Source organism: Castor canadensis, chromosome 8 (assembly GCF_047511655.1).
Source record: "Castor canadensis chromosome 8, mCasCan1.hap1v2, whole genome shotgun sequence".
Classification (NCBI taxonomy): domain Eukaryota; kingdom Metazoa; phylum Chordata; class Mammalia; order Rodentia; family Castoridae; genus Castor; species Castor canadensis.
Genome location: NC_133393.1, coordinates 53,824,471 through 53,968,649, shown reverse-complemented (window position 1 = coordinate 53,968,649; position 144,179 = coordinate 53,824,471). Strand labels below are relative to the sequence as shown.

The window sequence follows — 144,179 nt, the reverse complement described above, 5'->3', positions numbered from 1 at the left end:
CACTGGTGCCAGGCTTACTGTTATATTTTAAACACATGAAAGCCACATGGCATTACTAATGAAACAGGTTCATAGCTAACAGTGCTCCCTGAGCTTCTGTCTGATCCAGAGTCAAGGAACATTGGACGGAAGCTGACTCTCCCTTATGCCTTTTGTCTGGTTTTCTACACAGATGGTGGGAATCTGGAAATGGAATTTCAGATTTCAATAACTGATTGAGAAAATGAACTAAATACACACTTTTCAAGAGAGGAAATACAAATGACCAATAAAGAAATGAAAAATGTTCAATATCTCCAGACATCAGGGAATGCAAATCAAAACTTCACTGAGATTCCACCTCACCTGAGTCAGAATGGTTATCATAAGAAAACAAGGGGAAAAAAACCAACAAATACCAGGGAGAATGCAGGGCTAGGAGTGGGAAAAGGAACCCTCATACACTGTTGATGGGATTGTAAATTAAGGCAGCCACTATGGAAGTCAGTATAGATGCTCCTCAAAAATCTAAAATTAGTCCTACCTTGTGATCACGCTATAACACTGAATCTATTCCTAAAGAAATCAAAGTCAGCATACAATAGAGATGCCCACATTCCCATGTTTACTGCAGCACTATTAATAAAAACCAAGTTATGGAATCATCTTTTGTGCCCATTGGTGGATGAACAGATAAAGAAAACATGTTATATAGACACAATGGAATATTATTCAGTCATAAAGAAGAATGAAAATATGTTGTTTTCAGGAAAATGGACAGAATTGGAGATAATCAAGTTAAGCAAAATAAGCCTGTCTCAGAAAAACAAGTATACCATGTTTTCACTCATATATAGGATATAGGGGGGTAACGACATTAATGCAGAAGTGCAACTATTATGGAGAAGAGGATTGGAGAGAGAAACAGTCGAGATGAACATGATCAAAGTATATTACATACATGTATGAAAACATCTCAGTTAAACTACTTTATAATTAATATACACAAAAATGCACAAAAAAGCTCAGTGTTAGAATATGCCTAATGGAGGATATTTTAACTTTTATTAAAAATGATCAAATCTTTCTTCTTGGAACAAACCTTAATGATTATTAACACCCCTATCACTTTAAACTTAGGTATGTATCAAAACTCGTACTGAACAATGAATTTTGGGTTGCAAAAGAGGATTTACTTTTCACACCTGTCTATAAGTCTTTGTCTATGAATTAAACACACACAAACAAGTATTATGAGTTTTTGTTAATGTCTCTCACTTTTCATGATCATAAACATAGATAGCAATCTTCAGTTACCCCTACCACAGGAAAACAGCTGTAACAAGCAAAAAATAAATGGCTCCGTAATACACAGAACTGAAACCAATACAGTTGAAAGTAGCTTGTACCTTTCAAGTTTAGTCTATTACTGAAGAGCTTTTTGGACAAGCAGAAGAAAATAGATAAATTAATGACAGGTCAGAGTCTGTTTCAAAATGACCCTTTAGGGCATTCAAATAGATGATCAGTTTCAAAAAAATGAATTGAACTAGAGATCATCATGTGAAGAGAAATAAGCTAGACTGAGAAAACAAGTACTGTATGTTCTCTCTCATATACAGAATCTAGCCCTTAAAAATGAATGACAGGAATGTAAAACAGGTTATGTTAGGGGAAGGAATTCCAGTGTGAGATGGGAGAGAGGGCAAAGAGTGGGGTGAATATGGTCATAGTACTTTATTCCCATGTATGAAAATAGAGCTATGAAGCATGCTGAAAATGTTTTAAGAAGCAGGGATGGGAGTTGAGGGGAAGGATTGAGGGAATTAATTTGATTAGAGTACATTGTGGGCATGTATGGAAATATTGCAATGAAACCCATTTGTGCAACTAATATATGCTAACAAAAATGAAAAAAGAAAGCTTGTGAACACTTGCAGCATCATTCAAGAGCTGGTATATTTTGATTGGTGATTGGCTTCAGATACTGAGCAATTCTTGTCTTAAAATCATAGCAGCCTGCTTCATTGGATTGAGCTCAGCCGGCAGGTAGTGGTCAGATGTGTTTTTCCTGTTCACCATCCTGTGTTACTCGTGTAGTAAGCCTATGGTTTGGAAACTTTTTCTTTTGACACTTCTTATTACTAGGAAAATCATGCATGAGAGGCCTCCATTCATGGCCTTTCCAGGTCCTTTCACCAGCATTTGTCATAGATGACTATTTTGAATCTCAGTTTTCATTGTCATATTTATCAATTTGAGAGTTTTAACAGTTAAAATCACAAAGTCATTATTCTGGCTGAAAGAAGCTGGGATCTAAACGTTACATGCAACTATGATTTCTATAATTGTCTCCCTAAGACCTAAGTGTTCAAGATTTGGTGCTATTGGGAGGAAACAGAACTTTAGGAGGTAAGGCCTTGTGGGAGGAAGGTAGACCACTGAGGGTATGACCTATCTCTCTCTCTCTTTCTCGGCCAGCAGGAGATGAACAGACTTCTTTGTCTATGTTGACAAAGAAGGAGGGATCCATTATGTACTGGACCACCACAGTCCCAAAGCAACATAGCAACCAACCATGCACTGAAAACTCTGAAACAATGAGCTGAAATAATTAAATTGGTTCTTCCAAGTATGTTTTCACAGTAACAGACAGCTTATTAACACATGAACTGCATAATTTCAGACTTTCTTGAAAATAATAAAGCAATAGTGATAGAGAAAATGCCACTGTTTATCAGGTGTAGAGTGTGACTGTGATTGAGAGCAAAAATGAGCTTTCTAGGCTAATGGAACTCTTCTGTATCCATTGTCCATCATGATGGTCACACAAATCCGTTATCTGTGATTGAATTCACAGAAACTGAGTACTTTACCTCACCTCCCCAAAGTCAAATTTACTGTGTGAAATCAAACAAACAAAAACCATATGATTCCCACTCAACTCACAAATAATAATCAAAATCTCTGGGGAGGTGATGCCAAGCCAATGGCCTAACCTAACAAGATCTTAGTTATCCCTGTGGACACTTAGTTATTCCTGTGAATCTGTAGATTCACTGGCTCTAATAATTATTGATGTAGTTGTGAATTTGCACCATAATCTGGAGTTTAATTAAGAATATCTGTCAAAATATACTGTGCCTACACTTTTTTTTTTCATTTTTCTTTTATTATTCATATGTGCATACAAGGCTTGGTTCATTTCTCTCCCCTGCCCCCACCCCCTCCCTTACCACCCACTTCGCCCCCTCCCTCTCCACCCCCCCAATACCCAGCAGAAACTATTTTGCCCTTATCTCTAATTTTGTTGTAGAGAGAGTATAAGCAATAATAGGAAGGAACAAGGGTTTTTGCTGGTTGAGATAAGGACAGCTATACAGGGCATTGACTCACATTGATTTCCTGTGCGTGGGTGTTACCTTCTAGGTTAATTCTTTTTGATCTAACCTTTTCTCGAGTACCTGTTCCCCTTTTCCTATTGGCCTCAGTTTCTTTAAGGTATCTGCTTTAGTTTCTCTGCATTAAGGGCAACAAATGCTAGCTAGTTTTTTAGGTGTCTTACCTATCCTCACCCCTCCCTTGTGTGCTCTCGCTTTTATCATGTGCTCATAGTCCAATCCCCTTGTTGTGTTTGCCCTTGATCTAATGTCCAGATATGAGGGAGAACATACGATTTTTGGTCTTTTGGGCCAGGCTAACCTCACTCAGAATGATGTTCTCCAATTCCATCCATTTACCAGCGAATGATAACATTTCATTCTTCTTCATGGCTGCATAAAATTCCATTGTGTATAGATACCACATTTTCTTAATCCATTCATCAGTGGTGGGGCATCTTGGCTGTTTCCATAACTTGGCTATTGTGAATAGTGCCGCAATAAACATGGATGTGCAGGTGCCTCTGGAGTAACAGTCTTTTGGGTATATCCCCAAGAGTCTGTGCCTACACTTTTACTGGGCTTTTAAGTATTTATTGTATGTAGACACTTACAAGAGTTTACAAAACTATGCACAAACATGGGCATAGCATCAATGCAATAGTGAAAATTAGTGAAATATAATTCTATTTATAGATTTTTGTTCTCCTATGTCTGGAAGGAACCCTCTACACTGTTAGTGGATGTGATACAGCCCCGAGGAGCAGCTTTATCAGCACCCATCTTGCACCCACAGACTTGTTCATTTGTCCCACACTTGTATTTGTTTTTTAAAAGAGAGTGACTTGCCTCTATTTAATGAATAGCATCTGGATGTGCCCTGGAAGGTGAGTCCAGACACATGCATTTGAATCACCATCTTAGCACTGAGCTCCCACTGAGTTAGACTGACAGATACTTGACTGAGCTAATAAGCTGGGTGCATAAAATTTTGTTTGTCTTTGTATGTGTGTGCTCATGTGAATCAGTTTCTATGAAAAGTCTAAAGAGGGATACAAATTGACTCAAATTTGATTGCTTTTATTGTTACTATGCTTCTTGACCATCTGCTCTCTTCCAGGGGCCTTACATATATTATCTCTAATTCTCTAGATAGATTTTTGAGTGAATTTTGTTGTCCCTTTATCACAGACAAAAAAGCCACAGGCCAGAAGGCCAAGTGGCCTTCCCAAAACTCCCTGCCCTCTCTCATCTAAGCAAAAGGAAGCTATCCCTAGATCCATGCCTACCTTTCCAAGCAACATATCTCTAATTTGACAAACTAATATGTGAAAACTAATGAAATTCAAGCACATATATTTCAGTCATTTCATATTAATTAAATGAGTGGTTATTATTTCTATATCCTTCAACACAAATCATCTGTTCATATACCATTTAAATATGTGAGACAGACAGTGTCCATTCTATTGTCTGGATGTGTCCCCCATCAGGTCTGGGGAAACTCCCTGGTTGTCCATAGGCCTTGTCCTTCTGATTGGGGCACCATTATTCTAATGGGTCAGTTCTCTAACCATCACCAGATGTTAAACATTTCAAATATTGCTCCAATTAGGGGCCGTCTTATAACTACTTCCTGATAATAGAGCATCTCCCACTCCCTTCATCTCCATCTGTTCCCCATCACCACAACTAATTGTCCTTTGCCTCAAAGCTTGTCTTTCACTATTCATTCTCTCTACATTGACCTTCTGTTTACCTATCTAAAGGCCACTCAAGTTTCTGGGCACAAGTATCCTATCCTCTGCCCAGACACTCCATTCTCTCTTTCATGGGTAGTGTTGTAGCACCTTCTGATCCCTTCTAGACTTCTCTTTCATTCTCTGTGCTCTTTGAAGACAGGCTTATATCTTTGTATTATTCACAAAGTTCAATGCCTGTCACCACTAAACATTTGCTCCATGTTTCTAGACCCTGATGGAGACAAGATGAATGGGACCTTACCAATGTCACTGTTTTGCCTTCAGCATACTAAAAATATGGAAACAGCTCTGAATTACTAGACATAGGATCCCAGACTGCAGGATACAATCTCTTTTTATTTTTTAATTTTATTTATTTACTTATTTGTTTGTTTGGTCGGTGGTTTTGAACTCAGGACCCCATGCATGCTAGGGAAGTGCTCTGTCACTGAGCTACATCCCAGCCATGGGACTCTTTCTCTTACCTGACAGTTGGAGGAGGGATCCAGTTAAAGGTTCTCATGGCTCCACTACCTCCCTGGCTCCCATCTACCCAACCTTTGCTGTGACATAACTTTGGTTACATCCATGAATATATTTCAGACAAACCAGGGGATATAGCCTGTCCTGTCCTATTCAGGTTTTAACACCTCTTCCCCTAATTTATCCAGGAAATGGACACTACTCAACATTCAACTACTTATGCAAGTGTGGAATCAGAAATTTCATGAATGGACTGGAGACATGACTCAAATGGCACAGTGCCTGTCTAGTAAGCATGAGACCATGAATTCAAACCCCAGTACTATACCCTGTCTCCTGAAAAAAGAAATTTTCATGAACGCTGTGGTGAGATTGTTTTTCCTCTCCACACAACGTCTCTGTGAGGTACAAAAAGCCATGAAAGAAAGTGCCTGAGGTGCAAAAACGTCCATGAAAGAAAGTTCCCAGAGCTGGGTGCCAGAGGCTCAAGTCTATAATCCTAGCTACTTGGTAGGTTGAGATCAGTAGTATTCTGGTTTGAGGCCAGCCTGGGCAAATAGTTGTGAGACCTCATCTTAACAAGGGCAAAATAGGCTGGAGGTTTGGCTCGAATGATAGAGTGCTTGCTTTGCAAGCATGAAGCCCTGAGCTCAAATCCCTAACCACAAGAAAGAGACAAAGAAAGAAAGAGAGAAGTGCCTGGAAAAACCAGAATTGTTTAATCTGGCTTCATGATGCTGAAAGAAGACTCACTTTATCTCTGTCCACCTCTTCCCCTGCTCCTCCCCAGCATCAGTCATATATTATCACTTGCCCTCAGAGTACTTGCTGAGTATTTTTGTAATATCCTCCCATTGCCTCCAACTCAACACATCACAAAGCAAAACTCATCGCCTTCCTACTCAGAATGTTCTCTTCTTTCCACCTACCAACCATAGCCATGGTTGTCTCCTATGTTCCTAGCATTGATCTTTGACTCACCTGCCACCCCAGCTTCTTTCCCCTGTGTGTGATTTGTCACTAAGTCATAGTATTGATGAAAGGTTTCCTTCTCAGTTATTCTCAGATTATCTCTCTCCTTTCTTACTTCCTCCACCACCATCAAGTCCAGTCTCCTCTGGAGCTCATGTGCATTCTTATTGGCAAAAGCTACTGGCAAGACATAGCTCCAGTGCCATCTCCAGGTTTTCACAGTTCTATGATCCTCTGAATTCATCTGCTTTATTAAATTCTGAGTGCTTCCTGGCCTGCTGCCTGTGGGCCTCAGAGATCATGCATCATGTCCCATCCCTATTTGCAGTGCTAAAAACATGGCACAGTATTTGGCACGTGGTGGTTACTCAATCAGCACTTGTGGAATGGGTGTTTGCCTGTGGGAAGTGGGAACAGGAATTAGTGGATAGAGCAATTGTCCTAGTAGAATGTTCACTGATGCTGTTTCATATCTGGATCCCAATTGAACCCAAAATCTCTCAATCTGTGGAGGGTCTGATGCAAGCTATGGAAAGCAATCCCTCCTCATAAAGATGAATAAGTGTGCAAAATGATCACTATAATTTCAAGGTCACAGGCCTTAGAATACCTGTCCATAACGTGCAGGTTAGGAAGCCCTCCCTGCTTTTTCCTTGCCTCTGATTAAACATGTTACTGTCAAATTAGTGTTTCTGAAATGCACATCAGAAGTGTACTATTAAGCAGAACAATTCCAAATTATTTGACTTGATGTTCATGGGTCTTTACTAATTGGCATTTTTGTGCATACCTAAATACATTTCCTACTATCTCCAATATGTAATCTGGTTATTGATACCTCTGCTGTCACAGCACCACCCTTTTAAGCAGATAGACACTGTCTGTACCTTGATCATCTTACCATACACAACTTCCCAAGACCATGTGGCCACAAGTGCTCAGTTAGTTGTCTGGGAGCTAACCAGGGTCCTGTGGGGATGTCCACATAACAACTCTCCTTTGCAGACCAACCTTCTTTCTCTTTTCAACTCATATGCTGTTCCCTGTAATCAAAAAATGGCTCTCGGCAGAGGCTAGTTATGATCCCCGACCATGTCTGGGCACATTTGGTTGTCACAGTTGTGGAAGAGGCTGTCGTTGGCATCTAGTGGTAGAAACCAGGATGTTGTTAAACATTGTGAATTACACAGGACAAACCTGTAATAATGAACCCCTCAGCCTCAAATGTCCATAGACCTTGCAGTTGGAAAGTTCTGGTCTTTAGGGTTCTCTCTACCAACAGTCAACCCCAAAACTCTTCGTTAAGTCTCACTTCCTCCCTGAGCTCCATCATACTCCCTCTAGTCCACTCTAATCTTCATTTTGTTTCAAACTTGTCCTGTTTAGCATCTTTCCCCCACAAACTAGCACTTGGCACTTAAACAGATATCACCAAAGCTTACATTTGTTTAATCCCATATCCTCAATTAGGTTCCAAGATAATTATGGATAGGCAGATTTATATCTCTGTAGGCTTGAGCACACGGTCCATTTGTGATAAGTACTTATGAACCAACATAGTTCCTTGAAGCACAGAATGAAAAACAAAACTGCTTAAATTTACTGCTTCCTCTTAAGAATGTCAGGACATGGGAGCAGAGAAATCTTGCTTAAATGTATAAGGAAAGTTGTAGAATTTTCACAGAATTTAAATTCTTATTAATAGGGACATTCCTAGTACTGCAACTCAAATATCAACTTGGATCACCCTGTCCTTTAAAATTAGAGTAGAATTTCCTTCAGTCCTTATCCTACACACAAAAGGCAAATATTGTTTTCTACCAGATACTAGTTGGAAAGTTATGTGTTCAGATGTCACATCTGTCTCCAGATATCTGCTCATAAGTACCCCTCTCCTCTGTTTTTCTCTTCTCCTGGCACTCAGCAGCCCTGCCTGGTGCTTAATTTCTTGCCCCAATCATCCTAGAGTCCCCACAGTAGAAGTCTTGGCAGAAAGTTAGAAATACAGAGTTGAATATTAAATGGTACACATCCCTAATTCTCTTCAGCTCTATTTTCAGAAGTTGTTCAGCAATCCCAGTCCAGGAAATTCTCACTTGAAACTTCTCCCCTTGCTAGGTAATGCGACACTTTCTCTGCCTTCCTTTCCTTTCCTCAATTCCTTCCTGTATCCATCTCCCAATTCCCTGAACTTCTTCTGCAGAGTAATCCTTCAAAAGGCAGGCAGTTCCCCCCTCCCACAAAAGAGATCCTGGTACCTTTTGTTTATACTTCTCCACAAGAACAGAGCTCTGCACTCTGATGAACAAAGAGCTAGTGGTGAGTGGTGGTGCTGGCAGTTGAGATGTGGAGCAGAAGCTCATGGAAGAAGAAAGGCCCTGAGTCAATTGCATGGACATAGGCACCTGGGGATGATGGAAGGTGGCCATTATGAATCTGTTTCCAAGTGGTTCTAATTTCTTGGCTCTGTATCATTCGAGTGGTTTTCTTTCTCACAAAACTTTGGAGGACTGAGGGCACCATAAAAGTCACACTTATACAGGGCTGGCCATCAAAGCTAATGTGAGACACCTGTGAAGCTCATTTGGTAGTGAACTCCTGCACATGTCCTGAGGACACCAATAAATGCCTCATTCAAGCACTGAAGAAATGACAAATTTACCACTTGCTTTTATTTATGCTTGCCTTGCTAATACATATAAAGTGCCACAGAGTTATTGATCTTTACTTTGTAGGTAATACAAGTCATTACTTAAAAATTAGGAAAAAGGTTTTTCAAAAGGGGAATGAAATTTGTGATCTCCCAGTGAGAAATGATCCTGGTGACTATGTCAGTGCATTTTCTGCTTTTCAGAGAAGGATCTTTAGAAAATAAGGAGTTTTTTCTCTCCACAGATAAGCCTGGAGTTAGCTTTATCCCAGAGCAAGACCCTTTTAAACTTATAGGGCCAGTCTATGAATGTCAGGCACCTTCTCCTGTCTCCCAGGAAGATTCCCTGTCCTTCAAATTATTGTGAACATCCCTGAGGCAACCAGAGCCTCTCTGAGTCCTCTTGCCCCTCAAAATTAACAAAGACCTGGGAGTGCAGCTTGGTGGTAAAGCACTTCTTAGCATGCATAAGGCCCTGGGTTTCATCCCCAGCACTGCAAAGAAATTTAATGGAATTATTCAATAAGTACTTGCTGAGTGCTAATGATTACTGCCAGACACTGTTCGAGGCTGTAGGGCCCAGGAGAATAAAGTAAAAAGCAATGTCTGTGCTTCTCTCTCATGGAAGAAAGAAAAAAAAATATAAGTGAATTTCTTCATTTTCCTGAGCCTCAATTTCCTGTCTGAGCAAATAAAAAGAGGAGGCTGAACTCAAGATAAAACATCTTTGGAGCCTGAAGAAATATTCCAAAAATGCCTGTTTGTCTAAATTGGAATCTTTTTTTCAAGGTCACTTTTTTATTTTTTAAAATTATAATGAGATCTGCATTTTACTTCTTGACATGCCCAAGTACTCTCAAATACAAAATCATTTAAGATGATCCATTGTGGAGTAAAAAGGGTGTTCTGGGAAAACATCTCTCAATTATTCAGTGACTATACACCCATCCCAGAAAGGACACTCCAACTGAAGATTGAGAATCTCTTTCAAGGCTCAGATAGACAGGAATAATGTTGACTGACTCTTTTTTGGTGGGCAGATATCCAGACAGTGTCTGAGTTGGGCAAGAGAAGAAAACACCAAGTAGGAGCAGATTCTCAGAAAAGGGAAGCTGAAGAACTTCCCAACTATGCCTCAAAGTGTCCCTGCATTCTGATCTTCAATCCTTGGAAGATTAAATTATTTCCTGTCTGCTTTTGCATCTCCAAGACATTTTTCATGATGGTATGTGATCCTAACAATTACTCTGTGAGTACAAAGATTGCTTTCTGTTTTAGAGGTATAAAGACAGGATCAAAGAGGGACGGTAAGGGGATGGAGATATAGCTCAGTAGTACAGCACTTAACTAGCATCTGTGAGACACTAGATTTGATCCCAGTACTAAAACAATAGCAGAGAAAATTAAATCCAGACGGTGGCTTGTCACATAGATAAGGAACTCAAACAATATCCCCTAATACCAAATTGGAGCTTCTTTCCCAATATGTGACTCCTTCTCAGGGACTTAAAATTCCCTTAGAGGCATGCTGCAAGAATGGTAGTTGGCTTTGTGCTTTGTTTGTTATCAGAAAATTAAGCATCACAATAACCAATTTCAAATTATACTACAGAGCCATAGCAATAAAAACAGCATGGTACTGGCACAAAAACAGGTTTGAAGACCAGCAGAACAGAATAGAAGACCCGGATATGAATCCACAGAGCTATGCCCACTTAATTTTTGACAAAGATGCCAAAAACATACAATGGAGAAAAGACAGCCTTTTCAACAAATGCTGCTGGGCAAACTGGATATCTGCCCACAGAAAACTGAAATTAGGTCCATGTCCTTCATACTGTACAAGTATCAACTCAAAGTGGATTAAGGACCTTAATATAAGACCTAAAACTTTGAAACTAGTGCAGGAAAGAGCAGGAAATATTTTGGAAGCAATAGGCATAGGCAATGACTTCCTCAGTAGAACTCAAATGGCTCAGCAACAAAGAGAAAGGATTGACAAATGGACTACATGAAATTAAAAAGCTTCTGCACAACAAAAGAAATGTTTTCTAAATTGAAGAGGCTGCCCACAGAATGGGAGAAATATTTGCCAGCTATACATCAGACAAGGGACTGATAACCAAGACACACAGGGAGTTCAAAAAAACTAAACTCCCCAAAAAAACAATGACCCAATGAAGAAATGGGCAAATGAAGTTAACAGAGCCTTTTCAAAGCAAGAACTCTAAATGGCTGAAAAAACATATGAAAATATGTTTACCATCCCTGGTCCAAAAGGAAATACAAATCAAAGCCACATTAAGATTCCATCTCACTCCTGTTAGAATAGCTACCATAAAGAACACAAACAACAACAGATGTTAGCAACGATGTAGGGATAAAACAACACTCTACACTGCTGGTGGTAATGTAAATTAGTATAACCACTATGGAAAACAGTATGGAGGCTCCTCAAAAAACTAAAAATAGAGCTGCCATATGATCCATCAATCCCATTCCTAGGGCTATACCTGATGGAATGTGAGTCAGTTACAACAAAGGCACCTGCACACCCATGTTTATTACAGCATTATTCACAATAACTAAGTTATGAAAATAGCCAAGATGCCCCAGTACTGATGAATGGATTAAGAAACTGTGGTATTTACATACAATGGAATTTTACTCAGCCACAAAGAAGAATGAAATTTTGTTATTTTCAGGTAAATGGATGGGACTAGAGAAAATCATCTTACATTAAGTTAGCCAGGCTCAGAAGGCCAAAAGCCACATGTTTTCTCTCATATGTAGGATATAGACCTAAAACAAATACAGCAATATTATGAAAAACTGGTCACACTAAGGGGAGGTTACGTATGAAAGGGGTAAGGTAAAAGAAGGAAACTAAGACGATGAATATGGTTGATATACACTTTATACAAGAATGAATACAGAATTCTTAAACCAGCTGAAATCACCATAAAAAAGAGACTTAGGTAAAATGAAGAAAAATAGAGGAGATAAATCAATTGGAGCTATAATACATATGTACATGGAAACCTCACAAGAAAGCTCCCTGTGTAGCTGCCTTTATCACAAACAAGAAACAATGTCATTTGTTTCTTTTTTCTTTTTTTTTCACAAAATCAGAGAATAGGAGGGCAGAACAGATCCTGTGGGGGAACAGGGATGGGAAGGAACAGTGGGAGGAGGGAAGTGGCAGGAAAAGGGGGTAAGAGGATAAATATGGTGCAAAAACTTTGTACACATGTATGTAAATGCAAAAATGATACCTGTTGAAACTATTCCAGGAATGGGGGGAGAGAGAAGGATAAAGGAGAATAATGGAGGGGGTGAATTGAAGTATGATAAATTTGATATATTGTAAGAACTTTTGTAAATGCCACAATGTACCCCCACCCAACACAACAATAAAAAATAAAATAAATTAAGCAAGGTAGGTTAAGGAAAGTCAAAGGTCAACTGAAGGCCAGCAAGCCCACTGACTTTGAATCTTTCTTTGACTGATTTTATTTCCACCAGATGGGCAGCAGAATCCATTGATTATCCCACAGGACTTCTTGTTAAGTATCCCCAGTGCAACAAGGACTGCCATTCCTGCATCTCCTAGTCCCCCACAGGCACCTGAGGCACAGTCTGTTTCAGTTGCCCTGGCCCATGTGCACAGCTCCTTTTCAAAGAAGCCAGGATATGTGAATTCTGTTGGGAGTCCCCCCACAAAGAAGAAAAGGAAAGATCTGAGTTCTAAAATTTAAAAAAAAAAAAAAACAAGCGCTCCTCATGAAGCAAGTGCTTTTCTCTGTGGACGACATCACGCCATGGCTGCTAGGGGATGGAGGTAGTTTGGAGGGCATAAGTCATTCTCTTCTTTCTGCCAACCACTAGTTTTCTTGTCCCTCATGCCAGGCAGAAGGAGCCTTCATTTCTTAATCTATAAAATGGGAATAATAATCTAGCTCAATGATGCTCTCCTTTGCATGTTGAGAACAGAGACTTAACTAACATTAGCTCTATTCTCCTCTACTTGTTCCCCAATTTGAAACTTGAATCAATGGTTAGTTCTCAGAACACTTCACATTTGGGATGTGTATGGTGGGGGAGGGTCCATAGTTTAGAGGTGGCTATAGAAAGGTCAGAAGTGCCTCACAATGTCACCAGGTGGGCAGCAGAGGTGTGTGAGCAGCTCAGCTGCAGATCTGTTGGTTAGTCCCTGGGAGCACAGGCAGGCAAGAACAGGGTATGCCCCTGACTTGCTAATCAGAGCAGTACTGGGACCACTCAGGAGAGCCTTCTGTGAGTAAAGAAAAGGAAGAACTAGGAGAAAAAAGGCAGCATTCCTGTGTGCAAGGGGAAATCACATAAATGGCCACTCTATAAATAGCTACATGGTACACAGAATTTCAAATAATGTTGATATCAGTAAAAAAAAGAGACAGGAAAGGGGATAACATTTATCAGGAAACTAAGACACAATAATGAAAGTACAAGTTACTCGCTGAGAGTGTCTGTTTCTGATTGAACTTTGTTAGTGGGGGGAAAGCGCAGGTATAAGCAAAACCAGCAAGGCCTCAGTGGCTTTGCCTGAATAGCAATTGAATATTATAAGGTACATCTACATGAATGCATACTGCCTGGGGTTCCTATGTCCTTGAGACTGATTTAATGGTTCTGTTCCTTTATTCTCTACCCCACTGGAAGCCTGGTACCTCTTAGATGTCTGTAGGTCCTTTAGAGACAGGCTGCCCTGACTATCAAGGCTGCCACACCTTGGCTCCCTGTGTTCTCAATTCACAATCTATCCTTATTTCTCTCCTCTGCACAGACCCAGGTATCAAAGTCATCCATCATGTATGAATCCCATACCCCAAAACCATTGTCCAAGAGTTGAGGTGTGCAGCAACACATTGAAATTCACCATGGACAATAAGAGGCTGCCTCTCACTCTCCCTTCTTCTCTCCCACTACCTATCTCCATGGCTCAGGGCCCCTCCTGTGCATATCCCATCTCTCTCCCTACCTCTGTGCCAGCCCCATCACTCACCTCCCACTTGGCTCCTCATTCTTCTCCCTCCTCAACCTCCCAGAACCCACTCAACTCAGGTCCTCTCTCTGCTTATTGAAGACACAATAATGTCTTCACTAAAATAAATAGCCTTATAGTTTAACAACATAGAAGGATTTGTAAATCCTTCTAAAATTTACATTTTCCCTTTTCCCTCTCTCCCATCAGTTTCTCTTCTTGTAGGGGAAAGAGCAGAGATTTTCTCATTTTGTCCCCTCACTAGAAATCATAATATAGAAAACAGGCTTATTTTGAATTCAGCAAGATTTTTTCTTTTTCTTCAATAAGTGAACATGAAGACTATTTAATAACAAGCAACTATGCTCTTTCCCTAAAGTAACATTTGCTTGGCCATATTCACCATAATATAAGACAGGGGCTTCTGCTCATTCTGTCTCCTCAGCACCAGCCCTTTCCTTCCCTGTCTTTCTTTCATCCCTCCTTAGCAGTCTTCCTCTTCCCTTCTCTTCATCCATCAATCCCAAACCCATCCTGCCAGCCTCCAGCCTAGGCCACATGGCCTCTCATGCTGGTGCTGTTGTGCATTTTCTGTGTACTCTTTGTTCAATAATTTTGTGTGTCTTAGTCTTCTGGATTTTGAACGCATCACTTTGATCAGGGCCTGCATGCTGTGGTTCCCACAGCACTGTAGACAGGTGAGCATTCAGCACCATTTGATCACATTTTATCCTAGGACCAGGAGCATAGACTATAACAGTGAGAAAGTATGGAAATGGTTTCTAGAGAAATGTGAATATACTTAAGACAAATGAGCTGTTAAAAATGGTTAAAGTTAACTTTATGTTATGCATATTTTACTATGATTTTTTTGAATAGATGAAGAGTGGAACTCATCTAGTGATGATATAGTAAACCAACCTTATTTGTGGATTTATAACATGCAGTTTTGACCAATAATAAGTTTAAAAATCAAAAGGAATTTAAAAAAACAAATATTTTGAATCCCCACATGCTTATCACATAATTAAATGGAAACAGAGAAGCTCTCAGTCAGTTTCATATTATTGTCAGCTTTGTTTAAATCACTGTGTGATCTGCTGAGTGTTTCACTGCCTTTCATTTTATTAAAATATAGTGTGCCTCCCAAAAAGCAAATGTGCCCAAGAAACAAGGTAAAAGTGAATTGCTTAATTGAATTGGTAAAGTGAAAATTTTAGATTTGTCAAAAGACAGCTTGTCTTTAATGGAAATAAGGTAGGAATAAATGAAGCCAGCATCCACAGTATAGCACTGAATTCTGTGCATCCTGAGCATGTGTGGTTTCCCTCAGTGGTGGTCTCCTGGGAATCATGTATACACAGGTCCCAAGGCTCTATTCCACTTGAAGTTTTCATAATTTCTTGGCCCAAAAAATGCCAAATACTTGCTAGGCACAGTGGGCAGAACAAATTATAAATTAATAAAAACATTTCAAAGAAATGAATTATATCATAATTGTTTCATTGTACTGGGGTTTACTGTAAGACAGGTAAATTTTTTTTATATAATTCACCCACTTCCCATAACATTTGTAAGAAATAGCTTTGTTTTGCAAATATAAACTGAAGTAATACAGATGTTACATTAATATTATCAGGGACACATCAGATAGGCAACAAGAATCAAAAGTAAGAATAAAACATACATGTATAGCACAAATAGTATAATCATCTAGTATGTTTCTCAACTGAAGATTTCCCTTTTATGTAGCTCTGAGGTGATAACATACACACAGAAAAAAATAATTTATTCTTGGGCTAGGGTTGTAGCTCTTTGGTAGAGCGTGTACCCTAGCACATGCAAGACCCTGGGTTCTATCCCAAGCACCAGAAATTTTGTGGTGAATATAGTACAATTAAAACAATGTAAAATTCTTTTGACATTTACTGTAAATTTATCTTTCTAAGTCAGGCATGACAGTGACTGGACACAGTGGTGCAGTCCACAGTCCCAGTACTCAGGAGCCTGAGACAAGAAAATTGCTTGAGCCCAGAAGTTCCTGGCCAACCTGGACAACACAGTGAGGCCTAACCTTAAAACAAACAAACAGCACAAACAAACATACAGACAAACTATGCAGTCACTTAAGCACACATTTTTTAAATGCCAAATGTTTTATTTCATATCATACACCACGCTCTACTTGAACTAAGTTATCTAAAAGATAGGACAAAGAACACAAAAATGAATCCTGCTTCTATCTAGTACACAAATCATTTAGCCTCTCTGAGCCTGGGTCTTCAACTCTAATATGACCTCTTATTTCCCACCTTACAATAAAACCTTGTGAATAACCTTAGCCAGCACCTGTCACATAGTTAGATATTCAAGCCAACAAAGCCCATTTTCATTTCAGCACTCCCACACTCCTAAGTGTCAATGTCTTGGTTAGTTTTCCCACACAAATCATTCCAAGTAAATTTGCAATAGCCCCATAAAGTTTACATATTGCCTTACTCTGGATATACTTTGTTCTGATCAAGTAGACTATCTGACATTATCTGAAAAATGAGTTAAAATCATTTCCTTCCATGTTCCTCATGTAAAAGTCCTGTGTGACAGAATCCCAAATACTAGTGCTTTAGTCAAGACACTCCTTTATTTAGCTAACAGTGCTAGATCACCGTCAATGTAATTTTGGATGCAGAGGTCACCTCTGTTGAATGTGTCTGTAGCTCTTTCTAATAGGGTTCAGATGCAGGATATTGGAAGGTCAAGGATTCAAGGAACAGTGGTAGAGACAAACTTGGCCAGAAGCTGAGGAATGAGGTGAACAGGAAGATCTGTGAAGGACTGAATGTAACTCACAGTGAGAACTAAAGTCCTCTTTTTAGTCTTTTCTACATCCTACAGTCTTAAGAAGAGTAGTAATCATGAGGGGATGATTTAAGCTGGGTTGAAGGAACAAAGGGAAAGGTGGTGAACAAAGCAACACAAAGGAAACAACAGGCCAGGAAAGGGGGAGGGTCACAGCCTGTTAAGCCTGGCTGAGACATGGGATAGAAACCACCTAGTACAGACCCAGGGGAGAAGGTATTGGGTTTAATTCATCTGTATGTCCGCAAAACATCTTGAAGTGCTCTAAAAGGAAAGAAAAAACATTTTAAGAGCCGGGGACAAGGCTCCAGTAGTAAAGTGTCTGCCTTGCAAAGGTGAGACCCAGAGTTCAAACCCCAGTATTATGCCCCTCCCAAAAAAAAATGTGGTTCTTTGGGCCAGGTATGCTGTCTCACACCTGTCATCCCAGCTACGTGGGAGCCAGAGACTGAGAGGATCATGGTGGGAGTCTGGCCAAGGGCAAAATTACAAGACCCTACCTGAAAAATAACTAAAACAAAAAAGGCTGGGTCATGGCCCAAGCGGTAGAGTGCTTAGTAAACATGAGGACCCGAGTTCAAACCCTATTGCAACCAAAAAGTAAAAAGATTTTTAAGCCTTAAAGTCACTATAAACACAAATACCGGCAGCGGTGCACTCTTGCACAATGACATAAGGTCCAAGTGTCAGTTTCCTTATATGTGGAATGGCGATGAAAATAGCACCTTCCTTCTGAGTGCTGTTGGGAAGGCTATAGGAAATTGTGCTTCACGGAGCTAAGCACAGTGTGAACACATGGAAAATTCTCAATTTATATCAGCTTTTATTATGCTCCAGATGATGATCAAGATGGGAGACAATGGTCAGAACAAGAAGATGAAGAATAAGCTGATCACATTTTGCATGTAACAACTACAATGCAAATCTAAGCTCTGTGGCACCAAACCCCAAATTCTTAACTCTTGGACATTGGAGACTGAGAAACCCATGCAATTTAGGGTTAGGATCAATATCATAGTTAACAGATTAAATAAGTACCTGTCTGGTATGTTTTGAAAGGTAGCAAATGATAGTTTATGTAAAACAAACAACACCTGTGACAGTGCTAAAATTTCATGAAATTCTCATACTACTCATTTCTTTAGATCAATATGCTAAGATTTCATGGAAATGTTATCTGAGAAGGAAACATTATCTATTAAATATGTATTGCATGCCAGCTAACTCTGCTCCTAAGGTACATCTCCATTCTCCTGCTTCTTCCCTTGTGGATGATGCCCCAAACTCTATTTTCTTTCCGGAGCTCAAGACTCACTATTCATGGAGTTTCACAATGTCTTTACCCAGCTATTACTCTGCTCTTGGCTAAACCAAGCTTGTTTCTTTTTATCCTAACCAGGTCCCTTTTTCCCTGCTTTACTTGAGCCTATGTCAGTGTCCTTTCCTCAATTGCCCAGGCTGAAAAAACTCAGTCATCCTGGATTCATTTTCCCATCAACTACTCTTCACATCCAGCCAATTATTAAGTCCTGTAGTCTCCACCTTTGGAATGTCCCTAGAAGCAGCCATCCTCTGCCCTCCACAACCACTGTTTTAAACTTGTCCAAGTGTCATCCCAACACCATCATTACTCCCTTCCTCCCATCACCACAATTAGAGCTCAGCTTGTGACTCTCGCATCCCACATGAACTTGTCCTAGAAACCAACTGAGGGCATCGGGAGATACAGAAAAAGACAACAGACAGAAGACCAAACATACACAAAGCAGAAGCCAGGTAGGCTGTGTAATTCTCGGGAACAGGAGGAACCTGTGACCACTTCTCTCTGAACATAAACATCTTAGGAAAAACAGCTGTACTGCATCTTGCCCACTTCTGCAGCTGAGGCTGAGCCAACTCAAGCCTGCAGTTTATTGGGCATATCTGTGCTTGCTCCCTTCTGCAGTTGGGGCTGTGCTAAATTCAAGCCCACACTTTATTTGATACAGCTGTGCTATGTACTCCACTCCCCATATCTTCCCCTTTTAAAATTTCTTAAATGTTCCTGATGAAGCCTGTCTCCTAATCCAAGGAGTTGTCTTCGCACCATGCAGCATGCTACTAAAAAAACAAGAAAACAGGTGAACAATACCTGAAAGAGTGCTTTTAGTGAGTTAAATGGATTGAAACCTTTGCATTCATCCTGGATAGTTTTTGTAATAGGAGCTGGAGAAACAACCTTATCATAAGCCTTTCTCGTGGCCAATACTTGTTGCCTTAATAGTCATAAGTCCACAGTACTGTTTGCTTCATTCTCATGTGACCATAAGATGAGCTTTACCTGTAAAGTTATAGTCACTATATTGAGGTAACAAATGCCCTGATGCACCTCCCATGTGCACTGTATCTACCTATCAGTAAATATAGATACAGGGTGGCTCTACCAACTGAAAGGATGCACCATTGGTGGGTTGGGCATGAAAGTCCAGTATGCATTGCCCTGAACAATACCCAACTGTATTGTAATTATGACCAATGCCACCAGCAATGTGGCTGTGGGATTCCCAGCCATCTCCAAGCTACCAGTTACTATTATTGCCATGTCCATTAGTTTTTTAATTTGACCCTAGGTGGGTGACTCACTGTTCCTCATCTGTATCACCAGCAGCCGTTTCCTTGGCTGTCCTCTGGTTGGTGGAGGAGTCAACCTCAGTGGTTCCTGTCCCGGGGCAAGTCTTCCAGTCTCAGCCTCCTCTTCTTCAGGATCAGGGGGTCCATGAAGCTTGACAAACTGCAATGATACCCACACTGGGTGTTGTGAACCTCCAGGAAAATCACAAGCATTCCCTTGACCCCACATCAGGACAGGACTAGGACCATGCCATTTGCCAATCAATACATTTTTCCAAAGAACCTGAGGCCTGACAGTTGGCTCCTGCAGCTGCAATGCTTTTCAGTGGATGTTAAACTCTGTTCTGGGCAGTTCAAAAAATTAAGTGTATATAAAGCTTTACGCAATTGGCTAGCTGGGGGAAGCACCTCATCTCCCCCTTTTAATTTTTTTATTTGCATTTTGAGAGTGGCATGTTCATGTTCCACTATGGCCTGCCCTTGAGGATTATAAGGAATACCAGTGGTGTGATGTATCTGATAGGCCTCACAGAAATGCTGAAAAGCAGTTGAAGTACATGTAGGGCCATTGTTGATTTTGAGCTGTTGGGGTTTACCCATGGCAGTGAAGCCAAACAATGAGCGATGACGTGCTTAGTGGCCTCACTACTGTGTGTGGAGGCATAGAACCCCATGCATTTGGGGTTCCCTCCACAGGCCAAGAGATTTCCCACTCTTGCTAAGAGTCCTCAGCTGGCTGCCTTGCAGGCAGCTCATAGTCAAGGAGAGGATACAGCTGGTTTTAAATTTTACCCTCTGCTTGAAAGACCAGACCCTAATGACCCTGGCATGCAACAGAGATTTCATGAGAAGATTCCATTTAAAACTTTAAAGGAGGTCAAACAAGCCTGTACAGTGTATGGCCCTACAGTGCCATTTACACTGAGGCTATTACAGAGTGTGGTGGGAGATACTGCTATGACTCCAGACAACTGGAGAGGGCTGGCTAAAGTGTGCCTCACTCCAGGTGATTACTTGCTGTGGAAAACAGGTTTTATAGGGTTATGTCAGGACCAGGCAAACCTTAATTTGGCCCATGGACTGCATATGCTCATGGGAAGAGGACCTTTTGAAGGCATAGATAACCAATTACAGTATCCCCCTCAAGCTTATCAGCAGATCACCATCGCAGGTACAAGGGCATGGCAAGAACTACCCATAAAAGGGAAAAAGACTTTGGAATTAACTAGCATTTTCCAAGGTCCCGAAGAGCCATATCAAGAGCTTGTGGCACGCTTGTTGCAAGACGTAGGCTGGATAGTGGCAGATGCTGAAACCAGAAACATATGGGTAAAACAATTGGCTTTCAAGAATGCACAGCAACTAAGAGATAGCATAGATAAATGGACTTCATAAAACTAAAAAGCTTCTGCTCATCAAAAGGAATGGTCTCTAAACTGAATAGAACACCCACAGAGTGGGAGAAAATATTTGACAGCTACACAGCAGACAAAAGACTGATAACCAGAATATATAGGGAACTTAAAAAACTAAATTCTCCCAAAACTAATGAAATGGGCAAGTGAACTAAACAGAACTTTCTCAAAAGAAGAAATTCAAATGGCCAATAAACACATGAAAAAATGCTCACCATCCCTAGCAATAAAGGAAATGCAAATTAAAACCACACTAAGATTCCACCTCACCCCTGTTAGAATAGCCATCATTAGCAACACCACCAACAACAGGTGTTGGCGAGGATGTGGGGGGAAAAGGAACACTCTTACACTGTTGGTGGGCATGTAAACAAGTACAACCACTCTGGAAAAAAATCTGGAGGCTACTTAAAAAGCTAAATACTGATCTACCATTTGATCCAGCAATACCACTCTTGGGGATATACCCAAAAGACTGTGACACAGCTTACTCCAGAGGCACCTGCACACCCATGTTTATTGTGGCACTATTCACAATAGCCAAGTTATGGAAACAGCCAAATGCCCCACTACTGATGAATGGATCAAGAAAATGTGGTATCTATACACAATGGAATTTTATGCAGCCATGAAGAAGAACGAAATGTTATCATTCGCTGGTAAATGGATGGAATTGGAGAACATCATTCTGAGTGAGGTTAGCCTGGCCCAAAAGACCAAAAATCATATGTTCTCCCTCATATGCGGACAGTAGATCAAGGGCAAACACAACAAGGGGATTGGACTTTGAGCACATGATAAAAGCAAGAGCACACAAGGGAGGGGTGAGGATAGGTAAGACACCTGAAAAATTAGCTAGCATTTGTTGTCCTCAACGCAGAGAAACTAAAGCAGATACATTAAAAGCAACTGAGGCCAATAGGAAAAGGGGACCAGGAATTAGAGAAAAGGTTAGATCAAAAAGAATTCACCTAGAAGGTAACACACATGCACAGGAAATTAATGTGAGTCAACTCCCTGTGTAGCTATCCTTATCTCAACTAGCAAAAACCCTTGTTCCTTCCTATTATTGCTTATACTCTCTCTTCAACAAAATTAGAGATAAGGGCAAAATAGTTTCTGCCAGGTATTGAGGGGGTTGGGGGGGAGAGGGAGGGAGAGGAGTGGGTGGTAAGGAAGGGGGTGGGGCAGGGGGGAGAAATGACCCAAGCATTGTATGCACATATTAATAATAAAAAAAATAAAAATTTTTAAAAAAAGAATGCTAACAAGGCCTGTAAAAGAGCCCTTCAGCCATATAGAAAAAGAGCTACTCTGCAGGAAATGATTAGAATTTGTGTAGATCTCAGGGTGAGTCACATTCAGGGTATAGCTTCAGTTCCTGCCTTAAAGGAAGTGTTCTTCCCTGGGGGAAGAAAAAAAGAAGCATGTTTTTCCTGTGGAAAGAGTGACATTTTACTAAGGAGTGTCAGAATAAGCCCCAACTACAGCTAGGTGTCTAGGGGTCTGTCACCAGGCTACCAACTGCTGCCAATGGGCCCAGGGCTCAACCCCCTGGGATATGTCCTTGATGTCAAAGGGAAAAACATTGGGCAAATGAATGTCACTCCAAAACAGATATAACTGGGCAGCCTCTTATAGGACAGGGAAACTTCCAACTGGTCCAGCCCTGGCACCATCAAATAGTGGAGGCAATTACTATGCAGGCTCACACCAATACCCACCATTGAAAACCTTGTTTGTGCCACCCCAGGAAGCACAGGATTGGACCTCAGTCCCACCTCCTGATACATGTTAACACTTGATTTGGGAGTGAAAATTATCTCTACAGGGGTCTATGGACCTCTATCCCAGAACACAGTGGGTTTAATATTAGGGAAAAGCAGCACAACCATGAGGGGATTACAGGTTTATCCAGGTGTGATTAATGAAGACTATACTGGGGAAATTAAAATAATGACCCAGGCACCAGGTGCCTTTGTAGCAGTATCCCTGGAGATAAAAATTGCTCAGCTGGTTATTCTCCCAAACGTGAAGAATGGCAAAATGTTAACTCACACCCCATGAAGAGACGGAGGATTCAGTTCCTGTAATCATGCCTACTGGGTACAATAAATAACAAAAGATAGGCCAGAAATGACTTTGTTCTTAAATGAAAAAGTTTTGGGGACTTTTCTTTTCATTTATTCACATGTGCATACATTGTTTGGGTCATTTCTCCCCCCATTCCCCAGCCCCTCCATTTCCCCCCACCCCCTGCCCTTCACTTCCAGGCAGCTCTATTCTGCCCTTATTTTGTTGAAGAGAAAGCATAAGCAATAATAAGGAAGACAAAGCATTTTTGCTAGTTGAGATAAGGATAGCTATACAGAGATTCCTAGTATTGCTTCCATACAAATTTGTTACATCCCAAGTTGATTCATCTCTAACTGTCCCTTTCACTAGTTCCTGATCCCCTTCTCATAATGACCTCTGTCACTTTAAGGTTTCTGTATTAGTTCCTCTGTAGTGGGAACATCAAATACTTTCATGTTTTGGGTTTTTTAGCTATTCCTCTACCTCCTGTGTGTGCTCTCCCCTTATCATGTGGGATAACCATAATACTGTATTTGCCCTAAATCTAAAGTCTGCATATGATTTTTGGTTTTCTGAGCCTGGCTAACCTCTCTCAGAATGGTGTTCTCCAGTTCCATACATTTACTTGAGAATGACATGATTTCATTCTTTTTCATGGCTGATTAAAATCTTGGCTGTTTCCATAACTTGGCTATTGTGAATAGTGCTGCGATAAACATGGGTGTACAGGTGCCTCTGGAGTAACCTGTGTCACATTCCTTTGGGTATATCCCCAGGAGTGGGATTGCTGGATCATACGGCAGATCTATGTTTAGATTATTAAGAAGCCTCCAAATTTTTTTCCAGAGTGGTTGCACTAGCTTGTATTCCCATGAGCAGTGTACAAGTGTTCCTTTTTCCCCACATTCTTGCCAACACCTGTTGGTGGTGGTGTTTTATGCTGGCTATTCTAACAGGGGTGAGGTGGAATCTTAGTGTGGTTTTGATTTTCATTTCCTTTATGGCTAGAGATGGTGAGCATTTTTTCATGTGCTTTTTTGGCTATTTGAATTTCTTCTTTTGAGAAAGTTCTGTTTAGTTCTGCCCATTTCTTTATTGGTTCATTGATTTTGGAAGAGTTTAGTTGGTATATTCTAGTTATCAGACCTTTGTCTGATGTATAGCTGGCAAATATTTTCTCCCACTCTGTGGGTGGTCTCTTCAGTTTGGAGAACATTTCTTTTGTTATGCAGAAGCATTTTAGTTTTATGAAGTCCCATTTGTCCATACTTTCTCTTAGTTGCTGAGCTGCTGGTGTTCTATTGAGGAAGTTCTTGCCTATACCTATTACTTCCAGAGTGTTTCCTGCTCTTTTCCTGTACCAACTTCAGAGTTTCAGGTCTGATATTAAGGTCCTTGATCCATTTTAAGTTGATACTAGCACAGGGTGATAAAAATGGATCTAGTTTCAGTTTTTTGCTGACAGATAACCACTTTTCCAAACATTTGTTGAAGAGGCTGTCTTTTCTCCATCATATATTTTTAGTGCCTTTGTCAAAAATAAGTTGGGCATAGTTGTGTGGATTCATATCTGGGTCCTCTATTCTGTTCCACTGGTCTTCATGTCTGTTTTCGTGCCAGTACCATGCTGTTTTTTTTGCTATTGCTTTGCAATATAGTTTGAAGTTGGGTATTGTGATACCTTCAGCAGTGCTCTTTTTGCTGACTATTGCCTTGGCTATTTGCAGTCTCTTGTGTTTCCAAATGAATTTTAGGGTAGATTTTTCAATCTCTGTGAAAAATGTCATTGGGATTTTGATGGGAATTGCATTAAACATGTATAGCCATTTTTACTATGTTGATTCTACCAATCCATGAGCATGGGAGATCTCTCCACCTTCTATAGTCTTTCTCAATCTCTTTCTTCAGAGGTTTGTAGTTCTACTTGTAGATGTCATTCAGATCCTTTGTTAAGTTTACTCCTAGGTGTTTAATTTTTTTGATGCTATTGTAAATGGAATTGTTTCCATATATTCTTTCTCAGTTCATTCATTATTGGTGTATAGAAAGGCTAATGATTTTTGTAAGTTAATTATGTATCCTGGCACCTTGCTGAAGCTGTTTATGGTGTCTAAGAGCTTTTGAGTAGAGTTTTTTGGGTCTTTAAGGTATAAGATTATATCATCTGCAAATAGGGATATTTTAACAGTTTCATTACCTATTTGTATTACTTTTATTTCTTCTTCTTGCCTAATTGCTCTGGCTAGGAATTCCAATACTATGTTGAATAAGAGTGGGAATAGTGAGAACCCTTGTCTCATTCCTGATTTTAGAGGAAATGGTTTCAGTTTTTCACCACTAATTATGATTTTGGCTGTAGGTTTGTCATATATAACTTTTATAATTTTGAGGTACTTTTCTTCTATTCCTAGCTTTCTAAGAGCTTTTATCATGAAGTGGTGTTGGATCTTGTTGAAGGCTTTTTCTGCATCTATTGAGATGATTAAGTGGTTTTCTCTTTGCTTCTATTAATGTGCTGTATTACATTTATAGATTTGCTTATGTTGAACCACCCTGCTTCCCTGAGATGAAACCGACTTGGTCGTGGTGAATGATTTTTCTGATGTGTTGTTGGATTGGATTTGCCATTATTTTATTCAGGATTTTTGCATCGATGTTTTTTAAGGAGATTGGCCTGTAGTTCTCCTTCTTGGAGGTGTCTTTGGTTTTGGGATGGGTGTAATACTGGCTTCATAAAATGGGTTAGGCAGTTTTTCTTCCCTTTCAATTTCATGGAAAAGTTTAAGGAGGGTTGGTGTTAGTTCTTCTTTGAATGTCTGATAGAATTCAGCAGAGAATCCATCAGGTTCTGCACTTTTCTTTTTCTGGGAGACTCTTCATTGCTGCTTCAATTTCATTTTGTGTTATAGGTCCATTCAAGTGATTAATGTCCTCTTGGTTCAATTTTGGATGGTCATGTGTATCTAGAAATCTGTCCATTTCTTCCAGATTTTCAAATTTATTATACTATAATTTCAAAGTAGTCTCTGATGATTTCCTGGATTTCCATGGTGTTTGTTGTTATCTCCCCTTTTGCAGTTCTGTTTTTACTGATTTGGGTTTTTTCTCTTCTCCTTTTAGTCAGGTTTGCCAGGTTCTTTTTCAAAGAACCAGTTTTTTATTTCATTGATTCTCTGTATGGTTTTTTGTTTGTTTGTTTCTATTTCATTGATTGTGACCCTTTTTTTTATTATTTCCTCTCCTTCTGCTTGTTTTGGGATTTGCTTGTTCTTGTTTTTCTGGGAGTTTGAGATGTTGCATTAGGTCAATGATTTGAGATCTTTCGGTACTTTTATTATATGCACCCATGGCTATAAACTTCCCTCTTCGGACTGCCTTTGCTGTGTCCCATAAGTTCTGGTAGGTCATGTTTTCATTTTCATTAACTTCCAGGAACCTTTTAATTTCCTCTTTTATTTCATCAATGACCCATTGATCATTGAGCAATGTGTCGTTCAGCTTCCAACTGTTTGCAAGTTTTTTACTTTTGTTTTTGTTGTTGAGTTCTAGTTTTAATGCTTTGTGGTCAGATAGAATGCATGGGATTATTTCTATTTTCTTATATTTGCTAAGGCTTGCTTTGTGATCAATTTTGCAGAAGGTTCCATGGGCTGCTGAGAAGAATGTATATTGTGTAATAGTTGAATGAAATATTCTGTAGACACGGGCTAGTTCCATTTGATCTATGGTGTGGTTTAGATCTGAATTTCTTCATTGATTTTTTTGTTTGTATTACCTATATATTGGTGGGACTTTTGGATAGTGGTACTGATGTCTCTGTAATTGCTGCTAGACATTGGCCAAAAAGTTGACCTTGCCAACCCTCTGCTGCTGATCTGCTTAGCAGATCCATTGGAGGAATGAAGAGGGACACTCAGGGCTTTTTGCTTCTCATGTTTTAGACAGTCTTCTGGTCAATTGGTGTGGAGGAGATGTATTAGAGTGTATGGTCACTATACTCTGCAGTCCTAATAGTGTGGTCTTTCACCAAATGTTTCAACAAGGCTATAATCCCCTTCAGGGATTGGGAAAATATAAAGAAGGCAGGTTACATCCTGTACAGCCTTTAGAGAATCTAGGTGGGATAGGGATAGGATATCAGGCCACACAGTCTTTTCAGTAGGCGCCCTGGTCCAACAAATTAAACACTCCCCTTTCAAACTTGGCTCTCAACAGATCCAGTCTGGGTGGACCAGTGGCCCTTGACAGGGGAAAAATTGGCTACAGCCACAGCCCTGGTAGAGGAGCAAGAAAGGCAGGGCATATTAAGCCTACTTATAGCCCTTGGAATACTCCAATTTTTGTGATTAGAGAAAAGTCAGTAAGATGGATGCTCTTACAGGATTTAAGAGCTGTCAACAGAGTATTGCAGCCAATGGGAGCACTCTAGCCTGGTCTTCCCTCACCCATTCCATTAGATTATTGTCTTTGCATTCTTGATCTTAAAGATGCTTTTTTTTGCCAGTCTTCTCCATCCAAAAGACAGAGAAAATTTTGATTTCACTTTATCATCAGCAAATCATCAGGGCCCTGGGTGCCAATTTCATTGGACAGTGCTGCTCCAAGGCATGGCTAACAGTCCCACTGTGTGTCAGGAATTTGTTGCTGCAGCAATAGAACCTACACGCTGTAAGTATACAGAAGCTTATGTCCTTCATTACATAGACAATATTCTGATAAGTCATCCTAGTGAGTCTACACTTCTACTAATCTTGGCAGATCCTAGTAGTGAAGAGTTGTTTAATCTTTTCTTTCAGTTGCACATTCTTGTGCAGACTCACCTTCATCCTTGTTTTGTGAGCCATTTGTGCTCGCATTCTGATCTCCCTGGCCCACTCACTGATGGTAATGCCCAGGCAGATAATCTACTCTCTGGGCTTGCTTTGGGCTTGGCCACACGATTTGCTCCACTTGCAGAAGCTGCCTGACTAAGTCATGCATTGTACCATCAAAATGCTTCAGCCTTGCGTAGGCAATTTCACCTTACCAGGGAGCAGACTTGACAAATCATTAAATCATGTCAACAGTGTGTCACATTTGCCACAAGCGCCTGAGGGGGTTAACCCACAGGGCCTTCAGCCTGGAATCTTGTGGCAGATGGATGTCATTCACATTTCCTCCTTTGTCTGGCAGAGGTATGTTCACATGTCAGTGGACACTTATTAAGCATCCTCCTGACCTTCCTCATCTGACACTGAATCAGAATCCAAGTCCTCTTCAGACTGAATTTTAATTTTATGTAAAACTTATCCAAAGTGGGGCTGATGGCTCAGTGGCTCCACCACCCACAGCATTTTGTTCCTTCAAGGGATACTGCCTGATGGATTGTAAGGGGTGAGTCCCACATCCTGGCTTGAATACCAAGGAGGAAAATCTTTCTTTATGTAAGGGAGTAGGTCCCAAACAATCTTCAACCAGACCACATACCAAAAGTAAAACTGGGCATGCATTCCAGCCCCTCAGCCATATAGCGCTCCCTCAGCCTGTCTCCTACCTTGTTCCATGTTTCTAAATTTTAGTTCCCTTCTCAGGGAACTACAAGCAAGTATCCTGTACAAAACATAAAAGCTGCATAATCTGAAGCAACCTGACTCTGCTTCCTCTAATCTTTAGCATAGCTTTTAAAGCCTGTATATAGAGCTCTCGGTCCTTAGATTCATCCTGTCCCATGTTTTTATACCTGACTGTATTCAATTCACTCTCCTCTGCACCTTACTTGTTTCTTATTATATCTTACATGCACACTTTTTGGAGAGTGTCTCCTCATTGCAGGCTTCAATTTCCCCCATAGTTGGGTACCTATCAAGGCATCACCTCTCTCTCAGATCCCTGTTCAGGCGCCATCTCTTGCGTCCCACATGGGCTTGTCCTACAAAACCTAACTGAGGGCAATGGGAGATGCAGAAAAAGACAACAGACAGAAGACCAAACATGTGCAAAGCTGGAGCCATGTAAGCTGGGCACTCAGATGGAGATGTAACAGCAGCCCCCACCTCCAGCGAGTTTATTATATGCAGTGTCAAAATGAGGTAGAGCAGCTATTCTTGGGGAAAGGGGCATCACATTGTAATTCTCAGGAACAGGAGGAACATGTGCCCACTTCTCTCTGAACATAAACATCTTAGGAAAAACAACTGTACTGCATCTTGCCCACTTCTACAAATGAGGCTGTGCCAACTCAAGCCTGCAGTTTATTGGGCATAATTGTGCTTGCTCCCTTCTGTGGTTAAGACTGTGCCAAACTCAAGCCCGCAGTTTATTTGATACAGCTGTACTTATGTACTCTGCTCTCCACATGTGACTTGTGCTGGCAGCCTCCTGTAGAGTCTCCTAGTCTCTCTCCACCTCCATCCTTTCCCTCTCCACACCACTACAACTCTGATTGGCCTGAAACCCATACACAGAATGGCTCTTACCTATCCCCACACCACCTTCCCTAACTCCATGGTCCAGGTGCTCCCTCTCAGACAAGCCTTAAATCATCCTGGCCCTAGAACAGCCCACACACTTCTCTTCTTTGAAATGTTTTCTCTCCCTTCTCTCTGTATTTGCATACCTCAAATTTTTTATTCTTCAGGACCTGTCAAAGGCACACTTTCACCAGGACCTCTGAGGATTACTTTAGATAAGTCTGTACCAGGAACAAACAGCAGGCTTGGGGACAGGACATCTAAACTTGAATTCAGATGCTCCAATTAGCAACTAGATCATTATGCAGAAGTCAGACCTAAAATGAGGTTAATGTAATGATAGATGATGATCTGGAATAATGGAAATTGTGTTGACTTGGAAGCCAGAAAGACATGTACTTGATTATCTCTTTCCATTCTTTGCACCTCAAAGCATTTAAAGAAATCTTCCATGTTTTCTACCTGTTTTAAGATTATCTTCTCCTTTGGCTAAGTTACAAGCTCCCTAATTAGAAGATGCTTTTAACATGTCTTTCTTGCAGACCCTAGCATAGTACCCAGCACACACAATCAGCTCAGGAATTACTGGCTTTAGTTAAATTTGAGGAAGAAAGAGGCACCAGAGGCAAGCATGCTATGAGGGAGGGTGCCTTTTGAGAATCTGCAGTGGAACAGCTAGGGGGCAGTAAGAGAACATATGCCTGAGCAGCAGTATACATCAAAAGTTTTCAGTCTTCCAACTTCACAACAGTTCTGCCTGGAGCTACAGGATGGGGGCTGTGGGCTGGTATGCTGGGATGTCCTGAAGGAAGAGAATCTGTAGGCATAAATTTGAATCCAGGTTCTGCCCCTCACTAGCTCCCTGAGGCCAGTTCACTCATTCATGAGACCAAATAAGAATATTACCAACTCCCTAGGGTTCTTGAGAAAATTAAACCTCTGTGAAGTGCCAGGCATGATTTTCATCTTTGAGTGTTATGACTAGACTCCTGAGGACAGGAGTAGCCCTTCTAATTCCATAGAAAATTCTCCATGTGACATCACGTCATCGGTAATAGGAAACCCCCTCACAGTCCCTATCCTCCTAAGGGCTGTTAATAACAACTACTGGAAGCATATGTCATTATCATCTGCATTTAGGTCTCTGTGGGCCTGCAATCCTGATCTTTCTAATCTCTGCCTCCCAAGACACCTTTTAAATTGACATAGATTTGTACTTAACTTGATACTTTTGAACATAAACACTAGAAAATTTGTTTCACATCATCTCACTTCTATAATCATATGTAATTTTTTCATGCCCTCAGATTACATTTCATATTTTTTTTTCAAAAGAGATTTGGTAGTGCTGGCCTTGTGCATACAATGTAAGTACTCTATCATGAGGCTACATTCTCTGTCCTGTATTTTATATTTCTAAGTATTAATTCATACATTTATTTATTTTGGGGTCTATACCTTTTGTTACACTTATCCCTAAGTATTTTTCTAAGCTTTTAAAATTTTAGGCCTACACAAAAGAAGGAAGACTAATACGAGGAGTATCTATTTACCTTTCATCCTAGATTGATCAACTGTGAACATTTGCCATATTGTGTTTTGTATGTTCTCTCTCTCTCTCTCTCTCTCTCTCTCTTTTTCACAAACCACTTGAAAGTAAGTAGTGCAAGTCATGTCACATCCCCCTTGAAAGTCTGTATGTGAGACTTCTCACATTTTAGCCTCATGGAACTTGAAGCTTAAGTTGATGCCTAACACACAAACTCAAGCCAGGTTATGTGCTGTCTCATTCTTTGGGATCCTTTGGCAGCATTGTAAAATGTTAACATCAGACTGGCTTTGGAAAAGTCTGAAAAACAGAGGGAAGCAAGGCAATTCTTGCCAATATGAAAAAATAAGCAGCTTATTTGTATTTCATAGAAGCCTTTTCCTTTGAACTCAAACACAAAGCAAAGAGAGATGTGAATGTATTTTCCCCATAAGTGTTTTGTATGTATTTGCTCTGCCTTCCACAGTGTGACTTCAAGGGTGATGGTAAAGCCCCCAATTTCCTGTAAATGCCCCTATGAGCTCCACTTACCTCATTGGGTGAAACTACAGCTGACTTTGGGTGATACCAAAAGACAAAAAGAACAAGAAGGACCAAATGGCTGAATCTGATGGGCACAAACATGCCACAAAGGTCATTGATGAAGAGAAAGAAATTATTGACTTTAATGAAATGAATGAACTTATCAATGACATAGAGAACTAACTTGCAAACCTCTAGTGAGCAATCTAGACCATCCCTGTTTGAACATCCTTAAGAAGACTGTCATGGAATGTGGAGTAAATAATATCCTGCTTTCAAAGTCTTGAATGCTCAATTGGAATTAAAAAGCATTGAGAAAGTCAATAGCTTTGAGGATGCTTGCTGGATGACAAGTCTTCAGTTTCAGTTATTTCAATGCAAAGAGTGGCATCTGGGGAGAGAATATACTTTCTGTTAAGAATAGAAACTTTTTTCCCCAGAAACTGGTAAAATTGTAAAATGTTTGTAATTCCCAGAGCTGAAAGAGCTCATTACCAAAGGAAGTGAAGTATATGTGGTCTGAATGTGTATTATGACTAACAATAACGAGAAGAATAAAAAAGAATGACCAAGCAGATGCACATTGACAAATGTGAAGAATCTACCTTGACTTCTTACTAGTTGTTTTCATGTCTCAATATTTTCCTCAAAGGAAAAGGAGTACATGACTACTTGGGAAGCAAAAACAGGAAGATTGCAGTTGGAGGTCAGTCCCACAAAAATGTTAATAAGATCCTATCTCAAAGAACAAGAATTATTGAAGACCCAAATTAATGGAAAGACATCCCATGATAATGGATTGGAATATATAATAGCTATTTTTAAGATGGCTATACACACCGAAATGATCTACAGAACCAATACACTTCCTATCAAAATCATACTTAGAGGAAAGGAATGGTGGTGCACACCTGTACTCCCAACTATTCAGCAGGCAGAGTTTGAAAGAATTGCAGTTTGAGGTCAGCTCAGACAAAAAAAAGTTGGTGAGACCCCATCTCAATCTCTGAGCAAGGTACCATTGTTCACATCTATAATTCTAGCTACTTGGGGGGTGGGTGGAGGTAACAGGTTTGCTGTCTTTCTGAGGCCAGCACTGGGAGAAAAAAAATGTGAGACCCTATCTGAAAAACAACTAAAGCACAAAGGCCTTCAGCATGACACAAGTGGTGGAGCTCTTGCCTAGCAAGTGCAAGGCCCTGAGTTCAAACTCCATTACCACCAAAAAAAAAGAGAGAGAGGAAGAAGGAAGGAAGGAAAGAGAGGAGAGGAGAAGAGAGGAGAGGAGAGGAGAGGAGGAGGAGGAGAGAGAGAGAGAGAAAGAGAGAGAGAGAGGGAGAAAGGAAGGGAAGAAAGAAAGAGAGAGAGAAAAAAAGAAAAACTGCAAATGATCTCTAAATACAATGGACTTTGTTAAGGTACAGACTGCTATGAAGAGTATTTTATATTTTATAGTGGTCAGAAAGAAAGCTATTCAGTGTTCAAGTAGGCAAGCACAGTTTATGAACTTTTAACCTAGTGAATCTGTTGAGAGTGGAAATGTAAAAAATCTTATCTGTCTCAGTAGTAAGATGGACATTGAGGTGAATATACAGGAGGTGAATATGTGTTTGTGAGATTTTCTTTGTGTATATTTTGATTGGAAAAATGCCATAGTTCTATCATTTCTTACCTTTTATTCTTTAATGTATTTGTCTCAAACCATATATTTGACTTTCCATGTACTTGTGTGGTCTAGTAGTCACCTTCCCTCCACTCTTCATACCAAAAATCACATACAGATACCTAACAACAGTAACTCTAAACGGAAATGATCTTATCTTGCACATTTTTTATAAATTATGCAGTATAATTTATTTTGGATGAATGATTTCACAAACATGTTTTAGTAGAATGCACATGGGAAGCTGCACATGTTATTGATACTTATAGCTTACTTCCTATTATAGCTGTCATAATTGAGATGACTGGGTTTTTCAACAATAATAACATTTTTCTGAGGATTGGAAGAGCAATTGGGGCCTCACTCCTTTTCTTTCCAGTTCCAGAACAAATTTATTTTCCTGATTCAAGCATAAGTCCTCTATCATATTCACTTTGGCGGTGACTATTCTGTAAGATTTTTTTTAGTTCTCTTGATCTCAGCCTCCCAAGTAGCTAGGATTATAGGTGTGAGCCACCAGAGCCCATTTCTTTCTAAATAATTTTGATGGTCTCTAAATACATGTGACTTGTATTGGACATACTTGGCCTTTAACTCTCGATATCTTACATTGTTTTCTCACCATGTCCTGTCTCCTGGAGGGCAGGAGACACAGACCTTCCTCAATACCTAACATGGCACTGTATGCAGCAAGCACATATTCCATATGATCCTAGTTTTGATGACAATACAACCATTCTACACCACTGTTACCCAAGATGTTTCTTGGCAGAAATACATGGAAGAGTTCACATTGCACAGTTTAATACTGATTGCTTAGTTTAATTATCAGTAAGTAATACATTTGTAGGATTATACTTATTAAAATATTGACATTTTCCAGAAAATATATTTCTAGCCCAACTTATAGGGATGGATTTGAAGGGAATTATGTTTATAATGAGGATTATATTTTAAAAATCGCTTGACTACTATTCTAATATTTCTAAGCTATTTCCATACTTATTACAAACACACTTTCTTAGTATTTTTAAATCACCTTAGTGGGCATAATGATGATGGTACACATTTGCCCATATGTCTATAACCAGGTTCCCTGGTTTATTCCATATTTCTTTTCAGAATTTTCAATTTTTATAGACACATTCAAGTGTAACATAGTACCCCAAAATGTATTGTATTCCTTGCTTGTTAATGCACAATCTCTACAGAAGGTATAAATTAAAAAATGATTTAAAAAAAGAGAAAAAAGCTCTCAGCCACCTTAATGCTCCTCCTGCCTGTTTCAGAATTCTGTAAACCAGTTGATAATAAGCACCTTTTCCAAGAAGCACAGATTTTTTTTTTACCATCATTATAAAACTGAAGAGCAGATAAGATCTTTCAGATCTAAATCCAAAGCAGGCATGATGGCAAGCCCCTTGAACTGCTCCAGCCCAACCAGACATCCTTAATTCCATCAACCGGACCCAGAAATTCGTCCCCCAACTATCCTGGGAGTCAATGATGCAGTCTACCTGGGACATGTAGCCTGAGGCACATGCCTGTTTTTGTTGACCCCGTGGTGCCCATACCTCATTCTTGGAATTTTCTGGAAGCAGTTTTTTTCTGAATGCTTCTACTAGAATAACACAAAGAAGAACCTGATTCTAGTAAGGGGCAGGAGGCAGCTGGGCCCAAGAAAAGCAGGGGTATAGTTGAAGAGTTGCCAGCCTTTTTGTCATAAAACTGACTCATCAACTCCAAGTTTAGGGTAAAGCTGTGAATTCACACAATAATTCAGCAACACATTTTTCTCCAATGAGGCTGTGAGCTGCTTTCTTCCCCTCTGCCTGTGACTTAGCCGTGCCTGTGACTTGCCAACATCCATCCCACCCTGAATTTTTGCTGGCCATTGAATGCACCTGTCAAGGTTTATAAAGTTCTTTTTTTTTTTTTTTTCAGTCAGAGTCTTGCCAGGTAGCAGAGGCTGGTTTCAAATTCACCATCCTTCTGCCTCTACCTCCCAACTGTTTGTATTACAAGCATATGCCACCCATCCAGCATGGGGTTTATAAAGTTCTGATGCTTAGATTCCAACCTAAATCCCTGGAGGTAGAGCTCTTTTTTAGAAGGTCAAGGTATGATTCTAATGGACAGCCAGAATTAAGAACCACTGAGCTAAACCACTCATGATCATCCCAACTCTCTTGCCAGTGACAGGTTTTGGAACATGCATGTGATTCTATTGTAGACATTGAGACCTGAGGAAGCTTTGTGAAGGTTCTAGAGAAGGATATGTCACTCCTAAGGAAGTTCAGTATCTCCTCTGTCTTGTTTGGACATGCTACCTGGCAGTATTGCTACCTAGAAGATACTAGAACCTCAAGAATCAGACATGGACTACAACTTAGCATACAGTGTCTGGAGTTTGCTAAAACTCTGGGCTTCTTGTGGAGGTGAGAATGTAATGCCTTTTTACTCAAGCCTATTTGATGTTTGGTTGTGAGTTATTTCTAGAGAAAAACAGTCTTAGCAATTCCTGGGATGTTCCTTCTATCCCAAAGGAAAGAGCCTAGGAGCCAGGTTCCTGGTTCAAGCATCTAATTCCAATTAAGCACTTACCTCAATTCATCTGTCCCTCTACTTGCAATGTAGGAGAATGACAGCTCAACCATAATCCAGATGCTAGAGGTTTGTGAAACCATTCTGATGGGGAATCTGGATGCTGGGGAGGAAGAAATTCCTGGAAGTAAGCCTGACATGCAGTTGGCTCCTACCTTAAGCGATCAAATGGCTGCTTGCTTGTCAGGATCTGAATTAGAAACTATGAATAACATGTGCTTATTAAGTCTTCACAGCAACCCTATAAGATAGGTAAGATGATCATTCTGCTTTCAGAAAAGACAGGAGAGCCCCAGAGTGGGTATAGTGGTAAAGCAGAGGTTGACACAACTACATGTGGGCATTTGCTGGGTACCATAAGGGTACCAAGCAAGTATGGTTGCTTGGGAAGTGGGTGTGAAGCCATATAGTGTGTGAGGTAAAAGACATTGTCTATATTTGGTGTCAGGCAAAGATCTCATCTCTGCTTTGAAAATTTCTCTAAATAACCTCAGTTCCTTAACCTTTGAGCCTTGGCCTTTTCATATGTCAACCTCAGGTTACAAGATCCAATCCACATTTATCATGCAAATGCAGTTGGTGCTTAGCAAATAGCACAGGTGACCTGTTCATCTTTCCATAGCCACATTCTCAACACCCATGTGCCAACCTAGCAACAAAGCAAAGCAGAGAGAGGCAGGCTCCACCATGTACACACTGGATGGAACTAACAAAGGAGGGGAGGAGTAACCTGGACCCAAGCACATGGAATCTGGGCAGATAAAATTTTGGATTGATTTTCACTTCACTGCTCTGCTAAGGAAGAGGGGGCTCCATAACTGCTTCACTCCTGGAGATTGTCTGCTCCATGGCACAAGACTTGACACGAGGGGCACGTGATTGGCTTATGGCTTTAGTATCTGTGACTCAGATGTCTGTGAAATTATTGGCTCTATGGAGGGATAGCAGCTATTTCTAGAAATCACTCATACCCTTTGTCTTTGTCTTGCATCTGAACATCTTGACAGGGCATTTCAAAAAAAAATAGACTCAGGGAAATAGGGCTGAGTCATATCACTAGCCTGATTCAGCCCTGGCCTGTTAAGGCCAGGGGCCCGCTGCTTGCCTCGTGTCCTCTGGAGGTAGCTGATGGCCACTGCCACTTGCTACTTGCCACCAGCTGCCCTCATGCCATGATGTCTTAGGGGCTAAAAACAGACTTGTTCTCTAAGGAATATGACATGGAAATTTCTCAGGCACTAATTTCTGTCCCTTAGCTCTATGACAACTTGATAGAACTTAACAGGGCCACTGAATGGTGTTGATTCCCAGGGACTGGAAGACAGGGAATTATGCTGTCCTGAACCACAACCACAGGCCTTAGTGAGGAGGACACACTGTTTTGAACCCCCCAACTATGAAACTCTTTGGAAACCTACAAAGACTTGAGCATATGGCATCTGAGTTGTTCCTCTGAGAACATTCGTACATTTTTTTCAGCTGTGCCTTGGATTGTATTGAACATAAAAGTAATAATGTATAATTTCCCATTTTGTGCCAAGTGTCATACAAAGTTCTTAACTGCTACTTTTTGCCAGTTTTTCTACCAAACTAAGAGACAGGTGTTATGACTCCATTTTAGAGATTAGGAAACTAAGCAGAAGTACAAATAGAAAGGTACATGATGAGGCAGAGCAAGCTGCAAGTCCAGGGCTCCTGAAATCATATACGGTCATCTTCCTTTATCATCGATTTTGCTTCCTAAAGTTTCAGGCACAGGAGTCAGCCCTGGTCCATAAATATTAAATGGACAATCCCAGAAGTAAACAATTCATAAATTCTAAGTAACTTTTACTGCAATATATTATTATAATTGTCCAATTTTATTACTGTTTTCATTAATATTTTACTGTGCCTAATTTATAAATGAAATTATTATAGGTATGTGCCTCTATTTTGGAAAAATAGTACATATAGAGTTCCATACTGTACATGGTTTCAGGCAATCCCTGGGGATCTTAGGATATATCTCCCATGGATAAGGGAGAAACAACTGTGAATCTGCCCACTTCATCTTTGGCTTCTCACTTCCATTGACTGCATAACTGCTTCAACTTTTTCACTTGGGCAATACTGTAACATCCCAATCTCAGCTCTGAATCCTTACTGCAAGTATCTGTATATGCTCCTCTGATCACCAGGGCCTGTCCTGGTAGAATAACAACATCCTGGTCAGAAGATAGTAGCCACTCTGCCTCTGCTTTCCTGGGCTCCTGAGCACCTTCCAGAGTCAAAAGGACCTTTCTCTTCTCATACTTCAGGCACTTTCCTTGGCCCTGCAGCCTGAGTCTCATGACACTGAGTGCACTGGCCATGCACAGCCCATCCCTGCAAATGCAGCCTCCATAGGGAAGTAACTTGGGGAAAGATGAGAGGGAGGGGGAGGAAGGGAGGTAAGAGGGGGAACAAGTGAGGTGTGGTTCATCTTGCAAAGCCCCACAAATGAGGCATAACTTCTCTTGTAGGCTGATAAACTCTGGATGGCTTTAGATGTGAGACAACCATGTGCTGTAGTACTTAGAGCTTGAGCTGTGCCAACACACAGAGCCTTGTTCAAGGTTAAGAGATGCTTGACCTTGGTGCATTACTAACCTTGGAATCACTTGTAAAATAAGACTAATATCTCCCTGCAGTGTCATTATCAAAATCAAATTCTCAGATAAAACTTGGTATATATATGCAGACTCTCAGGGCCTCATGCTTTCTAGACAGGGCACACCCAAAGTCCAGCATATTTTGCGTTATTGTTGTTCAATAAATGGTAGTTGTTATTATATTAGCCTGTCTTATTATTTGCTCTGATAAAAACATATTTTGGCAGAAGATGAATGCTTGCATGTGGGCTGTGATACCATGTCTCATGATGAGGTTTCACAATCATAACAGTAATCTGCCCTCAGGAGCCATACTGAGGATGACTGGGGTTTTCCAACTTTTTCCTGAGATCTCTTCACTCCCAACCCTCAAGTCCTTGTGACCAAAAATAAGTATTTTTCTGAAACAGCAGTCTGTGGACTTGGGGTGAATAGAAAGCCTTCCGGTTCCCTGGGATTGAAACTTTGTTGCCCAGACCTCTGCAGCTTTGATCTATGTCACAAAGCACCTTCATGTGCAGGACAGTAACTTCACAGGTGAAGGGCACTGTCCCCAGCTGCACAGCCGTGTTGTCTTCAAATGCCAACTGCAAGCTCCAGTTTCTCTAGACTACCTGTGCTTCTGACCAAATTGCTTCAATTTAAGGATACTCCCACCTGAAATATCAGGTTTGTTTAGAGTGGTTCACAGAGCCAGGGAAGCACTGCGCTTATCGTGATATTTTTATTGTCAAGGACAGAAGGGACTATTCAGATAAAGGAACAGTGGGCAAAGTCTGGGAAGGTTCCAACATCAATGAATACCTCTGTGTATTCAAGATGCACCACGCTGCATCAATGTTTTCACCAACTAGGCAGTTCTACCAAGCTTTGGGTGTCCAGAGATTTTATTGGTTCATTACTATTTGTGACTAATTGAATCAGTGACCACATATTTGAATTTCAGCCTTCAGTCCCTTTCACAGCAATCAGGCTCAAAGCCCCAAATGTCTGAGCATGGTCATTCCCTTCTGAAGCCAGCTAGAATTTGTTCCTAGCCTAAGCCAGCTAGAATTTGTTCCTAGCCTAAGCTATCCATTGGACTCCCTCTCAGGAACTGGAACCAAAGAGTAGTAAGGTTCTTCATTATACAGAAGGAATATGAGTACTGTGAGCAAAAAAAAAAAAAAAAATGTTCTATTACACACAGGTGCAAATGCTTCCTGTTATTGAGAAGATAAAACCATAGCACCTGAGCATTTTGTGCAAATCCCATCATTACCTGGCCTCATCCCACCTTCCCAGATCTCTCTCCTGAGATAACAAGATTCTCCCCATTCTCTGGCTACCAGACCCTTCCAGGGTTTCTGAGGGCACACATCACACCCTGTTGCTTGATGTGAGTCTTCATCAAGGCCAGCACTTTAGGTCCTCCATAGGGAAACTCTCCCCAACTCATCAGAGCTGGGCTGCTGTTCAGTCCTTGGTGTAACAAATACTCTCAGAGATATCTCTATAATCATAACCATATTGACTTTTCTATTCAATACAGCATATAGTATTTTTTTCCATTTGCTTTTTCAGCCATTTATATATTTATATTTAATTTTTCTGGCCAGAAGTAAAATAAAATTCTGGCTTAAAGTATATGTACATCTAGTTTACTTTAAAAATCCAGAGATGCTGGGACCCAAGGTATGTCAGCCACTCAGCAATGCCATTGAGAACCAGGTTCTTTCTGTGCTCTTATATATCATCCACAGAGAGTTAGGCTACCTATAAGCATTCATCCTTTAATGTGGAAGATGACGGCTACAGTGTTGGGCTTCCTCCTTTTTACCTCTTTCCTTCATCAGAGAGGAAGTTATTTCTGAGTTGTCTCCAACAAACTTCTTTTTGTATCTCATTGGCCAACACAGGATCATGAGTTCTCTTCTAGACCAACCACAGGGAAGGAAATAAACTCCTGCTGCTGTTTCAGCCAGTTGTGAGTCCTTCCCTAGAGCTACCTATACTGTTCGCTGAACATAACCAGATTCCCTTGGGAAGTGAAATGGTGGGAATGTCCCAGACTTGACAGTGAGTGGATTGTAGTGTGTCCTTAAACAAGAGAAATTCAAGGGTATAAGCAACAATGGAGGAACAGAAAGAGATAGAGAAGGAAAGCAGGCAAGGGAAAGAGGGAGGAGGAAAGAAAATAAGAAAGAAAGATACAAACCAAGCAAAAACACATGGTTATAGTTTGTTATTATTTTTTTAATTTGACATAATTTATAACTAAACCTTGTATAAAATTCATGTTCACATACCGTTGTGACTTATTCCTGCTTAGTAGTTTTAAAGTTTTTGAGGCAAACAAACCTTACCATATACTTTTTTGGCTAATCCCTTGTTGATTCATGGCAGAAACGGTCCTTGCCTTTCTGGAATGAGGAGAAACACTTACTTTGGAAATTAATTAGGTCCAGAACAGAAATAAATAATGTGCCCTGGAAACTTAATTTTTTCAAAGTAATTTCCCAATCCTCAGTGTGTGAAGTCCTTCTTGAAGTGTTCCATATACTCCTAGACAGGGTTGGGAGCATCTCAGCAACCATATGCTGGAAAGCCCGCTCAATGAGCCTTCCTTCCCTGATGGCTATTTTGGAAGGAGGGCAGAACAGGGGTTACACAGCAGAAGTTCTGCCACAGAAAACAGGAGACAAAGCTGCAGGATTGCACCCCTCCTGTGATATCTAAATGCAGATGTGGTCCAGGCAGGCTGTGGGTCGGGGTGTGGATCCAAGCCAGTTTCAATGGTTTTGACAATGAAACTCACCTGGGTGTGTGTGGTTGGCTTTGTCCTTCAGGTTTAGAAGCTCCCCAAAGTCAAATGGAAACTCTTCATCTGGTGTCTTGTGAAAGGCTGACCCTTTTGTACTGTGTGCTTTAGATCATGGGAACTGAAACCAGTGGACTTCTCACAGTCCAGAAGGACCCACCTTCCCAAGAAGCAGTCCTAGAGCTACAAAGGAAGAAGAAACGTGGAAAGGTGGGTGATGCCTGTATTTTCTGTCCCTTTTAGTACAATAGGAAGAGCTGTCATGGATGTTTCCTGATAGAATTTCTTTGACACTTCAGTAACCAGACCTATGTCAGATGGCCATCCCTGCATATAAGAGAGGCCAAACATGTACAATACTTATTTCTAGAGTGGAGGTAGGAACAGAAGGAGAGTGAGAGTTGGGTTGGGCAACAGTGTCGACCACACAGATTCTCACTGATGCCCTAGGCCCTTTCTGCTTTTGGTCTATAATTTGTAGTTCCTTGGTGCCCCTTGAGCATGCTTCAAGTCATGCTAAAAGTTACCACATGTCAAATAGAAATCACTTTTTAATAACATCAGACTTTGCATTGTTTTTGTTTTGTTTTATTTTTACTTTTCCATAGCCCCCAATCCTCATGTAATGAGAATATCAATTTTACATTTTGAAAGAACAATGGATGTGAAAAAATCAAGTGATAATGGATAATGTGGAAATTCAACTCTTGTTGGTTGAACAGAAAATATCCCATAGTTTATTTGTTAAGAAACCAATGTAAGAGGGTGAGAATGTGAGAAATACACAATTCAGAATCATGCACTGACACAAGACCCTGGAGAGATCACTTGGTCTGACACCTTTTATCTTTTCAAAAGCCAGAAAGTTGATCAGGGCCACTTAGTCAACAAACCCCAGTGAAAACCTAGGTACTCACCCCCATTCTGGGACTAGTATTCCATATTCTACCACATCTTTCCCTTATATGGCATAAAAGGTTGTTTTAAATATGTTTAGAAACCTGCAGTCTGCAGCATGATAAATATCCTAGCTAAATATCTATCTTCAATTAAGGTAGAGCTCATGGACGATCTCTGGAGATCTCTGGAAAGACTTTTGGACCTGCCCCTCTACCCCAGTGTTGCTGGGTATCAGGACCTACTTTGTTCTTGGTGGGCTGTATGTGACAGACCAGGAATCCTACAGATAATAATAAAGACTGTCATTCATTGTTCACATACTGTGTTCACATACTGGCCACTGATCTCTATTGCTTTTAATCTTCACAAAATCTCTGCAAAGGAGAGATTACTAGTCTCATTTTATGACCAGGGTATCATTAGGGATTGTGTTGTGCTCCCTAAAATGGCATGTTGAAATCCTAACTCCCAGTACCTCAGAATGTGACCTTATTTGGAAACAGGGTCATTGAAGATGTAATTTAATGAAGTTAAGATGAGGTCATGCTGGATGAGGGTGATGACTGATGCCCTTATAAGAAGACACAGACACTCAGAAAGAAGAAGGACATGTGATGATAGAGGCAGAACCTGGACTGATGCAGCTTCCATGCAAGAAGCACTATGGACTGCTAGCAATCACCAAATCTAAGAGAGAAGGTAAACTTGCCAATTCCTTGCTCTCAGACTTTTGGCCTCCAGAACTGTAAGAAAATTAATTTGTATTTGGTTTTAAGGCCCTCCAGTTTGTGGCAGTTTGTTAGGACAGGCCTAGAAGACCAATCCAGATCCTGAAGCTCATAAAGCAGGAAGCATGTGCATATTGAGGTCTTCCTGGTTCTAAAGACATTGAGGCATGTTTTTTCTCTGCACTGCCTGTTTAAGCCTAGATGGTCTGTGGAGGAGCCTGACACAAGCCCCAACCCCTGCTGCTCTACTGAACAGCAGACTGAAGTGTTGGGGGAGGAGGAAGCTGAAAGCAATGCTCTTCCTGTTTTGGACCTGGCAACTGTGCAGTCAGTGGCCAAAGCAGTCTTTGTCACCATTCCATTGTTCAGTCAAGTATTTATCCTAGGAAGGTTGCCTTCTTTGGATTTAGAGCATCCTCCAAAGGCCCATGCATTAAAGGCTTGGTATCCAGCCCATGCTGCCATTGGGAGCTGGTGAAACCTTTAGGTGGGGAGCCTAGTGGAAAGTCTTCAAGTCTTTGATGTTATGTCCTCAAAAGAGATTGTGGAAATCCAAGTCCATCTTCTCTCTCTCCCTCCCTTTCTCTTTCTCTCTCTCTCAGCCTCAGTTCCCAGTTTTTCTGACACCAAAGAGCAGAAAAGAAACTTACCTTGCATAAACTAGCCACTATGAGGCACCCACCCACACATGCCAAGTATGAAGGGGAGGTGGTTAACCATCTCACAGAAACTTCTTTCAGGGGAGAGCAGGGAGTGGAGATGTCAAATCCTTTACTCACTGCACTTGACAAGAAAATTAGACTTTATAATGCTAATTAATAAATATAGGTTACTAGCCTGTGTCCTTCTCACCCCAGTACCCTCTTTCCATGCTCTGAGAAACTTGGGTCCTCAGGACAATTTATGTATGATGATAAGGAGAAAAATAGGTTCTAGAAAGAGCTATCACAATCAAATAGGGGCTTTGCATGTCTGACCTCAAACCCATGTGAACAACAAATGGAACTGTTTTGATGCTCTATGACTTTGAGTGCCATTTCTCCTGCTTGCAGAAGCTTGTTTTCAGACTGTTCAGGTTCTCGACCCTGTACTTCAGGACTACACTCACATCTAAGGACCAAGCTCACTTTCCACAGCCCCCATCACCTGCAGGCTTCTCTTGATATATGGGATCATTCTACCACTGGTGCCGTGCGGGTACCCAGAAACACCTGGGTACCCACAAACACCTGGGAAGCCTTAGCCCATCTTACCATTTCCATTTTGCCTTACCATTTCTATTTCTGTTTCTTGGTAATACTCTTTGCCAATGTCGTCATCCCCCCATGATGGAGTCACCTGAGCTTTGGAACAGAGGAGAAATAATCTCCTAGAAGGCTGACAACCTACTTGACTTTTATTTTCTTTCATATTACTTGTGAACTCAAAGGTTCAACCAAAAACTGGAGTCTCAGTACTAAACAAAAATAAAATGCCTTTTCCCGCATAATACTGATGAACACCCCTGTTGCTGCTCTGAGACCTGCCACAGGACAGGTCTCAGATGTTTTCATTCATTCTCCTTGTCCTCTCCTTTCTAAAGAGGAAGATAGATAGTATACTGTCATTTGGGTGGGTAATTTGGTAGTAGCATTAAAAAATCTTAAAATGTTTGAATATCTATCATTTCTACTGGGAATAATTTTTAATTCTAGGTAAAAATTACATATGAACCTAAACTACATACAGTATTTATTAAGTATTGCTTAAATAGTGAATAGTTAGAAGCCATCTAAACTTTAAAATAGGGGACTATCTAAATATATGAAGGCACTTCCACTCAATGGAGGAATATGCAGATATGAAAATTTGTTGCAAATGATAGTCCATGAAAATATTATGACATATTGATAAGTACATAATACAAAATAATGTTTTTATTGTGTTGTATTGTAAAAATGTATATTAAAGATAGAAAAAAAGAAAAACCCAAACTCAACTGTTAATAGTAATATTTATAGCTTATAGGCAATTTAAATATTTTGGGTTTTTTTTCTAAAATGTATACAATCAATTTTCTGTGTCATTATTATTTTTAACTAGAATTTTTTATAAAGGTTATATATGACAAACCTACAGCCAAAATCATAATTAATGGTGAAAAACTGAAACCATTTCCTAACTAAAAGGAGGAGAGAAAAAACCCAAATCAGTAAAATCAGAAATGCAAAAGGGGAGATAACAACAAACACCATGGAAATCCAGGAAATCATCAGAGACTACTTTGAGAAATTATAGTCTAATAAATTTGAAAATCTGGAAGAAATGGACAGATTTCTAGATACATATGACCATTCAAAATTGAACCAAGAGGACATTAATCACCTGAATAGATCTATAACACAAAATGAAATTGAAGCAGCAATGAAGAGTCTCCCAGAAAAAGAAAAGTGCAGGACCTGATGGATTCTCTGCTGAATTCTATCAGACATTCAAAGAAGAACTAACACCAACCCTCCTTAAACTGTTCCATGAAATTGAAAGGGAAGAAAAACTACCTAACCCATTTTATGAAGCCAGTATTACACTCATCTCAAAACCAGACAAAGATACCTCCAAAAAGGAGAACTACAGGCCAATCTCCTTAATGAACATAGTTGCAAAAATCCTGAATAAAATAATGGCAAATCCAATCCAACAACACATCAGAAAAATCATTCACCACAACCAAGTCAGTTTCATCTCAGGGAAGTAGGGTGGTTCAACATAAGCAAATCTATAAATGTAATACAGCACATTAATAGAAGCAAAGAAAAAAACCACTTGATCATCTCAATAGATGCAGAAAAAGTCTTCAACAAGATCCAACACCACTTCATGATCAAAGCTCTAAAAAAACTAGGAATAGAAGGAAAGTACCTCAACATTCATCACTGATAACTTTTATAAGGTCAAACAATGTACTTCATGAAGATGAAAAACAGTTTGTGCTCCACAAAGCTGTGCAGACTGGTAAGTAGGTGATTTTTTTGTTTCCAAACTGGAAGATTAAGATAACATCTTTTACTGAATTTGAAATTAATTAACAAAAACAAAAACAGACCCTGAAAACAAAAATCCCCCCATCTTCCATATGCTGTCTAAGTGGACTCTAAATTTGCTTTCCAGTTGAGTGTTCGGTCCTTTCCCGTCAGCCCTATTAAAGCAATTCCCAGATTCAAGGTCACACAACTAGGCACATCTTAGTGATGACTGGAAGCATTGAAATCCAACAGTACAGAAACTGCACAATTCTAAAACAAGATCTGGGAATTGAGTTCATACATCCTGGAGTGTCTCCCCAGGACCTACATATCAAATGTTTGATCCCCAGCCTGACACTAGTGGGAGATGGTAGAAACTTTAAAAGGTGGAACCTAGTGGGGGGTCTTAGGTCATTGAAAGAATGCCCATGAAAGGGAATGTGGACCCCAATCCCTTCCTGTCTTTCTCCCCTTACTCCTTGCCTGCCATATGTTCAGCAGCTGCATCAACATGCTAGTGCTCTCTACATGAAGTACTGCTCTCCACTGGCCCAAGTGCAATGTAGGTCATTTAGTAATGGCCTGAATGAAACCACCAAAACTATTAGTCAAAACAAAACTTTTCTCCTTTTAAGTTGATTCCCTCAAGTGTTTTGTTACAGTAACAGAAAGCTGACTAACAACACAGAAGTTGCATGTGTGTGTGTGTGTACCATAATCTTTTTATTGGTGTATATTAATTGTACAAACAGATATCAATATGATTTTTTGTGCAATCATTTAATGTACTTTGATCATATTCATCCCCCGTCATGTTGCTGGAAGGATGTCAGACCAGCAAAAACAAGACTCAAACCCAGGTGGTTGGAGGAAAGGAAGATTTATTACTCTAGCAGGCCAGCACCCTGGATCTTTGTTTCTTTCCCTTGCCTTGATCCTCTCTAGTAATTGGTATGCATTTTCTCTCACTATCCCTGAATGGTTTGCATAGAAGCAACATTCTTCCCCTAAAAACATGTAAATTCCTCCTTTTTCCTCAGTAATGAGGTCTAAGCCTCTGTGGTTCTGTAAGACTACAGCCACCAGTGAGTCCAACTGATTCTGTAGGGTGACAATGGTCTGTTGTACTAATCCTAAGTCCTTACAGATTTGTTCAGCCAGCTGGCTATGTTGGACTTGTTGGAGGCCAATAGCAGTAGCTCCCATGGCCGTTGTTCCTGCCAGGGTGACTCCTAGAAGTAACAGGAAAAGGATGGAGTTCCATCGGAAATGGGTCTGGCCATCAGCTTGTTGGTTTAGGTATCGAGTAACTTCAGTCCCAGGAAGTATGTCCAGGTCTGGGACTAAGAACATCAGGGCACAATCTCCCCCCACCTTCTCCAGGTAACAGGTGTGAATAGTGCCCTGACAGGCAATGTAAGTCCCATTAGGTTCTTTTGCTCCTTTTACCACATTGGTACAATTTTTTTTGTCACCAAAGCATTTAGTTTCTCCAATTATATGGATAGCTGGGCCTGTGAGACAGGTATTGTCGTTTTGAGTTGAGTTGTGCAGGCCCAGCTCATGTATCTTGGATATGTTAGTCAGGCCCACTCTGGCATATGACACTTAGCCAGCCCTCAGGTAAATCCAACAGTCTCTGCCTAGTTCAGGGTCTGCTTGTTGGGCTAGCTGGTGACTGGTGCATGCCAAAGCTATCATTTCAATGAGAGGAGTGCTGGGGTGTAACAGGGGCCGATCAGTCCCATCTGAGGAGGGAGGGAGAATTTGCCCCTGTGCCCAGGGGTCCAAAGAGTTAACTGTACTAACCAGGAGAGAGATGATTGCTGCTTTAATCTCAAGCCTAAGGATCCTAAGGATCTTTAAGACCGCAGGGTCTCCCCAATGATTTTCAAGGAATCCTCCCAGCTTGAAGATCCTAGTTCCCCATTGTTGTGGCTCATGTATTGTTAATCCCTTTCCTGTTCCCTGTGCCTTAGACTGCTCATTCATGTCGAAGAGGTTTGAAGATAGCCTCTGAATACTGACACCCTGGCCTTTGAGGGAACCCCTTTTGAGGCCCCCAGAGAGGCAAAATTGACACATGACCAGTGTCATAGAAAGGACCATGAAGGTCCCCCACAGTCATCCAAGTTCCGTGGTACTCGGCCATACACATTGGATAGGTGATCTCTGGATGGGCCAGAGCAAGCCAGGGTAGAGGGCCCCAGTTGGGCCCATCTGCTGGCCTCCAGGCCTGGGCAATACCTAAAGGAGACAAGACAAGGGCCTGACAAAGCACAGATGGTGCAGTTAGTTAATATAGTTCCCTCTTGTCCTTCCAAGAGTTTGACCTCCCATATCAGTTTATGAGAGACCCCAGATTGATCTGGAGAGTTTGTTTTTGAGTCATTTATTATTATTAAGCTGTTAGTAGAATCAGTAGGTCTGTCTGGGACCTCATCAGCACTCCTTCAAATCAAGGTCAATTTCAACGGCTGGTCCAGGTTGGCTCGGGATTTCCACTCCTGGCCTGGATCCTCAGCTGGCTTGGCATGCATGTGGTAAATCCACAGTTTCAGTCCTGCAACCTTAAGGGCTGAAGGAGTGGTTAGAATAACTGAGATCCAACTGAGTAAAACTTATTGGTACCTCCTGGTGGTGGTCTGCACTTTCACAGGCTGGGTAGAGGCATATCCCATCCACATGGAAAAGGCCACAGAAGTGTCAAGAGTGCTATCCAAGGAAATTATTCCTCGGTTCGGGGTACCTAGCAGCATTGAGTCAGACAATGGGTCTGCCTTCATCAGCCAGGTGGTCTAGACTCCATCTAATTGGGATTTTGACCCAAACCCAGTCCCCTGGCTCCATGGATGCAAAGGCCAAAGGGTCACAGGGGCCGGCTCTGGGTGTCCTAGGTGCCAGTCAATCTCCCTGGAAGCATGCACCAAGTTTTTTAGGAACTTGTGGAGGCTGATCTGTCCATAATCCCGAAGGTCTCCAACCTGTCCAGGTATTAGTGGTGGCAGCTGTCCATACAGAACTTCAAAGGGAAAGAGACCACATTTTTTAGGTGTATACCTAATTTTGAACAGTGCCAAGGGTAACACATCTGGTCAGGGTAGACCTGTCTCTTGACATTGTTTTGCTAGTGCTGTCTTGATAGTCCTGTTCATCCTTTCCACTCATCTTGATGATTGGGGGTGATACCAGGTCAGCCCAACTGCACGAGATATGCCTTTGACCACCTGGCTGATGAAGGCAGACCCATTGTCTGACTCAATGCTGCTAGGTACCCCAAACCGAGGAATAATTTCCTTGGATAGCACTCTTGACACTTCTGTGGCCTTTTCCATGTGGATGGGATATGCCTCTACCCAGCCTGTGAAAGTACAGACCACCACCAGGAGGTACCAATAAGTTTTACTCAGTTGGATCTCAGTGAAGTCCATCTTTAAGTGTTGGAATGGGTAAACCCCCTTCTTCTGAGAGAGCAGCGGGGGCTTGGGTCCCTGTCCTGGGTTATGTTGGGTGCAGCACAGGCAAGCCTTGCTGGCCAACTGGGATAAAGCTGCCAACCAGAGAATGACCAGGTATTTGTGTAATAGTCTTTGGAGGGAAGTTTTACCCAAATGGGTAATGTTGTGTGCCAGCCTTACCAGATCCAGGGCTGTCTTTTCTGGTAATAGGATCCTTCCCTCCAGGGTTATGAACCAGCCTTCTGAGTTCTCTGTAGCCCCTGCTTCGTGGGCCTGTTCTCTCTCTTGTGGGCTGTACTCTGGTTGGTCTGGGAGGACAAGGAGGGCAAAGCATACTTTGGCTGGAGTAACATCTTCCTTTCGTACTTCTTTTGAGAGAGCCACTTCTTTTGCTATCCTGTCTGCCAATCTGTTACCTTGGCTGATCTTGTCTGGTAAGTTGGTATGGACTGGACAGTGGATAACGGCAATGACTTCCTCTAACAATTGTAAGATTTGTTGACTATTTTTGATCTCTTTACCTCCGGATGTCAATAGGCCTCTCTCTTTGTGAATGGCCCCATGGATATGCAAGGTTGCAAAGGCGTAATGCAATTCAGTGTAATTGTTGGCTCTTTCCATCTGCTAGGGTGAGGGCCCTGTTGAGGGCATATAACCCTGCCTGTTGGGCTGACCAATGGTCTAGCAGCCGTCCATGTTCTACTACTTGTGTGACGGTGGTCACTGCATACCCAGTCCAGTATCCTCCCTTTTGTAGGCTCTGGCTTCCATCAGTGAAGAGTTCCAGGTCGATGTTGGGCATGGCGGTGTCTGAGGTCAGACCGGGAAGAAAAGACTTCATCTAGAATCTCCTCACAGGAGTGGAAAGGTTCTCCCTCCTCTTCTGGCAAATATGTGGTGGGATTGAGAATCCTCACTGCTTCGACTCACACCTGGGGGTTCTCACCTAATTAAGCCTAATATCTGGCCACTTGTTTCCCGGTCATCCATTGACTGGCAGTGTCGTTGAGCAGAGAAGTTACTTGGTGGGGGACCTGGAGCATGATGCATTGTCCCAGAGTCAGTTTATCTGCTTCTTGTATTAGGAAAACCCCACCACTGCCAATGCCCAGAGGCATAGGAGCCAACCTGAGTCCACGGGGTCTAATTTCTTGGACAGGTAGGCTACTGGCCGGTTCCATGGCCCCACTGCCTGTATCAGGATGCCTAATCCTATACCTCCCTTCTCATGGATGTAGAGGTGGAAAGGGCAAGTGACGTCTGGGATAGCCAGGGCCAGTGCCTCACCCAGGGGTCCTTTAAGTTTTTGGAATGCGTCCTCTTGGTCAGTGTCCCAGTGCAATGGTCCTATGGGGTTCCCCTTTAGTGCCACATAGAGTGGCCCAGCAGTGATGCAGAATTAAGGGATCCATAGGCAGTAGAAGCCCGAGGTGCCCAGAAACTCCTGGTGCTGTCTCTGGGACTCTGGGAGTGGGTACCAAAGGATCACTTCTTTTCTCCCAGTTCCCAGCCTTCTTTTCCCTTGGCTCAGGTGATATCTGAAGAATATGACCTCCTCTTGACAGATTTGTTCTTTCTTTTGTGAGACTTTGTATCCTGCTTCCTGTAGGAATTGGAGTAGTTCTTCTGTTCCATTTTTGCAGGCCTCCAGGGTGGGAGCTGCTAGGAGTATGTCATCTACATACTGGAGGATAGCGCAGTCTTTTGATTGGCAGTTGTCAAGGTCTCTGGCTAAGGCCTCCCCAAAGATAGTGAGGGAATTTTTGAAGCCCTGTGGAAGCCTATTCCAGGTTAATTGTCCTTTTGCTGCAGTGTCAGGGTCCTCCCATTTGAATGTGAACAGGGGCTGGCTAGCTTCCACCAGTCACAGGCAGAAGAAGGCATCCTTAAGATCCAGACATGTGAACACCCTAGTGGTGGAAAGAATCAAACTCAGCAGAGTGTATGGGTTGGGGACGACAGGATGAATAGTCTCTGTAGCCTCATTCACCTGGCACAGGCCTTGAACTGGTCAATAATCATTGGACCCTGGTTTTTTGACAGGGAGTAAATGGGTGTTCCAGGCTAATTGTACTTCCCTCAGGATTCCCTGATCCTGCAGGCATTGAATGTGTGGCATGATTCCCTTCCGGGCCTCTAGAGGTATTGGATATTGTCTTTGATGCACTGGGTTAGCTCCTGGTTTGATGGTGACCAATATTGGGGGATATCCTATTGCCAGCCAGATTCACCCATCCTGGTCCAAAATGCCCAGGAACTGCTTTATGAGGTGATCTAGGAACAGTTGAGGACTGACAGGTTTATTGTCCCTGGGGATATATATGTGCCACTCTTCTTCAAGACTGACCTCCAAGGTTAGCACCAGCAAAGTGCTCACATCAGGCAATCCCAGATCCCATAGATACTGTGGTGCCTAGTTTAGAAAGTAAGTCTCTTCCAAGAAATGGGCCTGGAGCTTCTGGAAAATACAGAAACTGGTGCCTGACCCAGTGTCCTCCAACCATGCATTCTCAGGGTTCGCAGAACTGGTACTTCTTGGTGTTTCCAGTGGCCCCTGTAATTGTGATTGAGTCCTTGGTGAGCCAACCAGTTAGCGTGGTCATGGTAGAAATGGCTGCCCCAGTGTCCAGAATGAAGTCTATTTGGGGGCCCTAAATGTCAATTTTGACCATGGGCTCCTGAGAGCCAATCAAAAGGGAGCCCTGTTCACCCTCAGTTAGACTCATCTCCCCAGACTGTGTTTGTCTCTAGGTCTCAGGATTCCTTGGATTTGGTGGCAGTCACTATCACTCTTTCTTTTTCCTTTTCTTTTTTCTGTTAGGACACTCTTTTTTTCAATGTCCCCCCTCCTTACAGTAGGCACACTGTTTTTTTCCCACAGGGTTTCTCTGTTCTCTCCTGTGGGGTCTTCCTCCTTGAAGGCCCTAGCCAGGATCTTTGCCTTTTTGTCCAGATATTGTTCTTTCTCTCTTTTGGCCATCTCCTCTCAGATCACTACTACCTTGGTCACTATACTAATGAGTTGGTCAATATTGGCATCTGCAAAGCCCTCCATCTTTTGTAGTTTTTGGTGAATATCAGAGGCAGACTGTTGGACAAAGGCAGTGTTGATCATAGACCAGTTTTGGGGGGCTTCAGGGTCAAATGGAGTATGACCCTGATATTATGATAAGCATTGCATAACTGGTCATAGAATTGGCTAGGCAGCTCCTCAGTCTTCTGTGTGACTTCACTGACCCTGGTGAGGTCAGTTGCTCCTCAAGCCCCCAGCAGGCTCCCTACAGGATGGCTTGTCTTATACGCTGGATGGATTGGAGCCTGACAGGAGTGTTTGGATCCCAGTCCAGTCTGGTGTCTGGGATCCTCTCATCTGCTATCGCTCCAGATTTGCAGGCTGCCGTGGAGCTTGGGTAACTAGCCATGCTCCAGCTGCTTGGTATACTCACCGACACTCACCAGAAGTGAAGAGAGTAGACATGAGCTGATGGCAGTCATCCCAATTGGGATGGGCATGATGCGTGGCTGTGCATGATGTCGGTCAAGAGCTCTATTGCAGCCTGTGGTTCCTCTGAGTATGATGGAGCGTGCTGTCACCAGTTCGGGAGGTCAGTGGTAGTGAAGGCCGGTACACATATTGCATGGGTCTGGCCACATATGACCCGTCTGCCTGGCGTAATGGCAGCCCCTGAGCCTGGTGCAGGGGGCATAGTGCTGCTGCCAGGGTTCCTGCTTCCTTGCTTGTTAGCCTCCCAGAGTTTGCTGACCTTCCCCAATAGCTAGTACCTTTCTCATGGGCCATCGAAGGCAAAGGGGGGTATAATGAGGGAGCCGTTGGCTCTGATACCTCCTCTTTTCTGTTGGGGTCCTCTGAGTCGGACTCGGCTCTTGGGGAGGCCAGAGCAGAAAGGCACACCAGAAGAACATATGGTGGCAGGTCTGGCGGCTCAGGTTCCAAGGTGTGGTGGACCTCAAATTTCTTTTCTTTTACTTTTCTGTTAGCCAGAACAGTTGTGTGTTTCCAGGGTGCATGAAAATGTAGCCAGTGAGGTGGGCAGGTGGCCAGGATGTATCAGGAATCAATGTAAGGAAAGTGGTCTGAATGACCTGGATCCCTAATGACTATGTGTCTCACACGGGCGATAGTGGCTAGGTCCAGCGTGCCCTCTGTGGGCCATCCTATATTGAAGACGGGCCATTCTACCTCACAAAAGTTTCGAAGCTTTGCTGGCCTCATCTGGACTCCATAGTCACCCGAGAAGCCATCCCTAAAGTTAGCAAGCATGGTCTGGAGCGCCATTGGGCACTTTGGCCCAGAAGAACCCATTTTATATGTGCCCGGTGATTAACGATGTTGCAGGACAGACAAAGGGAAGGGGTGCCTCTCAGTGAGAGACCACATAGGTGCTTGTCTGGCCGCAACTCCAAGCGATGGGGTCGGGTGTGGCTTGGCCATAGTGGGTTCAGCCCAACAGGGTGACTTATGATCAGATGCTAGTCTGATCCCACCATAGACCGTATGCCAATCACTGTGAAGTCACAGATCAAGCCCATTTGGACTCTGTGGCCTTTAGGGAACCTTAGAGGTGCCTAACTGAAACGCAAGTGAGTCAAACCGCTCACTCACACACCACTCACTCAGAGTTGAAAACAATAAGTTCCTATTTATTTTCCCCCAAAATCCTGGCCTGGCCAGGGGAGGGAGCACATCTGTGAAACCAGGACCCAGCCAGGGGAGGGTTTCTTTATCAATCGCTCCTTCCTTTTCCCCTCCCCCTTACACTGATTGCTTGGTTCCCCCAAACAGACCTCATTTTCATTTATGATTCTATTTCTCCATGTGTATATATCTCTATATATGTATATACGCATATATACATATATGTATGAATGTAATATGCATGAGAGAAACATGCAACACTTGTCTTTCTAAGTATGACTTTTTTGATTCACGTGATTATCTCCAGTTTCACCTATTTCCTAAAAATAAGTTTTATTCTTCTTAATGGCTGAATAATATTCCACTTACACCATAATCTTGGAAATTTCTAAGCAATGCGAGAGGAAGTTCTTACTATATATCATCATATTAATATGCTAATATTAATATTAATTTTTGAAGAATATGCTTGACAAAAATGAAAAATATGTTTCATTGAAAAATTTCAAATGAAATTTGAAACTGAAAAGAGAATACATTTAATTCACCTTGAGGAATTAATTTTATTTTTTATCTTATTTGTGATATGTTGACTTTAAATTTTTAATTAAATGAAAAGTGACTTAATTAAGTGAAAAGGCTGCCTTTCATTAGATGTGGTTAAAGCATCTTTACTGAGGAACTATCAAGAGAAGTAGCCACCATTGTAGGATGGTTTGTCTGGTGCTTAGAGACTGGCTCTGGGTTTAGTCCTTGACCACTCTGAGGCCTGGGTTTTCTTCTTTCTGACAGGAGAAAAGACAGTACTTCATGTTTTTTTATATTGTTGAAAGTTGACTGATGCAGAGGACTGTTATCATTTGCTATCAAGAGCTGATGGCACAGGAATTTCAGTGAAGAACTGTTGACAATTCTATGGCTTAATTCTCACCTCCTGAGTCAATTCTTGACAAGGGCACAGCCCAGCTTATCAGTAGGCCAGGCAGATGCAAAGCTACTTCTGGGTTTTAAGATATTAACTGTGGGTTATTTCTTAAAACTCCCATGGTACTTTCCATGAAGTTAAGAAATTTATCCCTCCAGCCATTTCTATTTTAACTGAATAAAATCTTTGTCTTCTGGCCTTGGAAACAGCCACATCTGGCCAGTCTCCCACATCCAGATGTTTACAGCAACCCTTGCCAGAACTCTGTCCATACCCCCAAGGAATTTCGCTGTGACTACTTGCATTTCCCCCACTGGCTCAAGAGCATTTCCACTGCATTTACATGTTGCTGGAAGTGTGAAACTTCAACACACGTTTTATTTTCTGTTTCCCTCATGCACAGGCTCATTGAAACTCAGAGGACAATTTTCTAAAATGGGTTGACTGATAGGGTCTTCCTAGGGTTAGGATGTGAATGGCAATTGGCAAATTGGGACAAATACCAAAGTCTTCTCTGTATTTTTAATAGTTTTATTATATTTTTAATTAACATACATTAATAATATAGGGGAGTCTCATTGTGATAATTCCATGAATGCACATAGTGTACCTAGAACAAACAAGTTTATCCCCTCCATTATATTTCCATACCCTCTCCATCCTCCCCACCTTTTCAAACAGTGAGTGGTGAGTTTCATTATGCTGTCTCCACATGTATACATGTAGCATACTTCAATGTTCTTCACTCCTCAAAAGCTTTCCTTTCCCCCTCCCCTCCCCACTGAAACCTCAGACTGCCAACCTTTCACATTCATTTCCTAACATAATCATCTTCATCATCACCACCACCACCATCATCATAATTTTAGGTCTAGGATTCATAAACGAGAAAGAACATGTGATATTTAGCTTTTTGGGCTTGTTTTATCTCATTCTTACTCAAAGTGATGACCCATGTTCTATCCATTTTCCTGAAAATGACATTATTTCATTCATTATGGCTGAGTAATATACATATATATGTATATATTTTCTTTATCATCAATTGTTGAGCACCTTAGCTCACAAGTATTTTTAAATCTGTGGCTACCTTTCACATTTTTTCTCCTGCAGATCATATAAAATTAGATATAGAATGATCCTTCATTTTATGATGGGAAAACAGAGACTGAAAGAAATGAAATGATCCATGTTGTCAGGTGCAATAATGAGTCAGTGCTGTTACTGAAACTGGTAATGCTGCAGGGAGGAGGTCTCCGAAGGGTAGGGGCCTCTACTTAGCCTTTAGGTACTGAGTTTGTGATGTCTCAAAAAACACATACTAGTAGATCCAAGAAAGTTTATTAGAAAAGAAAATGAAAGGAAGGATAGTAAACAATCCATACGTGGGTGTGGGCACATTTGATAGCAGGTATAATGAGTACTCTATCATAGGGGTATGTATGGTGAAAAGTAGGTGAGGGTTTTGGCTTAAATTCACCTAAGTGCTTCCCTTTGTTCTGGCACCTCACCTAGTATATTCAAACATTCTTGCTGTTACGTTTTACCAGTTGCACCCAGAGATATCAAGACTGGTTTGTTTATTAAATTGAGGACATTATGACATAGATATATGAACATCCCTTTAGACAAAGGATGGATTCTGCCAGATACTCCCTTCAAGGCAGGTATTCTACCTTAAGATAATTTGTTTTCTCTGTAGGCACTTTTGTGCTCATAGAAGTCATTTTACCAAAGTTTTTCTCAGCATAAATGTTTTTTAAAAAAAAAACAAAGGTATCCTTGGTTTCCAGAGCATATTAAAGATTTGGGCAATTGGGCAAGGTTAGAGGGAGAGCATGGCCTCTTTACTTTTTTATGTAATTGCAGCTTGTTAATGAAGTATGAAGCCTAAAGCAAAGAAAATAGTGCCTGTGTGCTTTTAATCAAGCAATCCATTAATATAATTCTTATCTCTGAATTCCTGGCTCCTGTTTTCCATGCCTGGTTTCCCTGACCAATCCTGCCTCAGTATCAGAGCTAGACTGTTGAGAACTTCTCACCACCACCATACTCTTGAGATCCCACTTCCTCTCCTTGGAATCATTTACCCTCCATATCATCTAGGCTTTTAAGGCCTTTATCCAGAATAGGAAGTGAAGTGTTAGTGAAACATGGGTGCTGTAGCTCAGGGCTTTGGCAAGTCAAGGAATCTTGGAGGTGGCTTCCCTATGAACCTTCAGTTTACCACCATCACCCTTGCAGAGTCCAGCTCAGGCATTCACACTCACTGCTCCAAACAACATCATAATTGACTAGCAGCTTATAACTATTTGTCATCTTAAAACCATTTGCTAACCTTCCCTGTTCAACTCCACAGTCCCATTTTTCTTACTTTCCTATGGTACTTGACTAGGAGTTTAAAAATAATAATAGAGGTTGGGTAAGAAGGCTCATGCCTGTAATTCTAGATATTTGGGAGGTAGAAATTCTGAGGACAGCCATTTGAGGCCAGCCTGGGCAAAAAAACAATCAACAAAAAATAAACAGTTGGCGAGATACTAACTCAACCAGTGGCTAGGCATGGTTGTGTTTACCTGTCATCCCAGCTACAAGGGGAAGCAAAAATAGGAGGATTGAAGCCCAGGCCAACCTGGGCATATACTGAGACCCTATCTCAAAAATAACCAACACAAAAAGGGCTGGTGGAGTGCTTCAAGTGGTAGAGCATGTATGTACTAGCAAGCATAAGGCCCAAAGTTCAATCCCAACACCACCAAAATAATAATAATAATAGAGACAGATCATGTATTCTTATACTTAGAACAAATCATGATAGCTGTGTTTTCCAGAGCAGGAAATTGGGAAGAGCTGATTTAACCTAAGTGAGGGTAGAGGATTGTGGTAGGAACAAGCACCCCGTGAGCAATCATGGGCTTCCTGTGTGACATAGCTAATGATATTATTGCTTTGTGGAGCCCTTCCTCTATAAAAATATTTATAATTATCTCACCTTTGCTTTACTATAATGACAAATATAATCCAAGTTGGATTCATTATTATATATTCACAATTACTGTGTCCCTTTTCTTCTGATTTTTAAAAGAAGTAATAATTGAGCATTTTTGAGCAATCCTCACCACTGCAACATGGGCCCTAGGCACCATGCCTCCTTTGCTAGATGGAGAAGCCAGTACCAGATGGGCTATGGAAAATTCTGGCTTTTCATGGTACCCTGAGTTCCCAGAATCCTGTTTCCTTCTTTCTAAAAGGAGGAGAGTCAGTCACCAGTCATCTGTGTGGGTGCTATGAGGATAGACATGGTAATTCATGTAAGACAAGAGTCCCCCCACACACACCAGTCTTTCTGTCTTGTAGAATGACAGACAAACCACTGGTTAGTGGCAGAACCATCAGCAGGATCCTGTGTCACACCTCCCCAGGTCACTTTTCTCCCACTGTACCATCCCTCTCTGCTCTTGTCTCCACATTCAGAACAGCACTACAACTCCCCATGGCCTAATACAGAATATTTTATTGCTCCTCAAAATATCTCAATCCATTAGCATTCCTTCCTTATTTCCCCCCTTCCCAGCCCCTGGAAACCACTAATTTACTTTCTGTGTCTGAGGATTTGGCTATTGAAATATGTCATGTGCACTGTATTCTTTCACTTATCATAATGCTTTCAGAGTTCACCACTTTGTAGCACACATAGGGACTTCATTTCTTTTTATATGGTGTAATAATATTCTATTATATGTACATACCACATTTTCTTTATCCATTTTTCAGTTGAAGGCATTTTAGTCATTTCTACCCTATTAGTACAAATGTCACTACTATGAACACTCATATACAAGTTTTAGGTAGATGTATGTTTTCACTTCTCTTGGGCATATAAATTTTCACTTATCTTGTCTAAGAATTTCTAGGTCATAGGAGAACTCTTTAATATTGTGACTGCTAAGCTATTTTCCAAAGAGGATGAACCATTTTTCTTCTCTACAGTGAACTAAATGGGATCAAATATTTCTACATGCTTCCTGATTCTTGTTATTACTTGTCTTCTGGCTTATAGCCATCCTAATGGGTGTGCTTATTAGCCAGTTATATATCTGCCTTGGACAAATATGTGTTCAGATTCCCTACCTGCTTTTTTAAAAACTGGGTTATTTTTCCCTTTAGTATTTAGTTATAGAAGTTTTGTATTTTTTTATTTTTATTTTATTCATATGTGCATACAATGTTTGGGTCATTTCTCCCCCCTTCCTCCCACACCCTCCCTTATCATCCCCCCACCCCCTCCCTTACCCCTCCTTACCCCTTGCTACCCAGCAGAAACTATTCTGCCCTTATCTCTAATTTTGTTGAAGACAGAGTATAAGCAATAATAGGAAGGACCAAGGGTTTTTGCTAGTTCAGATAAGGATAGCTATACAGGGAGTTGACTCACGTTGATTTCCTGTACATGTGTGTTACCTTCTAAGTTAATTCTTTTCTAACTAACCTTTTCTATAGTTCCTGGTCCTCTTCTCCTGTTGGCCTCAGTTGCTTTAAAGTATCTGCTTTAGTTTCTCTGTATTGAGGTCAAGAAATGCTATCTAGTTTTTTGGGTGGCTTACCTATTCTCACCCCTCCCTTGTGTGCTCTCGCTTTATCATGTGATCAAAATCCAATCCCTTTGTTGTGTTTGTCCTTGATCTAATGTCCGCATATGAGGGAGAACATATGATTTTAGAAGTTTCGTATTTATTCTAGATAAACATCACTTCTGAGTTCTGTGACTTGCACACATATGTCCCATTCTGTGTGTTGATCATACTCAAGCTCCATTGTTTCATTTGTCACTTGTGCTTTGGTGCTGTAACCAGGAGGGTTTTAGCCCACTTATAGACATGAAGATTTATTTCTTCTGTTTCTTCTAAGAATGCAGCTTCAGGTCTTACGTTAAGATTTACAACCCGTAGGAAGTCAATTCTTGTGTAAAGAGGGAGCCCAAGATCATTCCTCTGCATGTTGATATTCAGTAGTCCCAGCAACATTTGTTGAAAAGATTATTCTTTCCCTTAAATTGTCTTGGAACCTGTGTCAAAATCAATTGACCACAAATATGAACATTTATTTTGGGCTCTCAATTCTACTTCATTGAGCTGCATGCCTAGGTATACGGCAGTACAACACTCTTTTTCTATATCTTTGTAATAAGCTTTGAAATCAGGCAATATGAGCCTTCCAACTTTATCACATTCTGTCTATTTTAGGTCCCTTACATTTCCATGTAATTTTTAGGATCATGTGATCATTTCTGCAAAAACACAGCTGGGATTTTTTTTTTTTTTTTGGTGGAACTAGTGTTTGAACTCATGCCCTTGCACTTGCTAGGCAGGCACTCTGCTACTTGAACCACACCTTCAGCCCTTTTGGCTTTAGTTATTTTTCCTATAAGGTCTTGTGTTTTTTTCTAGGGCTAGACTCAGACTATGATCCTCCTAGCTATGCCTCCCTCATGGCTAAGGTGGCGGCACCACCATGCCTAGCTTGTTGGTTGAGATGGGGTTCTCGCTAACAGCTTTGCTTGGCTAGCCTCTAACCATGATCCTCCCAATCTCTGTTACTGAGCAACTGGGATTACAAACTTGAAGTGAGATTTTGAATCTTTAGATCAATTTTACATATAGAGGCACCTTAATAACAACTTTTCAGTGTTCCAACCCATATTCATAGAATGTCTTTCCATTAAATTTGTATCCAGCAGCTCATTTATAAATTCTAATAGTTTAGAATTATAATGATTCCTAAATATAAGATCATGTCATCTACAAAAAAGACATAGTCTTACTTCTCCCTTTCTCATTTGGTGGGTTTTGCTTCCCTTTTTGTTCAATTGTCCTGGCTAGATCTTCTAGGTCATTAGAAGTGAATAGAAGTGGTGAGAGCTCATCTTGTTCTTGAACTTCAGGAGAAAATGCTCAGTGCACCATGTGAAGGAGTGTTAGATGTGGATTGCATGGAGATACGAGATACTCATTATTAGGGTATTTGAGTCAGTTTTCTTCCATTCTGGGTTTGTTGTGCATTTTTATTAGGGAAGAGTGTTAGATTTTGTAAAATACTTTTCTCTTTTTCTTAATATGACCCTGTTGTTTTGTTGTTTATCCTATTAATTGATCTTGCAGTGTCAAAACTACTTCGTATTCTTTGCAAAATCCCACTTGGATTAATACTTTTTTTTACATCACTGGACTCAGCGTTTTGCTGAGGATTTTGTCTCTGTTGTCATAATGAATATTGGTTTGAGTTTTTCTTTTTTGTGTGATGATTTTTCTTAGTTTTAATATCAGAGTAGCACTAAATCATGGAATAAGCTTAGAAATATTTCCTTCTGCTCTCTTTTTTAAAAGAGATGGTGCTCTAAGTCATCTGAACCTGAACTTTTCTTTGTGGGAAAGTTTTGGTAACTGGTTCAGCCTCCTTACCAACCACGTTTGTCCAGATCTCCTTACCTACCGTGTCTGTTTAGATTTCTAGTTCTTCCACTGTCCATCTGGTACTTTGTGTCTGGTGTACATGGTAACAGAAAAAAGTTGATTTGGAATTTCTCTTCTTCTGTCAGAAGGTTCATCTCCGTGACAGTGGCTATACAGCAAAGAAGAAAGTAAAAATAATATGTTTACAAATTTTAGATGCCTGTTGCTATCATGACCTCATGGCTTTTCATATATCTCATGTTCTAGTTCTCCTCTTTAAAAACCCTTAACTGTAGAGTAATGAGACAGAGAGATTTGAATCCATTTTTCAGGGTCTCATAGATAAAAAGGAGAAATATCAAATTTCACCAAGAACCTGGCCATGTAAACATCTCAAAGCCCTTACATTATGTAATCCTTAGCAAAGGTGTGATGACTCAGACTCCACAGAATTGAGAACATGAAATTCTGCATTTTCTTCCTCCTTAGAATGGTTCACAAAAAAGAGAAATGCTATTTCTTCCCTGAAAATTAATTGTAAGTGTCTTTGATTTCTGTTTGAATGAAATGTCACATATATTTATGGAGAAGCACATTCACACAGAACTAGACAAGTAAAATTACCATTCTTTTAATTGCACAGTGATTGAATAAAGAGAAGAGATCATTCATCTTTGCAGCAGAGGTCTCAATCCTGTCATTAAAAGGAGATAAATTATTTCCCCCAATGTACTTTTTAAAAAACAAAAATTAACCACCAGCATTACCAACAAAACTACCTTTTCAACTTGTGTTCACACTGAAGTAAGAAAAACTATTTTAGCAAAGTTATCATTTTCCTAATATTTTCCCACCTCAGATTGCCTCATTTCATCAAGGGGCAGGCAGCCAGGCAGCTAGGAAGCTAGAACTTGCACAGCTCTAACAAGCAGTTTTGTGGCTGTTCAAAACTCATCTCCAACTTGCTTAATCAATATCCTCTTGTTTTCCTTCTTAGTTTTGTTTGCTTAGCTTTTTGCTTAGCTTTATCTTAGTTTAGAATGATAATCTAGGTATTACTATTTCTACTAAAGTACTCTATAAATTATGACTGACTGTCATTTATCACATCCATGGATTAACACAGATATTAAGCACATTAAAGAGAGTTTCATTTTCTACTTAATAGAGGCAAAATGATTATTCAACAGGTAACGAACCCTGAAAATATTTGCAATATCATGAAATGGTATTTTCTGGTGAGAGACATTATTATAAGAATACTACATTGACACCACAATTACTTTTTATTTTCTTTTTTCTTTCGTATACATAGGTCTCAGTTGTCCAGAATGAGATTTTCACCATGCATGGACTTCTTTTATTAATGTATTCTTTTATTTTATTAATGTAAAAAAGACCCATGCTGATATCACTCATCACCACAATACAAAAGTCATAATTGTAGCAATCAAATTTCAGTTTTCTGTCTTACATTCTTCCTCTTCACATATACCATTTGGAATGGTAAGTATTTTCCTAAACCCTGTGTTCTTCCTTATATTATCTTCTGCTGTGTTGAGACAGGGTCTTGCTATGTAGCCCAGGCTGGCCTTAACCTTGAAAATCTCCTGTCCAGCATCTCAAGTGCTAAGATTACAGGCACTGTACCCAGTTTTTTTTTGTTTTTTGTTTTGTTTTGGTTTGGTTTGGTTTCCCAGTGCTGAGCACCAAATTCAGGGCCTTGCACAAGTTAGCAAGCACAGTACCACTAAGCTACATCCTCAGTCCACCTCCCTTTTTTTTCATTTCTCCCCCTGCTCCTCCCCACCCTCCCTCGCTTTCAGGCAGAACATGTTCTGCCCTTTTCTCCAATTTTGTTGAAGAGAAGACATATGCAATAATAAAAAAGACAAAGCATTTTTGCTAGATGAGATAAGGATAGCCATACAGAGAGATTCCTAGCATTGCTTCCATGCACAAGTGTGTTACAACCCAAGATGATTCATCTCTACATGACCTTTTCACTAGTTCCTGATCCCCTTCCCATATTGACCTCTGTCGCTTTAAGGTTTAGCTCCTTTGCAGTGGGGACATCAAACACTTTCATGTTTTGGGTTTCCTACCAATCCCCATACCTCCTGTATGTGCTCTCCTCTTGTCATGTGACCCAAGTCCAACAGCATTGCTGTATTTGCCCTAGATCCAAGGTCCACATATGAGGGAGAACATATGATTTTTGGTCTTCTGAGCCTGGCTAACCTTGCTCAGAATGATATTCCCTAGTTCCGTCCATTTACTTAAGAATAATAAGATTTCATTCTTCTTCATGGTTCACTAAAACTCCATTGTGTATAAGTACCACATTTTCTTAATCCATTCATCAGTAGTGGGGCATCATGGCTGTTTCCATAACTTGGCTATTGTGACTAGGGCTGCAATAAACATGGGTGTATAGATGCCTCTGGGGTAACCTGTGTTGCATTCCTTTGGGTAAATGCCAGGAGTGAGATTGCTGGATCATATGGCAGATCTATGTTTAGATTTTTCAGAAGCCTCCATATTTTTTTTTCCAGAATGGTTGCACTAGCTTGCATTCCCACCAGCAGTGTACAAGGGTTCCTTTCTCCCCACATCCTCACCAACACCTGTTGTTGTTGGTGTTTTTGATGATGGCTATTCTAACAGGGGTGAGGTGGAATCTTAGTGTGGTTTTGATTTGCATTTCCTTTATGGTTAGAGATCCACCTCCCTTTTTTAATACAGATTTTTCTCTTTGATTAACAAATTGGTTCATTGATTTTTAAATGCTTCCCAGGTCCTAGTCAAATATGCCTTTCACACCATTGTATTTGAAAGAATGATTTTGCTCAACAGTTCTGGGGTAATCAGTTCTACATTTATTCATATGACTAACAAAGTCAGAGAATAATAAAGTCACTGGATAATAAAGTTAAGAAGTACTTCTCTGGGTTACCTTGATCACCTAGTGTTAAGTCCCTTCACAACACACTAATTTGGGCAGCTCCTCTTTTGGTTGATCAACACCATGAGTTTCCTCCCTGAAGGCTTTTCTATATGATGGCTAAATTAAGGACCTGTACTGAGGAAGTTTTAGGAATGAGGCCAGCTTTGGGGGCATTTTGCTTCATTTAGGTCAGTGGAAATTGATTCAGTAGGAAGAAAGTATACCAGGGCAGTGAAAAAAACACTGGAGTTAGAGCTTGGGGACATGGAATGGAGTTTCAGTTTTGCTGTATGACCTTAGGCAGAGGCTTTTACCTCTCTGGGCCTCAAGTTCCTCTTCTGTAGAATAAACACTTTAACCAAATTATTTCTAAGGGTCCTTTTAGATAAGACACCTGGGTAGAGAATGGCAAATAATCTGTTCCAAGTTCCACTGCTCCTCCTTCACTCACTTTACCAGCACACATTCCATGGAGCTCCTACCCTGTGGCAAGGACACAGAGATGCATAAGGCCCTGTGGTTCCTGGCTTCAGAATGCAGTCTTATCACACTGAAAGATCATACAGTATGTTTTCCAGCCTACATTGCTTACTGCTCTGTCTATGGGCAAAGACTCCATGTTAAGACTTTTTTGAATATAAGTGCCAGAAGCATTCTGGGGTTAACTTAGCAAACATAGGGACTTACAAAAACACAGAAGCATGACTTGGCAAATGGAAGGAAGGAAGGAAGGGGAGAGAAAAGAAATAAAGAGAGAGAAAGAGAGAGAGAGAGAAAGAAAGTCATTTCACTTTGGCTAGGTCTCCATTTCCCCTTGTCAGCTTGCTTCATTTTTCACTTTTGCAGAAGCTGCTACTTGGTATAAAATAGTTTTGACAACCACAATATTTCCAGAACACTGAGCACTAACAGCAGCTCAGTTTTCTGGAAAATCTCAACTCTTCAATTGCTACTGATGTTTTGTATATATAGCATCTGAAGAGACAAACTCTCTCAGTCTTCATTCTGAATTTCCAGACAAGGATGATGAATAAACAATCTTAGGCCAGTCACCCTCTCCCTCCATGCTAAATCAGTCCACTTTGGCCAAGCTACAGTGGATGTTGACAATGCCACTCATCCACCCAACCATAAGAACAGAATGGGAAAGACACATGACTAGGAAAGGTATCCTGACCTCCAACTCTGATGAGGCCCATGACAGATGCCCGTTTACTTGTCTCTGAATCTGGCTCTAGCCTTGAATGAGTACTTAGGATATACTTTATGAATGGATATACAAATGAATTTGACAAGTTGAAAATGAAATTATGGTAAAAGAAAAGTTCAAATGAGTCCTACATTGGGCTTTTTTACAGAATAAACTAAGGGAATATTCAAGCCACTCAATTTTGAAATAAGGTTTAAAGAAGGTAGTGAAACTTGACCCTAGACATATATGCACAGTCACATTTAGTACCATGCAATAGAAAGAAAAGACAGTCATGCCTCAGAACAAGTATCTATTTACTTATAAAGCATTGGATGAGGAGGAAGTGACAATGTAATTACATCCTTTTTTTGAATTTTCAGTGATTTAGAGGTTCTTGGAAATTCTTACACCTTTTAAAAACACTGACATCAGCAAGGTGGCCTACAGAGAGACCCATTTCAGTTTGCGTTGTCGTTGTCATGACCTCAAAGTCCAAAGAGAGTGTCTAATGGAAAATGGTGGCAATTTTAAGCACAAATGAGCCTAAACCAGTTTCCCATCCTTTCCATATTTTATAAGAGACTCAACTACTGTCTGCCAGCTTGAGGCTGGAGGAACCGCAGGCTCAGTGTTCTATAAAATGTCAATCTTCAGTTCCACTACTATTACCTGTATACAAAACCTAAAGGCTGCATGTATTGTAGGTCCTTCAAAGCTAAGAGTAGGACCAAGAACAAATTCATAAGTTAGGCCATTAATGGTTTAATCGCTACTGATGCTGGCTCTGATCTTAATATACCTGTAGGTAAACTTTGTGTTTGTACATCAACTTATTTGTTTGGCATTATCAAATTAGTTCTATTATATTGGCATTTTGACCTAATTTGTGCTTATCAGCCCATATTTTCCCAGGTGTGGCTATCAAGTGCTGTGTCAAAGCTGGGGTGTGCGGGTTTGAGTCTCACTGGCTGCAGGGTAGCTTAAAGAATGTCACAGATCAGTTATTTGCACAGACAGCAAGGCAAGAAGCAAAACAGACACAATGGTAGAAACCGTGGTGTTTTTGTGTTAATGTATATTTATTTAACATATATTTATAGAAATACTTACCTCATAGTCCCATATGAATGTATTTGTTATTTTAATTTAATTTCAAATTATATTTAATTCTATACAAATATGCAAAGCTTGCGACAGGTATATATTTTTCCTGTAGTTCATTTATTTTATGTGTTATGGGGCCTTTTTAGGGAAGGAATTCTTGACATTTTACTTTTGAAATTAAACTGATCATAATCTTAAATTGTGAAATAATTATTTTAATTATGTAATAATTTAATTACATAATACCTATTACAAAATCTTAATCATCTAAAATTCTACCTTTAATCTAAAATTTCTTGAGGAACAAAACTCTCCAGAAATTTTTGAGTACAAGAATTCCACTTGTGTTATTGAAGTATAACATGCCTATTTACAAAATGAGTATGTTTTTCTCTAAAACACTGAAAGTATTACAGAAAAAATAAGCTTCCTGAAGAAGCAGTTTCCATTTTAAAATTAATTTCAACTTCCCCTGGCTGGTTTTGTTTTACTAATTATGAGAAATTGCCCCTATAGTGAGGTAATTCTAAGTCTGATATTGTCACCATGGGAAAAAGAAAACTTCCAATTTTCCCTTAAGAGGATGTCAGTGCCGCAGACAGATAATCACTTCCCTGGAAGAATAACATTGCCTAAGAAGCAGAATTGTTTGTAAGTAAAATGCTAGTATGGAAAAAATTTATGGTGGAACTAAGAGTTGATTATGAAAAAATGAATTTATTTTCCTTTAAAAATACATCTGCAGAATATTGGAAATTGAGTTCTGAGAAGGACCTCGCTTCTGATGTAGAAGATGGAATGCTTACTCCTCACTCCTGATACCCTCTTTCCTGTGGAGGATTGTCTACTAGTGGAACATTCTAGTTGCTTGCTATGCTTGTTATCACCTGATTGAGTTTGGAGAAACTACAGATACTACCCCCTTCTCTCTGATGGAAAAAGATGTTCATGGGAATGACTCCTACAGAAAGCCTTACAGAGGCAGACCTCTTTTGAGGAAGGGTGCTATGGTTTGGATATGGTTTATACCCACCAAAACTCATGTTGAAATTTGGTTCCCAATGTGGTAGTGTTGGGAGGTAAAGCCTTTTAAGAGGTGATTAGTGTTAGACTGAAAAGCACAGAGGGATAGACCAAAAGTTGGCTCATGTCAGCACAAGTATATTCAAGAGAAGAAACCTGTGGAGGGGGTCTCCAGCAAGAGAGTTAGAGCACACTGCCTCTTACAGACTCAAGAGTGTTATAGGAAAGGAAGGACCTGGTAAGGCATAGAGGAGAATTTTCCATTGTGGCTTGTCCATTGTCTGTTGCTAGTGGTAGTCAAGGAATTGGGCCTTGTGTCCTGGTACAAGTACTGGGAACCAGGGCATTTAAGTCAGAAACCAATGGCAAGAATAGAAGCTGCTGGGAGCAGTCAAGGAACTAAGCCTTGTGTTCTGCTCAGGTGATGGGAAACAAGACATTTGCTTGTTTGGCCCATCTCTATGGGAGCCAAACAACTCTAAATTCGAGCAGAGTTTAAGAATGGCCTAAGTGATGTCAAGTTGAGACCTAACATTCCCACCTTTTAGTTGTTATAAAAGAAAGAGAAGGGAAAGGAGATTTTTTAGAAAGAGGGTGGTAGGGTTTATGGGCGGCAAGTTTCATCAGGTTGCTTCCTGCTGATGAGGGACATTGTCTTGGTTGAGTAGTGGTCGATATTGGAATTGTTGAAGGCATAGGACAATGTGTATTTGTTTTTGCATGGTGGTCTGGATGAGGGTTCCAGGCACTGGATTAAGCACCTAAAAGTTTGCTTGAGAAGACATGCCCCAAAAATTAGAAGGAGAAAAATGATTAATAAGGGACTGAGTACCAGCACAACCCAGGGGAACCAATTGAGAAAACATGGCCAGTTGTTCCATGTATTAAGTTGGATGCACAGTCATGGAGTCTTTTTACTGCATCCCAGATTATTCTGGATTGGTTGACATAGAAGCAACACAGAAAAAATGTCCCGGTGCTCATTAGGCAGGTCATTATAGAGTCATTTGGAAAAGAAGATGGTCACTGCCCCCTGTAAAGGATTCAGTCTCCACTATAAACAGATACTGAGTGGCCACAGCTATAGAAAAGAGAGGCTGAGCTGTTGAGAGTTTGGGGGTGTTGGTAGAGTGGATTTCCCATCTTGTTTTCATAGAAAAGCAGCAGGCATTGTGGTTCAACAAAGATGTTGTGAAGACTGAATTTTGATAGAGAAATTATTTTGTGGCAATTTTGTTTGATGTAGCTTGTGCTGGTAGTAGCCATTATCCAAAGTGGGAGTGTTTTTGGGTCAGGTGGAAGCCGAATGGAGACGAATGGATTAAGAAAATGTGGTATCTATACACAATGGAATTTTATGCAGCCATGAAGAAGAACGAAATGTTATCATTCGCTGGTAAATGGATGGAATTGGAGAACATCATTCTGAGTGAGGTTAGCCTGGCTCAAAAAACCAAAAATCGTATGTTCTCCCTCATATGTGGACATTAGATCAAGGGCAAACACAACAAGGGGATTGGACTATGAGCACATGATAAAAGCGAGAGCACACAAGGGAGGGGTGAGGATAGGTAAGACACCTAAAAAACTAGCTAGCATTTGTTGCCCTTAACGCAGAGAAACTAAAGCAGATACCTTAAAGCAACTGAGGCCAATAGGAAAAGGGGACCAGGAACTAGAGAAAAGGTTAGATCAAAAGGAATTAACCTAGAAGGTAACACCCACACACAGGAAATCAATGTGAGTCAATGCCCTGTATAGCTATCCTTATCTCAACCAGCAAAACCCCTTGTTCCTTCCTATTATTACTTATACTCTCTCTACAACAAAATTAGAGATAAGGGCAAAATAGTTTCTGCTGGGTATTGAGGGGGGGAGCAGGAAGGGGTGGAGTGGGTGGTAAGGGAGGGGGTGGGGGCAGGGGGGAGAAATGAACCAAGCCTTGTATACACATATGAATAAAAAAAAAAAAAAAAAAAACTGACAATTGTGAGTGGGAAACTCTTCAGAATCGGGAGTGGAGAGAGAAACAGATCTTGAGATTTTGCAGGACTTGAGAAATTGCCTGTGTATTGTAGGGAGAAATCTGCATTTGGAACAATCAGTGGTAAGGATGTAGTTACAGAAGGTTTTTGTTAGAGTTTCTGAAGGATTAGAGAAGGAGGTTGTATTCAGATGTTGAGATGCAGAGAGGGGCCTGTGTTTGAAGTGTAAGATGGGAAAAAATTGGGCCAGAACTAGTTGGTGGGATGTATATGACCTTTTAGAGGTAGATAGGTTTTTATAGCTGTTAAGAAGTGTTGTGGAGGGTCCAATTTGAAGTCAGGCTGGGGAGTGGTGTCAATTTGGGTCCAATCTAAAAGGGAAATGGGGTAAGCTGTTCCATCCTTGAAATGGAGGGGTAGACAGAGTCAACAGTCATTAGCAAAGGAGCTATTTTGGTCCTTTAGTAGTTGTGTGAAGTGTCAATTAGAGGTTTGCAATGGTAGGTCTGCTTAGGAAAAGGAGGCAAGAATAGAAGGGAAAGAAGGAGATTTGAGTTGGAAAGAAGTATGAAAAAGTTCCCTTATGCCATAGTTCACGTAAGAAGGAGAAGAAATTCTGAGGGGTGTAGTATATGGTGAAGGGACATCAGTGGAGGTCCTCCACAAGACAATATAGAAACGATTCAAAATGAGCTAGGGTCAGAGACACGAATGGTCAGGATGTCTCAGGGCTCCTAGTCAGACAAAATGAAATGGGTCCTGTGGGGAGAAATATTTAGATGAGGGGGGCAATGAGGGTGGCTTGGCAGCTTCTGTCAGGCTGTCTGGGGACTGACTGGGGGGTACCTTTAGTTGGTTGTGATGGACCCACTGTGACAGTGCCTTGAATCAGCCTGCAGTGGGTGTAGTTAGAATTACTTGGTGTGGTCCTTGCCATTTTTGTTTTAACGGTGTTGAGGAATCAGAAATCCATACTCAGTCCACTGGCTGTATGATGGGAGACTGAGCTGCAGTTAGAGGAAGGTTTAGGAAGACTGGTGTCAGCATATTGTCTAAGTTATTGTTGGGCAAGGTGGAGAATGGGCTAGATGAAAAGTGCATGAAGAATAAGGAGAGACTGAAGGCTAGTGAACTCCTGGCAGTTGTGGGTGAAGAGAATGGTTATGTGTTGGCTTAGTATAAATTTTTGTGCCCCAGATATTCAAGGGGCTGTCACCCCAGGGTCTTTAGGCAAGGGGGCCATCCTTGTATGACTGAGTCTAATTGTCTTGATAGAGATGCAACAGGTCAGGGTGTGTGACCAGAATCCTGAGACAGGAGGCCCAGAGGAATATTTTGGTTTGTGTGCAGGTACAAGCAAAAGGGTTGGGAGTAGTCAAGGAGCCCAAGTACCAGAGCTTTTAATAAAGCTTCCTTGAGTTTTATGAAGTGGGCCTTGATTGGCTTAGAGGGATCTAAGTGTTCCTTACAAACACCCTGTGATGCCATATATAGGAGCTTGGCAAGGAGACCAAAACTGGGAATCCACAGATGAAAATATCTAACCAGACCCAAAATGGACAGATGGTCCCTTTTTGTATTGGGACATGGTAAGTCTTGGATTATCTGTTTACAAAACTATGGGATGGCTCTAAAGTGTGAGGTAATGGTGAGACCCAGGTAAGTGACTTGTGAGAGTGACCGTTTATCCTTTTATATAAGAAATTGAGGAGTTGTATTTGAGGGGCAGACCCTAGGAGGGGCTACATAGAAGTAGGTCATCTACATATTGTAAGAGCCTGCTTGGAGAGAGAGAGACAGACAGACAGACACACAGAGAGAGAGAGAGAGAGAGAGGGATTGAGATAATTGGCCAGAGGCTAGCCGAACAAGTGGGTGCTGTCTCAGAAGGCTTGAGGAAAGATAGTCCAGGTTAGCTGGGTGGAACTGTGGGTATCAGGGTCTGTTCATGTGAAGGCAAGCAGATCCCATCTGGAGGGATCCAGGGGGATGGTGAAGAAAGCGCCTTTGAGGTTCAGAACAGAGAAATGAGTGGTGGAGCATGGAATATGGGTGAGAAGGATGTAGGGTTGGGGACAATGAGGTATATAGAGACCAATGCCTGGTTAATGAGACAAAGGTCTTGAACCAAGTGATAGTTGTTGGGTCCCTTTTTTACTGCCAAGATGGGAGTATTATGTGGGGAGTTAGTGGGCCTGAGAATTCCTGTCCAGAGGAAGCAAGAGATAGTGGGTTTTAAATCTTATAGTCCTTGTATTCCCAAGGAGTACGGAGTTGTCTGATGTACAGGTCTGGGGTTTTTAGAGTGATTTTTATGGGGGTATAGTGGGTAGCAACTATGGGAAGAGAGGTATTCCATACTTGGGGATTGATGAGAGAGAGTTGGGATGTGGGGTTGGTAGGGAGTGGGTCTGTCAGGGCAGGAACAGCATCTGGACAGCAGAGAGCTAAAAGTGTCTGTGTAGGAGTGATAAAGTGTAAGAAGGCATTGAATTTGAGGAGGATGTCCCTTCTAATAGGTGGAGCGGGACACTGAGGAATGACCTAAAAGGAGTGTGAAAACTGGATGTCAAACAGAGTACAAAGAAGATGGCCCACATGGGGTGGAGTAAAGGGCTTTCCATGAATCCCCACAATAGAGAGGGAAGCAGGGAATTGGGGTCCAGAAAATTCCAGTAAAACTGAGTAGGTTGTTCCATATCGATAAGGGAAGAGATCTGCCTACCTGATATTGACAGTTACCCTGGGCTCCGAGGCAGCAATGATCTCATTGCGAACAGCAGCTCCCAGGTCCCATCAATCTTCTGTCACCAGGCCTAGACAGTCTACCAATCCTGGGTCAGGGGTAGGTGACTGGTGAGTACTGGCTGTATTTTGGCAAGTGAGTGAGTCCCACTGTGGAAAATCTGATTTCCAGTGTCCCATTTGACCACATATAGGGCAAGGCCCTGATGACTGCCTAGGACTGAGGCAAGCTCTTGTCCAGTGGCCAGGCTGGCTGCATTTGTAATAGGACCACAGGGACGCTTTTGCCCCTTATTGATGTAAGTATAAGGTGTGTTATATGGGCCCTTTTGGTACCCCTTTTTGAATAGCTTCTGCCAACATCTGGGATTTTGATCCCTCCTGAATTTTTGGCTCTTTTTTCCTTTGGCTTTTTTGTTCTTCCTCTCTTTTGTTAAAGATCTTGGTGGCAGCCTTAAAAAGGTCCACTCAGGGAGTCTCTGGGCCATCTTCTAATCTTTGGAATTTTTGCGGATGTCAGGATAAAATGAAGGTGAGGTAAAGAGGCTTTTGTTAGTCTCAGGGGTTACAGGAGGTGTATTTAATCATTGCCTCTGTTAAGCAGTAATAAAAAATAGGTGTATTTTCATCTGCTCACTGAGTAATTTCCTTAATCTTTTAATTGTTAACTGCCTTTAGTGCAGACTTGTCCATCCCTGCCAGGAGACAGGTTATCATGTGTCCCTTTTGTCTTAGATCCTGGGAACATCCCTGGTAGTTCTAGTGAGGATCTTCCCTGGGGATAGCAATTGTTCCAGTAGGGTTATGGTTGGCATCCTGTGGAGCGTGTTTGCATGGGCTTGAACTGCCATACAGATACAGTTCCTATCTTCAGAAGAGAGAGTGGAGTAAAGGATGACATATATGTCACGTCAGGCCAGATCATAGAATTGGGTGAGATAAAGGAATTCCTTGCAATATGTGGTGGGATCTGGCACAAAGGAGCCAAGGCGCTTTTCAATTTGTGAGAAGTCAAAAAAGGAGAAAGGAACATAAATGAGGACAAGGGCCTCCACTCATGCACCTTGCAGAAGGGGAGGACAGTGGCTAGATCTGATGAAGAAAGGGGTAAAGGAGGGTGCAGGGAGTCAGATCGGGGGTGGGGGACAAGGGAGAGAAGGTGGGGGCTGGGAAGAGGATGGGGAGCAGAGAGGGCTTCAGCTGGAAGAGGGGAAGCAGGCTGGGTAGCAGGGCAAGGTCAAACTCTGCAAAAGAGTATCCAAGGGGAGGCTTGTTTGGTGGGAGCATTTCATTTAGAAGGAGGACAGAGGGAAGGTTTTGAGTGGAGGAAAGCAAAGGCCTGAATGTCAGGGAACTTGAACCATTTACCATAGCATTGGAGGAAGTATTCAAGATCAAACTGAATTTTGAAATTGAAAGTGCCCTGCTCAGGCCAATGATTATCATTGTGGCCAGACCATGTTACAGAAGAAAATTAGCTTTTTTGGTTTAATGGTGTCTGTGAGACCCAATATCTGAAGGTTTCAGAGGAGACATCCAGTGGAATGTCCTTCAGAAGTATGGACAGTTTCTGGCCCATTTTTGTGGAAAATGTGGTCAGTAATCCCCACAGTGATCCTATCTGGTAGGATAGACATATCAGAAGGCAGGAGCATCCACACTACCAACTGATAGTCTCTGATATGCCTCAGAGGCAGTGTCTCTGTATTTTGTAGGCATCCTCAGAAAATAACAGGTGAATCCACCAAGTTGGTGGATGGAGGAAGTCTCTCACCTGACTCTGAGATGGAGTCCTGGATTTTGGCAGTGGATGTGTGAGAGAAAACCAGACAGGGGATAACTCACCAAAACTGAAGGCCAGTGTTGGATAGGGGACCAGCAATGGGGAGTGGTCCCTGATGGAGCCATCAAAGAAAAGAGAGGGAGGAAGACAAGAAAGAGAGAGAGAGAGAGAGAAATTGAGTGAAGAAAAGAGAGGGAGAGGCAGGAGAGTTTAGGGAAGGATGGCTCTGGCTCTAGTCTCTTCTCAGGGTCTGGCAGTAAGATAGAGGTGAGCTGCCACTGCCCACGACTTCCAGGGTTGCAAGAGCAGGCAGCCCAGAGTTGAGCTTACAAATTCCATTCCCAGATTTCAGCACCAAATGTTAGACTGGAAAGCACAGAGGGATAGACAAAAAGTTGTCTCATGGCAGCACAAGTTTATTCAAGAGAAGAAACCTGTAGAGGGGGTCTCCGGCAAGAGAACTAGACCCCACTGTCACTTACAGACTAAAAAGTTTTATAGGAAAAGAAGGACCTGGTAAAGCATAGAGCAGAATTTTCCATTGTAGCCTGTTCATTGTCTGTTACTAGTGGTAGTCAAGGAATAGGGCATTGGGTCCTGGTACAGATACTGGGAACCAGGGCATTTCAGTCACAGACCAATGGCTGCTGGGGGGTAGTCAAAGAACTAAGCCTTGTGTTCTGGCACAGATGCCGGGAAACAAGACATTTCCCTTGGAGGGCCCATCTCTACAGGAACCAAACAACTCTAAGATCGGGCAGAGTTTAAGATGGCCTTAAAGAGGTCAAGTTGAGACCTAACAATTAGGCCAGTCATTAAGAGGGATTAATGTCATCCTCCTATGATGGGATCAGTTCTCACAGGAATGAATTCCTTATTGAAGAATGGGTTTTATAAATCAAGGTTACCCCTCTTTTTGTATGTGTTCACTTTTCCTTCCAATTTCTACCATGAGGCAGCAAAGGCCAAGCAGGCATCTGCTCTTGAACTTCCAGAACCATAAGCCAAAACAAATCTCTTTTCCTTATAAACTACCCAGTCTCATGTACTCTATAATAGAACCAGAAAACAGACCAAGATGCGGGATGGGGGAATTCTGACATTGCCCATGACTGGCTGGGAAAGCCTGCACTTTACTGCAGATTACTTACTCATCAATCTTATTTCTTAAGTAGTTCCAGCCTCAGTAAGGAATAAAGATAACAAGGATTAGGCTCCCATGAAGACCTCAATACTGATAAGAATTGATACAAATCTGCTTCTGCAAAACTATAAGCTTCACCAAAGCCATGGAAAGTTGTCTTGGAAGAATGTTAACTGATCTTCATTTGTTCATTTTCCAATTTCTTCCACTCTTTTTTAATAGTCTTATTTTATTTTTGAATTAGCATACATTAATAATATGAGGTTTCATTGTGATAATTCTATAGATGTTTACAGTGTACTTTGAACAAGTTCACTCTTCCATTATATTTCCACACCCTCCTTCCCTCCTCCCTACTTTTCAAACGCTTGGTGGGTTTTCATTATGCTGTCTTTACATGTATATATATATGTAGCATACTTTTCTACTTCCCTCCTCCCATTGATACCCCCAGACTGTCACCTTCTACACTCTTGTCCCATTATCATCACCACCATCATTTTTAATTCTAGGTTCCACAAATGAGCGAGGACATATGATATTTGGCTTTTTAAACTTGACTTATCTTACTCAACATGATGATCTGCAATTCTACCCATTTTCCTGAAAGTAACATAATTCCATTTTTCTCTATGACTCAATAATATATATCATATTTTACTTATACATTCATTGGTTGCTGGGTACTTTGGCTGATACAGTAAGCCATTGTGAACAGAATTGCAATAAAATGGGTATGTGGTGTCTCTGTTGTATATTGCTTTCTTTACACTCCTTCAGATATATGCCCAAGAGTGGTACAGCAGGGTCATAAGGTAGGTATATTTTTAGGTTTTGTTTTTTTTTAAGAACCTCCATACTGATTTCTATAGTGATTGCACTAATTTACATTCCCACCAACAATGAGAGGATTCCTTTTTCCCATGTCCTTGCCAGCATTTGTTGTTTGTTTTCTTGATGATTGCCAATGTGTAGTGAGATGGAATCTTAGTGTAGTTTTGATTTGAATTTTCTTTAAAGTGAAGGATAATGAACATCGATTCATGTATTTATTAGCTATTTGCATTTCTTCTTCTGAGAATTTTCTGTTTAATTCATTTGCCCACTTATTAGTTGGATTATTTGTTCTTTTGCTGTTTAGTTTTTGTGTTCTTTTTTTGTTTTGTTTTGTTGTTTGGCAATACTGGAGTTTGAACTCAAGGCCTTGGGCTTGCCAGACAGACATTCTACCACTTGAGCCACACCTCCATCAGGTGTTTTTCTACCTCTTTGTCTATTCTGGGTATTAATCCTTTATCTGTTGAACAGCTGGCAAAACAATTAAAATACCTAGGTATAAACTTAATGAAGGACATTAAAGACCTCTCCAATGAAAACTACACCTTGAAGAAAAAAATTGAAGAAGATACCAGAACATGGAAAGACTCCCATGTTCATGGGTTGGCAGAGTTAATATTGTGAGTATGGCTATACTACTGAAAGCAATATACAGATTCAATGTAATGCCCATCAGAATTCCAATTTTATTCTTCACAGAAATAGAAAAGTCAATCATAAACTTCATATGGAACCATAAAAAATCTGGAATAATAAGAAAAATCCTGATTGAAAACAGCAACAATAGAGGTATCATCATATTGGACTCCAAATTATACTACAGAGCCTTGGTAACAAATATACCATGGAACAAAAATAGAACACCATAGAAGACACAGAATCAAAATAATACAGCTACAGCCATCTTATCTTTGAGAAGGGAACAAAAAACTACACTAGAGAAAAGACAGTCTCTTCAACAAATGATACTGGGAAAACTGTTTATCTATATGCAGAAGACTAAAACAGACCCCTATCTCTCACCCTGTAAAAAATGTCAACTCCAAATGGATAAAAGATCCTAATGTAAGGCCTGAAAACTTTGAAACTACTACAGGAAAAAAAATAGGAAAAACTGTGGAAGATGTAGGCCTAGGTAATTACTTTCTATACAGGACACCAATTGACCAAAAAATAAGGGCAAGAATTGATAAATGACACTGCAACAAATTAAAAAGTTTCTGCATATCAAAAGAACCTGTTACCAGAATTAAGAGACAACACACAGAATGGGAGAATTTTCCCATTCTTAAGGAAAATCAAACCCATTGTTGTGGTTAGGCTTTAAGAATGCTAACTTATCATACCTCGTTCCTGTTAAGGTTTTGTAAGTTAGTTAAGAAGCAGATGCAGAAACCAGATACAAATCAGTATACTGACCTCACTACTGGTGATTAAAACTTTTGACGTGGACCCAAGGTCTAAATGGTCTTAAGTGAATTTGTTCATATCCACTCACCACAAGCAAGACAGCTGCAGGCCTCCCTCAGCAAAGCTCTGCCCCCCAACGCCCTTTCCTCGCCATCCCGTCCTAATGGCAGCACCTGGATTAATTTATGGAGTCAGGAGAACAGGTCCAGCCTGTGACCAGAAGGGAGGGCAGGTGAACAGGGACTTCACAAGGTGACCCAACCCTTAGTGAGCAGCAGAATTAGTCATCCATGCTGAGGAATTAGTGGTAAAAAGGAAAAGAGAAAATTTCTCTGCCAAACTTATGAAAGGTCAGAAGTTTCTTTTCCTTGGCTGAAGCAGAAACAAGAGGGACATGGAGAATAGGTCTCCTTCTGCTGAAGATTCCAGTAGGTCACTAAAAATGCTATTCTTGGCCAGAAATGCAATTTGACTTAGTCTAATGTGACTTTGCCCATAGGGCACCAAAATGTTAGGGCCTAGCAAAAACTTTAAACTGTCAATTGCAAACTCTAGGAAAATCATTAAATCCCATCTTAATAAAAGCTCTCCACCAGCATGACAGTCTCCCTATCAGAAGGAAACTGCCCAGCTCTGGCTTCAGGTCAGGCTGAGCACCAGCAGAGCTGAATGGAGCTAGAGATCCAGTACCCTTCTGTGTGCATGGGAAGTTAAGACAGCTTCCTCCTCCTCTTCTCCCCTTCCCACGTCCTGCAGCTGACATTGGTGCCTCTTTTGCTTTAAAGGGGTCTTTTTTTTTTCATGTTCCTTGTACCTAACATAAAAATAGCTAGTTAAAAAGCTAATAGAAGGATTTCATTCAAATAAGTGCTAGAATTCACTCAACAGTTACTTATTAAACACTTGCTATGTACTATTCTAGGTGTTAAGTGGCAGGACTAAAAAGAGTTAACTAAGAGAGATCACATTCAGCTGGAAGAGAATGGTGGTGACCAAGTAATTACTCTTCGGAGATTATTTTGCTTATGTGCATTTCTCATACTTCCACATAAACCAGGGTGTTAGCAAGGACCATACAGCTGCTATGAGGGTATGCTTAAGACATTACTCTAAGGGAGGTTTATTTGAAGGCACAAAAAACAAAGCTGACATTAACACAGCTTTACACAACTGATTTATTGATCATTCAGGCTGTACAAACTTTCTTTTTTCTTTTTTGTTTGTTTGGTTTTTTTGAGATTGTATTCAGGCTGGCATTGAACTCATGATCCTCCTACCTCCATCTCCTAAGAGCTGGGATTATAGCTTCAGACTCTTTCATTTTCAAACTTACTACACTACAGGAAGTGTATTATACCCACAAACCAATTCCTTTTTAATGTTGAAAACTAAGTCTTGAACTTACTTTTCTGCTTTGTTTTAATCAAGTAGACAAAAATCAATATCAAAAGTTCCTTGTAGTAAATACACATAAATTAAGACATACCATTTTAGCCATTTTAAATGTACATTTTAGCAGTAATAATTATAATCACACCATTGTACAGAATTTTTTTCACCTTCCTGAACTGAAAATCCTGCACCCAGAAAACAATAAACCCTCCTATATCTGTATTTGAGCCCAACAAACACTATTGTGCTTTCTGTTTCTACCAATTAACCTACTCCAGGTACAACAAAGAAGTTGAACCTTACATCAGGCTTCTTTCCCTTCTCTTTAAGGTCCATCCATGCTGTAGCATGTATCAGAATTTTATTCTTTTTTAAGACTGAATAAAATTCCATTGAATGTATATATCATGTTTTGTTTATTTTTTTATTGATGGTCATAAGGTGTTTCCACCTTTAGGCTATTGTGAATAATGCTGCAATAAACACTGGCACACAAGTATCTGAGTTCATGTTTTCAATTCTTTTTGGTACATACCTGGGAAATGAATTGCTGTGTCATGTGATAATTCTACATTTAACCTTTGGCGGAATATCACACTGTTTTCCAAAATGACTGCACCATTTAATTCTCATCAGCAATGTACAAGTATTCTAATTTCACTCCATCCTCACCAACACTTACATTTTCTTTTTGGCTTATTATCATTAGCATATCATCATCTTATCATCCTACTAGCTATAAAGTGATATCTCATTATGGTTTTGGTTGGCATTTTCTGGGCTGGAGGCTTGATCCTAGCAAGTGCAAAGCCAAGTTCAGTACCACCAAAACCAAAAAATAATAATGATTGGTATTTTCCTAGTGATTAATGGTGTTAAGATTAATGATTCATGTGCTTTTGGGCTATTTGTATTTGTATGTCTTCTTTGGTACTTTGTTCTTTTTTATTTATTGAGTTACTTGTCTTTGATAGAACAAAAATGCTGCCATTTTATAAATTAGTGGCACCTCATGGAAAATGGAGCCATTCCCTCCCCTTAACAAGGTTTCCTGTGCTCCCAAAAACAAGCTCCACTCAACCTCCACCTCCATCTGGGACCCCCAGCATATGCGCCAACCCCTTACCCTCCCTCTCCTATAAAAGGCCATGCCTGGCCTGAACGTCTTCTCTTTTGTCCTTTCTTCTTCCTGCACTACCTCGTACCTGCCATTACCCTGCTCTTGGACGTGAGTTTTCTCGTGAGTTTTCTTTGTGTGGCATTTTCCCTAACATTTGGTGCCAAAACCCAGGATCAGGTTGAGTTCCCGGCACTGACCTTGCTCTCCCGGCTTTCCTCCAGGATCTGAGCTGCTTTACCGGGACCCCTGATCCTAGAAAGCGCCACTCTCTCACTAGCTCACAGGGAAGTTCCTCCTCCCCAGCACACCTCCATACAATCCACCACCAGCCAATCTTCCCTCAAGGTCCTCTCCCTCGGTGAGTCCTCCTCGCACGCAGAGCTGTGATCTCTCTCTCTCTCTCAGCTTGTTTTTGTCCCAGGAACCGGGTTCCCCACTAGGGACTGTGGCCCACCCCCTGGTGAAGACGTTCCCTCTGGGTGGTGTGTTCCACATCTCTCTCGCTCCCCTGAGGACCTACTATTTCGGGGATGCCCGCCATATCTCTCCTCAGGTCAGGCCTCACCATGGGAGTTGGACCTTCCAAAATTCCCTCAGACTCCCCATTGTGATATCTCCTGGCCAACCTTGGGCCCCTACGCCTCATGCCTGATCTTAAGCCACAAAAGCTCATTTTTCTCTGTAATCAGGCCTGGACCTAATATCCACTGGACAATGCCTCCAAATGGCCACTTAATGGCACTTTTGACCCCAATATTTTAAGGGATCTCTACAATTTCTGTGAGCGCACTGGCAAATGGAAGGAACTTCTCTATGTCCAATCCTTTTCTTATCTCTGCACCAAACATTCCCTCTGTACCTCCTGTTCCCCTGCACAGGTCCTACTAGCTTCTAAACCAGTCTCAAAACCAGCCAAATCCTTCTCTGAATCCCCTCCTGACTCTGAAGCTTTCCCTTCTTTTAACCCTGCTAATGAGCCTCCACCTTATCAAAGACAGGCTTCCATTGTTCAGCCTTCAGCTCCCGCCCCTCCTCCCACTCCTCCTTCCGCTTCTCCTCCCACCCTTCCTCCCACTCCTCCTCCCACTCCTCCTTCTGCTCCTCCTCCATCCCTCCTCCCGCTTCTCCTCCCACCCCTCCTTCCGCCCGCCCTTCCACCCACCCGGGACCACAGGATCCCATAAGCACCCCCCCACACTTGCTCTCACGGACCCCCTCAGTCAGCCGGTTTCCATCTACCCTCTCCGGGAAGTGGCTGAAGCGGAAGGCATTTTAAGGGCCCATGTCCCCTTTTCTCTCGCTGACCTCTCTCAGATAGAAAAGCACCTTGGCTCCTTCACCACTAACCCTGATTCTTATGTTAAGGAATTTCAATACTTGGCTCAATCCTATGACCTTACTTGGCATGACATCTATCTCATTCTTTCCTCCACCCTCCTTCCAGAGGAAAAACAACAGGTCTGGGACACAGCTAGGGCACATGCAGATGAGGTCCATTGCACCACCCCCACCCATCCTGTAGGAGCTACAGCAATCCCTACTGAGGAGCCTCATTGGAATTATCAAACAGGTGACAGAACGCTTAGGGATCAGATGGTTACCTGTTTAGTGGTGGGATTAAAAAGTTGGCCCAAAAGGTTGTTAATTTTGATAAGCTCAGAGAAATCCAACAAGAAAAAAGAGGAAAATCCAGCTAGTTTCTTGTCCTGGCTCACAGAGGCGCTACGACACCATACAAAAGTTGACCCTGAAACTAAGGATGGGACAATTATCCTTATGACCCACTTTATCTCCCAGTCAGCCCCAGATATCAGAAAAAAGCTTAAAAGGCTAGAAAATGGCCCTCAGACTCCACAGGCTGAAATTTTAAATGTGGCCTTCAAAGTCTATAATTACCAAGAAGAACAACAAAGAGCTGGTAAGGAGAGGAGAGATAAGGCTAAATTCCAGATGTTGGCACAAGCCCTCCAACAAAAGCCTCTGACTGCTAACTCCCAAGGCCAGGGAAAATCCTGAACACCTCCTGGCCCATGTTTTCGGTGTGGCCTTGAGGGACACTGGGCCCATGCTTGTCCTAAACCACGCTGCCCACTGGGGCCATGTCCTAAACGCAAACAGGAGGGCCACTGGGCGATGGACTGCCCCTCCACCCCTCAAGGCAGAGGGTCTAAGCACCCCCACCACCCCTCCTCCCTAACTGATCTTTTAGGACTGGTGACTGCGGCTGATGACTGACGGAGCCCAGGACTCCCAGGCCTGAAGACCATAATGACTTTTCCTCTAACCTGCATACTGGGAGATACACTTTTTACTCACTCCTTCCTAGTCCTCCCTAATTGTCCCACCTCACTCTTGGGAAGGGACATTTTGTCAAAATTCCAGGCCACTCTCACCTTACACCCACCCCCTCTTAAGCCGTGACACATTAACCCCTTGTCTCCATCCTCTCAGCCCCTCCTTGCCATCATGGGTGCTCTGCTTCCACAAGCCCCTCCCAACCCCTTGCCCTTACCCGCTACACTGGTAGATCCCATTATGTGGGACCTCCAGAACCCTGCAGTCACTACCCATCATGAGCCAATCTTTATTACTCTCAAGGACCCCTCTGTTTTCCCAAGCCAACCTCAATATCACATCTCTCTAATCCACTTACAGGGATTAAAGCCTATCATCTCGGAGCTTCTCTCTAAGGGCCTTCTTCGCCCAACCCACTCCCCCTATAACACTCCTATTCTGCCTGTAAAAAAGCCCAATGGGTCTTATCGGCTGGTACAGGACCTCCGCTTAATCAATGTAGCAGTGACTCCTATACACCCGGTGGTACCCAACCCCTACACTCTCCTGTCTCTCATCCCCGGTACCACCACCCATTTCAAAGTCCTGGACCTAAAAGATGCTTTCTTCACTGTCCCTGTCCACCCACAGTCCCAAAACCTCTTTGACTTCACCTGGACTGATCCAGATTCTCATACTTCCCAACAACTGACCTGGACTGTTCTGCCTCAGGGGTTCCGGGACAGTCCCCACCTCTTTGGCCAAGCTCTGGCTAGGGATCTCCTTACCCTCCATCTCTCCCCAAGTAAACTCCTCCAGTATGTAGATGATCTCCTGCTCTGCAGCCCCTGGCTGCCCTCCTGCTTAATTTTCTGGGAAAAAAGGGATACCAGCTGTCCCCTAACAAGGCTCAACTGTCTCTCACCCAGGTAACTTACCTGAGCCTATCTATCTCCCCTACTCATAAGGCTATCACCACAGATCGTAAGGCCTTGCTAGCCTCTCTCCTTGCCCCCACCACTAAGGCTGAAGTTCTCTCCTTTCTTGACCTGGCTGGCTATCTCAGAGCCTGGGTACCCAACTTCAGTCTAATGGCCAAACCTCTATATGAGGCATCCAAGGGTTCCATTCAAGAGCCCCTGGACCCCTCTCAGCCTGTGTCAAGTCATTTTAAAACCCTCTTACAAGCCCTATTACAAGCCCCGGCACTTTGCTTGCCGGACCTCACTCGTCCCTTCATCCTTTATGTTTCTGAGAGGCAAGGGTTTGCCCTAGGAGTTCTGGGACACAACATAGGGCCCTCCTTCGCTCCAGTAGCATACCTCTCCAAACAGTTAGACCCCACAACCAGGGGATGGGCCCCATGTCTCAGGGCCCTGGCTGCCGCCTCTTTCTTAATCCAGGAAAGCAAAAAACTTACCTTTGGGTCCCCCCTTACTGTTTACTCCCCCCATAGCCTCTTGGAACTCCTCACATATAAGGGACTTTACTCCATGCCCCCTCTCGTATCCTATCCCTCCAGGTAGCCTTAGTAGAGGATCCCACTCTAACTTTCATTTCATGTCCCCCACTTAACCCAGCTACTCTTCTTCCTCTCTCTTCAACACCCCTAGTTCACTCCTGCCCTGAGATCCTTGAAGAACTCCTTCCCTGCCCAGATCACATTCAGGAGGGCACCCTTTCTCAGGCTGACTACACTTGGTTCACTGATGGCAGCTCCTTCATTCACAATGGACAGTGAAAAGCTGGATATGCCATCGTGTCTGATTCTGCCTTCATTGAGGCACGCCCTCTCCCTTTGGGCACTACTTCCCAGAAGGCAGAACTGACTGCCCTGGCCAGAGCTCTAACTCTGGCAAAAGACAAAACTGTCAACATTTATACTGACTCTAAGTATGCATTTCACACTTTACTGTCCCACTCCGCTATCTGGAAGGAAAGGGGATTCCTAACTACAGGAGGAACTCCCATTATCAATGCTGCCTTAATAGCCCAGGTCTTAGAGGCTTCATGCCTCCCTTCCCAGGTGGGCATTACTCATTGCAATTCCTCCATAATTAGCAGAGGAAACAACCAAGCAGATACAGAGGCCAAGCGAGCAGCCCTCCAAACTGCACCCCAATTGGCCATGTATCCCCTTACCCCAGCTTCCTCCCCTCCTCTCACTAAACTTTCTCTCCCCACTTCTGAGGTTAAACCTCTTCTCTCCTATTTACATACACTTTTTCATCCTAATCTTCATGCTCTTTACACCTTTCTCCGCCAATCCCTTTCCCTATCTCCAGGAGACATACAATACCTTAAACACATTACCCAATCCTGCTCAATTTGCCAGCGCACAAACCCCAACTCCAATATTAGGCCCCCTCCCTTTCCTACCCACCAAGCCAGGGGATGTCTCCCTGCTGTGGATTGGCAGGTGGACTTCACACATATGCCTCCAGTAAAGAGGATTAAGTACCTCCTGGTATAGGTAGACACCTTCACGGAATGGGTGGAGGCCTTCGCTACAACCAATAAAAAGGCCTCCACAGTAACAATGATTTTAGTCACAGACATCATACCACAGTTTGGTCTCCCAGCCTCTATCCAGTCAGACAATGGGCCTGAGTTTGTTTCCTCTATTTCCCAAAAATTGGCACAAGCCTTAAATATTCACTGGTGGTTTCACATTCCCTATCACCCCCAATCTTCAGGTAAAGTCAAACGTGCCAATCACACACTAAAAAATACTCTCAACAAACTCTCCCTCAAGCTCCACCTAGACTGGACAAAGCTCCTACCCCTAGTCCTTCTCTGCCTCCGAGCCCTCCCTAAAAGACCACTCATGCTCAGCCCCTTCAAACTCCTCTATGGCCATCCACTCCTCCCTATCATGGTTCAGCCAGAACCCCCTAACATTTCCCCCACTCTCCTCAATCCTCTCCTCACTTTTCTTCACTCTCTCCTTTGGTCGCATGCTCATGATCAGTTGCCACAGCCCTCTGACACCATCAAAATAACTCCCACCCTCCAAATAGGAGATCTAGTTTATCTGAAAAGTACAGCCACACCTGGCCACCTACAGGAAAAGTGGAGAGGCCCATTTAAGGTCATCCTCACTACACCCATGGCTGCTAAGCTAGCAGGATTTTCCTCCTGGGTACATGTTCAAAATCTAAAATTGGCAACCCCACAAAAGACCTACCAATCTCTTCTACAGGACAAACAAAAATAAAGATCTCCTGCCTTCCCAAGATCCCAGAAGACAGAGACACACCCACAGAGACTCCCAGGGCATAGGCAGGAGCCCTATGACTGGGGACCTGGCATCTCACCTACTCACTCTTTATACTTCCCCCTCCCATTCTTTCCTGTCAGTTCCTGCCCAGGCTTTTACTCTTTCCTATATACACTCTACTCTGAGGTTTTAGATTTCCCACCCCCCAGTATAATCAGCCTCCCTCCTTTTTCATACCTTTGTTTCCCTTACTTCATAGATTGGATAGCCTACCTACATCTCCAAGGTACTCTCTCAGACTTTACTCCTGAAGAAATCTACTCATTTTCCAACATACTCTTCACTTTACTGTAAACCACTCCACCTATGCTTCCACTCCATCCCTTCCTGTGGGTAATTCTTGTCCTTGTCCCTTCCCTCCTGAGTATTGGCCTGTGGGTAACTTCTCCCCCTGAATGGAGATGGCCCCATCACGCAGCTCTCTGTTTTGGATACCTCGCCCTGTGTGCCTTACTCTTTGTGCTCTCTTCTTTCTTATGACCTGTACCCTTGTGAGCCCCAAACTTCCCCCCTGCCCATGCACCTCATCTTATTCATACCAGCACAGGGCTTGCTACGATACAGCTACCCCATGTACAATGTGGGGCAAACCGCACTGGACTGCAAGGAGTAGAGGCAGCAACGTGGGCTATACTTGCTTTGGGAATCATGGGCAACAAGTGTGCTGGACTGATCTCACACATTATGGTATGTCTAACGGAGGAGGAGTCCAGGATCAGGCATACAAGAAGGTCCTCCACACCCAGGTACCTCAGGTTCTTGACAACCTATTCTTTCCCACCAGAAAGCCTCTCAAGATTCCTTTAGAAACACTGTCCCTTTCTGAAACCCTTCTCCTCCAGGTCATAAATACCACTCATCAACTACTCAACCACACTAATCCTACTCTAGCCTGTGGTTGTTGGATGTGTCAGTGAACTGGCCCTTCTCAGGTCATTGCCAGCCCCATAAATATTTCCACACCTCTTACCTTAAACTGTTCCTTCACCAAAAGGCCCACCGCCTCCACCCTTTCCCCAGTTCCCCTCTTCCAGCCAGCCCCTCTCTGCCTACAGAGTTCCTCAGGGATAGTCAAGGTAGGTTCCCTGGGGACAAAAAAAAGTCACACTACTAGGGTGGCCAACAAAACTGGGAACAATATCTGTTGCCCCACCATTCCCGGGACTCTCTTTTTATGCAGTCAGAGTGTATACCCCTGTTTACCCTAAGCCTGGAAGGGCATCTGCACTCTGGTATTTTTGGTCCCTGACATGGACATTATTACAGAAGATCAGGACCTACCCATCCCCCTCACTGTGCATCTTCAATCAAAACGGGCAATCCAGGCCATTCCCTTGTTAGCCACCCTGGGAATAATGGCTGCCATGGGAACAGGGGCTGCGGGAATAGGAACTTCTATCCACTACTACACAAAACTCTCTAATTGATTGATAAGTGATCTTCAAACGGTAGCTGAATCTATCCTAACCCTACAAAAACAACTTGACTCCCTAGCCTCAGTTGTACTCCAAAACCAAGGAGGCCTTGACCTGCTCACTGCAGAAAAGGGTGGTCTCTGCCTATTTTTACAAGAGGAGTGCTGCTTCTATGTTAACCAGTCAGGAGTAGTAAAAAATAAAATTAGGCAACTCCAAGAAAAACTAGAAAAATGGAGAAGGGAATTGGAGGACTCTTGGAATCTTCTAGGGAATAACATTTCACAGTGGTTCTCCTGGTTAATGCCCATCCTAATGCCTGTATTTCTTGCTCTCCTATTCTTAAGCTTCCTCTCTTGTATCATAAGAACAATACAAGGATTTCTTTTAGACCATATGTCTGCTATTGCTAATCAAAAATTTAACCAGTTGTACCTCCAGGGATACCAACCTCTCCAAAACTGCCTGGAAAACTACTGTGAAGACCCCATCCAGGACGCCACAGGAGCCTGAGGATCCTGCCCCCACACAACGTCCCCTGACAGCAGGAAGCAGTTAAAGAGACTGATGCTTCACCCCAATTCCTGATCCTCAGCCCCTATCTTCATTATTATTAAAGAAAAATGGGGGAATGATAGAACAATAATGCCGCCATTTTATAAATTAGTGGCACCTCATGGAAAATGGAGCCATTCCCTCCCCTTAACAAAGTTTCCCATGCTCCCAAAAACAAGCTCCACCTCCATCAGGGACCCCTGGCATATGCGCCAACCCCTTCCTATAAAAGGCCATGCCTGGCCTGAGCCCTTTTGTCCTTTCTTCTTCCTGCACTACCTCGTACCTGCCATTAAACCCTGCCCTTGGATGTGAGTTTTCTTTGTGTGGCATTTTTCCTAACAGTCTTTACTTTTTTGTTGTTGAGTTATAGGAGTTTTTTTAATATATATTCTGAATATCAATTCCCTATCACATACATATATGATTTGCAAATATTTTCTTCTATCTGCAGTTGCCTTTCATCTCCTTGATAATGTCTTTCATGTATGAAAATTTCAATGAAGTTCAAATTATCTTTTTTTCTTTCATTGTTTTTAGTGTCTTGAGAATCCATTACCAAATTCAAAATAATGAAAACATATTCCTGTGCTGTCATCTTTAAAGTTTTTTCCCAAGATATTTTTGGAGCAGGTTTAGATTCACACAAAAACTGTGAGGTACAAGGATTTCCCATATGCTCCCTGACTTCCTCATTATCCTTCAGAGAGACAGGTACTATTGATGAACCAACCTAATCACATCATAATCACCACCATAGTTTGCCTTAGGGTTTACTTTTGTTGTTATGAATCCTATAGGTATTCATCATTACAGTATCATATAGAGTATTTTCCATACCCTAAAAATCCTCTGTGTTTTCAAGGAGTTTTATGATTTGGCCTCTTAATGTACTTTACTGATCCATTTTGAGTTAGTTTTTATATGTGGTATAAGTATGGTCCCAACTTTATTCTTCTGCATAAAGATATCCAGTTGTCTCAGCACCATTTGTTAAAAGACTATTTTTCCCAATTTAATGAACATGGCACCTGTGTCAAAAATCAATTTGTTGGAAGGATTCCAAGATGGCAGCTAGAGGGAGGAAGCAGAAAGCAAGCCTCCTATAGTAAAATCTTGGAGAGATGCTGGAGACACACTTTGCAGGCAAAATCACTGAGAAGAGGCAAAATTTTGACCCCTCCACACCTCCAGCCGGTGCAGAGAATCTCCACTTCACGTTAAACAGAGAAACAAGGAGGGCCCCCAGGCCACCAGTTGCCCACACCCAGACAGCTTGGGAAGATGCGGACAAGGTGAGCTTCATGGTACCACGGTACTCCCACAGACAAGCCTGAGCCAGAGCAGCATAGCCCCTGGACAGACCGATCCCCACCCAGAGAAAAAAGAGAAACTGAGTAATAATCAATAAGAACAATAAAGACACGTGGGAAAGAGGGTGGGGCGCACTGAGTGCTGAAGATTGGGGGAAGGGAATCCTTCCTGGAACTGTAAATAAACAAGCCCGGTGGGCCAGAGAGGCTCTGGCAGGAGTGGGGGCACGCTCCCAGCAACCAGGAGTGGGAAAGCTTGTGAGAGTGGCAGAGGGAGGAAAACTCCACAGGAGAGGAGGGAAGACCCACTTCCCACGTGAGCTGTAAACAAACATGGCGGCTGGCAGGAGCAGCAGCACCGCTCAGTAATCAGGAGCAGGAAAGCTTGTAAAAGTGGCAGTGGGAGGAAAACTGCACAGGAGAGGGGGGAAGACCCACTTCCCACATGAACTGTAAATAAACACACAGGCCTGAAAATGCGGGTGCAGTGGCACCTTTCCCAGTGCTTGGAAAGGGGAAAGCTTGTAGCAGAGGCTCACAGGAAAACTCTGAGTAAACAATGCCTGCAGGGCCAGGTGAGTGCTAAGCTCACCCCAGAGATCTGCATAAATAACGCCTCCAGCAACAGCAAGCTGACAGCAGCAGGCAGCCAAGCCACAGCTGCAGATACCATTCTCAGAACTGTCTCCAGACTCTTTTTTTGTTTGTTTGATTTTTCTTTTTTTCTCTTTTTCTCCCTACCTTTGATGAGAGAACAACTGAATTACACCTGCATGCTGAAAGACTTACTGAAACTGTATTGCATTTGAACTTGGGACACTTGGTGGGGTTTTTGTGTGTGTGTGTGTGTGTGTAGTTTTGTTCTACTTTATGCATCCCCTTTGATGAGACAACTACAGAACAACATCTGAGGCACTATCTCCAGGATTGGAGACTGAGACAGACACCCAAATTATTAAGACTAAAACTTCATTGCATTTGAACTTGGAGGTTTTTTGGTTTTTTGGGTTTTTTTTTTAATTCTCCATTTTTCACTTTACTTTATTTTATATATAGATATTTCTTTTATTTACCTATTTTTTATTTTTATTCTTATTTTTTTTTATTTTTTATTTTAAATCCTCTCTCTCTCTAATGCCTGTTCAGCTTACTGTCAATTAGTACACTAAAACTCCCTGTTTATACCTTTGAAACTTTCTTGTCTGATTCCTTGTTCTGTTTTCTCCTTCTTGTCTATTGGCTTTTCCCTTTCCTTTAACTTCTGGCTTTCCATCTCTGCTCACCCTTCCATTCTAAATATTACCATTGTTATTATTACAAGCTAGAAAATACTTAATTGCACACAGTACAGGGTAACAACACCAAAGACAATGATGGGAAGACAGAAAAAACAGGGAAACCAGTTTCTCCACAGCAAAAAATTAGTACAGGAACCAGAGGGGAATGAAGAAAACAGAAACTCAGATCCAGACTCCAACAAAATGAAGATGCCAAAGGACCCAATGAAGCCCACAAGAATAATTTAAAAGAAGACAAACTACAGGTACTCAATGAGAATTTTATAGAGATGATACTGGATAGGGTCAACCAAAATGTACAGGAGACACTCAAGAAATTCCAAGACAACAAAAATAGAGAATTTGAAAAAGCAAAAGAAAAAATAAAGGAAACCATAGAAGCACTGTATAAACACCAAAGTGAAAGAGAGAACATAATGAATAAACAGATAAATGAACTCAGGACAAAAATAGACAACATTAAAGAGGAAACCACTCAGGATATGGAAAACCTCAGAAAAAAGAACAAAACAGAACTGCAAAACAAAACAGAAGGCCAATCTAGCAGAATAGAACAAACAGAAGACAGAATCTCAGAACTTGAAGATGAAATGGTAATTAAAGGAAAAACGAAAGAACTATTAATTAAACAACTCAAGACCTGTGAAAAGAAAATGCAAGAAATCACTGACTCCATCAAAAGACCAAACTTGAGAATCATGCGCATCAAAGAAGGAGAAGAGGTGCAAGCGAAGGGAATGCGTAATATATTCAACAAAATAATAATGGAAAATTCCCAAATCTAGAGAACGATATTCCCATACAGATGCAAGAGGCCTCCAGGACACCAAACAGACCAGATCAAAATAGAACTACCCCACAACATATCATCATTAAAGCAACAAGTTCAGAAATTAGGGAAAGAATATTGAAGGCTGTAAGAGAGAAAAAGCAAGTAACATACAAAGGTAAACTCATCAAAATCACAGCAGACTTCTCAACAGAAATATTAAAAGCAAGAAGAGCATGGGGTAAGATCTTCTGGGCACTGAACGAAAATAACTTCAACCCCAGGATACTCTACCCAGCAAAATAGATGGAGCAATAAAAGTCTTCCATGATAAGCAGAAACTAAAACAATGTGTGACCACAAAGCCACCACTACAAAAGATTCTTCAAGGGATTCTGCACAGAGAAAGTGAAACCCAACTTAACCATGAAAAGACAGGCAGCACCAAACTACAGGAAAAGAAAAAGCAAGACAGTAGAGAGTAACCTCAACTTAGGTACACACAATCAAACCTTCAAACAACTAAGACAACTAAATGACAGGAATCAACACATACCTATCAGTTCTAACACTTAATGTTAACAGACTTAATTCCCTCATCAAAAGGCACCACTTGACAAAATGGATTAAAAGGGAAGATCGAACAATTTGTTGCTTACAGGAGACCCATTTCACCGACAGAAATAAGCATAGGCTTAGGATGAAAGGTTGGAAGAAGATTTACCAAGCCAATGGCCCCTGAAAACAGGCAGGAGTAGCAATACTTATCTCTGACAAAGTAGACTTCAAACCTACCTTGATCAAATGAGATAAAGAAGGACATTCCATACTAATAAAAGGGGAAATAGACCAAAAGGAAATAATAATCATCAACCTGTATGCACCCAATGTCAACACAACCAATTTCATCAAACATACCCTGAAAGACCTAAAAGCATATATTAACGCCAACACAGTGGTTGTGGGAGACTTTAACACCCCATTATCATCAATAGATAGGTCATCCAAACAAAAAATCAATAAAGAAATCCAAGATCTAAAATATACAATAGATCAAATGGACCTAGTTGATGTCTACAGAACATTTCATCCAACTTCTACATAATATACATTCTTCTCAGCAGACCATAGAACTTTCTCCAAAATAGATCATATCCTAGGACACAAAACAAGCCTCAGCAAATATAAGAAAATAGAAATTATACCATGCAGTAAAAGTCAAACTCAACAACAAAAGTAAAGACAAAAAACATGCAAACAACTGGAAACTAAATTACTCATTACTTAATGAAGAATGGATCATCGATGCAATAAAAGAGGAAATTAAAAAGTTCCTGGAACTCAATGAAAATGAAAACACAACCTACCAGAACCTATGGGACACAGCTAAGGCAGTCTTGAGAGGAAAGTTTATAGCCATGAGTGCATATATTAAAAAGACTGAAATATCCCAAATCAATGACCTAATGATACATCTCAAACGCCTAGAAAAACAAGAACAAGCAAATCCCAAAACAAATAGAAGGAGAGAAATAATAAAAATAAGAGCTGAAATCAACAAAATAGAAACCAAAAAAACCATACAAAGAATTAATGAAACAAAAAGTTGGTTCTTTGAAAAAATAAACAAGATCGATAGACCCCTGGCAAACCTGACTAAAATGAGGAGAGAAAAAACCCAAATTAGTAGAATCAGGAATGCAAAAGGGGAGATAACAACAAACAAAATGGAAGTCCAGGAAATCATCAGAGACTACTTCGATAACCTATATTCAAATAAATTTCGAAAATCTTAAAGAAATGGACAGATTTCTAGATACATATGATCATCCAAAACTGAACCAAGAGGAAATTAATCACCTGAATAAATCTATAACACAAAATGAAATTGAAGCAGCAATCAAGAGTCTCCCCCCAAAAAAAAGTCCAGGACCTGATGGATTCTCTGCTGAATTCTATCAGACCTTTAAAGAAGAACTGATACCAACCCGACTTAAACTGTTCCATGAAATAGAAAGGGAAGGAAAACTGCCAAACACATTACACTTATCCCAAAACCAGGCAAAGACACCTCCAAAAAGGAGAACTAGAGGCCAATCTCCTTAATGAACAATGTTGCAAAAATCCTCAACAAAATAATGGCAAACCGAATTCAACAACACATCAAAAAGATTATTCACCACGACCAAGTAGGCTTCATCCCAGGGATGCAGGGGTGGTTCAACATACGAAAATCAATAAACGTAATAAACCACATTAACACAAGCAAAAACAAAAACCACTTGTTCATCTCAATAGATGCAGAAAAAGCCTTTGATAAGATCCAACACCATTTCATGATAAAAGCTCTAAGAAAAATAGGAATAGAAGGAAAGTTCCTCAACATTATAAAAGCTATATATGACAAACCTACAGCCAGCATTATACTTAATGGAGAAAAACTGAAACCATTCCCTGTAAAATCAGGAACCAGACAAGGATGCCCACTATCTCCACTCCTATTCAACATAGTACTGGAATTCCTAGCCAGAGCAATTAGGCAAGAAGAAAGAATAAAAGGAATACAAATAGGTAAAGAAACTGTCAAAATATCCCTATTTGCAGATGACATGATCCTATACCTTAAAGACCCAAAAAATTCTACTCAGAAGCTTCTGGACATCATCAATAGCTATAGCAAGGTAGCAGGATATAAAATCAACATAGAAAAATCATTAGCATTTCTATACATTAACAATGAGCAAACTGAAAAAGTATGTATGGAAACAATTCCATTTACAACAGCCTCAAAAAAAATCAAATACCTAGGTGTAAACCTAGCAAAAGATGTGAATGACCTCTAAAAGGAAAACTATAAACTTCTGAAGAAAGAGATTGAGGAAGACTATAGAAAGTGGAGAGATCTCCCATGCTCATGGATTGGTAGAATCAACATAGTAAAAATGTCTATACTCCCAAAAGTAATCTACATGTTTAATGCAATTCCCATCAAAATTCCAATGACATTCATTAAAGAGATTGAAAAATCTACCGTGAAATTTATATGGAAACACAAGCGGCCACGAATAGCCAAGGCAATACTCAGTCAAAAGAACAATGCTGGAGGTATCACGATAGCTGACTTCAAACTATATTACAAAGCAATAACAATAAAAACAGCATGGTACTGGCACAAAAACAGACATGAAGACCAGTGGAATCGAATAGAGAACCCAGATATGAAGCCACACAACTATAACCAACTTGTCTTTGACAAAGGAGCTAAAAATATACGATGGAGAAATAGCAACCTCTTCAACAAAAACTGCTGGGAAAACTGGTTAGCAGTCTGCAAAAAACTGAAACTAGATCCATGTATATTACCCTATACCAAGATTAACTCAAAATGGATCAAGGATCTAAATATCAGACCACAAACTCTAAAGTTGATACAGGAAAGAGTAGGAAATACTCTGGAGTTAGTAGGTATAGGCAAGAACTTTCTCAATGGAACCCCAGCAGCACAGCAACTAAGAGATAGCATAGATAAATGGGACCTCATAAAACTAAAAAGCTTCTGTTCATCAAAAGAAATGGTCTCTAAACTGAAGAGAACACCCACAGAGTGGGAGAAAATATTTGCCAGCTACACATCGGACAAAGGACTGATAACCAGATTATATAGGGAACTTAAAAAACTAAATTCTCTCAAAACTAATGAATCAATAAAGAAATGGGCAAGTGAACTAAACAGAACTTTCTCAAAAGAAGAAATTCAAATGGCCAGAAAACACATGAAAAAATGCTCACCATCTCTAGCAATAAAGGAAATGCAAATTAAAACCATGCTAAGATTCCACCTCACCCCTGTTAGAATAGCCATCATTAGCAACACCAACAACAACAGGTATTGGTGAGGATGCGGGGAAAAAAGAACCCTCTTACACTGTTGGTGGGAATGTAAACTAGTACAACCACTCTGGAAAAAAATTTTGAGGCTACTCAAAAAGCTAAACATTGATCTACCATTTGATTCAGTAATATCACTCTTGGGGATATACCCAAAAGACTGTGACACATGTTACTCCAGAGGCACCTGTACACCCATGTTTATTGGGACACTATTCACAATAGCCAAGTTATAGAAACAGCCAAGATGCCCCACCACTGATGAATGGATTAAGAAAATGTGGTATCTGTACACAATGGAATTTTATGCAGCCATGAAAAAGAACGAAATGTTATCATTCACTGGTAAATAGATGGAATTGGAGAACATCATTCGGAGTGAGGTTAGCCTGGCTCAAAAGACCAAAAATTGTATGTTCTCCCTCATATGTGGACATTAGATCAAGGGCAAACACAACAATGGGATTGGACTTTGAGCACATGATAAAAGCGAGAGCACACAAGGGAGGGGTGAGGATAGGTAAGACACCTAAAAAAATTCGCTAGCATTTGTTGCCGTTAACGCAGAGAAACTAAAGCAAATACCTTAAAAGCAACTGAGGCCAATAGGAGAAGGGGACCAGGAACTAGAGAAAAGGGTAGATCAAAAAGAATTAACCTAGAAGGTAACACACACGCACAGGAAATTAATGTGTCAACTCCCTGTATAGCTATCCTTATCTCAACCAGCAAAAACCCTTGTTCCTTTCTATTATTGCTTATACTCTCTCTACAACAAAATTAGAAATAAGTGCAAAATAGTTTTTTCTGGGTATTGAGGGGGTGAGGGGGGAGAAGGAGGGGGCAGAGTGGGTGGTAAGGGAGGGGTTGGGGGCAGGAGGGAGAAATGACCCAAGCCTTGTATGCACATATGAATAATAAAATTTAAAAAATCAATTTGTCATAGATACATGGTTTTAGTTTGGGACCTTTAATTTGATTCCATTCGTCTATATATTTATCCCATACTGTTTTGATTGCTATAAGTTTATTTAATTAAGTAACGGGAGTCCTCCAACTTTTTTTTTCAAGATTATTTGGTTAATCTGGTCTTCTCAAGATTCTCTGCAAATTTGAACATCAGTCTTTCCATTTTTTCAGCAAAGGCTGTTGGAATTTTAAAAGGAATTTCATTAAATCTGTAGATTGTATTAACATCTTAACAATATTAAGTTTTCCAGCCCATGAATACAAGATGTCTTTCTATTTGTTTCCTTAATTTATTTTAGCAAGGTTTTATAATTTTCATTTTACAAGTCTTTCATCTCCTTGGTTAAGTTTCTTCCCAGGTGTTTACTTTTTTAGATGTGACTGTAAATGAAATTGCTTTTTCGCGTTTCCTTTTTTGATTATTCATTGCTGATATATAGAGACATAACTGATTTTTTTGTGTGTTGATCTTGCAACTTGCAATTCTGCTGGGTTTGTATGCTCTTGGATTCTTTGGAAATATATATGATTATGTCCACTATAAGTAAAGGTACTTTTATTTCTTCTTTTTCGGTTTAAATTACTTTTCTTTCTTCTATTTGTCTAATTTCTCTGGTTAGAATTTATAATGCTGAATCATATAGGCAAAAGTCTTATTAGAGGAAAATTAGGGAATCTTAGAGGGGAAAGGTTTCAGTCTTTCACTATTGAGTATAGTGGTAGCTGTGGGTTCTTTATAAGTGTTCCTTATCACATTTAGGAAGTTCCTTTCTAGTCCCACTTTTCTGAGATTTTTAAATTATGAAACTATGCTGGATTTTTAAAAATGCTTTTGCATCAGTTGAGATGATCATGTGTCCTTTCCATTTGTTCTGTTCCCTTAATCAATTGATCTATTACATTGATTTATTTTAAAAATATTTTCAGTCACCTTTGCTCCCACGAGTAATGATATATAATCTTCTTAACATGCCATTTGCTACTTTCATTGAGATTTTTGCGTATATATTATATATATATTTTGCATATATATTCATACAGAATATTTCTCTGTAATTTTCTTATGATATATTTTTCTGGCTTTGGTATGAGGGTAATGGTGGACTTCTAGAGTAAGTTAGGATATACTCCCTCTTCTTTCATTGCTTTTAGGAAGAGTTTATAAGGAATTGGTTTTAAATCTTCCTTAAATATTTGGTAAGATTCACCTGTGAAGCCATCTAGTCATGGATACTTCTTTGTGCTAGGAAGGTATTGATTACACTTTCAAGCTCTTTACTTGTGATAAATTTGTAGAGATTTGCTATTTCTTTGTAAGTCAGTTTAGGTAATTCATATGTTTCTAGGAATTTGTCCATTTCATTTCAATTATCTAACTTGTTGGCATACATAGTATTCTCATAACTTTTTCATTTCAATAAAATTGGTGTTAATGTTCCCACTTTCATTTATGATTTTGGTTATTTGTATCTTCAGTTTCCTCTTTCTAGCTAAAAACTTGCCAATTTTGCTGAAAAAATAGGACTTATTGACTCTATTTTTCTATTCTTAGTTTAATTTATCTTCCCTGTTAGCTTTGTTATTCCCTTCCTTCTTCAAGTTTTGCAGAAGGAAGTTGTTTTCTCTTCTTGTTCTAGATCCTGGAGGTGTGAAGTTGCTTCATTGATTTGAAATTTCTCTTATTTTATAATGTGGGTACTTACAGGTATACATTTCCCTTTGAGCATTGCTTATGCATGATTATTAAAGTTTGGAATACTGTATTTTCATTTCAATCATCTCTGATCATTTCCTTATTTCTCTTGTGATTTCTCCTTTGACCCATTGCTCATATAAGATCATGTTGTTTAATTTCCACATATTTGTGATTTTCCATTTTCCATCTGTTCCTGGTTCCTAGCTTCATTCCATTGAATGAATTGGTATAGGCACTTCATTTTTATTTCATTCTTTTAAAATTTACTGAGACTTGTTTTGTGCCTTAATATATGGTTTATACTGGAGAATGTTCCATATGCACTTCGAAGAATGTTTATTCTGGTTTTTGTTTGTTAGGTGGAGTGATCCATATATGTGTGTTGGATCTAGTTGTTTTATGTTTTTTGAGTGCTCTAATTGCATACTAACCTTTTGTCTGTCTGATTGTTATATCCATTATTTAAATTGGGTACTGAATTCCCTGACTCTTCTTAACCTTTATCCCTTCAATTTGTCAGTTTACTTCATATATTTTTGGATCCTATTGTATACATAAATATTTATAATTATTATATATTTGCTCATTAATAAACTGCTACAGTCTTGCCAACATAAGTCTCACCATCAAACTTGTCCTTCTCTACCCATGTTCCTGAATCATTTTATCTTATTTGTGTGATTTAGCATCTTTTCATATAATTAATGATTTTTCCCTCTTCTACAACCTGTCTATTTATACCCTTAATTTAATTTTCTGCTATTTAAAAATTGTTGGTCTGTACAATCTCTTAATTTATTAGGGAAGTTAGTCCTTTGTTCCAATGTGAGTTGCAAATATTCATATCCCAGAGTGCCTTTTGTTCTTTGATCTACTTGTGGTGGCTTTTGCTATGCAGAAAAATTTCATTTTTCTGTATTTGCATGCATGATTTTTTTTCATTTTGTACAATATTTAGCCAGGGATTCTTTGAAAAATGTTTAGAAAAGGTTCCTTTCCTTTTGTTCTTTTAGTACTTTTCTTTTTCTTTTATTTTTACTTGGCATTTTGTCACTTGCAGGTAAATGGATGGAAGAGGAGAACATCATCTTAATTGAAATTATCCAGGTTCAGAAAGCCAAAGTCGACATTTTCTCTCATATGTGGAATATAGACTTAAACAAATACAAGCAGAATTATGAAAACCAGGTCACACTAAGTAATGATCACTAATGAGAAGGGAACAGCAAAGGAAGATGTTAAGAAAGTGAATATGAATGATGTACTTCCCACACAAGAATGAATGTAGAATTTTTAAACCTGTTGAAATCATCATAAGAAGGGGACTAAGGTAAAAAAGTAGAAAAATAGAGGAGATGAACCAATTTGAGTTATAATACATATATACATGGGAATGTCATAAGGAAAATCCCTGTACAGCTATCTTAAACAAACAAAAATGTCATTTTGTTTTTAACAAAAATAGAGAACAGGAGAGTAAAACAGGTCCTGCCTGGGGGTTTGGTACCAGTGGGAGGGAGGAGAGTATATAGGGAGAGGGTGTAGGAGCATGTATTGGTGCCAACATTGTGTACACATGTATATAAATGGAAAAATGAGACCTGTTGAAACTATTCCAGAAATGGGATAGGGGAGATAAAGGAGAATGATGGAGGGGGTGGATTCAACTATATGAACTTTCATAAATATCACAATGTACTCCCAGTACAACAATAATAAGAAAATTCCTTCAGAACGTATGCTGATGCAAAGTATGAGGTGGGAATCCATATTTATTTGTTTTTCCAGATGGTCTTCCATATATCCCAAATGTATATTGACAAATCCATATGTTCAATTAGCTGTTATTTGACTTAACTACAAAAGTATTGTTCTCTATCTGCTGAAGTGGATTTCCACTCGCCACAGAATTAATGGAAACCCACAGGAGAATGAGCTCTGTCCCAGTTTTGTTACCAAATCTGTCCTTAGAATAAGAAGCATATATGATTACTAGTTAAGCAAGGAAAATACTTCACCTGAAGCCAACATTCTTGCTTGCTCCCCTCTGATCTTCTTTCCCAATTTGGTAATCAAGACTCCATCTGCATTCAGTGGTCATATCTTTATTTTGTATTATATTTACTGCATCTGATAAAGGATTTGTATCTAGAATACATAAAGTCTTAAATCCCAATAGTAAGAAAACCAGCAAGCCCCATTAAAATGGTCACTTTTTAAAAGCTATTTCAATAGAGAAGCTTATAGAGATGGCAAATATGCCACAGAAAAAGATATTCAATGTCATATGTTATTGAGGAATAAGATACCACATTCTACCTAATAAATTATCTTAAATCATAGTCTGACCAAGCCAATTACTGGTGAGGATGTAGAACATCTAGAATTCTCATATGCTACTAATGGAAATTTAAGTTAAACATAATCAAACTTACACCTACCAAACGATCAAGCCATTCATATCTGCTATGGTTTAGGTGTGCTCCCCAAAATTAAACAGTTGGAAAGCTAATCCCCCAAATCATATATTAATGTTATTTGGAAGAAAGACCTATGGGAAGTGATTTGCAGAGCCCTCATGAATGGGTTAATCCATTTTGGATTCATTGGTTAATGGGTTATAGCAGAGTAGTTTTGTTTTTAAAAAATAATCTCTCCTTTCTGTTTAGCTGTAATGTTTATAGAATGGCACATATTACTCTGTGTATCCCAACTCCCTAACTGCCTGGTTCATAAAGTATACTTGATAAATATGTTGATGGATTTATGTTATCACTGATAGTCAAACTTGCTGTTTAAAATTTTATTCTACTTCAAAGCATATTCAACAAATAAACCTAATGCAACTAAAAATACCGTTTTCTTCTCAAAAACTAAACATTCTAAAAGGACAGGTTTCCTAAGATTATATACAGTTTGTACATCGTATCACAGAAAGATCAGAAACAGTACAGATCAGAAGAAAGGAAAGACATGCAAGTAAGTAAGTAGCAAGAGCAGTAAGCTATCTGATGGTTCTCTAACTATAAAGACTGGTAGTTCTCATTTTTTGTTTGTAAATTGCAGTATGGGTATCTACTAACCAGAAAAAAACATCTCTAAAACACTTTTGTGTCTTGTTTATTTTCTTCAGGTACCTGCCATTCTCCTTTTTATATTTCAGATATTTAAATATCTGCATTACCTCTTTTGGTACTCTGCAGACTTGAAGACAGAGCCTACACCTTATTAATCTTTGTGTCCTTTGTGACTTTTAGAACAGTGCCTTCCTTTTACTTTTAGTGAGTACTTGAGGTGTGAATAAATGCCAAACACCTTAAACCAAGTCCAAAGTTGGGAAGTGAAAAGAAAAGCAAGTTGTATCTTTTGCTCTAATCTTTTATTTCTCTGAGCCTTGAATGTTTACAATCTCTATATCACAAAGTGAATATATTATTGGATAAATAATTCACTTTTAACAGTTCTACAGGATTAACTTATTATTTTAAATTTATTTTAACTGACATATAAAATCATAAAATTGTACACACTAATGAGGTACCATGTGATGTTTCAATACATGTATGCACAACGTATAATGCTTAAGATATCTGTCTCACTTTAAAAAACAAAGCAAACTCTCTCAGGCATGCTTCCTCTGTCTTATACCATGATACCCTTTGTCATATTGTGATGCAGCAAATAGCCCTTATGAAGTTCTGAGCAGATGTTGCACCATGCTTTTAGACTTCCCAGCCTCCAGAATTTGAGCTAAATAAATCTCTATTCTTTATCAATTACCAAGACTCTGGTATTCTGTTATTGCAACAAACAACAGATTAGACAAATTCCTGATTACTTACACAACAGAAAGGAAAGCATATGTTCATTCGAAGACTTGTACTTAAATATCCATGACAGCTATCTGTGTAATAGCCATAAATTACAAACCACAATATAAGTCACTGTCTATCAACAGTGGACTGTATAAACAAATTGAGATGTATCTATTATAAAAAGCAATATTAATATTGTTCAAAATAAAAATGAATTAATTATTGATACTTGCAACAACATAGATAAACATCAAAATATGCTGAGTGTAAGCAGACTGACAAAAAGTGTACAAACTACCTAATTCTATATGTGTATTTATAATGTATGTATATATACATATATATTAAATTCTAGAAAATATAAATAATCTTTAGTGACAGAAAACAATTCAGTAGTAACTGGGGACAGAAAGTGGACAGGAAGGACCAGAGAGTATGATTATAAAAAGGAGCACAAAGAAACTTTCAGGATGATGTATATACATTTTTTCACCCTCCTGACTATGATGGCTTCATGGGTGTATATATAGACATAAGTTAAATTATCAAATTATACACTGCAAACATGTACAGGTTATTGTACGTCAATACCCTTACATCAATAAAGTTGCAGCCAGGCACAGTGGCTCTTGCTTATAATCCTAGCTACTGAGGAGGCAGAGAAGGGAGGATCATGGTTTAAGGCCAACCTGGAAAAAAAATGGGCATGGTGTTGAGTGCCTGTCATCTCAACATCGCACAGGAAGCATAATTGTAAGATCTAGGCTGCTCTGGGCGTAAATGTGAGACCCTATTTGAAAAATAACTAAAGCATAAAAGGACTAGGGTCATGGCTCAAGAGGCAGAGCACCTGCCTAGCAAGTACAAAGGCCTGAGTTCAAATTTCAGTACCACCAAAAAAAGGTTGCTAAAAATAGACTGAAAAACAGCCTTTGAAAAGCAAACTTACCATTTGCAAGTTGGTATTTTATTCTGAACACAATGGGGAAGCCACTGGAAGGCTTTGGGAGAAAGGTAATGTTAATGGAGCTGTTTTAGGAATCCCTGGAAATAAATATAAAATCAGATTTATGATGCTGATTTTCTTAGGAAAAGAATTTGAAAATATCACCCCTTTGAACTGTGTGATACTGGGTTAGAGTTGAGACATCAGTGTGAACTTAATGTTTAGCTTAGTACAGATGGATGGGTATGGAAATAATTATACAGATGTGTAAGTACACAGGTTAGAACACATACATGTTATAAGGCTGACCACTGAGATGGCCTCGAAGCAGTGAGACCCAGTAGAAATGAGCACACCAAGGGCTAAGGTCTTGATTTCCAACCATTCTTCAACAAAAGGAAGTAGGGCTCCTTGGAAAAATGACTAACTATAAAGCTGTGACAGGTAAACATATGGTGTATCTGAAGTATCTCATAGTGCCAGCAAGAAAAGAAGTATTCATACATCAAAATGATTGGAACATGGCATTCTCAGGAACCAACTTGAAAGCGTTTCTTTCTAATGGCCAAAGTAGGAATACTATGAGCAAAAAACTAAGCAACAGAATTGGGCTACAGTCCAAAGTATACAGTCAATACCTGTGAGTTCATACTGATACAAATAAACTGACTAAATAAATAATAAAAAAGGAAAGGAAGGAAGGAGAGAGGGAGGGAGGAAGGAAGGAAAAGAGAGAACAGGCAAATATGCCATATATAAGTGTTATAAATAATTTATGTAGTTACTTTCCTTTCCAGAAGATGCACTTATTCCTCCCTTCCCACCTCCACTCCCTCTTGAGTGTCTGTTTTGTCCCATTACTTACTTCCCAAGAACAGAGTATAGAAACAAGAGGGGTAATTTTACCATAAAGAAACCTAGAAAACACTGCCTCTGTCAGGTGATCAAGGTCAACATCATCAGTGATAGGTCATATTAAAAGCAAGTACTCCCAATGTGATATGAAGAGAATGGTGCTTCATGTCTGGGTTCTTCCTCCCCAAACCCTGTAAACCCAGTCTAATCACAAGTAAACATCACACAAACCCAAATTAAGGAGCATTCTATAAAATACCTAACCACCATGCCTCACAATTTTCAAGGCTGTCAAAAACAAGAAAATCTGAAAAACTGTCCTAGACCAGAAAAGGCAATTAAATGTAACCACAGTATCCTTGATATAATTCTGGAACATAAAAGGTATTAATGAAAATCTAATGAAATCTGAATATAGCATGGAGATCAGTTAGCAAAAATGGACCAATGGTGGTTTTTAAGTTTTGACAAAGTACCATGGCTATGTAAGTTGCTAACCATGAAAAAAACTGAGTAATTATACATAAGAACTATGCATTACCTTTGCAAATTTTCTGTAAATCCAAACCTATCCTAAAATAGAAGGTTTATTAGAAAGTATTATCTATCTTATATTGGAATTTGTTCATCTCAAATAATTTCTCATGGGAAAAGAAGAGAGCACTCTTCTCTTATGTATTTTAATAGTCTTGATTCTCAACATTATAGTTTAAATCTGAGCTCTTTAGGTTTCCAACCTGATAAATAAAAGTCCACAGAAAGAATCCTTAGAGGAGTGGCAGGGCCTGAACATTTCTGGGTGAACCTTTCTGGGGGCCTCCAGAAATGCAAAGTACTTTGATGGTTTCTTCTAGTTGTGAAGAGAAACCTGAGAAGGAAGGTTACCGAAGGTCTTGCCTGGGAACAGAGAGGGTGGGTGAGCTTCACTATCAGTAATAAAATCTTAGGGCACAAATTCTTGGAGTTCCCAGTTATCATCTTGGAAGCCTCCCTGAAATGTCATTAATTCCTGTATCCTCCACTTAGGTTAGAATCGCTACTCTGCTTTCAAAGCCACTCTAAAGATCCCATTATTGCAGTTGTGATGTCTATTTAACATTTCTTTTCTCAACGAGACTATAACCTCCATGAGGACCTTGCCTCTACTCATAACCTAGTCCCTACCCCTAAACTCCAATTAGCCTGGTGTCTTGCACTCAGTAAATATTTTCTATTGGTTTTCAATCATTTTCTCTCCTAACAAATTACCATAAATTTAGTTGCTTAAAATAACAGATGCATTAACTTATAGTTTTGTCAAAGTCAGACATGGATCTCACTGGGCTAAGATTGGGTATCAATAAGCTGCATTCCTTTCAGGAGATTGTAGAAGGGAGTCTGTTTCCTCCTTATCTGGCTTGTTGGAAGAATTCAGTTCCTATGGTTTTAGAACCCGGTTCTACATTCTTGTTGGCAGTAAGATGAGTTCCTTTCTTACCTTCCAGAAGGTTACTGGATTCTTTGATCCAAAGCCTCCTTCCATCTTCAAAGAAATGGTGGTTTGAGTCCTTCACACTGCATCTTTGTGACATATTCTTCTTTTGTTGTATTTCATTTTTAAGGGCACATGTGTTTAGAGTGATCCAGGAGGATGTCCCCAAGTAAAAGTTCTTTTTATCGTATGCTGGAAGTACATTGTGCCATTTACAAAATTTAAAAAAAAAACCAATATATCAAATATTTCATACTCGAATTCACTCCCTCCACATTCTCCTTATCCATCCCTTCTCCCATTCCTGGAATAGTTTCAACAGATCTCATTTTTCCATTTACATATAAGTATATAAAGTATTTGCACTATATTCACCTTCCCCCATCCTTTCTCCACATTCTCCCCCCTTCCACTAGTACCAACTCCCACAGACAGGACCTGTTCTGACTTCCTGTTCTCCAATTTTGTAAAAAGAAATTAAAATCACATTTTTGTTTAAGATAGCCAAATAAGGAAAGAGTCTCCAAACTCTCTTTTGCCATGTAGAAACATATTCACAAGTACCAGGAAATCTAGACCTCTTAGGTTGGGCATTATTCTGCCTACCACACATTTGTTGAATAAATATTGAATGAAAGAACCAGAAGCTACAGATTGAGAAGTTATTTTTAATAAACTATGAGAAATTTGTTCGTTTTTATAACATCCATACATTTTAAATTTGTTGCTTTGTTGCCATGATTATTTTTGTTATAATTGGCAAGGAAACTCTTAAAAACAAAAAGAAACTTTCCACTTTAGAAAATCAAATAACAAAGTGCTTACTGAGCATTGAGATGTGTATTCTACTAAATTCTATCATTTAATTGCCAAAGACCTTAGAAATGAAGATAAGTGCTTTGTCTTCATTTTGTAGATAAGGAAACCAAGTCTTAAAATTTTAATGTCTCCCAAGTTCATAGTCACAGCTGGAGAAACTAGTATTCAAAATTAGATGTTTATCTTTAGTTTTATTTTCTTGCAGCATTTCTGATTTTGGCATTAGTGAAATTGGTGAAATACATCTTCTAGCATGAGTTAGAAGTCTTCAGTTTTTTGGGAAAGATAGGTGTTATTTTTTCTTCAAACATTTGATAGGATATATCAGTGAATTCCTATGGTCAGTGAAGCTTTTGTTGATTAGAGGTTTTTGATTATTGATTCAATCTCACCACAAGTTACAAGACTTAGCTTTCTTTTTCTTTCTCTTTCTTCCTATCTTTCCTTTCTTCCTTCCTTCCCTCTCTCCCCCTTCCTTCCCTCCTTCCTTCCCTCTTTCCTTCCTTTCACCCTCACTTCCTTTTCTTTCTTTCTTGAGTCAGGATCTCACTATATACTTCAGACTGGCCTCAAACTCATATCCTCCTACACAGCCTCCCTAGTGCTGGGAAGATTTTTCTGTTTCTTCATGACTCATTCTTTTTTTTTCCACCTCTTTGTTCCTTGATTTTTTTTATCATTGTTGTACACTGTGACATTTACAAAAGTTCTTGTAATATGTTTAATAGGTTTTGTGTCTCTAGAATTTTGTCCTTTTCATCCAGGTTCTCCAATTTGTTGGTGTCTAGTTGTTCCTAGTTCTCTTTTATCCTTAATATTTCCATAGTTTTGGCAGTAATGTCTCAACTTTCATTTCTGATTTTAGTAATCTCAGTCTTATCGCTTTCCTCCTTAGTCAATCAGGCTAAAGTTTTGTTGATCCAAAGTTGATCCAACTTCACTGATTTTCTGTATCATTTTTCTGTTCTCTGTTTTACTTATCTCTGCCCTAATCTTTATTATTTCCTTCCTTCTGCTAGCTTTGGGGTTAGTTTGTTCTTCTTTTTCTAGTTCCTTAAAATGTAAATTTAGGTTGTTGACTTGAGATCTTTCTTCTTTTTTTAATGTAAGCATTTATAGCTATAAATTTTTCCTCTCAGCAGTATTTTCATTGCACCTTGTAAATTTGATTGTTACTCTATAATTTTCATTCATCTCTAAATATCTTCTAATTTCTGTTGTGATTTATTCTTCGACTTGCTTCATGTTTAAGAGTATGTGGTTTAATTTCTGCATATCTGTGAAGTTTTCAGTTTTATTTTTGTTATTGATTTTTATTCTTCTTCTCCATGTTTTTAACCAGTGCTAGGGACCAAATGCAGAACCTTGCACATGCTGGTAAAGTGCTTCATCACTGCCATTTATTTCTAACTTCTATTTGTGTTCAGAGGAGATAATGTATATGGTATCAATCTTTTTAAATCTATAGAGGTTAGTTTTGTGGCCTAACATAAGTCCATCCTGGAGAGTTACCTGTGCACCTTTGAAAACAACATATATCCTAGTTTTGTTGTATGAAGTGTTTTTCATGTCTGTTGGATCTAGTTGGTTCAATGTGCTGCTGTTCAAATCTTCTATTTCCTTAATTATCCTATGCCTATATGTTTTATCTTGTTGGAGACAAGGCATGGACCCTGGACTGGGATGTAATGGATTTTGCACAGCTTCTCCATGGTAGGAGTTTGCACAGCCTCTCCTACCATATTTTTCCCAGTACCTGGTGTCTTGACTTTTGTTCTCCCATCTCCTTGAAGAATACAACCTGCTGTGGCCACATACGAGCCCCCTGATGCAAAACTAGATAAAGTACCAGAACTGTTAAGAGACTCCATGATGCCAGATTAATCAATACTTTAGATAAGGTGTCCTGCGTGCCTTGATGATTCCAGAACTGATGTGTTGTAATTAAGCTTCTATAGCCTTAGGAAAATTAGCCCACCAAACCTCATTTCTTTTACCTTGCATCAAGAATTGTTAAAGCTTGATTTTTACCTGAGTCTTTTGCTTGTATTGACCTATAAAATAAACACTCTGGCTCAAGTAGGCGCTCATATTTCCCATCAGGAACGTGCAGCCCTCCCATCCCCAGCTTTTCTGTTTTATGTCTATATGTCTGTGTGTGTCTTATTTCTCATTCCCTGCTACTCTCAGTCATGTTCATGCAGCATACCCATGCAGGTCACGGGCATTATCTATTATTGAAGTCTCCAGCTAGTATTATAGAGCTATCAATTTCTCATTTCAGAGAAGTGTATTTTTGCTTCACATATTTTGGGAGTCTTTTATTGGGTGTGTAAATGTTTAAGATTGCTAAATCATCTTGCTACATTGATACTTTTACTAATATATAATGTCCTTTTTGATCTCATAAACAACTTTTTTGCTTTAAGTCTAATTTTGTATGATATTAGTATAATGTTCCCAGTTCTTTTTTGGCTACTATTTACATGGAACATTGGTCACCCTTTTACTGTCAACATTTTTGTATCTGATCTAAAATATATCTCCCATAGATAGCATATAATTGAATCAATCTCTGGTCTTTGCCCTTGAGAATTTACTTTAAAGAATTTACTGATAATGAGAGTTTTGTTTCTTCCATTTTCCTATTTCTTTTGTATAGGGCTTATAGCTTGTTTTGTCCCTTATTTCCTAATTGCTGTCTTCTTCTTTATTTAATTGATTTTTGTGTGAAACATTCTTTTTTCAGTACTGGCATTTGAACTCAGGGAAAGCAACTCCACCAGCCTTTTCTTTGTGAAGGGTTTATTCAACATAGGGTCTTGAGAACTATTATGCCAGGTTGGCTTTGAAACAAGATCCTCTTGATCTCTGCTTGCTAAGTAGCTAAGATTACAGGTGTGAGCCATTGATGCCCAGCAAAACATTTTAATTATATTTTCATTTTCTTTTGTTTGTATGCTATATCCATTTTCTCTGGTTATCATTTCCATGGTTATCATGAAAATGACATTTAATACCTCAAATTTTAACAGTCCAATTTGAATTTACATCAGCTTAAGTTCAACAGCATACAAAATCTCTCCATCTTTCATTTATTATCACAAATTACATTGACTCAAAAACAATGACTAGTAATTATTTGTCTGTGTACTTGTCTTTTAGATTGCGTAGAAAATCAAAGTTATAATTACTAGCCTTTATGATTGTCCAAGTAAATGACTTCTACTAAACCTCTTTATTTATTTTATTTTTTCATATGATCTTCAGTTTCTTTCTAACATTCTTAGGTTTCAGCTTGAAGGACTTCATTTTGCATTTTCCCTCATGGACATGGAAAATAGTAACAGTTTCTTAGCTTTTGTTTATCTGGTATGGTCATAAAATCCCCTTCGGTTTTGAAGAACAGTTTTGCCAAATATAGACTTCTCCATCAACAGTTGTCTTCTTTTTCAGCAGTTTAAATATATCAATGCACTACTTTCTGGTCGCCAAGATTTTTACAGGAGTATATCAAAATTCTTAATGAGAATCACTTGTATGTGATGAGTCAATGCTCTCTTAATTTTTAGTCAGTATTTTCTTTGTTTTTGGCTCCCAATAGTTTGATTAAAGTTGTTTTTGGTGTGGGTCTCCTTGAATGCATCCTACTTGTACTTTGTTTTGAACTTCTTGGATTTGTAGATTCATTTCTTACTTTTAATTTGAGACATTTTTAGCCATTATTTCTTTAAATATCTCTCTTCTGCTTTCTCTCCCTCTTCTTATACTCTCACAATGTATATTTTGGTCTGTATGGCAGTGTCCCACAGGTTCCTCTGTTCATTTTTCTCCAAATATTTTTCGTTTCTGTTTCTAACTCAAAAACTCCAATTGTCTTATTTTCAAGTCCTGCCTGCCTAGATCTATTTTTGAATCCCTTTCATAAAGTTTCCATTTAAGTTCTTATATTTTTAAACTCCAGAATTTCTTTTTTTTTCTTTTTTACTCTCTCTGTATTTTTATTGTTATTTCCATTTTGTTCAGGTTCCCTGGATTTTTCCATGTCTTCCTTTATCTCTTTTCACATCTTTAAGACAGTTGTCTAAGAAGTCTACCACTTGGTCTTCTTTCAGGGATGGTTTCTGTCCATTTTACTTTGTTCCTATTATTTTATTCTATGAAAAGATATACTTTTCTGGGTTTTTATATGCCTTGGGTTTGTTGTTGTTGCTGTTGTTTAGAAAACTGGACATTTGAAATTTATAAAGTGGTAACTCTGGAAATCAGATTATCCCTTGCCCAGAGTTTACTAAATTTAAAAAATTGTTGTAGAGTCTTCAGGGATCAGGATTGAGCTATAAACTTAAAATTTTCTCACGTCCTTTTTTAGCAAGAAAGGGGAGGCCAGGAAACAAACAGACAGGGGGAGGGGATGGCAAAGCAGAGAGATAAGAATTGAAACATGAAGGTCACATAGCACTAGGGAGATGAACTAGCCAATGAAGTCACATGCAGCCATATGTGGGTTGTTTTGCTTTTTGCTTCTGTAAGCTGCTTGCAAGGGTATATAAAGTGAGACCCCTTTGTTCTTGGGGTTCAGCCTTTGGACACAAGTATCTGCCTCAGATACTCCTATTTTAGCTCATAATTTCCTGCAACACTTTCTGAACCTATCTCTTTTCCTGAGCATGCATATTGACTTTCTAAATTCTTCCATATAAACAGTTTCTTTTGAATGTCCTAAACCTTAAATGTCAGCCAGACCTTTTCCTTGAAGATGAAAACTTTCAAGTAGACTCCAGAATTCCAAAATCATTATATTAGATTTTAGCAAAGCAATTGTTTTTCAGGTAAAGAGATAAATTCTTTGAGCTTCTTATGTGGCTATCTTCTATAACATCTCATTGTATTAAATTTTAGAAAGTCTCTTAATAAAGAATCCATATAATCTGACAAGGCAGTACATACCTTTAATCCCAGCACTCCAGAGGCTGAGGCAAGAGGATCAGGACTTCAAGGCCAGCCTGGGCCACATAGTGATTTGAGTCCAGACTGGGCTACATAGTAAGACCTTGTCTCAAAAAAAAAAAAAAGAATATATGTAGGAAACTCTTATCTTCTGACCTTCTACTGAAATTCTTCCTGCAGGTCATAAGTCACAAGCCTTGAAACATTCTGCACTCCCAATCTTCCTGTCTTTGTTCCTGCCTCTGCCTTGGTTTTAAAAATGCAGCCTACCCCTTCTCAGCGCGCTCTTGCACTCTCATCCCTGGAGACTGCCGGATGCCCTCTGTCTCGCTAATAAAGTGTGATTCCACTCCGTCGAGGTCTCTGCCCTTCTTTGTCCTTTTTACCAGTCCTTTCCTAACATTTTGGTGCAAAAACCTGGGAGAAGTCTCCCACGGGGATTTCATTCCCCGGTGGGGTCTCCTTCCATCAGACTCTTCTCTCCAAGTCCTCCCACACAAGCCAGCCTCACTCCCGCGTGCAGACCTCCTGGCTGCTGTCCTGCCTCCTCCCTACATTGCTTTCTCCTTTCATTCTCAGTTTCCCTTCTTTGTCTCTGTGATCTGGGACCAGAGCTCATTGGCTCTCCCATCTTACTTTGACCAAAGGGCAACTAGACGATTCTGCTCTTCTTGCCTGAGTCACATAGTGGGGGGCTAGACCTTGACCTAGCTCTACATTGGTTCGATGAGTAAACTTGCCTGGCACTCCAATCTCCAACCTTGCCCCTCCTCTCTTTTCTTTCATTCCGCCTTCATAGACCTCCGGAGTTAAGTCACTTGCCAACGAACCAACCACACCCACCACCAGCCCATTTCCTGGGGAGCATGGAGGTAAGAATCCTGTCTCCCTCTCAGAGGCACCCCACAAGTGAGACTCTATCATCTCCAGGTTTCAGGAACCCGGTTCAGACTGCCATCTTGGAGATGCTAGGATGCTCCTTGGAAGGCCTTTATCCGGCTAGAATCAGTCCAAGTGGACACCTTGGATTGATTCACAGCCTCCTTCCACCTCTGACTTAAAGCCAAGGCTCTCTGTCTCCTTCTGCCTCGCTAGTCACCACCATGGAGTCTCAACAAAGCCATTCTGACTGACAGCCCTCTGGCCTGTCTCCTAAAAAAATCTCAAAAACCTGGGTTTCACCCCAGACCTTAAATGAAAAAAAAAACTTATTCCGCATCACTTCAAATTTGGCCGCAGTATCAGCTAGATAACCAACATCACTGGCCTGAGTATGGCACCCTTGACCCCACTATTCTCCAACATTTGGACAACGTCCTACAATGGGTTGGCAAATGGTTAGAAGTCCCCTATATTCAGGCCTTTTTCTTGCTCCTTTCAAGACCCTTCCTTTGCTCCTCCTGCTCTGCTTATCAACTTCTTCTATCAGCTATGCCTTCCCCCAAGGTCACAAAATCTACCCTTGCCTTCCTGACTCTCGACCCCCTTGTTAATTTTTACATGTTCTTGAGCTCTTAAATCTATGTACACTTAAACTGACATTTATGGCATGCCTAATTTAAAACTTTTTTACATATACATATATTTAACCATCTTTAAGATAATTCTCATTATAAAGTTAATATAAAAAAAAATAAAAGTGATTCCAAGATGGCAGCTAGAGGTAGGAAGCAGAAAGCGACCCTCCTATAGTGAAATCTTGGAGAGACGCTGGAGACACACTTTGCAGGCATAATCACCGAGAAAAGGCATAACTTTGACCCCTCCACATCTCCAGCCGGTGCAGAGAATCTCCATTTCACGTTAAATGGAGAAACGAGGACGGCCCCCGGGGCTGCCAGTGGCCGGCGCCCAGACAGCTTGGGAAGACATGGACTAGGTGAGCTTCACGGTACCGTGGTAGCCCCACAGACAAGCCTGGGCCAGAGCAGCATAGCCCCCTGGACAGACTGACCTCCTCCCGGGAAAAAAGAGAAACTGAGTAATAAGCAATAAGAACAGTTAAGACACGCTGGAAAGAGGGTGGGGCGCCCTGAGTGCTGAAGATTGGGGGAAGGGAATCCTTCCCGGGACTGTAAATAAACAAGCCGGGTGGGCCGGAGAGCCTCTGACGGGAGCGGGGAGCGCGCCGAGCTACCAGGAGCGGGGAAGCTTGTGAGAGGAGGGAAGACCCACTTCCCACGTGAACTGTAAACAAACATGGCGGCCGGCAGGAGCAGCAGCACTGCCCAGTAAGCAGGAGCAGGAAAGCTGTTGAAAGTGGCAGTGGGAGGAAAACTTCAGAGGAGAGGGGCTCCCACATGAACTGTAAATAAACACGCAGGCCTGACAACGCGGGGGCAGTGTCACCTTTCCCAGTGCTTGGAAAGGGGAAAGCCTGTAGCAGAGGCTCCCACACAGGAGAACTCTGAGCAAACAAAGCCTGTGGGACCAGGTGAGTGCTAGCTCACCCCAGAGATCTGCATAAATAACGCCGCCAGCTACAGGCTGAGAGCAGCAGGCAGGCAAGCCACAGTTGCAGATACCACTCTCAGAACTGTCTCCAGACGCTTTTTTTTCTTTTTCTCCCTACCTTTGATGAGAGAACAACCGAATTACACCTGCAAGCTGAAAAACTTACTGAAACTGTATTGCATTTGAACTGGGGACACTTGGTGGGGCTTTTTTTTTTTTTGTGAGTGTGTGTGTGTGTGAGTGTGTAGTTTTGTTCTACTTTATGCATACCCTTTGATGAGACAACTACAGAACAACATCTGAGGCACCAACTCCAGGACTGGAGATTGAGACGGACACCCAAATTATTAAGACTGAAACTGCATTGCATATAAACTTGGAAGTTTTTTGGGTTTTTTTCTTTTTTAATTTTCTATTTTCCATTTTATTTTAATTCATTTTTATATATAGATATTACTTTCATTTACTTATTTTTTATTTTTTTTATCTTTGATTTTCAATCCTCTCTCTCTCTCTAATGTCTGTTCAGCTTACTGTCGATTAGTACACTAACACTCCCTGTTTATACCTTTGAAACTCTCTTGTCTGATACCTTGTTCTGCTTTCTCCCTCTTGTCTGTATATTTGTTTTCCCCTTTTCTTTAACTTCTGGCTTTCCATCTCAGCTCACTCTTCCATTCCAAATATTACCATTGTTATTATTACAACCTGAAAATACTTAATTACACACAGTACAGGGACAGTAACAACACCAAGGACAATGACGGGAAGACAGAAAAAACAGGGAAACCAGTTTCCCCACAGCAAAAAATTAGTACAGGAACCAGAGGGGAATGAAGAGAACAGAAACTCAGAGCCAGACTCCAACAAAATGAAGATAAACTATGCCAAAGGACCCAATGAAGCCTACAAGAATAATTTAAAAGAAGACATACTACAAGTACTCAATGAGAATTTTATAGAGATGATACTGGATAGGGTCAACCAAAATGTACAGGAGACACTCAAGAAATTCCAAGACAATAAAAATAGAGAATTTGAAAAAGCAAAAGAAGAAATAAAGGAAACCATAGAAGCACTGTATAAACACCAAAGTGAAAGAGAGAACACGATGAATAAATGGATAAATGAACTCAGGACAAAAATAGACAACAATAAAGAAGAAAACAGCCAGGATATGGAAAACCTCAGAAAAAAGAACGAAACAGAACTGCAAAACAAAACGGAAGGCCAATCCAGCAGAATAGAACAAACAGAAGACAGAATCTCAGAACTTGAAGATGAAATGGTAATTAAAGGAAAAACTGAAGAACTACTAATTAAACAACTCAAGACCTGTGAAAAGAAAATGCAAGAACTCACTGACTCCATCAAAAGACCAAACTTGAGAATCATGGGCATCGAAGAAGGAGAAGAGGTGCAAGCGAAGGGAATGCGTAATATATTCAACAAAATAATAACGGAAAATTTCCCAAATCTAGAGAAAGATATTCCCATACAGATGCAAGAGGCCTCCAGGACACCAAACAGACCAGATCAAAATAGAACTACTCCACGACATATCATCATTAAAACAACAAGTTCAGAAACTAAGGAAAGAATATTGAAAGCTGTAAGAGAGAAAAAACAAGTAACATACAAAGGTAAACCCATCAAAATCACAGCAGGCTTCTCAACAGAAACATTAAAAGCAAGAAGAGCGTGGGGTGAGATCTTCCAGGCACTGAATGAAAATAACTTCAACCCCAGGATACTCTACCCAGCAAAGCTATCATTCAAAATCGATGGAGCAATAAAAGTCTTCCATGATAAGCAGAAACTAAAACAATATGTGACCACAAAGCCACCATTACAAAAGATTCTGCAAGGGATCCTGCACACAGAAAGTGACACCCAACTTAACCATGAAAAGGCAGGCAGCCCCAAACCACAGGATAAGAAAAAGCAAGACAGTAGAGAGTAACATCAAGTTAGGTACACACAATCAAACCTTCAAATAACTAAGACAACTAAATGGCAGGAATCACCACATACCTATCAGTACTAACGCTTAATGTTAATGGACTTAATTCACCCATCAAAAGACACCGTTTGACAAAATGGATTAAAAAAGAAGATCCAACAATTTGTTGCTTACAGGAGACTCATCTCACCGACAGAAATAAGCATAGGCTTAGGATGAAAGGCTGGAAGAAGATTTACCAAGCCAATGGCCCCTGAAAACAAGCAGGAGTAGCAATACTTATCTCTGACAAAGTAGACTTCAAACCTACATTGATCAAATGAGATAAAGAAGGACATTCCATACTAATAAAAGGGGAAATAGACCAAAAGGAAATAATAATCATCAATCTGTATGCACCCAATGTCAACGCACCCAATTTCATCAAACATACCCTGAAAGACCTAAAAGCATATATAAATGCCAACACAGTGGTTGTGGGAGACTTTAACACTCCATTATCATCAATAGATAGGTCATCCAAACAAAAACTCAATAAAGAAATCCAAGATCTAAAATATGCAATAGATCAAGTAGACCTAGTAGATGTCTACAGAACATTTCATCCAACTTCTACACAATATACATTCTTCTCAGCAACCCATGGAACCTTCTCCAAAATAGATCATATCCTAGCGCACAAAGCAAGCCTCAGCAAGTATAAGAAAATAGAAATAATACCGTGCATACTATCTGACCACAATGCAGTAAAAGTAGAACTCAACAACAAAAGTAAAGACAAAAAACATGCAAACAGCTGGAAACTAAATAACTCATTACTTAATGAAGAGTGGAACATCGATGCAATAAAAGAGGAAATTAAAAAGTTCCTGGAACTCAATGAAAATGAAAACACAACCTACCAGAACCTATGGGACACAGCTAAGGCAGTCTTGAGAGGAAAGTTTATAGCCATGAGTGCATATATTAAAAAGATTGAAAGATCACAAATCAATGACCTAATGATACATCTCAAACTCCTAGAAAAACAAGAACAAGCAAATCCCAAAACAAATAGAAGGAGAGAAATAATAAAAATAAGAGCTGAAATCAACAAAATAGAAACCAAAAAAACCATACAAAGAATTAATGAAACGAAAAGTTGGTTCTTTGAAAAAATAAACAAGATCGATAGACCCCTGGCAAACTTGACTAAAATGAGGAGAGAAAAAACCCAAATTAGTAGAATTAGGAATGAAAAAAGGGAGATAACAACAAACGCCATGGAAGTCCAGGAAATCATCAGAGACTACTTTGAGAACCTATATTCAAATAAATTTGAAAATCTTAAAGAAATGGACAGATTTCTAGATACATATGATCATCCAAAACTGAACCAAGAGGAAATTAATCACCTGAATAGACCTATAACACAAAATGAAATTGAAGCAGCAATCAAGAGTCTCCCCAAAAAGAAAAGTCCAGGACCTGATGGATTCTCTGCTGAATTCTATCAGACCTTTAAAGAAGAACTGATACCAACCCGACTTAAACTGTTCCATGAAATAGAAAGGGAAGGAAAACTGCCAAACACATTTTATGAAGCCAGTATTACACTTATCCCAAAACCAGGCAAAGACACCTCCAAAAAGGAGAACTAGAGGCCAATCTCCTTAATGAACAATGTTGCAAAAATCCTCAACAAAATAATGGCAAACCGAATTCAACAACACATCAAAAAGATTATTCACCACGACCAAGTAGGCTTCATCCCAGGGATGCAGGGGTGGTTCAACATACGAAAATCAATAAACGTAATAAACCACATTAACACAAGCAAAGACAAAAATCACTTGATCATCTCAATAGATGCAGAAAAAGCCTTTGATAAGATCCAACATCATTGCATGATAAAAGCTCTAAGAAAACTAGGAATAGAAGGAAAGTTCCTCAACATTATAAAAGCTATATATGACAAACCTACAGCCAGCATTATACTTAACAGAGAAAAATTAAAACCATTCCCTCTAAAATCAGGAACCAGACAAGGATGCCCACTATCTCCACTCCTATTCAACATAGTACTGGAATTCCTAGCCAGAGCAATTAGGCAAGAAGAAGGAATAAAAGGAATACAAATAGGTAAAGAAACTGTCAAAATATCCCTATTTGCAGACGACATGATCCTATACCTTAAAGACCCAAAAAACTCTACTCAGAAGCTTCTAGACATCATCAATAGCTATAGCAAGGTAGCAGGATATAAAATCAACATAGAAAAATCATTAGCATTTCTATACACTAACAATGAGCAAACGGAAAAAGAATGTATGAAAACAATTCCATTTACAATAGCCTTAAAAAAAATCAAATACCTAGGTGTAAACCTAACAAAAGATGTGAAAGACCTCTACAAGGAAAACTATATACTTCTGAAGAAAGAGATTGAGGAAGACTATAGAAAGTGGAGAGATCTCCCATGCTCATGGATTGGTAGAATCAACATAGTAAAAATGTTGATACTCCCCAAAGTAATCTACATGTTTAATGCAATTCCCATCAAAATTCCAATGACATTCATTAAAGAGATTGAAAAATCTACTGTTAAATTTATATGGAAACACAAGAGGCCACGAATAGCCAAGGCAATACTCAGTCAAAAGAACAATGCAGGAGGTATCACAATACCTGACTTCAAACTATATTACAAAGCAATAACAATAAAAACAGCATGGTACTGGCACAAAAACAGACATGAAGACCAGTGGAACAGAATAGAAGATCCAGATATGAAGCCACACAACTATAAGCAACTTATCTTTGACAAAGGAGCTAAAAATATACGATGGAGAAAAATCAGCCTCTTCAACAAAAACTGCTGGGAAAACTGGTTAGCAGTCTGCAAAAAACTGAAACTAGATCCATGTATATCACCCTATACCAAGATTAACTCAAAATGGATCAAGGATCTTAATATCAGACCCCGAACTCTTAAGTTGATACAAGAAAGAGTAGGAAATACTCTGGAGTTAGTAGGTATAGGTAAGAACTTTCTCAATGAAACCCCAGCAGCACAGCAACTAAGAGATAGCATAGATAAATGGGACCTCATAAAACTAAAAAGCTTCTGTTCATCAAAAGAAATGGTCTCTAAACTGAAGAGAACACCCACAGAGTGGGAGAAAATATTTGCCAACTATACATCAGACAAAGGACTGATAACCAGAATATATAGGGAACTTAAAAAACTAAATTCTCCCAAAACTAATGAACCAATAAAGAAATGCGCATGTGAACTAAACAGAACTTTCTCAAAAGAAGAAATTCAAATGGCCAGAAAACACATGAAAAAATGCTCACCATCTCTAGCAATAAAGGAAATGCAAATTAAAACCACACTAAGATTCCACCTCACCCCTGTTAGAATAGCCATCATTAGCAACACCACCAACAACAGGTGTTGGCGAGGATTCGGGGAAAAAGGAACCCTCTTACACTGTTGGTGGGAATGTAAACTAGTACAACCACTCTGGAAAAAAATTTGGAGGCTACTTAAAAAGCTGGACATTGATCTACCATTTGATCCAACAATACCACTCTTGGGGATATACCCAAAAGACTGTTACTCCAGAGGCACCTGCACATCCATGTTTATTGCGGCACTATTCACAATAGCCAAGTTATGGAAACAGCCAAGATGTCCCACCACTGACGAATGGATTAAGAAAATGTGGTATCTATACACAATGGAATTTTATGCAGCCATGAAGAAGAACGAAATGTTATCATTCGCTGGTAAATGGATGGAATTGGAGAACATCATTCTGAGTGAGGTTAGCCTGGCTCAAAAAACCAAAAATCGTATGTTCTCCCTCATATGTGGACATTAGATCAAGGGCAAACACAACAAGGGGATTGGACTATGAGCACATGATAAAAGCGAGAGCACACAAGGGAGGGATGAGGATAGGTAAGACACCTAATAAACTAGCTAGCATTTGTTGCCCTTAATGCAGAGAAGCTAAAGCAGATACCTCAAAGCAACTGAGGCCAATAGGAAAAGGGGAATAGGTACTAGAGAAAAGGTTAGATCAAAAAGAATTTACCTAGAAGGTAACACCCACGCACAGGAAATCAATGTGAGTCAATGCCCTGTATAGCTATCCTTATCTCAACCAGCAAAAACTCCTGTTCCTTCCTATTATTGCTTATACTCTCTCTACAACAAGATTAGAAATAAGGGCAAAATAGATTCTCCTGGGTATTGGGGCGGGGAGAGGGAGGGGGCGGAGTGGGTGGTAAGGGAGGGGGTGGGGCAGTGGGGAGAAATGTACCAATCCTTGTATGCACATATGAATAATAAAAGAAAAATGAAAAAAAAATAATAAAAAAAAATAAAATAAAAAGTTCTGTTCTCTTTTCTCCCCCACCTCTTCTGCTGCTACTTTTAAGAAAAACTAGTTTTTCAAAGGTTATGTCATTCTAACATAGTTATATTAGACCTTTAATTTAGCTCTAACTAAATTCAAGGCGTTATTATATGGACAGTAACCTTAATCTGTTTCATTTCATCATAAGTAATTTACATTCAATTCTTTCATAATTAGATCTAGTAACAGATGATGTCTTTTTAAGTTACTTATTGTATAAAAACAGTTTAAAATTGCTTTTCTATATGGGTCTATATAATAAAAATACGACTGATATGAAAACAATTTTATTTATATTTAAATTTAAAATTCTTATAAAAGTTATTTTAAAATACAAGTTATAAAGTGAACAAGTAGAAATGATATAGATAGGTATTAAATGTATTTTTGGAAAAAAAGAAATATTTTTGGATGAAAAAGATTTTTTAAACAAGGATTTGTCCTAAAGATTGTTCCAAATATGGAGAGGAGGGTAAGGACAAACCATCAGAGGGTTCAAAATATTATATAAAGTTTCTGAGTAAGTCATAAATGTATATAATAAAAGCTTCAGTGTGTAATAAAGTTAAAGTTGACTATAATCTAAGAGTTGCCTAAAAGATTTTTAGGGTCATATCAAACTAAAATCTAATTCTTTATGTTCATAAAATATCAAGGCTATCTTAATATTGTTCTGCTCTGAGTAACACCTTCAAAAATCTGTTATTTAAAGTAACAAGGAACATTTAGTTCTGCTGACTTAATACTGTCAGTCACAATTATTTTCTCCTAAAAATACAGTCTACAATGAAAATAACTAAATGTTCTGACAAGTCCCAAACTACTTTTCAGTATTTTAACCATGGCTATTCTGTCTTTTCATTCTCAGTTTGGGTCCTTCTTCAAAGCATTTGCAATTACCCAGTACCTATTTTTCAATTGAGTTGGCCTTCTGGATATTTACTTTTATTGGCTTTTTCAAAACCTTTAACTATTTGTTGACATTCTGCACCATTTTTAAGTTGTCAGGATATCATCTATAGTCCAGACAGAACTAAAAATGGATGCCAGGTGGGCTCACTTCTAAACCTCTTCTGTTTCTCTTAATGTCACCAAATGGGTCTTCATTGGCACTGATTCCCACCTGACCTGCCCAAAGCTTCCACTCCAATGCCAAAAACATCCAGGAAAAGCTTTCCTGCACCAAGAGACTCTCCTTAACCAAAATGATTAATTGACAAAATCTTCAGAAGAGACTCTTCAGAGACAGTTTGGGGACAAGAGGAGAAAGCTGTCACAATCCGGATGGATTCACCTGTGCCAGACCTCACAAAAGTTACTAAAGCCAAGAGGTTTAAAAGAAGTGATCTTATACAGGGCCCTTACAGGCACCTCTGACAAAAGACAAATACATATTTTAAGCCAAGGCTTTCTATTTAAATAAAGACAAATTATTTTTGCTGGCTCCAAACTTCCATGCTCATGAAATTATTTTCCCCTGGACAAACTATTTAACCAGGAGTTTTCTAACTTTTACTCACTCTCTATTCTACTTTATAAAAATGTTTCCAGTTATAAACTTTAATAACAAGTACTTTTGATTTAGCTGTCAGTTATCTGCCCCCTTCTCCTGTATTTGTTACTGGCCAAAGACCCTAGTTCCCTGGTTCCCCAAGTACTTGGACTGCTTTTATTAAAAGACACTGACTCCCTACTTGGGCCCACAGATTAACTAAAAACATAGCATTTCTCCATTTTATCTATTGTCCTTTGCTCTGAGCCATTCTCTCCTACAGTCAACTTAGAGTTTAAAAAAAAGACAGAAATGATCAATGACATCTTTGTGACAAGGGACTAAAACTACCCCAACAATAGACTCTACTTAAAGTAAAACACCCTCCAGATAACAACTCCAGAACTTCTCCCCAAACCAAAACTAAGATGGTGACAAACCCAGTCTCATCTGTGGTTGGTACTATTTACTGTGCATGACTTTGTCCCCTGCCCCCAGTTCTTTTGTCTACCTAGGACTGTAGCTGATGTCTGTACCCCAAGATCCCTTGGTTTTCTTTCTCATGCTGACAACCACTGGCCATATGTATTTAACTACATATCTCACCTTATCTCCCAAAGCCTACATTCCTTTAAACAGGAATTCAAAAAGGTTGCCATTCAAAACCATGCTGCTTCTACAGGAAAGATGGTGCTTTTATGTCAACTATTCCAAGATTGTTCATAATACCTAAGAGACCTCAAAGTGTGCTGCCAACTTCTGACAACAAACAATGGACAGTTGAGGACATTGGTCTTCCTGGGCTAAAGGCTCCAGGCTTTCATCCAGGACATTAAGTGGCCAGATCAACTCAATTCTGTTCCTCCAACAGGCCTGCTATAGCAAGAAGACCCATTAATAACCAGTCTCCTTAAGAGATCTCAACACTCTGCCTCAGCAGAAAGACCCATTTCTCTGAAGATATCCCACCTTTCTCCAGATAGGAGACCTCTTTCCAGATAGGAAAAAAAAAGACAGCTTCCTAGGTGACCTCCCTCCAACATTTTGAGAGCTTCTTAACCCTACTTTCCTCTGATCTTCACCAATTCTATGCCTCAAACCTCCACCTGTCAATATCACAGACTATCAACCTAATCGACAACCTGTGGCTTTTGGGGACCCTCACTGACTTCTCCTCTGACCAAATTGAATTATTGCCCTGCTGCCTCTGTATCCTACTTTATGGCTAACACTATGAGGATTTTGACCATCCTACTTTACCTCCTGTCCATTAGCCTCTCCCAGCCAACCTTACCCTTATACCTAAATCAAACAGTCACCCTAACTTCCAAACTCCTTCTCAAACACAATGCCATTTTGAGTCCCCTGTGTTGGGTCTGCCTACACCTACGACAGGTGGTGAACCTTGCCTTTCCAGTCTCATTATGGAATTGGGTCACTTTACCAGCTGGAGTGAGTATACGGGAAGCTCCTGGTATCCAGGAGAATGACCCAAGTGGAGGGAATGAGCATCTTCCTGGTAGGTGCCATCAGATAAATCAGAAACTCCTTCCTAACACTAAACCCCCACAGAGACCTATCACCACTCCTGTCCAAACTAATCTTAAATTAGCCTATCAGGTCCCACTCTGCATTACCTGTAAATCCCACCCAGCACATCCACAGGTGGGTACATGCCCACCTTCCTATTGCAACACAACCATCCTTCTCCAAAATCCCACAACTCACAGAAACATAAAGATTTCTGGTTCCAACTACTTCAGACTCTCAGATCCCCCTACCTTTTCAGGTGACCTGCACAAAATCCCCACCACTGCCTCACAATATTGTGTGGGAAGAGACATAATGCTATCCCAAAATACAAAATACTCATTCCCTGCCAATGACACCTGCAAACAAGTCCCTACTCCAGCAAACACCGGACTCTTCCTCCACTCACAATTAAGGACTCTAAGTCTGAAAATCCCAAACACTATGGATTAGAACTCCAGGGCCCCCAGCAGCAATGCCATTCCTACTCTAACAGCAGCTTCACTAGCATACTCCCACCAAATATGGCATAAATTCACCTGCACCAAACATCTGCTCCCAACTCCCTACCTTGACCTCCTCCTGCTCACCTAATTCCATGCATCAGTATGCCTTCCCTTTGCTTCAAGACACTTTTGAGTATGAGGGACAAAAAGCTACATCTGTTCAAAAACCAACTGGACCGGAACCTGCACCCCAGACTATATGTCCCCCACACTTGAGTTTGCATCTCCAGACACCCAATTCCCTGTCCCCACCCAGGTTGATACTCAGAAAAGAGTGAAAAGAGCAGTACAATTGGTCCCCCTCTTGGTAGTCATGGGGGATCACTATTGGCATGGGAACTGGCTTGGCTGGCATGGGAATATCCATTTCTAAATTTTCAAAACTGGAGATCCAAGAAGGAGACTAGGGAGAGAAGAAGACAGCATGATCTCCATAAATCAAAAATTTTGCTGAGACGCTGGAGTCACACTTGGCAGAAAACAAAAACACCAAGAGGAATCAGGGCTTTGACACCCTGAACCCCCAGCCTGTACAAAGCTTCTCCACACCACCACATTATGCCTAGAAAACAGGAAGGGTCTTGTGCCACCAAACACTGGCTCCAAACCTGCTTGGAGCAGCCACCCTTGGGATAACCAGCATAGCCCCCTGGACAGACTGAATAATAAACAAGGAACTGAAAACGAACATGCAGCAGAGGAGGCAGGGTGCTCTAAGCACACTGGAGAAGGAGGGAAGAGCAAGGAGCTGATCTCCATGCGAACTTAGAGTAAACAAAGACTGGAAAAGCAGACAGGCTGACAGTGGGCAGGCAATAAGCCACTGCCTGAAATAGGGCAGAAAGCAGTCTACAAAACTCATCACCTGAACCAGTGAGCAACATCCAAAGTCAAACGACATTGCAAAATTGAAAAACAATCAGCAAACCAGCATAACACACTGACAGCAGCAAGCCGGCTGACGATCTCTGACCTTGCCCCAGAGAAAGGGGGCAAGGCAAAGAAACAAGCCCCCAGTAAGCCAATACAAAGAGAACCCAACACCAAAGCAGGACAGCTGGTGAACCACAGAGCTGATCTCTGGAACCTGAGGACAAGCCACACCTCACTAAGGGAGGAGCTGACTAAGCAGCTGCTGACTAAAGATGGGAAAAAAAACTGGCAAGTCTCCCCAGTCACCTGGCGAGACTAAGACAGAGTTTCTGCTTAAATACCAATACCAGGACTGGATGCTGAAGCAGTAACACCAGAACTACTAAGAATTAAATTCTATTGTTCCTGAACCTAAAACTTGTTTATGTGTTTGTTTGTTTGTTTGTTTTGTTCCCTCTTTGTTTATCCACCACATCTCCCTGTTGATTTCTTTGGTTTTCTTTTCTTTTTTTTCTTGCTTTCTTTGTTTTGTTAGTTTTACTATGGTAAGATAGCTAATACTAAATTACACACAGATGAGGGACAGAAACAGCACCAAGTGGAGCAATGGGAAAATGAAAAAAGGGATGGAAATGATTCTCCCCCCAAAAACAAATTAATACAGGATTCAGAGGGAAATAAATAAAACACATACCCAGTTCCAGACTCCAACAAAAGAAAGATAATCTACTCTAAGAAACCCAAGCCCACAAGAACACTCTGAAAGAAGAAATCCTGTAAGTAATCAATGAGAATTTCATGGAGATGTTACTAGACATTGTCAACCAAAACATACAAGAGGCACTCAAGAAATTCTAAGACAACAAAAATAAAGTATATGAGAATACACAAAAACAAATCAATGAACTCATAGGACACAAAAGTGAAACACAGAACACCATAAACAGACAGATTAATGAATTAAGCACAAAAATTGACAATATTAAAGAGGAAGTGACCCATGATATGGAAAGCCTCAGAAAAAAGAATGAAACAGAAATACAAAACACAATGGAAGGCCACTCCAGCAGATGAAAACAAGCAGAAGACAGAATCTCAGAACTTGAAGATGAAATGGAAATTAAAAGGAAAAACTGAAGAGCTATTAGTAAACAACTCAACACCTGTGAAAGGAATATGCAAAAACTCACTAACTCCATCAAAAGACCAAACCTAAGAATCATGGTCATTGCAGAAGGAGAAGAGGTGAAAGCAAAAGCAATTTTTAATGTATTTAACAAAATAAAAACAGAAAATATCCCAAATCTAGAGAAAACTATGCCCATTCAGGTATAGAAAGCCTCCAAGGCACCAAAGAGACTTGACCAAAATAGAACTACCCCACAGCATATCTTCATTAAAAAACAAGCACAGAGAATAGAGAAAGGATATTGAAGCCTGTAAGAGAGACAAACCAAATAACATACAAAGGTAAACACATCAAAATCACACCAGATTTCTCAAAGGAAACATTAAAAGCAAGAAGAACATAGAGTGAGGTCTTCCAGGCACTGAATAAAAATAACTTTAACCCTAGGATACTCTACCCAGCAAAACTATCATTCAAAATAGATGGAGCAATAAAAGTCTTCCATGATAAGCAGAAACTAAAACAATATATGACCACCAAGCCACCACTACAAATGATTCTTCAAGGAATTTGGCACACAGAAAGTGGAAGCAAACAAAACCATGAAAGGACAGGCAATACCAAACCACAGGAGAAGAAAACACAAGAAAGTAGAGGGTAACATTGATTTAGCTGCACACAATCAAATCCTTAAATAACAAAAACAAATAAATGACAGGAATCACCACATACCTATCAATACTAACACTGAATGTTAATGGACTTAACTCCCATCAAAAGACAACATTTGGCAAACTGGATTGAGAAGGAAGATCCAACAATCTGTTGCTTACAGGAAACCCATCTCATTGACAGAAACAAGCACTGGCTTAGGTTGTAAGGCTGGAAGAAGATTTACCAAACCATTGGCCCTCAAAACCAGGCAGGAGTAGCAATACTTACTTTGGACAAAGTAGACTTCAAACTTACCTTGATCAAACGAGATAAAGAAGGACAGTTCATACTAACAAAAGGTGAAATGCACCAAAAGGAAATAACAATTATCAACCTATATGCATCCAATGTCAATGAACCCAATTTCATCAAACATACTCTGAAGGATTAAAAACACATATATAGATTCAAACACAGTGGCAGTGAGAGACTTTAATACCCCCCATCACCAAGAGATAGGTCATCCAAACTAAAAAATCAATAAAGAAATTCTACAACTAAATCACACCATTGATCAAATAGACCTAGCCAATGTCTACAGAATATTTCATCCAACTTCTGCACAATATACATTTTTCTCAGCAGCCCATGAAACATTCTCCAAAATTGATCATATCTTAGGGCACAAAGCAAGCCTCAGCAAATATAAGAAAATAAAAATAATACCATGCATTCAATCTGATCAAAATGCATTAAAAGTAGAACTCAACATCAACAATAACAGTAAAAAAATGCCAACAATTGGAAGCTGAACAACACCTTGCTCAATGACCAATGGGTCATTGAGGAAATAAAAGATGAAATTATAATGTTTCTGGAAGTTAATGGAAATGAAAACATGACCTACCTGAACCTATGGGACACAGCAAAGGCAGTCCTAAAGGAAAGTTTATAGTCATGTGCATATATTAAAAGGACAGAAAGACCTTAAATCAATGGCCTAATGCTACATCTCAAATTCCTAGAAAAATAAGAACAAGCAAATCCCAAAACAAATAGAAGGAGAGAAATAATAAAAGTAATGGCTAAAATTAATGAAATAGAAACAAACAAAAAAAAAACATACAATGAATCAATGAAACCAAAAGCTGTTTCTTTGAAAAAATAAACAAGATTGACAGACCCCTGGCAAACCTGACTAAAAAGAGAAGAGAAAAAACCCTAGTCAGTAAAATCAGAAATACAAAAGGGGAGATAAGAACAAACATCATAGATATCCAGGAAATCATCAGAGACTACTTTGAGAACCTATATTCTAATAAATTTGAAAATCTTGAAGAAATGGATAGATTTTAGATATATGTGATCATCCAAAATTGAACCAAGAGGATATTAATCACCTGAGTAGATCTAGAACATAAAATGAAATTGAAGCAGCAATAAAGAGTCTCCTAAAAAAGAAAGACCAGGACCTGATGGATTCTCTGCTGAATTCTATCAGACCTTTAAAGAAGAACTAACATCAACCCTCCTTAAATTGTTCCACGAAATAGAAAGGGAAGGAAAACTTCCTAACTCATTTTAAGAAGCCAGTATTACACTCATCCCAAAACCAGACACAGACACCTCCAAAAAGGAGAACTACAGGTCAATCTCCTTAATGAACATCAATGCAAAAATCCTCTATAAAAGAATGGCAAACCAAATTCAACAACACATCAGAAAGATCATTCACCACGACCAAGTCAGCTTCATCCCAGGGATGCAGTGGTGGTTCCACATACACAATATATAAAGGTAATACAGAACATTAATAGAAGCAAAGACAAAAACCACTTGATCATCTCAATAGATGCAGAAAAAGCCTTTGATAAGATCCAACACCACTTCATGATAAAAGCTCTAAGAAAGCTAGGAATAGAAGGAAAGTACCTCAACATTGTAAAGGCTATATATGACAAATGTACAGCCAACATCAAACTTCATGGTGAAAAACTGAAACCATTTCCCATAAAATCAGGAAAGAGACAAGGGTGACCACTATCCCACTCCTATTCAACATAGTACTGGAATTCCTACCCAGAGGATCAGGCAAGACGAAGAAATAAAAGGAATACAAATAGGTAAACAAAACTGTCAAAATATCCCTATTGGCAGATGATATGATCCTATACCTTAAAGACCCAATAAACTCTACCCAAAAACTCCTAGACACCATAAACAGCTACAGCAAGGTGGCAGGATACAAAATCAACTTACAAAAATCATTAGCTTTTCTATACCCTAATAATGAACAAAATGCAAATGAATATATGAAAACAATTCCATTTACAACAGCCTCAAAAAAACCAAATACCTAGGAATAAACTTAACAAGGATGTGAATGACCTCTACAAGGAGAACTACAAACCCCTGAAGAAAGAGATTGAGGAAGACTACAAAAGGTGGAGAGATTTCCCATGCTCATGGATTGGTAGAATCAACATAGTAAAAATGACTATACTACCAAAAGCAATATACATGTTTAATGCAATTCCCATCAAAATCCCAATGAATTCGTCACAGAGATTGAAAAATCTACCCTAAAGTTCACTTGGAAACACAAGAGACCGTGAATAACCAAGGCAATACTCAGCAAAAATAGCAGTGCTGGAGATATCACAATACCTGACTTCAAACCATATTACAAATCCATAACAATAAAAATAGCATGGTACTGGCAGAAAAACAGACATGAAGACCAGTGGAACAGAATAGAAGACCCAGATATGAATCCACACAGCTATGCCCATGTTATTTTTGACAAAGTCACCAAAAATATACAATGGATAAAAGCCAGCCTCTTCAACAAATGTTGCTGGGAAAAATGGTTATCTGTCTGCAAAAAACTGAAACTAGATTCAGGTTTATCATCCTATATTCGAATCAACTCAAAATGTATCAAGGACCTTAATATCAGACCTGAAACTCTGAAGTTAATACAGGAAAGAGCAGGGATTACTCTGAAAGTAGTAAGTATAGGCAAGGACTTCCTCAATAGAACTCCAGCACTCAACAACTAAGAGAAAGGATGGACAAATGGGACTTCATAAAATTAAAAAGCTTCTCCACAACAAAAGAAATGGTCTCCAAACTGAAGAGACCATCCACAGAGTGGGAGACTGTATTTGCCAGCTATACATCAGACAAAGGACTGATAAACATATGCAAGGAACTGATAAAACTAAACTCTCCGAAATCCAATGAACCAATAAAGAAATGGGCAACTGAACTAAACAGAACTTTCTTAAAAGAAGAAATTCAAATGGCCAAATAACACATGAAAAAATGCTCACAATCTCCAGCCATAAAGGAAATGCAAATTAAAACCACACTAAGATTCCACCTCACCCCTGTTAGAATAGCCATCATCAAAAACACCACCACCAACAGGTGTTATTGAGGATGTGGGGAAAAAGGAACCCTTGTACACTGCTGGTGGGCATGCAAGCTAGTGCAACCACTTTGGAAAAAAATATGGAGGCTTCTGAAAAATCTAAACATAGATCTGCCATATGATCCTGCAATCCCACTCCTGGGGATATACTCAAAGGAATGCAACACAGGTTACTCCAGAGGCACCTGCACACCCATGTTTATTGCAGCACTATTCATAACACCAAGTTGTGGAAACAGCCATGATGCCCCACTACTGACGAATGGATTAAGAAAATGTGGTACTTACACACAATGGAGTTTTATTCAGCCATGAAGAAGAATGAAATCTTATTATTCTCAAGTAAATGGATAGAACTGGAGAACATCATTCTAAGAGAGGTTAGCCAGGCTCAGAAGACCAAAAATCGTATGTTCTTTCTCATGTGCGGACTTTAGATCTAAGCAAATACAGTAATGTTGTTGGATTTGGGTCACATGACAAGGGGAGAGCACATATGGGAGGTATGGGGATAGGTAGAAAACCCAAAACATGAACGTGTTTGATATCCCCACTGCAGCGGAGCTAATACAGAAACCTTAAAGCGTCAATATGGGAGGTAAATATGGGAAGGGGATCAGGAACTAATGAAAAAGTCAGGTAGAGATGAATCAATTTGGGTTGTAATACACTTGTGCAAGGAAGCAATGCTAGGAATCTCTCTGTATGGCTATCCTTAACTCATCTAGCAAAAACGCTGTCTTTCTTATTATTACATATGTCTTCTCTTCAACAAAATTGGGGGGAAATGAGGGGGGTTGTGTATGCACATGTGAATAAATTAATTAAAAAATTTTAAAAAAATAAAATTTCCAAACTTTCTAAAAAATTAACTAACAGCCTCAAAGACATCTCGCAACAGAGAGATTATCTACAGGACCAAATGGACTCCCTGGCTGCAGTACTCCTACAAAACCGACATGGCCTAGACCTCCTCACAGCTGCACAAGGAGGAATCTGCACCCTGCTGAAAGAACACTGTTGCTTTTTCACTAATTAATAAGGTTTTGATACGAGATGGAGCACAACGACTTCCAGAACAGATAAACCGCCTCCAACAACAGAGCGCCAGCCCCATGTCTCCCTACTTACAATGGCTGCTCCCCTTTCTTACCCCCCTTCTCCTGATTATCATAGGACTAACCTTCCTTCCCTGTTTCATCAATATCTTTCAGAGGTTCCTACAAGAAAGAGTAACAGCGAGCTCCAACACTACAACAAAGGAACAATTTAAGACCCTACTGTTATTACAAGCCATGCATCCCCGGGCCCCAATTCTGCCCCAAACCAGCAGGAACTAGTCAGATGAGAACATCGGGGGCCCCACTTCCTTACCCTTCTTGCATATTCCTTTAGGGTCTAAAAATGTAGGAAATTCTATCTCCTGACCTTCTACTGAAATTCCTCCTGCAGATCATAAATCACAAGCCTTGAAACACTCTGTACTCCCCAATCTGCACAAACAGCCTTGGAACATTCTGTACTCCCCAATCTTCCTGTCTTTGTTCCTGCCTCTGCCTTGGTTTTAAAAATGCAGCCTACCCCTGCTCAGCGCGCTCTTGCACTCTTATCCCTGGAGACTGCCAGACGCCATTCTGTCTCACTAATAAAGTGTGAGTGACTCTGTTGAGGTCTTTGCCCTGTTTTGTCCTTTTTAACCAGTCCTTTCCTAACAATATATACATACATGCCTAGTAAAAAACTAATATACATTATACATTACAATATATATATATACATTTATATACATTATACACATTATAACATAATATATACATTATACATTATAATATGTATACATTATATATTATATGATATATAATACATTATATACATTATAATATATATACATTATAGTATATATATATAACTGGGTTTTATAAAGTAAATGAGTATTTATAAGTGAAAACACCAAAATCATAATAAATCAATCTTCTTCAGCAAGGAGGACAACCTGTGATTTGTTGCACAAGTTCAAAAATCAATGAATGAACTGTGCTGATGCCCCACTGGCAACCTATCAAGTGAGTCTCTGCTACAGACCTTCTACTCAGATTCTTACATATAAGTAAATGGTTTTCAGTGGGACTTACAAGAAACAATAAAGTTTACCCCTTTCAAGGATTGTCAGTAGAAATTTTAGCAATACACTACACTTCTTGGCAGAGTCATTAATAGGTAGTTCTTGCATTTTCACATTAACTTTAGCCTTCATCAAATGAGTTATATGAGATGGGAACATTAATTTAATGGACATATTCCAGTATTATTTTGAAAAACAATGTCTATATTTAGAATCTCTTTTTGTACTTTGGAACTCTCAGAAGTTGAAAATGTATTTAAAAACCTAACCTACTGAGAATTTTAACTTAGCAACACAGTGCACTGCAGAGTTCGTTGTCTCTCCTCATGATCACGGAGCTGCCTGAGAGCTGTGACTCACTGATGCTGACTAGCATCACATGAGGGTGATACCATATATTTATAGCCCAAGAAAAGATCCAAGTTCAAAATCTGAATATTGCTTTTCTACTGAATGCATACTTCTTTTGGCTTTGTGTAAAGTAAAAAAATCATCAAGTTGAATCATTGTTGGGGACCGTTGACCTACAGAAAGCAAGGAGTGTCATTCCCACTGTAAAAAGTAAGAGCTGGATAAACTATATAACTTTTCTTGGGCCCATCAGAGACCTGAGGTCATAGGGTAACCAAATAGTCTATGTCCAAAGAAAGACAGGACCTTTCAAGGACAATGCATTTTCAACTTTTGATATTTTCCATTCATGATGAGTTTATTGGACTGCAACCTCCTTGCAATTCCAGGAGCAACTGTATTTAAAATTCCTTGTGTTTCTTTATAAGAGGAAACCTCAAAAAAGATACTAAAAATAGAACTTTAAATGTATGCATTAGAATCTTCTTTAATTGGCCTTTTAAGTTTATAGGTTTCTCTATTATAATAAAGAAAATGCATAGTGCCTTATCTCTGTTACTCTCTAACTATATATTGGATACATATTTTGATCAGTAGCATAACCACACATATGTTGTTGCAAGGGACTTTTAGGAGGATTAGAGTCATCTCTCATTGAGACTGTCCGTCTTTTATACTACTTGTTTCCTAAGAGCTGTCTGCTGACCACAGTTAGGGTTATCAGAATTACTAAACCACTGAAGTTGATGTGGATGATAAAATGAATTATTTCAAGTTAAGCTCTCATAAAACCATCTTTAAGATCATTTATTAAGCATATAGGCATTTTTAAATTACCTTGCCAAATTATGACATTTTATACTTTACTTCCTAATATTTGTTACCTATTTAAGCAGGCAAGAAAGAGACCTACTGCATGACATGTATGATCTTCTCTACAGTGGGATGTGAGAGCTGTTGCCTTCATCTGGCCCTCATACATACCATTCTTTTTTACTGTGGATGACATGACAACAATGGGAGTCATAAGTAACTCTCACCATCATATCAAGGTTTATCATGGAATGTACCATGTCCACAGTGATTCCTCCTCAGCACTCCATCCTTTTTGTGACCATATGTCTCAATGTTGGGACCCCACCATCAACTCTCCTGGAAGACTGTCTTTTACTCTTACCTGCTCAGTATCCAACACTTAGCACCATGTGTAAGGTTATAACTTTGTATCTAAACATTACTAAATGACATGCTGTGAGCTCATCATGAGGCATGTGCTTATCACTCATACCCATGGTAGGACAATAATCATTTTTGGAGCAAACAAAATAATGTAATTTTTGCTGTAAGATACTTAATAAAACAAGCTATCAATGGATTTTTTGGTAACTTGGTTATTGCCTATGTTTTCTGTTTCAATAACCCAGAGGCACCTGAAACACAGGCTGCAGTGATGGCAATCATAATTTTCCCACTGAGCCTGTTCCTCTGCCTTTGGGAATGGGGCCACCAACCATGGCAGCTTTCAAAGCTAGGAGTCCATATGAGCACATGATAAAAGCGAGAGCACACAAGGGAGGGTGAAGATAGGTAAGACACCTAAAAAACTAGCTAGCATTTGTTGCCCTTAACGCAGAGAAACTAAAGCAGATACCTTAAAGCAACTGAGGCCAATAGGAAAAGGGGAACAGGAACTCGAGAAAAGGTTAGATCAAAAAGAATTAACCTAGAAGGTAACACCCACGCACAGGAAATCAATGTGAGTCAATGCCCTGTATAGCTATCCTTATCTCAACCAGCAAAAACCCTTGTTCCTTCCTATTATTGCTTATACTCTCTCTACAACAAAATTAGAGATAAGGGCAAAATAGTTTCTGCTGGGTATTGAGGGGGGGGGGAGCGGGAGGGGGTGGAGTGGGTGGTAAGGGAGGGGGTGGGGGCAGGGGGGAGAAATGAACCAAGCCTTGTATGCACATATGAATAATAAAAGAAAAAGGGAAAAAAAAAAAAGCTAGGAGTCCAGAGCTGCCATTGGATCCTCCGTCCTTCTGCTTCTTATCTGCATTTAGTCTCCATGTCCTGTTAATCTCCTGATTTCTTTTCCTCAACCCCCACCCTTCCCTCAGTCCGCAATGACAATCTTGATTGAAGGCCCACATGGTTTTTCACCTGTATTTCTGCAACAATCTACTTATTGATTTCCCCACCTTGTTTGGAATAGTACAATGTTCTTTATACTGCCTTCAAGGTTTTCTTTCTAATATCCAAATTCTTCAAAAGCTGCCCAAGGCCTCTGAGAAGGACCTTGCAAACTCCTGGGCACAGCCTCTGAGAATGTGTTTTATTGTCCCTGTCTCTGTTCTACTCACTTCCTATTTCTCCCCACTCAACACTCCATACTCAGGTCCCCAAAGGGTCCCAAAGGTGTATAGTTTCTCTTGCCAACAGGCATTTGTGTCATCAATGTCCTCTTTTGGAACTTAGGCTTCCTTACTTGGTTAATGACTTTTTCCTCATAGGGTGACTGGGAGCTTTTGAGCCAGACAAGCCTGTGTGTGAATGCCTCCTAGAGTTTAATTTTCTCATCCATAAATGGGAGAAAATGATACCAACTTTCCAGGATTGTTAAAAACTAGAAATAATAAATATTGAGGATCCAGTGCTGGAAACAAAAACACATATAGCTCTTATTATAGGTCAAGAGGGATTTTAAATCCTTTACTCATATTAATTCATTTATTATTCCATTCTCAGTTCAACACTCCCCTCCTCTAGGCAGCCTACCTTGACTTTTCATGACTTAGCTAGATGACTTTGCCCATTACTTTCTGTTGGCTGCTCTGATTAATCTCATCTGGTACTGCCTTACAAGCGCTCTGGAGATTGACAAAAATGGAAGGCATTGCTTGGCCTCCTTTGCTGGCTTGCAGGTGGGTTTGGCTTTTAAGTGAGATCAGAGAGCAGTTAGTAAGAAAGGCCAGGGTTTCTTCCCCATGCCTGCCCTGGCCAAGCCATGTTTCTGGTGGTAACCATGTTTTTCCTTGTGTTAAACTGCTAGAGTTGCCATAAGAAAGTACCGCAGACGAGAGCCTAAGCAACAGAAATCTATTTCCTCACAGTTTGGGGGGCTGAAATTGAGGCCTCTCTCCTTGGCTTACAGATGGCATCTTCTCCCTGTGTCCTCAAATGGTCTACCTCTGTGTGGGTCTTCTTACAAAGACACCAGCATCAGTCAGATTGGATCAGGGCCTACCCTAAAGACCTCATTTTATCTAATTACCTTTTTAAAGGCTTTATGTCCAAATTCAATCCCATACTCAGGCATATTCTGAGGAACTGGAGGTTAGTACTTCAACATACTAACTTGAAAGGGGCATAATTCAGCCCATAACTCTTCCAAGCCAGAGCTCCAGTCTGTGGCCCCTCTTCTATGGCTCAAGTTTCTATAGGGCTCCAAACAACTGATTCTTCCTCTTCTTGTCATGGACATAGGGGATCAGTAACAGCTTACCATATCCTCCAGTTCTTGCAACCCTAGCATGCCATTTGTAAACCAAGTACTAAATGAAGTTATTTGACTTCTCTGTTGGATTCAGGTTCCTGTCTGGACACTGTAGAGTGCCTTTCCTGTGAGTTCCCTTGGCCACTTTCCTGCTCCCACTCCAACACTTGGCTATGCAACTAACTCCTTGCCTATGTTCTCTGTGGGGCTGCAGGTTCCTTAGAAGTAAAAACTATGGCTTATGGGTTCTGTACCTCTAGAGTTTCCCAGGTTATCTGCTGCATGGAGGTCTGAATGTTTGCTGAACAGTGCAGTGGCATCACTGACTGAAGCTTCCCTGGCCCCACACTTGCCCATCACTCTCCAGTCTCCTTGCATTAACTTCCTAGTAGGTCCTTCCTGGAGTGGGCAATGGGCTCCCAGTGGATCTCGCTGTTTCCCACTTCTTTAGACTTTGCCACTGCTCCTATTCACTCCTGACAGAACATCTTCCTGAATGATGCTCAGAGACATGTGGCATTAACCTGCCATCAAATTCTCATGCTCCCACCTGCCCCTCACTATTCCTGTGCTGCCAAAAGCAGCTGCTTCCCTCCATGCCCAGCCTCCAGGGGCGATGTTCAACATATCATTTGACATCAATTGTACCAAGGAAACAAACAGAAAGTTTAAAGTCCTAAAGTTCCAAGCTGTGCCAGATGTTGACCCCAAGCTGCTGGAAAGCTGAAAAATTACTTCAGTAGCAAAGTGGTTTAGAATGAATCTGATGGTCTTTAAGGGCCCATTTAGCTCTATAATTTGATTTTCTTTAACCTATGCCAAATGTGATCTGGTGATTTAGCTCATTACTAGCCATTATGTCTTGAAGCTGGATTTTTCTCCAGAAATATAGGAAGAAAGGTTTCTTTTCACAAGGCTGAATATTTCCCCAAACTGTATCTATATTATTATGCTGATTTTACTGTTTAAACTTTTAGCCTATCTAATCCCAAAGACTTTCCTTAAAAATGGTGCCTATAAAAATCCCATAAGAGGGGAGTAGAAGGGGTAGGGCTGGTGAAAAGTGCAAATCCACCAAATCAGTTTTGATGTATAAGTAAGAGCACACTCTATGCAGACCTTGTCCTTTCCAGGCATAAGATACTTAGTTCACTCCCTACATCATACTCCCTTTGAAAATGGTGGTTTATGGACTAAGAGCTCCAGTTGTGGCAATAATCTTATATTCCAACCCTAAATGACCAAAATTGTTGACCTTGAAACACACATGAGAATGTGTGTATAGAAAAAAAAAAAAACCTTGCATAGCAGAAGTACAGAGAGTGTCTACTTTTTTCTTTCTTTTTTATTATTATTTTACTGGGGGGCACTATGTAACATTTACAAAAGTTCTCACAATATATCATAGTTGAATTCACCCCCTCCATCATTCTCCTTTATCCCCCCCCTTCCTGAAATAGTTTCAACAAGTCTCATTTTTCCCTATTTATACATGAGCATGTAGTATTTCCACTACATCCACACTCCTACACCCTTTCCTTATATCCTACTCCCCCCCATTGGGACCAACCTCCCAGATAGAACCTGTTTTGCCTTTTTGTTCTCCATTTTTGTAAAAGAAAAAAATGACATTTTTGTTTGTTTAAGATAGTGATACAGAGTGTTTCGTTGTGATATTTCCATATAGGAAGGTGAATATGGTTCATATTCTTCCTCCTAGATAAGAATGCCTATTTTTTTACAGAAAATCAGAGCCAGCTGAGAGAAATCTACTCAAGTTTCACAAATTCAGCATATACCACCTTGTATAGAAATTAGTTGTATATAAGTCCCTCTTTCCCATGGATTTATAAATAAATGGAAGCAGTTTTTTTTTTTTAGTTCTGTGTCCCTAGCTTTCTGGCACCACAATGCCTAAAACATAACAGGTTCTCAATGAATATTGGTTGAATTAATTTACAAGGCTGCTCAGTACTTCAGCTGGGCAGTGTGCACAGAAAATCTGACTCCACATTACCTGGACAGCAGTGAATGTGCTAAGTGACAGCTGGCAGCAAGATGATTTCAGAGGAGAAGGAAGGTGATTAACTAATGCACTTATGCACTCAACCCCTCCACTTCATGGCAACTTCAAAAGTTTTAGGAAAGACTGGTGTGGTAGAATATACCTGTATTCCCACTAGGAAGTATAGGTAGGAGGATCACAGTCAGAGGCCAGTCCCAGGCAAAGACATGAAACCCTATCTGGAAAAAAAGAACTAAAGCAAAAAGTGTTGGGGGTTTGGCTCAAGTGGTGGAATGTAAGTGTAATGTCTTGAGTTCAAACCCCAGTACCATCCCCCCACCCTCAAACAAAACCTTTTAGGAGACTGTCTCTCTGCTTTCAAAAATACACTTTCAAGTGTATCCTCAGTATAAGGTAGTAGGCTTTCATGGTTATTCTATGTAAACTATTCAAATAGACCCTGACTATTTGGTTTGGGAAAGGTAAAAATGTATTTCTCTCCACAAGAAATGCTTACATTGACTTTCCTAAACCAATATTTCCTTTCTGGAAAGTATCAATTGTTCATTATTGGCCTTTAGAAGAAAATGGTTCTTGTCATGTATCCAAAGCTGAAACTGTCCAGCCCTCCCCTACTAGTATCAGGAGACAGTTGCCTCTTTTCCACATTTCATAAATGAGATTACTTATAAATGAAGAGGAAGGTGCCTAAATGATAATTAAGTATTTTCTCATTTAAACCTAATGTCTATTTCACCACCAAAGATGTAAGAGAGCCAACTGTCCTGAATTGCTTGGGACCAAAGTGTTTCCTGAGACACCAAGCTTTCAGTTTTTAAATCAGGGAAATTCTGAGTAAACCAGGACAAGTCAGTCAGTCCACATAATAGATGTCTTATGCCCAGTCAAGAACCAAATTATCCCCTTTATAATTGACAACCAAGCATCAAAGAAAGAAGAAATGCTACAAAATATTTTAAAAATATAAAGTGACTGATGCAAATGAAAACCATATATATCTTTAAAGAAAGAGGACAAGGGGATTCTTTGACTTCTATGAAACTATTTCACTTAAACAATAGCTATAACACAGTGTGTTTTCTTTAAAAGAGTAGTTCTGCCAACCACTTGATTAGATATTTTATTACTGCCACCCTTTAATTTCTGCCACAATTGCAGCTATCATAATACTGGATTGTTGATCCCAAGTTCGTGTCCTAGCATAGTCAATGATTGAAGATGCTGGACCAGGAGTTAAGAGTAAAGCAAGTGCTAAGTGCTGGTGGCTCATGCCTATATCCTAGCTACTCAGGAGGCAGAGATCAGGAGCATCATGGTTCTAAGCCAGCCTGGGCAAATAGTTCACAAGACCCTATCTTGAAAAATCACTTCAGAAAAAAGGGCTGCTAGAGTGGTTCAAACTGTAGGCCCTGAGTTCAAACCACAGTACTGCAAAAAGAAAAAAAAAGAGTAAAGCAAGCACAAAGTTTACTGAAAGAATAACAAAGCACCCTGTCAGGTGGGACTTAGTCAAAGAACTAAGCCAAACAATGGCTGAAGTTTAGGAGATGATATAGGGCACTAACTAGCTTAGTTCCAACTGTTTTACCTTGAAACTGTATTTGTGATTGGTTGGTGCTGAGTTAGATTCTTGCTGAACTTGGCTACTTGTCTGTCCCTTTCCTTATCAAACTGAGCTTTCCAAGGAAGGTCTGGTCAGCTGTCTTGGCTTTGGGGCCCACATCTTGCAGTTGCATTTTGTTATTTTGGTTAGAGGGTTGTTATTATTGTAAGAAACCTGTTGTTTCCCAGGCCCTTTTTACATGTCTGCTTCTAAGTGCCTCTCTCATCTAAAATGGAGTCACCTCTGTCATTGCTTCCCTTACAATCACAGTCAACATTTTACTGACACAGAAGTTCTAGAGTTGCTATTGTTCAAAAGGAAACTAAACACATACCATGGCTTGAATAAAATATCAACCAAGCTGATGGCTTCCAGCCCCCTTTAATTAATGGTTATAATGGTTACTATAATGGTGATATTTTAAAAACAAAACAAAAGTTCATCTCAAAAACATTGCAACAAAGAAACATATGCATATATTACATTCTCTTATGTAATCGGTTATCCATCTTTGTGTCATCCACTGTATTTGCCCACCTGTTGGACTGCCCTTCCAAACCTCAACAAGCAGGAGGACCACCTCTCACTTAAAAGTTACAAGGTTTTCTATCTGTAGAGACATATTTTATATCACCCATGAGACAAATTCTGTCTTCACTTGAGAAAAATCGTCATCATGGACCTTTTAATTACATGACAGGTAAACTAAATACTGCCTTGAATTTTTTAGGGTTGTAGGGGAAGAATTGATGTCATTATTAAAGCAAATATGTTTTAAATTGAGACTTCATTCTAGACTATTCAGTAATGGAAGCAGTGCATGGACCAAACAGGGTGATCTCTGCCTCAGATTTCTCTCTGCCACTTCAAGAGGGAAGAAGTATATGAGAGGTGAGAGGGAAATCAGTCCTAACTTTGTGTGACCCAGATGTGCTTCACATTGCATTTGTTTGATCCTCTTGGCAGTGCTTGTTCTTGTGTTGATCACTGTTTGTAAGGGTCTGGAGTTGAGTTAGAAAGGGCACACAGGTGACAGAGATGGTGGAAAGTACAGGGCAACCAGCACTTAAATGTGGATGGTCTTCTTTGAGGAAACACCAGGTACTGGAACTACGCAGTTGTTCTGGGTGAGACTGTCTTGTCCAGGCCCTATCATGCAGGCTAGGTAAATTCAGTGAAAAAGCACAAGTACCCTATTGTAGATAGTAAAAAGAAAAAAAAAAAGTGATCCTGCATCCACAGTCTAACCCTAGAGGCACTTGACATGCAGTGATTTTCTCAAAACTTAGAGGGTTTTAATGATGAATAACTAACCAAAATAACAACAATTAAATGTAAAATCCAACAGAGAGTGTTCAATAATGACAGTATTATGTCATGTGAAATGGACTTCCCCTATTATGGTAAGTGAAATTTCTCTTGGGACATTCCATTCTCTTAGGAAACCCCCTGCTCCCTTCAGCCCCCTATCCAGGTATTTTTTAGTATCTTCAGTTCCAGTTCAATTTTGGTTTCACATAAAAGAGTGAATAACAGATCAAGCAAACTAAGGCCATGCCTTCTCTAGGGAGGAACTCCAAAGTAACAACTGTCAAACAGGTGTCAGAATGGCTGAGGAGGGCTTGCTTTGCCCAGCATCACTCTGAGCTGGGGCTTCCCTTGCTGTCTTCACTTCTGGGCTGCCCCTGGCCCCTCAGGCATTTGCAGAAGCAGAAGTGAGCCTCAGAGAGGCAGCCATCTGTGCAGGTGCAGTAAGTGCCCATGGACAGGGTCCTTCAGCCAGGGACACTTAGGTGCTATCCCACACTGCCCTAAATTGTAGCACATGATGTTGTTTTTGTTTGTTGTTGTTGCTTTGCAATGCTAGAGATCAAATCCAGGGCCTGTACATGCTAGACAGGCTCTACCACTGAGCTACACTCCTAGCCACATGGTGTCTTTGAACAGGGTGTTAGCAAAATTTTAAGACTATGACCAGAGTACTACATAGAGGCAGAACTGGTAAAGGCCACTGGGTGTGTCTCCTTACGCCCTGGTGAGTTGGGGGATAAAGCAAGGCCCAAGTTGGATCTTACACCAGTTCTGTCAGATGCTAAGAAAAAGATGATTATTTTCCTGCACCTAAAAGATATTAGGTGTTTCAGATTGTGCTAACTGCTTTGAGCTGGAATCACCGAAACCGAAATTTTGTTTTGGTTTTCAAAACCAGGAAAAAGTTTAAAGGACCTAGTTTATTGCCTTGGGAGCACCCTTGGAAGAAATGTAGAGAAATGCATAAGTCAGGTAAAGCCACACTAGACAAAGAAAACAAACACAAACAATATGAAATACAAATGTACCTAAACCAGGACATGACGCCAAGGAGCAAAGACACAGAAAGTTCTGGACACTGCAATCTGCACATCTGGCTGCAGGCAAAGGGTGGAACCCAGCAGTACATTAATGCACTGTTTGCAAAGCCTCTTGCTCTCTCTCTCTCTCTCTCTCTCTCTCTTCTCTTTTTAAATAGATGTACACTCTGTTTTCACAAATGAAAGACAACTTTGGTCACTCCTAAATCACAGAGCCTATATGGATGGCTCTAGAAAAATGAGGGAGCTGCAGAGTTCATAAAGTATCTGGTATATAAAAGCATGAATTATTTGTGAACCTCATATCTGGACAAATTCAACAATCTCCCTGCCATGTTTACTTCCTTAAGACAAACATTTAACTATTTCCCCAGACTAGGAACTATCTCAGACACTGGGTGCTAAGAATAGTTAACAATTGGTCCCTGGGGCTTGCAGTGTAGCTCAGTGATAGAGCATGTGCTTATCTTGTGTGAGGCACTGGGTTCAATCCCTAATGCCAAAAACAAAACTGGTCTCTGCCTTCATGAAGCTATAATTTTAGAAAAAGCTGATTGTACAGACAATTCACATGTTATGACCTGTAGGCTGACAATAGCATCACTTTCCACCCAGTGTTAGGAACTAGTGTTTGCATGACACTGTTTAATAATTTGTCTCAGATCTTGATCCTACAAACATCTGCCAACCTTCCCAGGAACTCTATAGGTTAACAGACTTTATTGAAGTGTCTGACAGCATCTTCCCATCTCTTTCCCTGCTCATTCACATGGGGATCCATTCCTCTTGTTCTTCTTCCCTGATCCCTACTCTCCAGATACCTGTATCTGAGATCTGAGCTCCCTAAACCCTGTGCTTGAATGGAAGAAACCAAGTTTATAAGGCTGTTTGGATGGTTGCAAATCAATGGACTTCTAATGGTTGAGGTCATCCAGGCTACTCTACATGGACCAGTGGAAGAAAGGGGACGACTGATCACCTCTCCCCTGCACAATGTTGAATAAACAGAGCAAATGTTTTGTGCTTTTGCTTCATCAGTTTTAGATTCTGCTTTGTTTCTTCTTCCCATGACTCATTATCCTAGTTTTCTTTTAGTTATGCTTTGGCCAAATTAGCTTCTCGTTTTAACTTCTTATTTTTTTTTTTGGTCTAATTCATTTTTATTGCATTGGAGTAAATACTATTCATGAAAATCACTGAAGAGTTTGGATGGTTTCAAGGGAACTCTGTGATGATATATACAGCACACAGTGTGTGGATTTCATTCCATGCCCAAGTTCAAATATTAAAATATTATAAATTCAGCTTTGTCCTTGAACATTGAGTGTAAAAGCATTTTAATTCATTAAAAATTTTTTTAAATTGAAATTACTGCTGCCATATTAATAAGTTATTATATGTAAAGTAATAATGTAAAAATGATCATTACTTAATTTTTTTTCCATAGTACTAAGGAAGGAACCCAGGGCCTCACACATTAGGCAAGTGCTCTACCACTTGAGCCACACCCCAAGTCCTTTTGGGTTTTTTTGTATTTTTACCCTCTGAGATAGGGTCTCGCTATCTTTTGGGGGGAGCTGGTCTCAAAATTGTGATTCTCCTGTTTCTACCTCCCAAGTAGCTGTGATTACGGAACTATGCCATCATGACTGGCTACTAATACATTATCTAAAAGTGTGCTTCAATGGGTTAAAAAAATCCCTGAAATTTAAAGTTTAAAATGGTATGTATTCACCATTCGCAATTCATCAGGATTAAAATTTAGAGTTTTTTTGTGATCTTTAATATACATGAAATTCCCAATTAATTAATATATTCTGTGCTTTTGCTCCTTCTTGATCATAGGGGAAATCATGGCTTGTATTATAAACGACCAGTAGTGCTACCCTTTTTGTTCTTAATTTGTTCTTTTTGACAGTGTAGCCTAAGAATTCAACAGAGAGCAGACATGATCCATTAATGTAGATTTAACAGTTACTAAGATAGAGAATTATATTTAATTCCTAAGCTCTCCCATCCCTGTATTTCCATTGTATAGATGACAGTTGGGGGCAGTATTTTTGCCCATTAAGGGTTGGAGACATTGCTGATTGTCATAACTCAGGGGGTGCTGCTGAAATGTAATGAGTAGAAGCTAGGATGCTTCTAAGAAGCTTATCATGACAGAACAGCCCTCAACAACAAAAATGTATCCACATCCAAATGTCAGTAGTGCTGACCATGCTAAACCATGTTGTGCTGTCCTTAAGTGCTGAGAAAGCCTGGATTACAGAATGTTCAAGAATCCAAGGAAGACTGCATAACTAATTCTCACTGGGGCAGAGGTTTGTCTTAATTCTCTGAAATGATCACTATCACCCTCACGATTTGTCTGACTCCAATGACTGATTATGGGCTTTTAACATTCTGACATGCCACCAATCATCCTTATCCATGTGTAAATATGGACTCAGCTGGCTCACATAAGTTGTGGACTACTGTTTACTGAGTAAGCATGAATGCTTCGCTTCTTTGGGAATTGTTGCCAGTATTTGTGATCCCAATGCTGAGAGAGGGAAAAATGGCAGGAAGGAAAGCGGGAATAGAAACCTTACATGGAGTGGAAACCTACTAGACCTGTGTCCCTTTAAAAATTTTATGGGTAAAAGAAAACACAAATGAATAAACAGATGTGAAACATGCTAGTTTGCTTAGGAGTTTTCCTTCCTTTCCTCCTCTCCATACTCAGGACCTAGAAAGCAAAAGTCACAGAATTCCAACAAATGAAAAGCTGGTAATTATTTTGTTATGATGGAGGGAGTTGGGGCTAGGTAGTAGAGTTAGGGTGGAGGGAAGTGAAGAGAGACAGTTTCTTGTGAAGGAACCCCTTCCCCCAAAAAAGAAATGAAAAATCTAACTCTTTCAACTCCTGGTATTACTCATCTTTTTCCCATTCTAGAGCCACACTGAATGCAGGCCACAGTGCTGATTTTTGACTTAGGAGACAAGGTTCTAAGGAACTGTTGAGCTGATTTTTTGAACTAGAAAAATAAATTTAAAAGAAGAGCAGGAATTAGTGAAAAAAATGTTTTAAATGGGTGACAAAAGGAAAACAGGGTTTGGATTTGTTATTTATGGGCAAGTATCAACTTGTGAACTCCTGGTGCTTTGAAAAATTCATCTAACTATTGGAAACAATGGCCCAAGGAAAGTGTGGGGGGAGGAGGGGGGAACAGAAATAATTCTTAATTGCTGGATTGGATCTGCAAAAATTCACAG

At 40.2% G+C, this 144,179-nt stretch overlaps 1 long non-coding RNA gene and 1 other non-coding gene across 2 annotated transcripts; both read right to left on the bottom strand.

The window, feature by feature from the left end:
- Positions 1-1,108: 1,108 nt before the first annotated feature.
- Positions 1,109-1,232, bottom strand: LOC141410646 (small nucleolar RNA SNORA40). The gene has a single exon (XR_012435473.1). It is a non-coding gene; the product is annotated as a small nucleolar RNA SNORA40 (small nucleolar RNA).
- A 58,219-nt stretch (positions 1,233-59,451) lies between these two features.
- LOC141425488 (uncharacterized) lies at positions 59,452-130,395 on the bottom strand. Its single transcript, XR_012450497.1, has 3 exons — positions 130,344-130,395; positions 61,569-61,697; positions 59,452-60,144 (listed from the first exon to the last, which is right to left on the bottom strand). It is a non-coding gene; the product is annotated as an uncharacterized lncRNA (long non-coding RNA).
- Between the last annotated feature and the right edge of the window lie 13,784 nt (positions 130,396-144,179).